Genomic DNA, 144,179 nt, shown 5'->3' on the forward strand with positions numbered 1-144,179 from the left:
CCCACACACACCACACACATGCAAACACATTTCTCTTGATGACTGAATTAAAACAGTGTACACACATTCATCCACTCAGACATATGGACACTGCACACTGGAAAATGCTTCTTGCATATGTGCATGGGTACACTCTCATACACAGACACAGACAGACACACACACACACACACACACACATACATAAGTAATTACTTTCATATTTGCACTAGATTTTCAGTGAGGCTTCCTATAAACTTGTCAGACAATAGAGACACCCCAAGTGTGACTGTGGAAGGAGTGCCTATAGTCAACATTACATCAGCTTTTTAATGCCTCATTAGTGGCATAAGACGAAGTTTGTTATGGACAGAACTCTACTTCAAACAGAGTAACTGTGTGTGTGTGTGTGTGTGTGTGTGTGTGTGTGTGTGTGTGTGTGTGTGTGTGTTAAGAATGGTAATGATTAAATAATTGCTATGTTAAATGTGTTGTGACTTAGCTGACAACACAAGCATTCAATGAAAAATCAAATTTATATTGAATGCATATTAAAGCAAAACTTTTGCAAACCAAAAAGACTAACTTTAATTAATATAAAAAAAACTGGTAAAATATAGAAATTTTAAATCAGTGTTTTGAACAGTCATCTAGAATGCAGGTTTTTAATGAAGGAACTGCTGTTTAAACTTTAAACAGCTAATTTTATTGGTCAACTTTAAAGCCACTTAGGGGCCGTGAAACAAGTGAAAGTGTAAACACAGTATTGCCATATTATCACCCTATAAAATTGTTATGGTGAAATGTTAGCAAACAATTGACTTTTTACACAACTAGCAGAAGCAGAGAAACATTAGTATTCGTGTAGAGTTGTGTCTCTTGCCCCCTGGTGAAGGTGAGTCTATTATTTGATCTCCTTTTAGCTCTATTTTGTTCTCCACAATCTCCTGAGAGAAATGTGTTTTTTAGCCTCTGAATACCTCACTATATTCTGTCTGCCGTTTGGTGCTGAGCTAGTGGCATGCAGCTTTTTTGCTGAAAACAGCTGCCTGCTGCCATTGATTGGTTGATGAGAGCAATGCGAGTGTGCCCAAACAAGTTGCGTGCTGTAAAATCCAAAACAATGAGCTGAGAGAGGTTAAAATGCCCTGTAGAGCTGAAGCCAAATGCTGGGACCATCACTACAAGCAACCCGTCATATTACACTTAGCAATTTGATCTATTTGTCCGTAAAAATATTAACTAGTACAGATTTAAATGAATTAGCAGTCACATTGTCAAAGTTGTCTCACCCTATTCGAATACATACATTAAAACAAACAGGCGCAGCAGGCGACTTGTCACCCACGACATTCACAAACATACAATGTTATGCTCCTTTTGTTCCTCCCATGTGCTTCCGTTTGTTGGCCGTCGTCTTGCCTCAGTCAGCCAGCTCCTGTTGAGATGTGACTTTTCCATCCAGAGCTGTGGGACTCAGACAATCAGCACGAGAAGAGCACAGCCTGCACTTTCACAACATATCCTGGCTCCACGATGGAGGATGTTTTTTAATGCAGAGTGATTAATAAAACATTAGGTAAAATATTGCCTTGGATGCCTCCTTGGGAAACTGCATCCTAAATTTTCCATGTATGACTTCCCTTTGGTATGAGATGGTTTTTCAAGATGTGATGTTTTTCTCTTTTTCCTGATTTAGTGTTGTGATGCAGTTGCCAAGAAAGGAGGAGAGCAATGCATATCTTCAGTCCCCTGTTCCAGATTTATAAGACACTGGACAACTATGTTGTCTGGATCAAGAATCACTTCCGTTCATTGAGTCGATGAGTGTAGTCATTTTCGTATGTGCTTATGCATTATTTCTTCATCTGTATTGTTTGTGTGTGAGCTCTTTGCAGGCATATGGGCAGCCTGCACACACGGAAGTACTTGTGTTTCTGTTTATTCCACATCTGTAAGTGTCCCTCTGTGTATATATAAATCTTGTCCCTTAAGTGCTTTCCAATGGCATTTAAATGATAAGTAACAACGTCTAACACGAGCACAAGGACCAAACTGATGACGTATTTGAACAAAACTACCGCCCGTAAATCCAGATTGTCTCTATGTGTTGTTGTGCTGTCTGTCTGTTTCCTCAGCCAGTGGCACATGGGTGTAACATTTACAACCCAAAAAAGTCAGACAGGGTGGGAGTGAGTATAAAAGCCGCAAGGAAATGGAGCCGAGTGTCAGAGAAGAAGGAGAGCAAAATGTAAAATTCACCAAGCCCAAGGCAACTGTTGGTTAGAAATAATTCTTCCCATTTGTTTTGACTTTTGCGGAGCACCAGATGAGTTTTGACGTGGGACAACACAATGTGCCATGAGTAAATCCCGCTGAGTTGTCCTGCTTTGCCTGCACGGTGCTCTAGCAGGTTTAAACAAATGCTAATAATTATTTGCAACAACTGTTTTTGCCTGTCAGGCCAAGGCTGATTGACTTTGAAGGATCACAGCAGCTGAGAAGCACAAGAGCCCAGAGACATATGGGGATAAATTCCAACAGAGTAACGCATATATTCCACCTTCATCTAACACATGGCAAAGAGGAATAAGTCAACTTGTCAGATTTTTTTCAGGTCTATAAATGAGCTGAGAGAGAGAGAGACATAATAAACCAAAACAGTTTCCATACCACTCTTGCATGCATAGACATGTCTGCTTTATGTTTTGCAACTGCTAGCCATGCCTTATTTTATTGTGTTTACAATTTAACCTATTCTAGTGACTTCAAGCTGTCTTACTGTCTGCACATTTGATGTAACATCCCATCAAATTACCAAATGTGATAAAAGTTTTAGCACCAATTTAACAGTGAATTACAGTTTTTAGCTCAGACATGAGTCATCGCAACTGCATCAAAAAAGGCAAGCTCCTCATTCATTTCAGTGGGACCACTGTGTTGGTGCAGAGGGTTTCGGTGTACCACTGCCAAAAGAGCAGGCATTGGCCTTTACAGTGAAGCATTGTGCTGTAGGCCAGGATATATTCAAAAACAACATTCTACCCGTACAATGTGTTGCCCGATCATGTCAGCCGCACTCAAAGAGACATGGCAGCTGTTTAAATAGGGACATAATATAACACAATTTCATACAAAGTTTCATCATGTGTTTCCTGGAAGGAACTCAGTGTTGCACACAGTCGTACAAAAAACGACAAATAAAAAGTATAAAGAACAAAAGGAGACCTTAAGAAAGGAGTGTGAAATGAGTGTGAATGTTGGATTATTGGTTGTGGGGGTATGGGATATCAGACGCTGTTTGATCAACCGACAATCACTGCTTTTGGAGAAATTCTACCATCTCCAGATGGAGGAGAAAATTATTGCTGCCTTGATAACTTTCCACAAATCCAACCTCAAAGGAGAAGAGACCTCTGCGCAGTGTCTTGGCATCCGATAAGCCTTCATACTGACTTCCCTGGTTTGTATTTTATCTTCTCAATGGTACACACCATAACAGCTGCTCGTGTTTTTTTTATTGCCTTGTTTTTGTCAGTCAGCCTAACACCTGAAGCGTTTGGCCTCTACAGACACAGTGAGTTTTCTGGACAAAGATGACAAGGCAAAGAAAGAGGGCAGAACTCCTGATCTTCTCTCCTTCATCTGAAGAGGAACAAGGAAATCAAACCATTACTTGGCCTTTTTTGCACCATAAATGTGGCAGATGAGCATTTGGCTCAGCCCGGTGGTGACTAGTATATTCCCCACAACTGGCCATAGTAAAATAAATATCTGATTTATCTGATGATTGGGCCCAAAAATCGAATATTTTCTTGAGGGAATAGTTTGACATTTTGTGAAATAGGCCCATTTGCCACTAGTTAGATGAAAAGGTCGATGCTATTCCCATGTTAGTGCATTTAGTACGAAGCTGGAGTTTGAAGGGGATTTGCTTCACTTAGCAGAATGGTAACAATCTTTGCGTGTAACTCTTGACAAAATCGCAATCTGTCAAACTCTTCTTTTGATGCTGATCATCTCCCCAGAGTGAAAATGTGAACCACTGCCGCGAAGTTGAGAGACGCATTAAAAATAACACATTCAGCTACAAGTGATTTCACTGGAATATTTACGCTTACCTCTACAGTACTTTTTGCTCACAATCATTAAGGGAAGTAAAAGTGTTTTGGAGCGATAAAGTCATATTAGAGCAGTGTAAATATTATACTACCCTTACTGATTATGATGATATCATTTCTTTGAACTCAACAATAGGGGCCACCGTCTTGGAAAGTTAACATGGAGAATGACTTCCAAAACAATAAACTTGTCAAAGGTAGATACCCCTGCCAACGTTGTGTTTTGATTATCAAGAAAGGCTGCTCCTGGCCTTGGCTCCCACTGGCATGGACTTTTCCAATGACGTATTTGTATCTGCTGCAGAGGTCGAGGATAATAATGAAGTAATAGAAAATTTGAGCAACTTGGCATTTGACGAGAGTGGTGGAGGTGATTTAATGAGCCTTAATCCAAAGGTTTGTAACTATGCCCGAGGTCTGGAAAACAGTGTCAGATAGCTGGGTATATTCTCAAAAAGAACTAAATTCATGTTTGTTGTCTCTGCTTTTTGGCACTGATTCTTGCTCTAACACTTTCTGTTGGTAAGCTGTTTGGTACAGTGTTCTGCTGGTTAATCAGCAGATTCACTTGCACCAGAATTTATAAATATTTGTTTAATCTCTCTTTAACTTAAATATCGAATAGATCAGCGTAAGGATAGATGCCACTGATAATCTTTACACCCCCTGTTTTTGTACCAATTAAACAAACAAGACATAACGTGTTAATAAGTGAGCTTTAGAGGTTCTGGTAGTTGGAATTTGTTACCATTAGACAGAGAGAGGTTTGCTGTTTCCCCTTGCTTCAAGTCTTTGTGCATGCAGTTAGCAGTTAGTCAGCTAAGCTAACGGTCTCACAACTGTTCTCTCGTGGAAATAAAACTGGGGTTTTGCTTGAAATGTCAGACTATTATTTTAAAATCTAATCAAATGGCAAACTTAAACTGTCACATTCAAATGAAATATTGAATTACACATTTTTGTTGCTTTATTGCTTGAACCTAAAACAAGAGAACTCTCAGCTAACTAATGATAATTCTTCTAAAAGAAAAATTCATTGTAAAGTAAATGCTTAGGTCTGTGAATACAGCAACATTACAAGCTGTAAATAATCTAGTTTCTCTGGATTATCTAAACCACTGAAAAGTAAACACATCAAAAATGTGGATAATAATTGCTCATTGCACAGTAAAACTTGGTGTACCAAGAAATCTGTTTGGAAACTGTGATGGATGTTTACAACAGACAGTCTGGGTACGAATTTTACCATTGGTCTTTGCTTTCTTTTCCACGAATTCAGCTAAGAGTTTGTTTAAAACTCTCTGATCTTCGGACTGTTTGTGTTTGTTGCTTTGCCATGTTGCCACATTCCCAGTTCTGTTGAGTACAGTGTTACTAACACTGATGGGAAATTTAGCTTTTAATTATTATTCTGTATTTGCTGTTATTTGTTGGTGTCACTAAAGTACAATTATGGGTTTCAGATGTGATATCTTTTGTACTAAGACAACAGTGGAAATCGAGCAGTCAAGAATAAATCAAACTTAGAGTTGAAGCATTAGTAACTTTCCTTTACTTCTAGCTAAATTTCTGTTTTTTTCTTTCTCCCCTTATTTGCCTCCTCAGTCCTCAAAACCAAACAATGGTTTTAGTTCAGACAGGCTCTTTATACGTCACCTCACACCCCTGATTTATTTACAAGGCCTTAATTCTCATCATCTGCTCAAAGGAAAGGAACAAATCCTGTGGATAAAATGCATTATTCTTCTGTAGCTGTGATAGAACTTAATCTTCAAAGATGTCAAGACAAAGGAACCACAGCAGCTGAAGTGCCTCTCTGTCCTGGCAGTCAGGAGGTTTGGAGTCTCATTAATCGATCACACTGTCTAAAATTGACTTCATTAGGGCTGTAAAAACACCACAACTCAGTCAAGCCCATTCACTGCCTCTTTATCAGATCTATATAAGCCAACAGTGTAAGATAGGATGACATACTGGTTTGGTCAGCCAACAAACCAAGGCTATGGGAGCAATTACCCATAATCCTAAACCCTATCTTTGTGGTTTATGGGCCAATAAAAGAGAATATTATCTAGAAGCTCCTGGATTAGGGAAGATTTGCTCATATAGCTGTGTAAGCCCAAGTGTCATGAAGGTGTGCATGTGTGCTATGTATTGACACACATGGAATTGTTTATGAACAGCATGCATCAGTATGTGTCGTCACCAGTGCATATAATGACTCACGGGAGATGTTAAATGCACCTCAGACCTCACACACAGCCACAGAGGATGGTCAGTCGCAATCAACGTCAATGCTAAAGTGAAAGAAAATACCCTGCTCTCCCCGAGTTAACGATGTCTAAAATCTTTTCTGTTTTTCCAGGTTTATTTCCATCGCATAAAGTAATTTTAGACATCCATGTCATTAAATGAGTTTAGCTGTTGACAGAATTGGGATATGGGGCAGCACGTTCTCCCAGCCTGACCTGATTACCTGGAAATTAGTTTGCCTTAAAAATATATCCTTATTTTACTGCCTTAGATTGTGGTCTGTTGAAACATAAAACAACCAGCCTTTCCTATGAGAGTGTGTTTACTTTTTAAAGGCAAGCTGAATGAATGTTGGCAATACTTCCTGGGCAACAGCAGCTGAGTTTAAAGACCTCTACAGTATTTCATGACATCAATAGTATGTCTCTAATTTCTAAGGCTCCCTGTCACCGTGTCGTGTCTGCCTTTTTTCCTCCTGCTTCTCTCGCAATAGGAAATGAGACACTGTGGTTCGTGTTTCACATTTCAGACTTTTGCATCTTCTGTGGAACCCTAGCACTTAAAATGAAGATAACAAAAGTCTAATCTGATAATCTGAGAAGACAATGATGATTTCTGATTCCTTTACACTGAACTCTCAGTTCCCCCACGCAGTGCTTTCTTGGATTAATGCATGACCCATCCATGTGCCAAAAGAATGATATAACTGCAAGGCTCAGGGGGCTGGGTTCATAACTGACTTTTACAATGAGCTCAGACTAGTGAACAAAAAGAGCCCTTACTCTCATCCAAAACCTCAATAAAAGAACAGTGAGCTGAGAGCAAAACAACTGAGTTTCTATCACTGCAGCCTGCCTGTTATGTCATCTTGGAGTTCAGTAAATATTATGTCTCTGAGCAATTGAGAATTCCCAGATCTTTTATTTTCATGACCGTTTTTTTTTTTTTTTTTTATGAAAAGCTTGTTCAGAGGGACAGACTGTTTTCTCTGTCTCTGTTGTTTATGACTCCTGTTTGTGCTGTCCGGTCCTGTCATTCCAGCTGATACTTCCAAGGATATATGATAGTCCCCCCAGATTCTCTAGATATCCTCTCGCCTGCCAGTACGACTTTTCTTCTAATACCTGTAACAATTTTTATACACCTGTGCGGAGCTGAAACCTTAGAACTAAATTTTCTAAGGGCTTTATAACTTCCTTATCCATCAAGGGTGACACGTTCAGGTTCATAATAAACAAAACATCTGAAATGTAGAGTTGTCAGGGAAATATTCTTCCAGAAATTGAACTCTGTAACAGAAAATGATTTCTCTGTTTTTCCAAATTGTCAAAGAAAAATATAGAACACAGAAAAGTGAATTTCAGAAAATTGCCTGTGATCTGCTTTGGCAAACTGCTTTGACGTTGTTATTCCTAAAACTTAAAACACCACATATTTTAAGTTTATATTGACATGTTGGAGCTCAAGGGTATATTATAGTTAGAATTAATAAAACAGGCCATGGATGATTTTTTTCTTCTGGTGCTGTTTTTGTTCTGTCAGAAGTACTGCTGCTCTCATGGCTTTACTTAAAGTATATTTGCTGAGTCCACTCTTTAGAACTGGAGTGTCTTCTGTTGGCCTGTACAGGCATGGGTCCTGTGACCAAACTGAACAATAAATAATTCTGTTAAAAAGCCTTTTTAAATTCACATACAGTAAAAGTCAACCACGAATCATATTAATTTTGTTTACAGAAAACTGTCACATGCATCTTTAAAGAACAATAACAAGTATTTTAAAGCTGCTCTAATCAATACTTTTATATTAACAACTGATGAAATAAGAATATGTAATGTGAAAGAAATCAGTCATACTTAAGAACCCTCAGAGAATTATTACCGAACTCTACAGTTTCCCTCCACTCTACATTTGAACATGTTTCAGCTCCTTAACAGCTCCTCAATGTCTCTGTTTTGATTCAGTCTCAACTGTTCTCACCAAAGTTACTTCCAGCTGAAGCAGGCAGCAGTTTAAAGCTGTGATAAACTCACCATCTGCTGCCTGCCCAGCACCAAACATCACACTGACAGTTAGCCACTATAGTGGAGCATTTAGCAGCTAAAGAGCCACATATTTCCCTTAGGAGTTAACAGAGAGCAAAACAGAGCTAAGAGGAAAGTAAACATTGGGGCTTGCATTCATCAGGTGGCAGGAAGCTCAACTCCAAATGAATGCTAATGTTGCTCTATATCTGCTGGACATGTAAATGGGCAACGTTTTGTTAACACATTCGATATATCAACTTTATAAGGTGATAATATGTCAGTGTTTGGTTTACAGCTTGTTACACTACTCTGGTTGGCCAAAAAGTAATTAATGCAGGTTCAAGAGTGTAAAACATGAGCGGTGAACTTTATATTTTGGTGTCAAGCCAGAGGACTTATTTTTTACAGATACTTTTACATGTTCTTAGTTAGAAAACACAAGTTTTGCATTTTTGATGAATCACAGTGATGGAAAATTGACATACAACAACAAAAAAACATACTTTCACAATCTATCAGGTATTGCTTATCTAAATATTTCTACACACAAATAACAGAAATAAAACATGACATTTCTTGTAAAATTCTTGGTTTGGAATATCTGATTCTCACCTATTTTCTTCTCTTTTGCTTTTCTCTCTTCAACCTTCAACTCATTCTTCTTGCGATGATTTCAGCTCTTCAGAATGAAGTCTAACTTTTTCCAGCCCAAGTAGCATGTGACCCACTTCTATCAGAAAGAAACAAAAAAGCAGCATGTGGAAAACAGTTACGAGACCTGCATTCTTTCACAACCACAGTTTTTTTTCTTTATGTGACTTTAATGCTCGTGCAATTAAGCAATTTTGTGCTGTATTCAAATGTATGGAAACAAGCTCTTTCTAAATCAATACAATAATACCAAGCGTAGCTTCCTGGCATTGAAAAGCTAGTTTGAAAAGTAGCAGAATTTATAATGTAAGATCCACGTGTGGAAAAGTCAGCTGGGCCTGGTCTCAATCATGCAAGTGTGGCCTTTTGCCCTTTTTTATATAAAGGATCTGCAGTTTGCTCTGTGCACAGACCTTGACTGAAAACTACAGACACACTCTGGAAAATAGCTGACATATGATGTTTCAGTGCTGTGTCATTATAGATGGATGTCATAGTGTTAGCTTGGCTGAAAATAAGATAAATTTCAGCATCTTTGGACAAATTTAAAAGGCTGTGTTTGTGTGTGTGTTTTATATATGAGCTCATGAAGTTGATACTGATGGCAGTCACCATTTCATCCTCCCGTCTTCTGTTGTCAACTCTTGGCTGCTCTTCTTGATCAAAGCAGATGCAGCAAATCACAATCCAGTTCTACATCCAAAATCTAATGCTACAGAATGACAAGTAAATGACACATCAATGAATCTGCCTTTGGTTAACTAGACTCCTGTCTATTCCATTCATATGCATGGCACTTTTTTTTATCCAGGGACCATCCAAGACCACCCTGTATGAATGAACACAAACTCCCCCCCAAAAGGTTACACGGATGATGTAAATGTGGAGGTCACTTGGTTTCTTTTACACTTGTACAGATTTCAAGTATAACATTCATGTGTTTCATAAGCTTGCTTGATGCTCTGATCAAGCGTTGGCTCCTCTCTAAACCTTTGTGGTTAACATTGTTCTCAGTGTTGACCCACACTGTGCTGTGTTGAATGTTGTCCTGTCTGCACACTATGAGCTAACGAAGCAACGTTCCTGTTGAATTTGTTTGCAAACAGTGTTAGCTCAGCTCTTTTACCTGTAATGGAGACATCATTCATGTTATCATTTATGATACAGAAAGAATATTAAGAATATTCACCTTTGTAGTGGCTAAGCTACAACAGTTAGCCACCGATATTAGCTAAATACAGCTAGCAGAGTCCTGTAGCTAGCTCAGCTTTTTGGTAAGTTTTGAATTAAAATGCTCCTAAAACTTTTAATTTCACCTTTTTGCTGAATGCCTCTTTAAACTCTATTGTCATTTTTTTTTTCTTTTTCCCTCTTTTAACTCACACTACATCAGTGCAAGATGATGAAATTGGTAGCTAAGTGGTGGAGAAATCAAGCTAGCCAAAGAGACCCACTTTCTCTGGAGTTGGTGGACAAAACTAGTGAAAACTAAACTTAGGGAAAACTAAACTTACATTTGACAGTTAATGAGGAAGAGATGCTGTGGTGTATTGTGTCCAACATGATGCCCATACTGTTAACATTAGAAAATAATCTCTAATAGGTTGATGTATCAAGTTGACTTGCTTTTAGTTTATTTTGGAGTCTACATGCTGTTGTAGTCAAAACTTGATTAAAGCAGCTTTAAAAAATGCTCTTGCCAAGTGACGCTGAAATCGATCACATTTTTTCAGTGGTCTCTAAATCTGTGACTGATGTGTCTGAAGGTTGATTTTTGTTTTACAAGGGCAAAATTCTTGTTTGAAACATTGTTTTTTATTGTATTGTAATGAAAAGGTTATTAAAATGCCTCAATTAGGAGTTTCAGCCTCACATGCTCTAAATGCTGTGTTTCAGGCCTTTCCAAGAACCAAAGCCTCTGGGGAAGCAGTGGTGTTGAGTTTAAAAGTTGGACCACATTCCTGTTTTCCTGCTTGTAGCTCTGCGTCGTGCCGTTGTATTGGTTATGGTTTATCTATTTTTCTTCTTTCCCTTGACAGCACTCATCATTTCTGACTCGGACACACACACACAATGACTTTATCTTTTAACATCTGTAGCAGATGTGCTAGCCTTTATGTACACGTGTTTATGAAGTTAGTCTTCCTGTCTTATATTCCCTTTTTCTCTTTTCTTTTTTCTTTCCTCCCTCTGTTACTCTGGTGTTTGTGTGCATACAAACACTTGTCTATTCATTTTGTATTTTCTTGTTTCAGTGTCCATCTTTGGTGTCAGGATAGCAGGATAGGGGGTCCCATAGTACTTAGAATAAAATATCATTATTCTAAGCTCGGGTCAAATGGCGCTAAGCCCACAGCCAATGAAAATATTTTTGGGGCAAAGAGAGGCTCATCACTCACTGAAAACACATGGCAGGAGAGGCTTTCATCCACACACAGCCTACCTGGAAAATATATTTGAAATCTGACAACCACCTATCAGAGAGTTGACAAATTGATCTGCTATCACTCCAAAAACAACCACTATCTTTCCACCACTGCCCAGGGGAAATATTTTGTGCCCTCTCAGAACTCCCTCTGCATTTAATGACTTTTAAATCTGACTGCCATAGCACATCAGAGCCAACCTCAACAAACTTTGCAAACTATCTGCGCTCCTCAGATAAGGGACTGGAGGTTAGACTTTTGATAATGACCTTAAGTAAGGGAAGGAAGAACTGCATCACCTTGGCTTAATGTTCTGGCATAAAAGTAAAACTTTTGGTGAAACTCTGCACTTCTACCCATATAGTTCTTGCACCAGCTTTAGTGAAATCTGAATCACATCCATTGTTTAAATGTCAGCAAAGTAGATGGGAGTATCAGGTGTTCCAGTGATATGGGTGGAATAATGACAAGGTCTCCCGGCTCTCTTGAGTTGTAAAGCTGATGGAGATTAATCAGAGTGATACGTTGGGTTTTGCTATAAGGCAGAGTTGTGCAGTATGTGTTGAAAATGAATATCCTGGCTGCTACTGGATATCATCAATCACCAAGGTGAAAAGGGTTGTGCTGGCTCTGCTGTTGGGCTTAAAGGAAAGAGCAATCAACTTCAGAATCTTAAAAACAGAGTAATGATTAATTGGCAACTAATGCAAAATCGACCTTTCCATTTATTAATTCTTATCGATGAAATATTTTCCACCTGGGTTATTGTGGTGCTGTCCCACTTATGATTATACTTTTTCCTCACAGTTATTTCACGCAGATAGACTATGATTTCAGTTCAAACAACACAGTAAAATCTGAGCCCCACAATTGGCTTTGAGCATGAGAATGAAAATCTATTCCCTGTGAAAGATTTATCTGGATTTAACAACATTAACAGCAAATTCTAACAAGTCCACCGGGTAATTAGATTAATATTTGGTTTCCAAAAATCCAGAATTACCAATTATAATTGGTTATACAAATTCGCACTGCAAGCCTTTCCAAATCTAACACAGTAGATGTGAGTTCCATTACAAACAGTGGAAAAAAGTTTTCAGAACCTTTACTTGAGTACCAATGATTACCACAGATTACAAGTCAAATGAAATTATGGTATAAAACGTATGAATTACAAATCCAATTTAGATATATATTGGGCAGTGTGTTGATGCTCTTCACGTGGCTGATGGTTCATTTGTGTGCCTAATACCAATGAACTGGTATTTTTGCTGTTTTTCTTTTTCCCTCTCACCTGCTTCTATCCATAACAGTTGCGGTTCCAACTGGCTCAACCAAACTTTCTCTGTTACTCACATCTTCCATTAGTTTGATTAAATAGATCTGGATCACGTGTGGAAGCTTTTGCTAGAAAAGAATGTGGCAGCGAGAGACTATGATATGATTCATGTTTATGGATTGCTGTGGTTTCCATAGCACCTTTATTCAATCTCCCACTGTTCCTGAGCAAATATTTGGTCTTTTATTCTTTGTCTGTATACATATAAAACTTACACAGTAACTCTTAATGAATTCTGGTGAATACCAAAAAGGTGTTAGAAAAAAGAACAAAACTGTATGATGATTTAAGAACACAAATAAACAAACAAAAAGTAGCTGTCAGAAGCCGTTACATTATGAAATACAAATCTCACAACTGAAAATTAACAGACCTATACACACCTTTAGTGTCCATTCTTAGTCTTCTTTGCCGTTTGTGCTTTGGCCCAATATCACTGGTTTGACTGTGTGTGTGCATTACTGATGTGATAAATTAGACTGGGTAAAGACCCGTCTCAGGGATAGTTGGGAATAGTACAAGGACACTTTCAGTTAAAGAGTTAAACTAAGCAAGAGCACACATGCTTCTTTTTCCCTCATATACAGACTGCTTTATATAAAAAGTGCATTGTAATGATATACACTGAGTTGTTTAAAAGTACTATATTCTCTTTCTGTGAAGCTGTAATAAATCTGTAGTGGTGTTTTTTTCTTGTGGCAGGCAAAAGTCTGTGTTTAAGGGCAGGACCAGTGAAGGTGTGGGCCTGCAGCAGGATGCAGAGCAGTTGCCCTTAGTAACAACGTCTCCTCCTCCTCCTCCTGTGTTACCACTTCCCGGGGATGGGCACCCCACATTCATACCAACCCACGAACGGATGGGATGTACGTCTGCCAATAACTCCAAATGTAACTGGCTCCTGTCTGTATGCACGATAATAACCTGTAACAGAAACAAATAACAAAATGTTGTCCATAGCCATTAGCCAGGTTTCCATCCAAATTTGGCACAAGTTTTAAATCAATTTCCAGAAAATTGGCAAAAGAAAATGCAAATGAATTTGTGTTTCCATTCACTACTGTTATGCGAATATTAGGAGTGGGAGGCATCAGGACGTGTTAATATAGGATAGGACTGAGGATCTCTATCCTAATGATGTAAATAGCCACAAGAATGTAAATTGAAAAAGTTGTGAAAAATGAAAAAGGCAACAACCATTATGTGTTCACTGTGATGGAATATTTACCTCAAACTAGCTTTAAATATTGTCCTTATGTACTGATATGACTTCAAGCCAATAACTGCCAGGAATAATTAAAAAATGGTCTACACTAATGAAAAGCATTTAAGATTTAGACTAAAACATGCGAAACCCTGATAGGTCCTTTAATGAGTCTTCATTTAAATATTATTCTGCATCTGTATTCTGCACAGATAAGATCGATGCAGCTGGTCCACTGCAGAGCCAGACAGCCAGATAATGTGGAAAAAATGATAATAGGTTAGGTCTAAATATCACAGCCACAAATGTGCCATGTGTTTACAATCTGTTATTGTTTACCTTGTGCTGAGGGCAGATTATTTGAAAGGTAAGCCGGGCCCGTCCTTCCATCCCTGTAGGAGTCCACAAATTGGCAATGGTCTTCTCCCTGTCCAAATGTGTCTCCTATACTGTAAAAAGGCTCTGTAGAGAGATGATTAGGCAAAATTTTAGGCAGTTTTCAAGGTTGATTATCTCGACAAAACAATCCAATGCTTGGATGAAGGGAGACCGACAAACACATCTTGGCAGATGGCGTTGTAAACAGTATTGATTTCTAATTGTTAATCATAGCAGTCAAGAGAAATATTACCTCTAAGACCGTCTCCCATAAAGATCTTGTATCGTAGAGAATTGCACAGAACCACGCCCACAAACTTCCTGTACCATGTCCGCTTGACATACTGGCTTCCCTTACAGCTGCTGTGGGTGGGGTTATATTTGAAGGTGAAGGGGATCCAGATTGGCTCTCCACCTGAGGAGCAGGGAAGAACAAAGGAGCAGATGCATCATGTTGCAGCCCGTAAAATATACAGTAAAGTATTCAGACCCCCTTAAATTTTTCACTCTTTGTTATATTGCAGCCATTTGCTAAAAACATTTAAGTTAATTTTTTTCCTTATTAATGTACACACAGCACCCCATGTTGACAGAGAAACACGAAATTGTTGAAATCTTTGCAGATTTATTAACAAAGAAAAACTGAAATATCACACGGCCATAAGTATTCAGACCCTTTGCTGTGACCCTCATATATTTAACTCGGGTCCATTTCTTCTGATCAACCTTGAGATGGTTCTACACCTTCATTGGAGTCCAGCTGTGTTTGATTATACTGATTGGACTTGATTAGGAAGGCCACACACCTGTCTATATGAAGAACCTTGTGTCAGCTTGTAAATGAACTATGCAACAGTTTACTGTTTCGAAATGAGCACTTTGACGGTTGTGCAGTGCAGACTTCATTCCATAAGCTGACGTTTCAGCACAAGTGTTCCTTTTTCAGAGCTACACAATGGACTACCAAAAACATATATTTGGCATTTCTGTACTGCATTTTCTTACTAAAAGGCCAAAATATACACTGGATGAAATGTTGGCAGATATATCGTCCTGGCTGACTCATTGGTCAGGCACTAGTGCTGTCAAAGTTATTCAGAGTGACGTTTAAATCCGTTCGAAAGAGTGTTACCGTGGGAAATGATTAAAGAGGAACATTCACACAGCATTAGATCCAGAATGATGGCTCTCTCTTTAAAACCACAGTGCAGCTTCGGTAGGACATGGCTTGTTGACCTTAAATTAGAGACGTGCAGTTGGTGTATAGACTTACCAGGTGGCCTTTCAATGAGAAGAGGATCGTCTGAAAGAAAGAATGTGATCATTTCACCAGGGATGAAAAGCACAGAGACAGCTATGCAAGTTTAAATCTATTCTCCTGGTTATGGGGATGAAGAAAAAACAAATGTGATGTACATCTGGTAGTCTGATCTGACCTCAAGGATGTTTTTCTATGTGAATATCTTGCACTGCAATAAAATGAACATCACGACGACACTTTCGTTTGCCCGTTGAGCAAACGGCACACATTTTTGTATCGTAAAGAAAGAAAATCTACAGCCAGCCCGACTGAGGTTTGAACTGTAGTCAATGGGGCGTCTCAAAGTTTGTCTTTGCAGGTGCTGACAGGATACACACCTGATTCAGTGACATAGGTGAGTGTATCGCTGACTGGTCCCAGACCAAACACATTCTTGGCCTGCACTTTGAAGTAGTACCTGAATGAAAACAAACCACAACGTTGGGATTTAATGAGAGATTTAGTAGTTGAAGTGTAGTTCTGCCAGTTTTGTTGTGACTGGGTGAAGGTGAGGAAAATGTTAATGACCATAGCAGATGACCGGGCATGCTTCAGTCAGGCTGATTTAAGAGTAGTCTGTTTTATATTCGCATGAATCCAAAGTGAACGCAGCACAATAAAATGGCTATTTGGCTCATGTTGAAGGGAGGGGGAGGGAAGGAGAGCAGAGGAAAGGGCGGTGAGGGGGAAAAAGAGACATCTAGACAAGTGGAGATTAACAGATAGGGGGAGAGGATAAGGATGAAAGACAGAGAAATGAAGGGATGTGGAAAAAGTAAAGCACAGAGATAGATGTGTGCTGAAAGAGATTGAATAGATGGGAGGAGGATGAAAGAGTGAGAGTCCTCAAAAGAGAAATTTCTCGCTGAGTGCTTTACTGTACAGTATGGCATGCAGTGAAATCATTTGTCTCTGGGATGTGGAGAAATTATAAAATCCTATCAGCTTAAAACCAACACCACAACTTTGGGAGTATGCAAACTTTTCCACTGGCTGATGTGTTTCTGCGACTGTATTCATTCATGCAGCTTTGTGTGCGTATATATGTTTTCTTTTACTCTGCAAGGTCACAGACAGTAAGTTCATGGTCTGTCACTTTCTAGCCAAAAACTTTCACCATGCACAGCCGCGAGGCCTGGATCCAATCACCACAGCCACGTGACAACAGTGACCAAAATATATATATACATCACCACAGAGAGAGAGCAAAGAGAGCACAGCAGCTGCAGAGAGATGATGTAATGAAAGTAGAAATTGGAGTAGACACTGAAGAAGTTAGAAAAAAAGAAAATGTGAGCCAAAATATAGAAACAGTGAATAGACCACAAAATTCTACATAAAGCTTTTTATGCTACATAAAAGTTGGCCATTTCAAACTTTCAGTACACAGATTTTTTGGACACAAGGAAATATACATATGCATATACAATGCATATACATATACAATATGTAAATATACATATGTGTGTGTTTAGTACTCAGTACCTCTGGGAACCAGAAGGTGCCTGAAGCGTGGGAAATGCCAACACTGTCCCATAAACCATCCCAAGATCAACCGTAACCACGGGAGACACACTATCGTGAATACAAGCTGGTTGCCAGGGAGGGAAACCCTCCATGAAGCCTTTTGGAAAACTTTACTCTTGCATGCAGCTCTTCTGTTTGTGTTCAGAAGCAGGTGTGTGGTTATACAGCCAAAGATGAGACACCTGTCATAACACCTCAACAAATTCATGCTTCCACAAAGCGAGAGGATACTTCTGTTCCTGATGAACTCACACATCTGAACTTAGTTAACTGTTTCTCAATGTATGAACCACCAAGTGATGGTTAAATTGTTTGCTAAGAAGAACATTTTTATGTTGAGAGCCAGATCAGGAATGAACACATCTGGACTTTTCAGACAGTATCTGGTTGGTTATAGGTATGAAAGGATCTAAAAATATATATTAAAATATTGTTTTATCTCTTGGGGAGAACTTGTGCGTATCACTGACTGATACTACTGACTGTAGCACATATCAAATCATGTGAGGTCCACTCACCTCACACAGACAATATGAAAACCATATGCTTTTAAGGACAAGATATTTCACATTTCCAGTGAGAACTTAGATTGACTCATTGTTATGTGGTATACAGCTTGCTAGCAGTTTCACCTATACTCACCTCTCTAAAGCCATTGCTTCATCACTGTGATTTTAAGAGTTTCACGGAGGTGAATGAAAAAGACCACGTCCACGTGCTAAGAGGTGTTTCCATGCATTTAGTGAGAAAGAAAGACATGGTTGTGAAAACACGCTCTAATAACTGAAACAGACCGAAATGACTGTATCTGTGTGAAAGTGTCAGATAATGTGTGCTGTATCTACATTCCACTGAACAGTGTTTTACAACATGTCACATTTTGGAGCAAATTCAGCTCTCTTACTTAGCCTGCCTCCATTTAGTCAGACTGATATATTTCACTCTGGGGGTTTTCTGATCCCTCGTGCAACGATTACAGTATCAGTATCCACGCTTTGATTAGTGTCAGTCTGGTCTGATATCACAATTGGCAACATATTCCTGCATAAACATGGCACAACACCAAAGTACACATATGCATGTATACATGAACTCACACACAAACTTGTGGACAAGAAGTATATTCTGCACATAATGTGATGATGGGGATAATGGTATAAGCAGTCCCCACCAGAAATAAACACTCCAAAGCCACAGCCAAGCACCTGCACCTGAGGCAGCAACCTGATCATAAACATTACACACAGATCGGGGTAAAGGATCTGGCAACCAAGCAAATCTTTTTTTATGAAATAATGTTCTTTCTATGACTCCCACATGTGTGATGATACTGTGAATCACTGAACCTGAAAGTGCTCCCCACGCGTGTGAGTTGTATGCATGCATGGTGGTTTGTGTTACCTAGAGTTGGGTTTGAGATTCTCCACAGGCAGATGTGTTCCACTGGAGGATCTAGAGGACCATCTGTTGTTGAGGACATCGTCATACGAAGCACTGTGAACCATGTAGCCTGCAGGGAGCAATACAAGATAAAGGGAAGGGCTGATTAGCTGTTAGTAAAACTAAACTCTGATTCACTGTAGCAGAAGCTAAATTAGAAATGAAACACAACAATACCCTGAGGTTCACCATTAAAAGAATAGTTTGTTTTTTGCAGAGATTCAATTGAGAAAATCAATACCACTCTCATGTCTGTGCAGTAAATATGAAGCTACTGCCAGCCGTCTAGCTTAGCTTAGCTTCACATAAAAACTGGACTTTATCCAAACCCACCTACCAAGACCTCCAAAGCTCACTAAGTAACACACTGTATCTTGTTTGTTTGATTTGCTTTGCTACCAAAGGGTAAAAAGAACTTGTTGTGGTTTATTGGTTATTTCTTGGACTATTTATCGGCTAGGCACAGAAACGTCCTTGAGTCTCTGGCTGCAGTTTTATATTTACTGTTTATGCCAAAGCATTGCTTTAAATACAGTATCTCCACAATGTACTGCTATAACCTGAAAATTTTTTTTTGGTTTTTCAACCTTGGGTTCACAAGCTTTATGACTATTCATAAAGTATTAACATTTGTTTTATGGTTTCCATTATTTTGTGAGAGAAGGTGATCTCCCATATATGTTCTGAAAAAATGTGCAGCTCTGGCATTTTCTGTAGCTCATGCTGACTGTCCTCCTATCTATCTGTCTGCCTGTTTTCTTCTTCTCCTCAGTCACGCAGACTAATCCTCAGAATCCGGCCAGTAACCCGAGGTCATGCAGCTCACAATCATTCACTTTAAAACTTTAGAGACCAGCTCTGCTGCACATCAAACTACCAACTGTTTCTATTGGACTTTCGAGTCGGAGTTTCTATTTTTACTGGAGCCACACCAACACAGCTGGCTGCTGACAGGAGAGAAGGGAAATACTAGCTTCTTTGTTTTTCTTCTTTTGGGTTTTCATTCCTTCTCCATCTTACATTGTTAAACTGAGGTTTGATTGAGTAATATTGCCTCTGCCATCTGAATGTGTACTCCATCTTTCCCTACTTTAGGTAGAAATTCATTAAACTGTGCTGAAGTTGGTCCATAGAGACAAATGCAACACTTAGAATACTCAGTGAATGATGCGTATGTTTTGCCCACAGCCTTTAAGCATACGGGCCTCAATTCATTACAGTACAAAGAACCAGAAGTTGGTTTCAGGTAAAATCTCACAAAATCCTTCACATGCTAACAGCTGTTTCCATCCACTTGTTTTGAAAGCCGTGACCCATAACTCGTAAGACACGCTCGTGCAAACACGCACTAATAACTAAAACACTGCCTTTTGATTGGATCTGCATGTGTGAACTGTACCTACATATGCGTGTATGTCAGAAAATGTCTACTTTATTTACAGTATTTTAGCCACATGCACTGGATCCTCTTTTACAGGGGTAAAATACTCCAGTCTATCAGAAAATTAACATTAATTCAGTTGAGAAGTTCATATAAGTTCAGAGATTTTTGAGTAAATAATCTTACAAACAAGCTTTATGCCTCCTATAAAATCCACAACAACATCCCAACACTTAACAGTAACTAGTTTTTGGAGTGCATCAAGATATGTAGGATAAAATAGTATATAGTATAAGTATTTTAAATGGGAGAAAACGAGTGATGAGGTGCCTAAATGTCCACACAAATTAAGTACATAATACAGAAAGTGTCATGAGACTGTGTGAGCAAAGAGGATACACCAAGGAGAACAGATGGAAAGAAACTGTGGAGGAAAACACCAATGACAGTACAGGCCATTTATCTGTTTTACACATCAGAGGATGGACCAGCCCACAGCATGATCAGAAGCTTGTGTTTTCCTGCCAAAGAAAACACACAACCTCTCTAGCTGGCCAGACTGCTACCCTTGATAGTCCATCATGTCTCATGAAGTAGGCTGTTATCTTCAGTCTCTTCTCTGTCCCTTTTTTTGTTCCCCACGGGTCACTTTTTAGGTCAGAGGAATTTTGGTTTTCCCTTTGTAGGATCTGAGCAGCCCTATTCCACGTGTGCAACAAAAGTCTGTTTTTTCATGATTTATTCACAATCAACTGCTGGAGTGAGTTCTTAAAATCTGAGTCTGGAGGGATTCTGGTAACATGCTGAAGACACATCTTAAATCAAAACAACGAGTTCACACATTTGAGAAGCTGGAACCAGAGGATGTTTGGCGATTCACTTAAAAAATTATTGAAACGATTGATCGTTGACGATTGATGATTGATTATCAAAATACTTCCCAATTATTTTTTTGTCAGTCAGTGATCTCCACATTGTACTGCTATAACCTGAATAGTCAGTCACTGTCAGTGTTTTGTCAATGGTTTAGTAGTCTAATCACGGTGGCTCCACAAAATTTCTTACCTGAAACCATATCACCTTTCAGTGGGCGGGCCCAGTCCAGGATGATAAATGAATGGCAGCCCTCCATGGCGACCACAGTGAGGTTATGGGGCTTGTTTTTGGGAGGCTGGTTCTGAGTGGCCGCAAGACTGTCCTTCTTTATCAGGTCTTCTAGGACGTCAACCTGTAGGTACTCCAGAGCCTCTGTCAAGGAACAAGGAGCACCTGGGTCCTTACGGATGTAGTTCACATAAGGAGCTGATAGAAGGAAAAAGTGATGGAGAGGAATCAATTCACTTATTTTAACTACATCATTTCATAATGTATGCAATGTACAATTAATTCAAATATTTGTCTGGCATTATTTATAAAATACTGTATGATGATAACACAGTATTCAAACAATACTACAACTATCTCCGATCATTCTATTTTAAATTTGTCAATACTGTTCAGTCATTTTGAAATAATTTGTGGTTTGTTGTTAGTCATTTTTAGAGAGGGAGTCAGACATGAGCCTGGTTCCTCATGTGACCCCGATGTCTGGTCTTTCCTTTGTTTCCTCTACTCCCCTCTGTCCTTTTTTTCCCCATTTGTTTTCAGTGACTCTGGAAATGCCAGCTGGACCTACAGCTGTGAATACTTCAGATATCCCACAATTCCTAGATTGACTGGGATCTGGAGGGAACCACTGGAGCCTGGAGTCGCTCCCACCTCCCCAGATGATGGGCCCTCTGTGCAGGCCAAGAGCCTAACACGTGTCACTATCTGCACATTAATACACAATCGGTGAGGCAGTGTGGGTTTAGGCTGTTACAAGCTCCTACTGTATGTGTATACAGTCATATGGCTAATGTATTACACATTGAAATACATGATCTGTCGTCACGGTGAGCAGATTTATGTGTCTGTCTATACACAGGGTGCTTGTAAGGCTGTACTTCTGTACAGCATCCACACGTCCAGAATTTCTGCAGGCTCATGCACGTGGAAGACCCAGATCCAGATGTTTTGTTCAAGTGTTCGTTTTTAAATGCTGAAAGCACCTCCCTGCAGAGACACCCTGTCTTTTTCTGCTTGTTGAAAAACCAAATCCAAAAGACAAATGAAAACCGGCATGTGTGAGCCTGACGTGGATCAAATGTCACTGGGAAACTATATCAGGACAGTTCACATAATCTCAGCTCTGATATCTGTCTAGTAAGGCATAAATTTGCATTCTAATAGTCCAAACATCCTGGTACTCATTTTCTCGTCCAATGTAGCAAATTCCATCCATCTGGAGCTTACTGTAAAGAGGATTCACGCAACTGCTAAGAATTATTAGTTAATACCTTTTTTCCCACAACTGCCTTGGGCTAGATTCATTCAAATCAAAATAAACCTGGACAGATAAAGACACAATGATGAAGTCTCTGTCAGACTGTTCATGCAAAGCGTGTCAGTGGACTGGCAGGCCGCTGAGGTGGACCTAAAATATATTAAACTAATAAATAGGAAAGAGGATGTCTCTGCATGGAGCCAAAAGTCTCTTCTCTCTGCTGAGGTCAGCTGCCTTAACTTTTATGATTTCCACTGCTTCTCTGCTCTTGTCTGTTTTTGTCTTAGAACTTGGGAGAGTAATGGCTTTCAGATGGCTCTATGAGAGGTGTGTGATCATAAGAGAGCTGTTGTTTATCAAGATAGATGGTGTTCAGAGTAAGCTTTGTTATTGTTCCACTGTTGCTCCTGGAGCTGATCGTACTGATAGCTCTGACACTATCAGTATGATAAATACACAGCCACATAAATCTTCCCCTTTTTAAAAAGGTTTCTAGCAAAGATCAATATAAATGACAGTGACAAGTTGCATTTAATCCGTCAATGAGTGATAGTGGGGCCATTACTCAAGGTTTTATCCACATTGATAGACTGGCAAAAGGCACACAATGAAGGTAATAGCACTCTGTGCTCATTCACATTCAGAATGATAACCCTTGATTTTCACAGGCCATAATCTGTTCGTTATTTTTTACGATAACCAAATGGCTCTGACACAGAATATAAATTAAAGGGGCTTTACACCAATTTTGCATGTCAAAGTCAAATTACTCACCATGGGGAGTTCTATACAGGCTGAGAAAACAGTCGTACAGTGTATGCAGTGGCTCTGCTGGGGCTTTGAAAACTGAAAAATTACTCATGGGACGTCTGCTGTACCTTGGCTTGAGTATACAGTTTTTAATAAAGAGGCAGGACAAGGCATGGTGTAACCAAAGGTGCTACTGATTTGCATTATGGGAAGTTTAGATTCAGGTGCCAAGGGGCAAAAGGTCAGAATATTCCTGATTTCATGCACTGACCTACACAAGTCCCCTAATGTTATGGAAGTGCAAAGCTAACTCACCGCTTTAGTACTTTATGAAAGTCTACTCACTTCAGCTGTTACAAGTCTAATGCGTCTCCACTACACTGATGGATGGCTTGTCCCTTGTTTGCCCTGAGTACTAAAATGTCTATGTTCTGACTATGTTGACAATAAAAACATCCAAAGCTGAAAGTACTTACTGATCATGTTCTTTAAATGCATGAGCTACAATTTATTATTGAAGCCTGTGGCTACAGCATATTAACAGTTCCTATTTAAAAGGCTGAAATATGACAAAAACCACCGTCATTAAACAAAGCAATACTAAAAGGACCTCTGACTTTATGTCGTTTTTTAGAAGGCTGGAGTCACGTAGATACTGTTTTTATTTCTGCCAAGAGAATATTTCGGTCTGTTTGTGCAACCAGATGAGGTGATAGAGTATGAGGGGGCCAAAGTAAGCACACAGGAACAGTAAAAAGACAGCAGGGGGCCAAAGTTTACAAGGATCAAGTCTAGAGACCTTTAACAAAGTGTCCTCTGTGAACTTTGTTATTATGATCCAATTAAGGGTAGAAGGAACCAATTTGAATTAATTAGTGGTTGTGAATTGTATTTATTGCTATTTTCCACAAATATATAGATATTGAGTCATATATGTAAAAAGAGAGCTCTCAAATCAATAGTTGAATGCTCTGCTGTTTGACCCCTCAGTATTTTGCATGGGCACTGTACTGTAGCCGACATTTTGATATGAATGAGGGAGAAAAAACGACTCAGCGTAGGAAAATGTTTGTAGATTTTTCTTTTTTTGTCTTGGCTGATTGTGTCTGTAAAGTCTGACAGGGTCATATATTTATGAGGTACTGCTGAGAGAACCAAGATAGAAGTCCAAATGTATTACTCCTCCATGAAACGCAACAGGTCATTATTCACAGCACACAGAGACCGTCACAGACACATACTCGTGAGTGGGGACAGAGAAATATATGTGATATTCAGAAGCCAGGCATGCGTGGTCAATCATGCTACTTTATTTTCTTAGCTAAAGACATATTTATTTATGTTGTTGTCAGGTAAAGATAATATGTGTTATTTTTGTTAATCTTTCTTGCATCTGAGGTAGAGTAATCTTGCAGAGACCCATAAAGAGGTATAGTCTCCTACTTCTTGGGAGAAGCTATGTTATTGGGTGAAGGATTTTTTTTATATAACAGGTTTCAGTATCTATGGTTTCAGTAACTTACTGTGTTACTCAGGGGGTTCAGTTCCTTTTAAAAACAGATCCATCATGCATGATGCGAATTTGATTTTTAACCTAAAATCTGAGCTTTTAAACACCACACCCAAAGCTTAACTCCATAGGAGAACCAGTAGAAAAGTATAAATCTCTTACTGCTTGATAGAAGCTAAAAGGAGGGTTTTTCATACCCTGGGTAAAAGCTTAACTTACTATTTATCTGTCTATTAAGCTCTTTTTAAAAAGAGATCCATCATGCATAATGGGAATGTGTCTGTGAATGTTCTCATTCATCCAGGTCATAGTTCTCTCTTTGTCTGGGACAGACAAACATATGTCCAGTTGCCTTCGATTCAATTTTCAAAGACATAATGGGAATGTGATATTAAATCTGGAATCAGAGGCTAGAATTGCCCAGCAAACACTGGCTAAACTCTGGATGAGATCAGATTTAGTTGTACACCAAACAGAGGCAGAGGAGAGGGCACTTGCATAAGAGTGAAGATATATGAGCACAGACTCACCGACAAACACACACTTACGCATGTCTTTGAGTACCTGTAAATCGCTTCTTCCCACTGAGGTCAAACTCAGATGAAGGGCCTTTGTTGAAGGGTCTGGAGTATGGCTCCGGAGTTGAACTCTCTGTGGTAGTGGTGGTGGTGGTGGTAGTGGAAGTGGTGGTGGTTGATGGCAGGGTGGTCTGAACAAAAAACTCATCTAGCAACAGCACATGTGTCAGTGAGATTTTGATTAGAAATGGATTTATGTTGTTTACATCCTAACTCAATAACGTGCTCCTGTGTTTCATTAATCCTGTCATCTGACTGTCATCATGATCTTTGTAATAAGAGTGTTAAAGAAATTTAACTAATTGTGTGCAGATATGTGAGATCACTTTGAAAAGTCCCAACACCCAATGCTGTATTCTTATGTAACATTCTGCTACCCATATTTTCCATGTGGGGGGGGGGGGGGGGGGCTAGAAGACAACAGCTATTTCACAAGTCTCCAAGGCTGACAAATGTGAAAGGATTCAGTGGGTGAAATTCAATTAGTTCCTTCCTCTTTCATCACTGTTTTTCCCCGCACTGCACCAGTGGACCTTAGCATTACATCATGGTCCACACACATGCAAACAGCTTTGAGCCGTGGCAGGAAAATGCTAAGAAAATACTGTGACGCTCAATGTGACTTTTCTAGCAAAACCCCCAAAACCAAAGAAAATATCAATGCTGCTCACATGCTACAGATTTATTCAGACATCCGAATACCTGTAGTGAAATTACAAAGTGCAAATGCTTACAACCAAACTCCCAAGTTTTCCATTCAGCTAGTGTTTGGTTGAAGCCGGGGTTCATCTATTACATTACAAAGCAACGTTAAGAACAGCAAATACATTGCATTAAATCATAAGCCAAGGCATTCTCTTCTGCTTAGTAATGCAGTTCACATGCAGCCTGGGTCCAGCTTTTTGGAATAGAAGTGATTAAAAACAGCCCAGAATGGAAACTATCCAAAATCCCAGCAATGAACCAAGACCAAGCCAAACAAATGTACAAGGAGAGAAACAACGTGAAGACCACAGGCAGGCGAAGAGGAAGAGACAGGAAGAGCTAGAACAAACAGATCCACTGACAGATAAACAGACAATGACCAAACAGTGCAGTAAACGGTCAACAAACAATGAGCATACAGTGCAGTTTAGTCCATCCAGCCCAGTGGCGGTAGGTCGGTCCGAAGCCAAACTCAGCCAATACCTTTCTTAAGAGCTAAAGCATCAGGCACCATGGTCAAGGTAACCATGTGGTCCATTTCCATTCCTGAGGATTCCTCTGTCAGAAAAGTAGAACAAGCTGTAGCATCAATCTCATGGCTATGTACACATTTCTGAACTGGCATAGACATGAGCACTCATACATATAGACAAACCTTAGTGCTTGTACGTAGGTACAAGCACTAAGACACATATTGACACTAAAGTTAGCCCTGGCTATGTTTTAGTCAACTCAAGTGTGTAATGTATGAGTGAAAACATGTTGTAAAATCCATACTGGCCCTGCTTTCTCCATTTTTCACTTTACAAGGAAACATCTTTCCAGCTTGAAGTTATTCATGCTGCTGCTGAACCAATAATGGATAGTGGATGGCACAGCGCTGACACAGTGGGAATAAAAATCATTGTCAAAGTATCAGTTGTTTCAGTTGGAAAGTTTACTCATTTTAACTAGTTTACTGTATGCCATCATAACAAGACAATTTAGCCATTATCATGAGATGTTTTTCATGGGTCTGCATCCATTGTTATAAGGAGAACGAGGTCTCAGAAAGCACACTTAAAATAGAAACAAATATTACTATGTTCTTACTCCAGTAGAGCCACAGAGTAAAAACATTACACTAAAATGTATTTATTGCTAAGCAGGATTTCATTGCGTGTTACCCCCAAACCAAATACCGAACGCAGAGCTGCAACATTGCTGCTTCTCTGCTTATAGGACAAAACCCTGCCTAATATGAATGATGGCGAATTTGAAGTTCATTAAAAAAAATAAAGTAACAGGAAATAATTTTTTGTTTTTTTTGTTTTTTCTGAAAATGGAGTTTGTATGCCTGGGGTGCTTTTTTAAATTACCACTACTACTACTTTAATCATAATTTTTCTGTTTTGATTTTAGTTTCATTTTTTTAATTGCAAAACTAAAACTCTGATCTTACTGTAATAAATACTCTCTAACTACATTACTCTGCTGTTTGTGTTCACAAATGTGTGTATTTAAGTCTGTTTCAATCATTATCTTTCTGTGATAACACTAATGGCAGTTTAAACCAGCAGTACTCTGACCACAGCCAGGCCCCAAATGTGGCGCCTTCCATGTGGTTCCTGTGGTCTCTCTCTCTTTCTCTCTCTCTCTCTCTCTCTCTCTCTCTCACACACACACACACACACACACACACACACACACACAGTGACCAGATCACACAGTTACAGAGTTATAGGACTCTGTGGGTACAGACAGGAAACACTCATGGCCTTGGCCTAGATGGATATGACAAACAATACAAGTGAGAGATTTCATGAAGTCATACTTATTTATGTTCTGGCTCAAAAACGCTTCACTAAGCTTGAATTCAGTTCTGTGGAAAATCTATTTACAAAGCAATATTGCAAGTAGGGATACTGCAGTATTTTGTTTCATTCCTTGTATCACCAATCTCTATTTGATCTTTTTCGATTCTATCTGCAGCATGTTATGAATTTCAAGAAAAGGCTCACCTTCTGGATAACAGTCCAATATTCCCTCAGGGTCCAGCACTGGATACCCATATTCATCTGTTTTAGAGAAGGTTCCAGGTGGACAGGTTGGATATGGCTGTTCAGTAGTAAACTCCTCTGTGGTCCATTCAGTGGTGGTGGGTTCAGGTGTGGTGGTAGGAGCCATGGTGGTGGTGGTGGTGGTGGTGGTGGAAGTCCTGACATGAGGCAGGTCCAAGCCAAGTACAGGTTTCCCTCCAACCATGAGGACCTTATCTTTGGGGTTGACCACAGGCCGGCTATCTCTGCCGTGGCCGAACAGAGCCATACCTTCTTGATTTACCAGGGGACTGCCCATATGGTCTGGTAGGTGGTGGACAGGTCAAGTGGGGAGGAGGGGAAACAGAATATTCATGAAACACAGTAAGCTAGTAACGCGAATGGGAAAAGCTTTTCATATACAATCTGTATACAGTATGTTTAAATGCAATGCAAGATTGACTGTAGCATATCACCAAAAATTGTGCGTCCATCTTCGCCCAGCACCACTCTCTTCGGTTTGCCTTGAGAGTCCTGGAGAACTTGTCCATCCTGATTCATGAGAACCCCCTGCTCCAAGTCTAACACCTAGACAGACAGAGGAATCTACCACATCTATACAGCAATTTATACAAAGAAAATGTGAAGTATTGCCTCAAAGTGACTGTGATATTTAGTCATTCAACATTTTGATTTCTTGCCAAGAGTAATATGACAAGACTAATGCACTTTCATGTGGTACAGATCCTTTCATCTAACTCAGCAAGAAAACAAATAACTGCCTTTCCCAATTTTTTAAAACTATTCCTTAAAAGTGGTACAGTACAGTACAATCCACATTATTCCATGCTAGGGCATGGCAATAGCAAAAGAAAATACTCAAAGACCATTATGGATAGTTACCCATTTGGTTCCATCAGGTCCAGTGATAAACCTTTGACCAACAACCTTACTGGTTCCATGAGAGGAAGAGGAATCTTTATCATTTGTTGCTGTCAGGTTGGGTCGTCCATTTTTACCTAAATAATTACATGATTAAAGCAAAATACAGTACAGCATTGGGGGTATTTTTTTTCTATACATTATTCACCATTTAATTAGCTTTTTTCCTCATGCAAATCCTTGCATATTCCTAGAAATGCTGCAGCTGGCAGCAACTCTCAAACTCATGCACTTTAACAACTGACTTTACCATTTCCGTTAGCAGGTTTGAGTGCTCCTCCATTGGTTGGCTTGCCTCTGAGGATAGGATACCGAGACCTACCCCCCTGTCCCCTAAAGCTGTCTCTAGATGAAGATGACGATGTAGACTGGGAGTTTCCTCTAATTATTCCCCCTGTCTTTGTCACAGTAGTGCCAGCTTCACGATCTGAGGTAAACACTGGCTGGGGTGAATTTGGTGAAGAAGAATCAGACAATGATGAGGATGATTGAGATGTTGTTGCTGAAGAAGCCAGCCTTGAGTTCTGTGCTGATTGTGGTCTAATGGGAAGCCTAGACCCACCAAACTGCCTGTTAGCCAACAGAGGAGAGCGTACCCTCCCATTCACCCCTACACCAGGACGATGGTGAGCTGGAGTGACTCCAAAGGATGTGCTAGTCCTGGTCCTAGAAGAAGTTTCCCTTGTATCCACACTGTCGTTGTCCCCTGGGCTTCTGTGAGGGTCAGCTGATGTTATAGCAGGATTCTTTTTGGCAACTGTGGATTCTGCAACTTTATCATTTTTCCCACTTATTTCTCTACTCCCCTCATCGACATAATCCTTATCGTGATTGTTATTATTGTCATTATATGTTCCTCTATTGATGGGCTTGCTTGGGTCTCTGTGTCCACCTGAGGAATGATGGGAATCTGAAGAAGTGGAGGCTGAAGAAGAAGAGGAGGAGGAAGAGGAGGTAGATGTGATTCTAGTGTCACTAGATGCTGTATTGTTATTGGTCAAAGAAGGCTTAACTGAGCCCACCCCAACCCCATTCTTCAGTGAGTCATGAGTGGAAGGAGTCTTCAGATCTTCACTGGTCTCTTGTACAGTGGACACTCCAGCAGCACCTGTGGCCCCGGAGACCCTAGTGGGTGTCCCTCCAAAGATGGGATTGCCACCCCCTACAGAGGATGAAGTCCTCACCAAGGACCTACCACCTTGCCTAGGAGATGGCACCCTTGGTGTTGAACTGAATCTGCCTGGATAACGACTAACTAGCCAAGGGAATCTTTCAGCAAGTGCTGGACTAATTCTAGTATGAGGAATCAATGGTTTTTTCTGAGTACTCTCCTCCCTTCCTACTTCCTCTCCTCTCCCCCCCTCAGTGGGTTGTGTTCCAGAGCTTGAAGAAGGCTCCTCAACTTTGGCTACTCCTACATCTGCGTTTTTAGTTTTACTGTCATCATTTCCCTTGCTGTAGGTTGTGTCCCGCTCAGGTGATGTATGTGAACTCTGTGAATTGTGTGTGTTGCGTGAAGTTGCAGAGCTATGAGATCTTCTGTGTGACATTGACTGAGAAGAGCCTGATGTGGCTGCTCTGAATGGATGTTGTGAGCTGCTTTGCGAGGTGGATGGATTAGTGCTTGAGCTGTGTGTATCTGACATTGTAGAGCCATATGACCTGGACTGTGAGCTGGTCTGCAATTTGTCAAAATTAGATGTATCAGAAGTTGCTTGGCTGTCAGAACCACTTCCTGAAGTTGACTTTGACATTGTCGGATTGAACGATTGTGATGTTTCATGGTTTTGAGTCCTGTCTGGTAGAGTGGACTGTGATGTTGCTGAAGTACGTGTGTTTGATGTTGTTTGATGACCATTCAGCATTCGTGTTGAATTCCCTCTGAACAAAATTCCGTTATTTTTTCGTACATAACCATCTCTAGAACCAAAACTAGACCCACTGGTGGGCCGTCCTGAAGCTGAACCTCTACCTACAGATGTAGCCTCTGACTGCTGTGAATTGTTCTGTTTTACTACTGGAGTGATAGATTTGTTACGTGTTATGCTTGCGCTATTATAGGTGTCTTTGCTCTCTGGGTATGTAGAGGCTACATAGTCCTTTCGACTGGCAGCTGATTCTTGAATACGTGATGAAGATGATGATGAGGCTGAAGAAGGTGAGGATGAGGAGGACGAAGAAGAGGTAGAGGGAAAAGAAGATGAGGAGGAACCAGAAGAGGAGGAGGAGGAGGAAGAAATGGACGAGGTGGCAGAAGATGAGGAGGATGAAGCTGAAGAAGATGAAGAAGCAGATGAGGAGGAGGAAGCAGCCTTGGATTCAGTTTTTTTATGGACCCTGATCTTAATGGGCCTTCTGGGAGGTGGATTGTCACGAGCAGAGGCTGGTTTAGTTGGTGAGGGTGTCAAAACTTTGAGGCTGGGGGTCTCAGTAGTCAGGGGTATAAATTCCACTTCGTCCTCAGATTCAGGGGAAACATTGTTGTCTGGTTCTTTTGTCTGTGGTACAACCTCCATGGTTGTTGTCTCTTCTGTTGGAGCTGGTGTTGTGGGTATTTTCTTTTCTTCTTCCTCTTTTCTATGTTGGAGTCTTCCTCTTGATGGACCTCTGTTCCCTGAGTTCCTGACCGTGCCCCTTACAGAGGAGAAGATGCTGTGATAGGAGCGTGTGTCGAAAAGAGGGCGATTAACTTTGTTGGGCGATGCAGCAGGGCGTGGCTGGGAGGTTGTGGTTGGCTCCTCTGGTGCCTCTGTTGACATAAGGTCAGATTCGTCATGGTCGGTATCCTGTTTGGAAGGAGTGTGGCTAGTCCTGCGGGTGTCCTTGGCTTTTGGGAACAATGAGGCAGTGCTGCTGGCTGGCAATACACAAAAAATGTCATGAGTTTAGGCTGAAACAAATTTTTATGTACACATGCTTGAAAATACAGAAATAAAGTGCTTACATCCTGGCATGGCAACACTGAAGGCTTTGCTCTGTGGTCCCTGCCCCCTCCTGTTGGTGGCTCTAATCTTGAAGATGTACCGGTCTCCCGGTGTGAGACCATCTATGGTGGCTGTGGTGGTGCTGCCACGGTATGTCACACTTTTCATTCCAAATGGCTTCATAGCGGGAGCATAAGACAGGATGTACTCTGCTCAGAGGTAGAGAAATAACAACTGTTGTGAAGAGATGTAGTAAGACCATTCAGGAGAAACTCTTAATAGCCCTTTAAAAACTTTGTTTGCCCACATAGCCATAAAGGCATCTGTCCCTTTACAACATTCATCATTTGGGAGGATCCAGTGTGCTGTTAAGTTTGTATTCTGGGTAAGGATAGCACCAGCTCCCATTAGTTGTTATTTTTTGTTGATATTATCTCAGCACATTCAAAGTCTTTGGCAGCTCACAAATATTTTGTGCTGTGTTTGTTCCACACTACAGATAGGATGGGGTCTGGCTAGTCTTAGCTCTCTCTCTTTCATGGGTCCAGTTGTGGTGATGGTAATTTACCAAACAGTCAGACCTCGCAAATTTTAGTAGCTCTGTGGCTTCAGCACAGCATGCTTTACCCAGAGACTTGAATCATGACACTATTAAATGTCTGAATAAGGCCACAAGCAAAAATACATTTATTTTCAATTTGACTTTAATCCTCCAGGTCTGACCTCTTATCCTCCCGTTGGGTTCCTCAGGTGGATCCCATGTTGCTACGACAGCAGTTCCTTTCCCTCGCAGAGGCTTGACCTCGAAGTTCTCTGGTGGTCCAGATGGTGCTAGCGAGTGAGGAGAACACAAGTGAATGGAAAGACAGCAGTTAAAGGAGGAGCAATAGGACAGAAACCAGAAGCAGCACAGAGGGAACAGGGTGAGGAAATTGCTGCTTAAAGCATGTAAAAACAGCAAGGACATTTGTGCCAGGAGGCTTCAGTTAAGGAAAATACTGCTGCCATACATTGTCAGAAAAACTCCCCTTGAGCTCATGTATGGAAGTGCAGAAGGAGATCTGAGCTGTGAGCCAGGCAGTAAATGCTGACATTCCAGTGAACCGCAGCTCAGGAGTTGCTATGACACGGTATAAAAGCTGCAATCATGACAGATCAGCAGCCAAAGCTAGAATCAAATATCAAATGGGAGTAATAGGCAGTGAATGTGATGAAGTGTCGTATGAGGAAATATGGAGAAAAACTGCTAACAGACAGGGTTATGCAAGAATGAATTCTTTTCTGCAAGAATAATTGCTCTTTTCAAACTCTAAGAAAAATGCAGGGGCTTTGGCTGTCTATAGCTACTTCTCTAAAAAGGGAAATAACTTTCCATCACTACCCTTCAGCTGCATCACAACCTACAAAATGATTCTATAAGCCATTCTCAAGTGGAGGCACATACCTGATTCAGGGGTCCTCTGAAAGACGGAGACAGTCCACTTGCCATGATTTTCTCCCTGGGAGATTCTGACAGAGAACTCATACATGCTGTCAGCAGACAGGGCCTCTATCATCATTCTCCTCTGGGTGCTGTCCTTGTACTCCCAGCGTGCTGACTCACCCTTCTCCCTGTACCTAACTGTGTAGGATCTGAGTCAAGGGAGAATGAAAATGTTTAATTTCAGTGGGCAGAGCTGGGTTTCTCTCTTACTCATTCTCTCTTTGTCTTAAATTATATTTCTTTTACTCTCTCTGTCTTGTTAACCGACACATGCACCAACACACAGTTTAACACAGCCCACCTGGATGCCCCGGAGGCGACTTTACCCATTTCGACTGCAGGGTCAACCCAGGAGATGAGGACTGACTGTGGAGACATGACCCTGACACTGATGTCCCGAGCCTCGTACTCCGGTGGCTCTGGTCATCACACACATACACAAACACACACAAAGATACAGAGACAAAAAATGTCTAGCGCTGTATTCTTAAAATGAAACTAATATTAAAATCACTTCTAAGATGACGAAGATGAAGTTGATATTTTGGCACCATGATACCCAAACATTCACTCACTTCACCAAGCCTACTCGAATACTCAAGTTATTTTGTGATATTTAACAGTATATAGAAAGACAGACAGATGGCTAAACAAAAGCAGTCATTAAATATAAACCTGCAAATACCTGGTGTGGTTGTTTTGGTTGCAACTGCTCTGTTGGCGGGTGCGCTCTGGCCCAGGGCTTTCTGTGCCTGCAGTGACACCACATGAACGGACTCAGATGCTATGAATAAAAAGGGATACCAGGCACGACCAGGGTTTACACTATGGACACTAAAGATAGTACAAACAAAATTTATACATTTAGATCAATTTTTAAAAAATCTATTTAAGAAAAAAAAAATCAGAAACCCACAAAGTAGGATCTGCAAAAGGTTGTTAGGAGATGGCCAATCTACTAAATTATATTTTACAAGCAGCTAAAGCTTTGTCTTTTCAGTCTGGTGTTTAAGAGTGTAAGATGTGGGTCCTCTTACTTAGTTTAGGGGTGTTTCGGTTCCTCTGGTCTGACTGAGGCTTGATGTGGTGTTGACGTCTTCTTTCCTGCAGGAGGCCTCCTGCCAAAGCTCTCTCAGGCTGCCTGGGACCTGAAGAGGACTGAGGCGCTCTCCTTTGTGTCCGAGTATTAGACATGCCTGATGGGTAAGCCGTTCTGTCCACCCTGGTGGCCCGCTGTACAGATGGCTGATTTCTGGCTGGAGTTTGTGAAGACCTGACAGGACCTGTTTGTGGATGATAATGGAGAGGAAAAAGTTAGAGGGCAGTGGAGTTCATGTTACCTTCGTGACCTATAGTTCATTCATTATCTGTGCTCTGTGCTGGATTTGCCCTTGGGGCCTAGCTGAAACTTTTCACTGCCATGGAATATGATTGAATATAATTGCTTCATTCAAGACATATCCGCTCAGTGATAAACACATAAATACATGACAGTTTCATCCAACAGTAACTGTAAACAGGCCCAGTTGTCAAAAAAGGACATGTCATGGAACTGTACCATGTCCCCATGTCATCTGATCCAACTGCTGGTGTCCTGCTTCCTGCTTTAATCCCACCATTAGTGGTGACTCCATCTTGGACAACCTCTCAGACTCTGACTCAGACAGCCAGACAAACCCCTTCATCTGGCTGCAGTGCTGAGTGATAGCACTGGCATTATAACAAAAGACTCCTCTGTCCCTCCCACTCTTTCGGCTTCTTTCTTTCCTCTCTTCCCTCTATCCCTCCTTTATCCGTTTCTCATAATCACTGTCAGATGAAAAAGATCTGCCCTGTTTCCCATCAAGATAGCTGCATGCACAGCTGGGTGAGTACTGACGAGTCAGCTGATGTAACAAAGTGGATTTGACAAAATCCAAAGTGGTCATAAGGTCAAAACAACAGTGTGATATAGGGTTTCTCCTTGCAACAGGTAGGCAGACCAAGATGGAGATTTTTAGTCCTGATGGGCCTCCACCATGACACTGCAAGTGAGGTGGAAAACAAAGATAAAGCAAAGAGGAAGACAAAGGTGCTTTGTTTCAAAGAGACCTGAAGCACTCTATTCATGTCTTTACGTCTCTCTGTCTCTATCCTCCCCTCCTTCACATCTTTCTCTCTGCTTTGTATCCACACCTGTAGCATTCTGTTTGTTTACTTGTCTACTCTTGCCCTCGTCTGTCTGCCAACAACACAAAAGACCTGTCTGTATGTCTGTTCAAGCTTTAATGAGTGGAAATTTTATTTTAAGTTAATAAGAGTAACATCAAAAAGAAAAATAAATTAATACCAGAGTCAGTGTACTGCGTTTGGTCTATTTGATTCAAATCACATATTTATTGTTAAATTTATTTTACAGCATTCTTATTCATAGTTTTTGTGTGATTTTTTTTTAATATTTACTAGATAAACACTGTCAACACATAACAATTATATGACAATGAAGTGACTCATCTTATCCCTGGATCCATCCCTATTTCACTGTCCTCGTACAAGCTATAACCTAAAACTGAAATAGCTCCATTTGGTTTTAATTAACTGACTTCTCCTTTTCCTTATTTTCTCCTTCTTCTCTTTCTTTCTCTGGAAAACTGTCACAGTGCATAGTTTGGCCCGGGTCGCCATGCCGCGAACCACTAAACCATTGGCTCCACAATGCTCCTACTGCCAGATCCTTTCTGTCTTTTCCTGGAAGCTCAATGGTCCGAGGTGCTATGAGGCTGGCCTCCAGACAGACAGACATACCAATGCAGCAACAGCAGAGACCACCTCAGTGTGTTCATACTGAGATGCTGAAGAATGTCACTGTTGTCTTTTTACTCCCTCCTCAAACCTAGCTGAAGAAAGCCAGACTTTTATCCTCCATCTTTGACATTTCACCACCTCCAAAAGCAAATCTAAACTTTGCAAACATAATCTGGTGAGTTTGGGGCTCGCGGTGAAGCGCATTGCTCAGTTTAGCCACAGTTTTATTTAACAGCTATACAAACAATTCTCAGTGGCAGAGCTTTCCTGGAGGCAGGAATAATGAAATTAGCCCAAACTGGCAGCTAGAAGTAAGATAACCAGCTAACTAATGGAAAAGAAATAACTCCAGTCAAAATTTGAACAATACTGGCAATGTTTTTTGTCATCCATTAACTTACAAGACTATTGGCTATGACAGCATGACGAAACAACTTAACAGTCAACTTCTTACTGACAAATGAGCTAACATTAACCTAAAAAATAACATTTGAGAGTTCGGCAGTAGATGTGTTAGCTTTGTAACAGGTGTTAATGTTTGGTATTATTGCTTGGTAAATAAGTATAATTGATTAATTGTCAAAATTGTTGTTCATTTATACAAACAATTGGCAAGTTATTAACTATCAAAATGATCTCAAAACTCAGAAGAACTTTATTCAAAAAAATTTTATTCGTTTTAAATAGCAAACATAATGTCACATCCAGCTCCTGAGTCAGGTCCTGTTTGTCTGTTTGTTCCTTGATACCAGTTTAGTTAGTTTCCTGTTTTATTTTGAAATTACTAACCCTTTTGTCTTTTTTGTAGATTCACTTCCTGTCCTCCTTTGTTTCCCGCCTCTGTGATTACCTGTCCCGCCCCTAATGTGTTGCACCTGTGTCTAATTGTTTCCCTGCCTCCTAGTGTATTTAAGTCTTGGTCTCTCCTTTGTTATCTGCCAGATCGTCTTTGTCTGTATAGTCAAGTGTCCCATTAATTGTTCCTTGTGTTACTCCCTGTGTGTTTTGACCTGGTTTGTTCTCCTTGCATTTGAGTCCCTTTCTGAGCCCTCTCTCTCTGACACATAAGACTCAGTTGGTAGCAAGCAAGCTAACAAGCTCTTTATGCTTTATGCAGCTTCATGACATTTGCTGCCTTCTTTTACCCCTTCCTTTTCACAACGGTACTTAGCTGAGCAGAAACACAATGGTAGCTTGGCTTCATTCACAGAGGTTTGACTCAACAAATATGATTAGCTGTGTCTCCAGAGCAGCTCTGCCTCAAACAAATAAAACTGAAACTCCAGAGCGGCGTGGTGCAGCAGTGGTTAGAGCTGTCGCCTCACAGCAAGAAGGTCCTGGGTTCAATTGCTGGTCCCCGATCCTTTCAGTGTGGAAATTGAATGGATTTTCTCCATGTTCATTGCCACGGCACAGAGACAAGCCAAGTCAAGTGGTTTGGACAGGCTAAACTGTCCACAAGAACAATATGAACACAACTGTGCGCATGTCAATTTGTGTTGGCCCTGTGATATATTGGTGTGTGTTTACATGACATGCTTAGATGTCCAAACGCTCCATGACTCTGCACAAAAATATGCAAATATTGACAAAGTAATTTACTAAAAGTCTGGCCTGAAGTTAGATATTTCCCTTATTCATTTACAATATGTTTGACTTCAAGAGGAAACATCTCATGTCTTTTAAAGAACTTAAATAAAGGTTAGATAAATATTAGGGCTGCATAATGATTATTTTCTGTCCTGATTCATTTAGTGATTAGTTTTTATTTATTTGAAAAAAATATTTATTTGATCTTTTTCTATTAATCAACTCATGATTTAGTCTTTAAATTTCCTAAAAGACCCATCACAGGTTCAGAGCTCAGTGACCCATTCGACCTATCACCTACAACACACATGTTAATACTTGAGGGGGTCTATCCCAGTTGACAATTGGTGCAAGAAGGGGGTACACCCTGGATAGGTCACCAGTCAATTACAGGGCTGACATGTAGGGACAGACAACCATTCAAGCTCACATTCACACCTACGGACAATTTAAAGTAGTCAAGTAATCTAACCTGCATGTTTTTGTAAACTCCACACAGAAAGACCCCAGTTGGTCGACAGGTTCAATGCACCACCGTGCCACGATTGTCCATCCATCAACAGCTATTAAATCTCATGTTACAATGATAATAAAACCAAAATCTGTATATTAGATTAATCTATTTTTGGCAGTTCATTTTCTATTAAGATAAGATAAGATAAATCTTAATTGTCATTGCACATACTTTTGTACAAAAGTACAATGAAATTATTTGAATATTCAAGTACCCTTTAATAAACCACGATATGGATGATCTGGCAATCAGCTTATAAGCAATTCTACCCGTCTGTCTACTGCTAATTTTCTTTCATTTTACAGTCAGTTGAAAGCAGTGACAGGCAAATAAGTGATAATTAATGTTTTGGACGCCATTAAAGGAAACAAAACTCAATAGAGATACTCTTAGATTTGGATCAACTGCAAGAAAAACATACCTGGCTAAATAGATGGGAATCTATGAGTCAGAGACAAGTGAGTCTTTTTCCCCCCTGATCCCATAGGGACAGAACAAGTGAGGGAATCAAGGAAAAGGAGGCTGTCGCCCCAAGACATAGCACTGTGAATCATCATCACATTAGATTTGGCGGCTTCTTTTATATCCACAATAGCAGCAGACTGCTTTTAATGGATTTAACCAGATAGATTTACATGAATGGATGTAAGTGGAGGCACGCCACTCCCATGGGTTGTTGGTAAAGATGTCTTGAGATCAGGTTTACCTGCTGATGTGTTGCTGACAGGTGCACCGCCCAACACAGCAAAGCCATCCAGGTTAACCCATTCAGGGTCTAAAAAAAGACACAGGATTTCTTGTTAAATAATGTTGCCGGAGGAAACTAGTAAGCAAGCAGTAAATTTTTATAAAGTTAAAAGTGGAAATGTATGTGTATTCCTTTGTTTTTCTTTTTTTTTTTAGGGAGCAGGCCACCTGCTTCTCTCTCTATCATTGAGAGAATTTGGCGTCTTTTCTCCATCTCCCCTTTCTCTTTACTCTCCATCTCACTCCCTGTTGCTCCTAATAAGTCATCTCCATGTCTTTGTTGCTCTAGCAGTGTCTGGCCAGACACATTAATGATGTGGAGGCAAACAGCATGGTGTTATTTATGATGACTGATGCTACTCTTATGCTGCTGAGGGAACAACACGATCTGCATGGAATTTCTGGAAAGGCAACATTGAGATGCAGCTCGGCTGCCAGAGATTTATGGCAAACTGCACCAGAGCTGGAGAAACCACAAGGCCGCCACAATGCACACTGGGACGGCACACACACTCACATAAAGACAAACACATCTACGGATACGCATATTTGAACACAATACAAGACAATACATGACTTCATCTCTTGGCACCACCCTATCCTCCGCCACAACCACAAACACAACCAAACACACATACGTTTGACTCACACACACAACTTCAAGTGACCACAACACAGGGCATTGGGTTATAGGAGCTGGGCTGGGTTTGGATGTGGAAAAGAAGGGTTGGCTGCAGACTTTGAGCCGCTGATGAAGTACGGCTCTGAGATGCCAAGGACAGAGGAAAATGGAATAATGACTAAAGCAGGCAAGACTGTGTCAACACTGCAAACTGTATGTGTATAGAAACATAAGGACCTGTCTTATGTTTTACAAGGCGGGATTAGGAACTACCATAGAAGCTGTTAAGATCTAAAAATAATGCCCTCTTCTAAAGCCTAAAATAAGTACTGTCTGCTGAGCTGGGATGCTGATCGCTGGTCATGCACATCTCCGCCCTCAGTGCTTTTTCTTTCTTTCTGGCAAACTTGGATGACAAAACATCCAATGATGAACTAATCCATTGATAAAAATCAATCACACAGGCCTGCACGTGTGTGTGCATACATCTCACCTCCTGGCTTCTTTGCTTTGTACACAGCTTTGCTTATCCCCTCTTCATTCTTGGCACTTGTCTTGAGAAAGTGCAGAACTCCAGGATCTGAAAGCTCACCCCGTAATTTGAGCCAAACCTCTTTGTCTCACTCTTTATCCATTTATTTTCCTCCTTTTTTTGTCTAGTTGTGTTACCAGCTCTCCTCAGATCCCCCCGACACACATACTCATTAGTTCCTGCTTGGTTCGTTCACCTGACTCACCACCATTTGATCTTAACACCCTGTCTTTTGAACTTTTTCTGTTTCTGTCTTACCTACATCCTCCAGTAGATGAGAACGACCTTCCTTGCCCGCTTTAGTTAAGCGGTGAGACCGTGTGGGTTTGCTGATTACAAAGCGGTCCACAGGTCTTCCATCCAGATGGATAGAAGGCTCCCAGCTCTCCCTCAGACCCTTGTCCACAGAGGTCTGTTTCCCACTGTGTGGCCGCAGAGGCTTCTCTGCTGCAAAACAAATGACATCTGGATAAATTCTGGCTGTATAAAGTTTAGTTAAACAGTCTTAATTTTGTATTGTCCCTTTTAGTAAATGTTAAGGCTTGTTGTTTGAGCTTTGTAAGCTGTTAATACATCTCTCCTTCAGTGCCACCAGGACAGTTTCCTCTGTATTTATTATACTTGGCATTTAAAGTAACTTTAATTCTGATGAAGCATAAACCTATGTGTAATGTGGCCCTGAAAAATACAAACTAATTTGCTGGTTAAATAAATAAATGAGAATTTGGTTGGATGCTAAAAGCTGAGGATAATAAGCAATCCTCATTTTCCCTCCTGGCTAGATATGCTCAAAACAAAACAAAGAAAATAGTAACCACCACTCTGTTTTGGATAGCAACTGTCTCTTTGCTCTTCTTTTGGTTTGCATGCTAGCATAATGCAAGGTAGGTGTGACAGCACAATTATCCAACAGGCCCACATTACACGCAGACATTAAAGTAAAGCATTGAGCGTGACACTGACACATCAGTATGAAATGTGAATTCAGCTTGAATTAAAGGAAAAGCAGCTGAAAGGCCGCTGCGAACACAGAATACATGGGAACAAATAAACAACCACTTGAGATATTGACAATAGCAGACTTGCTTCATCATGCATAAAATAATGGCTTCAAGCCTGAGAGCCTGCATGGATGCTGAAGCCTCAGCTGAATCAACAAATCAACAACACTTAGGTGACATTAGTAAGAAGTCTGAATCATGGAAAGAAAAAGTATTTAATCCTATCAGTCCCAGTGGAACCAGAGCATGTTCAAAGTTTGGTTGTGTCCCATCTACGTAATGGGGGGAGAAAGAGGCTGTATAGAGTTCAGTCTATTGTTTCTTTGTTATGTATTGGTCATCATGCTTAAGTAAACTATTCACATTCTAGATGTGGAGCCTGGTCCCCAATGACGTCAAAAAGGTTAGTGCATAAAAGTTGAGTAAAGGTTTGTTTTTGCACTTGGTTCTGATGCTGTTGTATGAAAAGCTTCTGCCTGATATATAGAGCTATCCTATTTGATATTTATATGCTGTTAAAATATATATTTATTTTTTCTGCAGACTTAAATTCTATAAATATAGAAATGTATGCTTCATTGCAGTCTTTGAGTGCTGATTAAGAGAATTAAGAGAACTGTTTTCAGATCTCAAGATCCAAATAGTATTTAAGCATTAGCTAAATACAGATGATATGAAGTACTTGAGCAAAAGTAATGCAAGGTTTATTAGCATGTTGGTCATTCATCACTGTCACATATAATTGTCAATATTGTCTGTCCATCTCATAAACAGCTGGTCCTTATGTGCAGTCTGTGCTCCCAAAAGCTTTACAGCAGCCGTTTTGGTTTCACATCGTCACAAAATCACTTCATCACGTTCAGTTCTTTTTGTCTCCAGGTGTTCTCCCAGCTGGATCTGGGCTTTCACTTTTCACTTTTAGAAATAATTGCCTATCATGCCTCTTGCGCTGCAGTTTGCAGATGGTCATAGCTCTTCGGGGTCCTACAATATTGTCTTTTCTTATCTTAAAGTTTCAGTATGCGGTGAAAGATTGTCTCATCATTGTTTCTGCTGATTGTAGATAGCACCACTCTGGCAGCAAGCCTTGAGATACAGACTCTCATCACATTGTGCCTGAGTGGATGAATTATTGCGAGAGTGTTTTCCCGGTTAAAAAACAAAATGCAATCTCTTCTTATTATTTCCTCATTAGTGCAGGGTTACAGTGGAGTCAGTTTTATCAGCTGTTTGTGGCAGACTCCACTGACACAAGTCTGGACACACTTCAGTCACTTGCACCCTGTTTCCAATAAGGCCGTGTATTATGTAGGAAGGGATCTGCTCCTCTGTCCAGACATCACTCTGTGATTTGGCCCTCTTTGGAAATTTATGATCCAGGGGCAAACCAGATATTTCTGATTAAATCAAGACTCGTTCAAGCAGAGCAGATGCATGATTGCCATCCAAGAATAAACAGTTTGGGAAGCAGTTAAGCAACTGAGTGGTCGTAACATCATAATCTTATGGAGGGAGGCTTGGTTTCAGGGCGTTACCAGGGGAAACTAGAGCAATAATACAACATCTTCTGTGTTGCATTTGTGAATGTGAATAACAGACAGAGTATGATTGAGTTGGACAGCGGAAAGTATTAAGTATGTGTAGAATGAGGGCAAGGCCTGAGGGTTATTATGTTACTGTCGTTTTCATTAAAAAAAAAAAGACAGCAACATAATGACATAATGACAACACTAATCAACAATGCAGATTGTTTTCTGTGCAGCTTATCCTGTTTGAAGGATACAGGATATTCGCCACACATACACACTGCAAGATTTATAGACAGACACACATGTGTGTGTATGTGTGTGTAGAATGTGTATGCAGGTATGCCCTGAGGTTAAAAGACTCCAGTAAATACTTGCCCTCATGCACCTGCAGCGTGCTCCACTTTTACAAGAGAACAAAATCACACTGCTGACCCCCCCTTCACCCCTAATGAGTTTGCCTTTAACCCCTAATAACTGTCATCAATCAGAGACTCCCATCAATAACCAGGATCACCAGTGACTGTGTATGTGTGTGTGTGTGTGTGTGTGTGTGTGTGTGTGTGTGTGTGTGTGTGTGTGTGTGTGTGTGTGTGTGTGTGTGTGTGTGTGTGTGTGTGTGTGTGTGTGTGTGTGTGTGTGTGTGTGGAGGACGTATGTGTGAAGGGGTTAACAAGGGAGAGGAGGCTCATCAGAGGTGAGGTGATGCAGTGTTGATCATAGATTAGGAATTCTGTAAGTCAATGTCAAAGTCATATACAATTGTTGGTGTTTAGATAGTAAAAGAATTTGCTGTCGTAGTAATGAAAAAGGCATGCACCTGATGACTGAGGCTAACAAGGCCAGGAACAAGGGAAGCATAAGTCTGCACAGCTTTCTGGGCTTTCTTGACACTTCTCAGTGTTGGGAATACTGTATGTTCCTCTTCTTTTATGATATTCAGCTGTCATACTGAGATCAAAACAAACTTGAAATTGAATCTGACTGGTCAGACTGAGCCACCCGAAGATAACCCAAAAACTTTTTTTCTCAGTCAACACTAGTCAGCCATGCAGGTAATTTGGTTTTATTTGTCCAGGTTTTGAATGGCTTTGAAATGCCTGATGCCAAAATACCAAAATAAATTGGGGAATAGAAAATTTGCTGTGGTGCTCACAATACTGAAAAATTACATTATAAGAAATCAACAGCAAAGTGTATGTGCCCAGAAACAATGTCCCCAGTTAGTCTGGATAATCCACAGAAGACTTTGTCAACTATTTCTATTGGAACTGCTTTCTACAGAGGAAACAGTCCCTATAAAAACTGCTGACAGTGTGTTCTGTGAATTATCATGAGTAACTGGAACACTTACTCTGGAATTAAATTTATGGAGAAGAGATTTTTTTTTAGTGCTATGAGCAGCACAAACAAATTTCCATTCTCCCACAGTGCACTGGGTGGAGGCTAAAGCCTCATAGAAGGACTACCTGAAAGAGCTTTAGAGGTGCTAGTTATCAGATTCCTTTACATTGACAGAGCTGGCTTTCTGTTTCTCCCCATTTCCACTCTATGTGCCAAGCTAACTGTCTTCTAGATGCAGCTTCATTAAACAGACGTGAGAGTGGTATGAGTTTTCTCATCTAACTGTGAGCAAGACAGCAAATGAGTAAAAAGCTGAACTGTTTTTTTAAAAGATCAAATTCTGAGTCCTGTCTTTTTCTGCTCAAACAAAAAAAAAGATATATGGGGCTGGGATATCTTCTAGAAAAGAGCTGCCTCTGTGAATACAGGCTCACTTAGGTTCTTAGGCTCACTTAACCCCGTCATAAAGCCAACACACCAGACTGTGACCATGACCATAAATGGCTGCTCCAGTCCTCGCACCATCAATCACCAGAATGTTAGGTTAGGTTGCCGTCATTACATTATTGGGAATGAAGCCTGATTTAATCGGGAAATGTGACTGAGAACATATTTTATTGAAAGCAGCAACCTGAAGTGAGTAATTGTTTGGGTGGGGAGGGTTAAATGCATTTATATATGACATTTATGACATGTGGCATTTACAGTAATAGGCTACAGCATATATTGCATTTCAGTGTTGGTGGTCACAGGCTCACTTCTTGAACCACTTCCCAAATGATTCTAATATCCTCTCGCTCATGGAGATTGACACGTTACAGGGTTAGTTTATGCTATATCTTCCTGCAACACGCTTAGTATGCTGACATCTACTGTGCTGTGACAAGTGTGTTCATAGCACAGGTGGTACTTGTTTAAACACCTGGAACCGCATCTAGAAATGACATCATGACACGAGACATGCCATCGCTGGCAGGTTTGACAGGCGGCCAAGTTACAGGTGGGTGGGGGAGCTGGGTCAAGCTACGTCAGGTGAAAATATTAGAAATATTAGACATCTGCTACACCTGCCTCTCTGTAACTCTTATGTTTTCCCAAAGCAAAAAAAAAAAAAAAGCTTAAGTTGAAATTCCTGATTCTGAGAGCTTTCTGTGAGATCTGTCGTGTGTTGTTCCTGCAGAATTCCAGCTTGTTAAGTAGAGCAGAGAAATTAAATTCCACTGGCCTGCAAGGACATGATTCCCTCTTTCCCCTCTCCCCTCTCTATCCCAATTACCCTCCACACTCCTCACTTTCCAGGAGTTGATGGACTGTGGCTGAATGGAAGAAGTTGACATTATTTATGTTCCAAATACACTATGTTTCTGTTCTCTCTATTTGCACTGCTCCCACCTAGGTGTCCAGCTACTCCCACAAGCCCAATTTCACCCACTTTTCTGAAGAATTTTAGACTGACAAGCTGATGACATGTGAGTGGAGAAAGTTAATGAGTAACACTCTCCTCTCCTTTAACAACTACTGTCAAAATTCCTGAGAGGAAGGCATTTAACTCCAAACTGCTCCACCCATGCTGCTCAGTGGCCCACAGCAGTGAACTGTGGTTATTCTAAGTAGCTCCCAGGTGTGAATGTATAGAAGTGAATGAATGTGAGGCTGGCTGTTGCAGAATGAGTGCACGGCTGCCCTGAAAATACTTCCTAAAAGATGGAAAAGAAAACCACCCAGAGGAAAAGCCCACAACAAACAGCAGCTGCCTATATTCACAGAAATTCAATGACCTCACTCACTAAGTGCTTGCAGTTGAGAAGGAGACATATAGAGACTTACAGATCAACTGACACAAAAAGTGGACTGAGTGGGTCAAAAAAAGAAAGGCTGGTCTTTAAACTCTGCCAAAAAGGTTAGCTTACTCCCCTCCAAAACTCTTCAGGCTTTATGGCACTTTTGTTATTTTGGATATTTTTTCTGTCTGGAGGACTTAGCCTTCTTCCCCTGCAAATTGATTTTACAAACAGTAAGAAACTTTAAAAACATGTGTGCCGCTGTGGTTTCCTCAGTGTCTGCCTGTCAAAAAAAGTGCTACGTCCATCTGATTTATCACTGTGTTGACGTGCAGTATTTTTTAATACACTGATACCAAAAACCCTGAAGCAGGTTGCATTTTCTTGAGGGTTAAAAGCATTTTGATTCACTTTGATTGATTTTTGAGGTATATTTCACCCATTCCTGACTGCTGGCTGACGGCCGATCTGACATTAAAAGCAGTAACACTGCCCACAGGAAGTGTGACAGACAGAAAACTTGAGCCTCCCCTCCAATTCTCTTCTCCCATGAAAATTAATTTTAGAGGCAGATCATTTATCACCACCATTAGCCAGATCAGTCACCAATTTGGCATGAAACCACTCAATAAAATGCACTTTTTCTACATCTCCTGATGAAGCCTGAAATTAATCATCACCTTCTAGTGGTTGATCACAGTTACTCTAGTATGTGTCTACTGTATGAGGTAAGGACTTGTTCCATGACTGCTGCTAAGAGTCCAGCATCATAGTTTCCCCCCATAAAGTAACTACAGTGAACTGTCAAAGCCCATATTTTCTGTAATTGCTCACTTAAACTCACTCTTTCACATCTGCAAATGATGAATCAAACTGTACAGTGTAAATTAAATAGTCTGATGCACTCTAAATAGCAGCAATTAATCTATTACATCTGCAGGAACTTGGGATTTGCAAATGTTTATGTCTGGCGCGCACAGAAGTGATTATGCACGCGCGCACGTAGACATTTCTGTTTTCGTTCCTTTCAAAATAACAGCACTGAGGGAAAAAAAGCATTTTAATGCATGAAAAGTGCAATATGCTGGTCAAAGTCACAGTATGCAACTGTCTCATCAATCAAACGGGACCCATTAAACTACAAGAGGTGAAAGCAACAACGCCCCAGCAATTATCAAACTGATTAATACAGAGGTGCTAAACCGTGCACCTGCTCGGGAAAAAGTAAATAACTCATTTACCTGTCCATCCGCATCCCGGTGCGCAAAACGTGATGAATAGCGCCAAGAGCGTCCTGCTTGCGGCTAATGCCATATTGACTGTGGCGCGCTACTGCTGCGGAGCGACGCACCAGCTGGATGCAGAGGGTTGGGACACACCAGCCCTCCCCTCCCCTCTTCCGATGGGACAACCGCTTCCACTGTAAATTTGCAGCTTCTTTGTGTAGGAGAAAAAACTTCCTACATCCACAAAGCTCTGCAGTATTATTTGAAGAAGGGATTACTTTTTTAAACTTAATATGAGCTGAAGTGGGAGAGAAAGAGTCTTTAAACTGCGACATAAAGGGCTGTCTGTATGTGGGAAGACTTGACGGTAGTCATAATTTTACCTTGTTCAAATAATATGTTTTATTCCGTAACAAAAACAGCCTGCTTCTTAGATCTTTAAACGTGCTTGCAGTGTTCCTCTTTGATTTTGGATTTAGTATGAGATTAGGAAAAAAAAAACTGACTAAATGTCTCCCTCTTCAGGGAGCGACACTGATTTCATCCTAAACTGAGGCCTGGTAGCAGGTGCAGACTGGCAGGGTGAGAGCAGCTCTTACCAGGGCATGATTTTATAATAATTTCTGTGTTTTATCCTTTTAAAGCTATCTGATTATTATTTTTTATGGCAGGTAGCTGCCTCTTACCCTTTATGTAAGCAGTTCAGACCCCACTGTCCTGTCCTGTTCCAGTCTTATTCTTGCAGACCTGATGCACGTCAGGATTAAACATTTCCATGACAACATCACTGCACCGGGTGGGAGAGACCAGGACTGTGGGCCAGGACTCCAGCAAATGATCTAATCAGTCTGTGGAGACAAAAGTTCACACTTACATCCATTTTCCAAATTAGTCATTTAACCACTAGATGGAGCAACAAGCCACATTTAAAAAATAATAATAATATAGCCTGAGTACAATATACCAAGCTGATGGGTTTTTGTTTTTGTTTTTGTTCAAATGGGAGCCCTTCTAGTTTCCTGGAGATCTTCTGGGTTTTGCTGTAAACCCTCTTGACCTGCCTGTTATGCCAGATAATGTCCCATAACACCAGCAGCAATGTGACTGATGGACAGAACAGTTCAACTGACAGTCTTCATCGCTCAGAGGTTACTTATCTTTGAGTAATATTCTCATTCATGCTGGCAGAATTGGAGCATATAAAGACTTGACAATGTATGCGAATACATTGTCTGCATGTGTATATGTGCCTGTATTGCCTGTATAAGCTCCAGAAGAACAAGACTGCTGGATTTGTTTATCTGCTGGTGGTTTTAGTCCAGACCAACATCTCCCTCTGTTGGCTTTGCTCTCTACCTGCACTGGAAAAACTCTTCAGTCATCACTTTTTCATGACTGAATTCAAGAATAACTTGGAATCTGAAAGACAGACAAAGTGATATGGGAAATTAGAGGTTAAATATAGGCTAGTAACCAGGTGTTCACCACGCAGTAACTGCATACAATAACAATACTACAGTATTGTTCCCAATCCTGTAAAAAATATTGGGTACAACACATTATACCTCAACACAAGACAGCCGAAATTTGCTATTACACCATAAATACTTACGCTTAATTATTTATAAATTACTAAAGAATCACCGATGATTTCTCTAATGTTGCTTTCTCTTTGTGGAGTAATCATGTACCAGTCAAAGTTATCACAAAATCAATAAATGTGTCACTGGCTGTCTTCATGTTCCCCAGGGGCCAATAAAGTAAGTGTGAAGTTTGTTTTTCTTATGGTCTCTGCCCTTAAAACGTTAACTCCATAAACTCATTACTGGTGCTAATTGCCTCTTTCTCTCTCTTTAGCTATCTCTCTCTCTCTCTCTTACACGCAAACACCACTGCAGCATCTTCCAGTGTGCATGAGTCAGCAAAAAGCAAAACACATTTTTAAACTAAAAAAAAAAAAAAAAAAAAAAAAAAATCTTATGGAAGCAGAAAGTTGTTTCTTCCACTCTCTCCGTTGCAAACCTGCAAATGTGCATGGACACTGTCACTCATTTTCACACACACACACACACACACACTCATAGAGGCAGGGAGAGGGCTGGACTGCTCCTCAGATAACACCTCAGCCAGCTCAGCATACTAAGTACAAGGTGTCCTGTCTTGTCATACACATGCCAGAGGTTATTTATGTCAGGTCCTTCTTTAATTCCCCCAAGTGAAGAGACAAGTTGCTGGTGATGAAATAGGCCATCTCTGCTGTTATACCGTGTGACGTTAGACTGACTGTACAGCCGAGTTTATATGAAGGTGTTAAAGCAAAATGAGCAGTGTGTTCCAGACACAAGACAGTTAATTAAAAAAAACAATTAAATTAACTGTCTTAGACAAAAATATAGTGGAAACATAAAACAAAAACAGCAAGTTTCAAGAGAAAACTGGTCCTAGATGCTGCGTAGATGAGAATTTTAATACAGTGCTTCTGAGTAGATCTTTCTGCCAAATGTAACCGGCTGAGGCTAAACCACAGTGACACAGATGCTGAATATACATTTTTAAGTGTCAGGCAATGCTAGGTTGTCACTCAGTACATGTATTTTTGCATGAAAGCTTTCCTGAGAGTCAGTGTCCATATCTTAACAGGTCCATTACTGTAAGATATGCTAATAGTCTGAGTGTGTCACTGCTGGGATGTTTAGGACCAGAAACATCACAGTGCTGTCAGAGCGAGTCCTGCTGCCATCAGTGCAGCTGTGGTACTCCTGGAAATATAACAGCTGGTGAAACGAGGTATTATTCTTCATTTTCCTCTCAGAGAACGACCTGCTACCTGCTGGTCTTTCCTTGTAACAGAAACACAGATTACAGTGCGTCAGTCAGCACGTAAAACATGCTGTGGTTTTTGTTGTTTGTTACTGGGAGCAAAAAGAAGGGCCACTGCCCGACACCTGACATGGGCTAACTAGCAAAGCTCATCTCATTTGAACCCTGACAGCCATCCTTACCCAGGACCATAGGGGAATACGGAGTTGCCTGGCAACTATATTTTACACTGAATCTGTCCTAAAAAAGAGTAAAATCTAATCCTAAAACATCTTAAATTAGTAAATTAAATTAGTCTTTGTAGCAACATTACAGGAGACTTAAAATGGAATATGACAAAGAATTAAAAGCTCATTATCCTTTAAAATCCTTTAAATCTGTCTTCATAAGGAAAATGAAAATCATCCATTAATTTTTCAAATAGCATCTTTAATGAATTTAAAATAGCTAAATAGAATTTAGATATTATTTAACTTAATTAAGACCAGGCTGTCTGTAATGAAGATAAAGAATATGACGATGGTAAGGCGTACAGTAAGTGCATGACTGTAGGGAAAAGAAAAAAAAGACAAGGAGGCAGCGAATTTCTCTCAAATCCCAGGGCTGGTCTGATCGTTCAAAATTAGAGCATCCACCATCCCCTCGCTGTAGATGAAGCCCACCCCCCGCCCTTCCTGCACAACGAGCAGAGTAAAACCAAGTGCCAGCTCTGAGATGCGCGGTAGAGCCCAGGAGCCACTGAGCACGCACGGAGCAGGAGGAAATGTTAACTGAAGCCTGTGATTCATTCACTCATTTTTGTTAGATTAGAAATGTAAAGTATTTTACATGCTGCCCGTATGGAAAACGATTTTTGGGTCCAGCGAATCCAGACGCAAGAGGCTCACCTAAAGACCATTAAGCACAGATTGCACGGTTCAAGTTTTTTCTGCGTGGAGTAAAATTACTCCCCCGTCACTGTGGACTAATGATGGCTCTAATGGTTCACCTGAGGACGGTCGCTCACCTTCGGGGGAAAGGTGACAGGATCGCCAAAGTTACATTCAGAGGTAGGATATCTTTACCTGCCAGATTTCCGTAGGTTGTAGCCCATGTGTGTTGAAAGTGAGTCTCGCTGTGTGCTGTGCCTTGATTTGCTGTACGTTAGAGAGGATGGTGGGAAATAATCAGGAGTCCTGGATGCGTCAAAAGTTGGGGAAACCCCTCTTTGGGTCCGTGGTCACCGGAGACGCGCAGCGCTCTGATGTACCAATGCGCTTTGGAAGCAAACCGGACTAATATTTCGAAAATTAGATCTCTGTGTGCCTTCCCATCATTAACGAACATTATAATTATAGAAATCCTAAAATATATGCATTCCTCTATCCTTAAAATTATATTATGATACATAAATATTTTATCATTAGATATTTACAGTAACACAGACACAAAACAAGTGTAACTCCTTGAGAATACAGTGACATTATAGGGATTTCTTGTCACTGTTTTCAATTGATGTTTCCACTAGACGCTTGATTTAAGAGGACACTCCCAGGTTACACAGAAGTCCCAGTTAAATCTTTGTAGGAATATTATAGGAAATATTATTAGCACTTTATAATAACCACACAAGAGGAAAAAATATATACTTGGGAATACCGTGACATTACAGTGATTTCCACTTTTTCCTCATAAAGCAATAAAGGCAAGAGGCCAATAAGTTACTATTGACAAAGCTGATGGCATTGATCACTGTGGAGGGTACTGGCAGTGGAGGTTTGGGGGTGTTCTTTGTTACTCCTTCAGGGTAATTGGCAGTCCACTTGTTCTTTGGCCTTTTACAGCTTCTACAGGGTCATTATCACAGCACCCGTCCTGCTGTTCAGAGGAAATAGGAATCAATGTGGAACTGGAAGGAAGGTTGCAAAGAGTTCAGTGTATTTATTCATCGACATCCTATGTTTCTTTGTGTGTGTGTGTGTGTGTGTGTGTGTGTGTGTGTGTGTGTGTGTGTGAGAGAGAGAAAGAGAGAGAGAGAGAGAGAGAGAGAGACAAAGGAAGAGAGGTGTGTGTATTTCAGCACCTTGGACAGCGACCGGTCCACTCTCTGACAGATGACAGATGTTCAGTCCCAGCTGATCTCTGATTAGACTCCTGTTGTCAGCATCAGGGTTGCGTAGGATGTTACAAGACCACTACCCCCTTCCTCCCCTTTTCCTCTCTCCTCTGCTCTGTGTGTGTGTGTGCACCAGATAAAGGATGGGTTTCAGTGCTGTGATCTGTGCTGCAGTGAACTCACCAGGGTCTCGATATTACATGAACCATGTCATCTGTGTCGAGGATTTGATCATCTCCTCTCCCTACCTGTGGTCTAACTGTCTGCACAGTCGCTGTAGTTCATTTCTTTATAATTTCAAATAGCCTAAATAACGATGCGTGCCTTTTTCACCCCAATTTCTGCCCTGCAGTATCTGATTCAGTCAGTGCTTTTCCAAAACCTGTTCACTTCAAGACACAAGTGACTTTCACTGGCGTTCACTTCTGTCATATTCTCTATATGAGTTTTTTAAAAAATTAAAAGAAAAAAAGAAAAGAAAAGAAAGAAAAGGCAGGAGTGCACGTCAAATCTTCTTTCTAGTTGCAGGACAGATAACAGATGCCAACCATAAAAAAAAAAATTTAAACAACAACATTTGCAAATAGTAGTTACCATAAAAGGTTTGTGAATACCTTTTAGATAGAGGACACACACCTGCCCAGTTAAACCAGTGATGCACTCTAATCTGTGACCCATGAGAATGTGTGACCTGAATGTGAAATTACACAGCAATGTAAGTTTTGTTGTTGTTGTTGTTTTCAACCACAGTTCACATACTTTAGTTTCACAGATAATAACAAAAATGATATTTAGACAAGGTCACAGATTTTCACAGCTGTTAAAAAAAATGACTGCGCATACAGATGGGTGACAAATGAAAGGAAAAACCTGAAGAAATGAGTGCAGCCATTGCAGATGTGGATGTCTGCATACAGGGAACAAGGGCTCAGTGAACAGTTTAAGGAGAATGAAAATTAGTGATGTGCTAGCTTTGTGCTGAGATGGGGCCTTTCTTGTTGTCTCCAGTATGGAAATATTTTGATTTGCATGGAGTCATGGAGGAGCTTGTGGAGACAATGTGTTGAGTTTTAGCTTATTTTTACAGGTCCCAAGTAAACACTTTCAACACAGCTGGCCTGAAAGTGTCAGTGCTTCAACAAGGCTTCATCAGCCCATGGCTAATGGCTTTCACAGTCACTAGATCTCAACCCCGCTGAACAATTAAGGGAGATTTTGGGCCAGCGTGTTAGACAGCGCTCTCCATCGCCATCACCACATCACCAAATGAAGGAATATCTTTTGGAAGAACAGCACTCACTCCTCCAGCAGAGCTCAGAGACCTGGAGGATCTATGATGAGGAAGCAATGAAGCTGTTTTTGAAGCTCAAAGAGGAGCAACATCTCACCAAGACATTTTATGTTGGTTTTTCCAATCATTTGTCCGCCCATCTGTATGTTCAGACATCAGCTGCAGGGAGATTTTAATAACAGTGACAGCACAAACCTGTGAAAGTAACTCGTTAACAGGCCACAGACTCTGAGGGGGTCACGTGATCCGCTGTAACACCGGCCACCTGGGGACAGCGGAGACAAACCGTGACAACAAAATCATCCCCTCGTTTGAGTTATTATGGGGAACTTGTTTGCAAACGGTTTCTAATTTACGCATTCAGCAGTTATGGAGTTATGGATTATCATTCATTTGGAGTAAGTCTGTCTCTCTTTTTAGATCTGTCTTTGGTCTCTACGAACTCCTGAGGGAAATATTTGTCTCTTAATCTGATAAATGTGGCACAAAATATCGGTGTTTTTTTAACCACGTTGTATCACATACTTTATTTTTAATAAGAATAAAGTATTGACAACACGGGATTGTGTTTAGAGAGGGTCATAAATTGTGTAACACCGGCGGGCCGCCATCTTTGTTTTGATTCGCAAACGCGCGAGTAACTTGGGAAATGGGATAAAGAAAATAAAATAATCCAGCGGACGGGATGTTATTTCATCCAGGTGGTTAGAAGACTCTCTGGGGATTTTGGAAATACCTCCTGAAAAAGAGAAGGTCGCTACAGACTGAGTAAAGCCGAGGAGAGCTGGAGCGCCAGGTGATAAAGTTTGAGCGGCCTGTAGGCCTACAGCAGCCATCGCAGATTCATGCACACTTTCACATTGATTGAGATAGTTTCACAACTGTCCACACACATTTGCACACGTTATTGCGACAATAATTCACCACATGGTATTAGTTATAGCAAGTTTCCGTCTGTCATATTTTGGTTTACTTAAATATAAAAACATTACGGAGGCCCTTCCATAATGGAAGGCTTTAAAAAGAACAAAACACTTTATCTGAGTGGTCAGATGTAAAGTATGTATTATACATTTTGATATTTATGGATCGTTAGATAACAGAGAGTCACAGGAAAGGTGGGCGAGAGAGAGAGCGATCTGAGCAGGGATCAAACCTGTTGTACACCGATTCACCAGGACACCCACTTTCATAGTCTGATTTAACAAATATTGTTTTCTGTAATTGCTTTGTGTTTACTGCATCCCATGAAAATGTATAATTTTACATTAAAGTGGCTTGAGGAGACTAATGTCTTCAATTATGTTTATTAGCAATCACTTTGCCACAGATGGATAATGAGAGAAATTTCATTAACTTCTTCACATCTTGAAAAGAAAATCATTTCCTCAGCTGTATTTAGAATTTGACATTTATTGGGGACATAATAATCTGTATTTTTATTACTGCTTGATTCCAAAGTTGATGCATATTGTGTGGCAGGTCTTCTATTTACACTCATGCGTCAGTCCAGTTTCCCCCAGTCTCTTCCACTGTTGTGGGTTTTTGAGTCATACTTTTCCCTGCAGGCTGTCAGTAGAGCTTCCTGAGTGCTTTCAGCTCAAACAACTTCCTGTCTATAGAGGAAGAGGTCTGCCAGGAAGCCACAGCCCTCCCTGAGTATGTCAAACCATAAATGACCTCTAGAAATACTGGTGGGAGATGTGTTATGTTATGACATGTTATGTCTGACAGGCAAAGAGACCTAATGGTGTCTAACACATAATGCACATTATGCAGAATCAAATGTCCAGTATTTTGAGAAAATAAAAGCCATAAATCAGTGCACTGAGTGCATTCAAGATGCAATATAAAAAAGCAATAAAGAAGACTGTGAAGTTTACTGTCCAGTCAAGCTGGCTCTTTATATCTGATAACACAGACGCTGAAAAAGTCAGCTTCAAAGGCAAGGCATTATAACTTTTCATGACAAGTCTTTGATGAATCCTCACTGTTATCTGTGGCTCACTCTATTTCTTGATGCTCATAGGCTGGGCTTCTGCACTGCCTGCAGGATAAGGACCACAGTTTGACAAGCAGTATGTCAGAATTAAATGAGAAATTAAGGCATTATTTCCACTTTGGTGACACTGTGTCAGAAATCACTTTTTAAGATATCCAATTGCAGCTTGCTAGATAGGTATTCCTCTTTCTGTTCACCTCTTTTTACCAGTTATCAGCCCCCTTTTAAACTTTGACATCCACACCACTGCATGGACTGTTTGTTTGTCTCTGTGAATCTTCCCTATTTCTTAGGCTGAAATAGAGCTTTGTGCAATCGACTGTATCCTGGAGACATAATTTAAATCCTTTTTCCTCCCTGGACCGCTCTTTTCTATGCGTTCCCCGCTGGAACAGACATTTACTGCTGGTTTAGTTTAAATTGTGGTGCCTATTTGGGATGTAAACCTTTTACTGTTTCATAAATTGGTCAGGAAATAAAGCGAAATGAAATCTCAGTATGGAACAACAAAGATGAGATGCTGATTACACCATGAACATTAAAGCAGATCAACAAAATCCTTTCCACTTTTCTGGTCATTAAATTTTTCAGTTTTACCTTTCCTAGCTCCAGTGAAAGCTGGAAAAAAAAAAGCTGAAGAGCATCTTGTTGCCCTTTCATTTATGTTAGTTGTGAGTCTTTCACGGTGTTCTCTGTCCTTTTCTTTCACCCCTTTCATCTCAGCCTGTCTGCATGAAATAAAAAATGTACTTGCTGTTCCTTTTCTTTCTTCCACCACAGGTTAGTTCTTTCTCTGCTCTCTATCACTTTATTCCTCACTGATCCCACCAAGGCCAAAAGCCAACCTGATTAGCAGGATGTTGTTTTAGTTTGGTGTGGAGCACCTTACATAAGCTTCACATGATCTACTTTCCTAAACCCACGTCTCTAGTTAGATGAAAACGCTGGTATGACGGCAACGCTTCTGTTTTGAATAATGTAGGAGGAATATTGTCTCTCTCCCTCTCTGACATTTAAGTGGTGTTTATTCTCTCAAAAATATTTCAAAGGATGTGGGTTTTATAAGATTGCAGAAAGTGGGGCAGAGTGCGATAGAGATAATGAGCTAGCATTAAAATGGGTCCTTTTTATTGAGAATTATACTGATGAGGTTGTACAAAGCTTAATGTGTTTTCAGGTTTGCTTTTGCATGTTTGTGTCTTTCTAAACTCAAAGACTGTTTGCTCTTTGAATGTGTGATGCTATACTTTCAGCACAGATAAAAAAAATTATAACAGTAATGATAATATTAATAATAATATGTTAGAATCAGGCAGAAACTGTTTATTTCCATTCAAACTTATCATTACAGCCAAACTGACAGGGTCTGTAATTCACTTTTTAGGTCTGTGTGTGTGTGTGTGTGTGTGTGTATTTATATATATACAGAAATGTATGCCAGTACACATCAGCTGTCCACATGCACCCAAACAGACATCAACACCCACACAAAAACTCAGATACACAAAGCTACTACCCCAGCAAGGCAGTGTGCACACATCGGTTTGTCACCATTCATGACCATCACAAAGCAGCCAGGTGAACACAGGATGTAGCAGGCATGAGTGCATCAGGTTACCATACAGTGAATGGCTTTCTGTCCTGTGTATAACCTTGAATACACAATTCACCAACACACAACTGTGTTTACAGACATTTAAGCAGACCATGTGGAAATCTGTGCATAGTGAACATCTGCACATGTTATTCTTATGGTGCTGAAGTCTTTTCTCAGTCTTTGTGTTTCTCTGTTTCTGTTCTGTTGCATGGTGAGGCCTATTGTTGCCATTTAATTGTTTGCATTTCTTTTCCGTCTCCTGTGGCTCCACACAGCCTGTCCCTGTTTGTGTGCTTTTCAGGTGCTTAAGTCATTCATTTGTCTTTTCTGGTCTTTATAGTGACAAATGTAAACCGATATTAGACAGTAGTTGGATAATATTGATCACTGTCTCTCTGAGGATTGATGCAGTCATGTACCAATAGCTTTTTATCACTAATGCGTCAATGTATAAGGAATATTTCTCTGTTGTATGTGGTTGAGGTGGAGCATCAAGAGAGAAGTGCTGGAAGGGGTCAGGAGTTCACAATATGTGCATCATGTTTTTTTTATGTGAAGTCTTATTCTGAAAAGTAACTACAGCTGTTAAATAAATGCAGTGAGGTATAAAACAGCATAAAATGAATAGAATCAAGCGAGGTACCTTAAAATTGAACTTCAGTACTGCACTGTGCCATTACTGAACCATTTAACTGTTCTCCTTGCCTTCCAGGTCTGTCCTTTTACAGCCGTGTGGCAGAGAACTGTGAGGAGGTGGCCCACTTTAATGAGGTCAGTATCTTCATTTCTTCTGTCATACAGTAACTCACCTGGATAATGACCAATCAGCAATTATCTCTTAACTTAATTGAAACCGCAACCTTCCCGACCCCACTGCAGATAACAAAATGCTGATTTCAGAGGCTGCAGGCTTTGTTTATGACATGAGGCAGAAAGTTAGTAATCACTAGTGTATGTCTACACTAGTGATTACTGAGATGAGATTTAAGGGATTACATAATGAAACTTAGAATAAATGTATGTAATTTTAAACATGAGATGAGCGAGCACAGTAAGATCACATTTAGATTCACTCACATTGACATCAGCTGTCTGAGAAAATCGAGTATGTGGAGAAACCCCATTCAGACACTGGGATAACAGAAACTCAAACTTATCATAAGGCGACAGAGCTAACGACTGTGCCGCCCGAGGATCAGTTCTCATCTCCTCATTACTGTTCTGATTCAAAAATCTTACTGCTTCTCACTTGCAACTGGCCAATGTCCTGCCGAGTGTCTCCTAATGACCCTCTGCTGTTCACTGATGTCCTATCAGGGTCTGAGAGGCGAGGCAGAGGTAGAGGCCTCCACCCATGCATGACACCGAACACTTGCTCTGTTGTAATTAAACTAGACACTCTACTCTCTACTGCTGGAGTGAGGAAGAGCTGGTCCCCTAAATAGCTCTTCTGCACTAGAGCTCATTTTAACTCGAAAAAGAAAGTTTAGTGGATATGAACTCTTCATTCCAGTAGGTCCAGTAAATTACATTATTCTGAGCAACACCACAGACCTGAGAATGTTTCTGAAAACCAGAGAGGATTTCAGTCGAGCTCCTCTGCTGCTGACCAGTCAGTCTCTTTACGCTGTGGCTGCCGTGAGATTCCAGGAAATGTTGCCAAAAGGATTCGCGCAGGCTCCTGTCACACTGAGAAACCAGAATTATGATGGATTCAAATGCAAAGAGTCATGTAAGGGAGCAGAGGGGGGAAATAAGAAAGAGAGGAGGGCTGAGGGATCAAGAGAGAAACGCTGGAAGAAATCCTGTCAGAGCATAAGCAAAAGAGACAGAACAGAATAGGGGATGAAGTCAGGGAATGAAATAAGAAAAACAAAGGAGAAAGCGCCTCAAACACATATAGTACCTTCTCAGGGGAGAATTAGCTAAGTTTTTTTTTTGTTCTCTGAGCTTCTGCAGAGAAGAACATTTTTCCTTTGATGGTCTCACAAGCAGAGAGCTGCTTCCTTTGCTGATAACCAGGGCTTTTGTTTTCAGTGTAATCAGGAAAATGGCTAAATGACTGCACAGTTTTGCCCACTTGCATAGTCATGCGCAAGAAAAACACACAGTCCCCGCAGAAATGTTGTTGCTCTTGTAACCTCACTGGTGAAATGTAAGACAGAAAAGTCAACAAAAGTAAGAAATGTGTCAGAAATATTTATAATGATGCATCATATTATTCCTGAGGCCTGACTGCAGTAACTGGTATAGGACTTAGTGGCTAGCACTGATATGTGATCTGTTGTGACAGGCTCACCCAATGCTCCTATAGCGTTGGGGAGGTCGTTAGCATTACTCAGCATCAATAAAACGTCCAGGCTTCCCTTGGGACAACTTGTGCTTCCAGTAGTTCCTGAAACTGTGTGTGTATTGTGTGTGGGTGTGTTGCATGCTGCCGGTGCCCAAGCGTACATGTACTGTTTTCCTGGCCACCACATCACCCCCACCCACCAGACTTTGGAGCAATTCCTCATCACACCCTCCTCATCTGACATCTTCATCCATAGCAGTGGAGCATTTGCATGGCTCGGTAAGCTCAGTCCAGCCCCTGGAATTGAGGGCCATTAGCATAGAGTTGTGTGTCTTGTTGCTTTATGCATGGAATAGCAGGATGCCTTTGAACTAGTCTGCAGATAGACTGGATGGGGAATCTGTATTCATTATTCATTCCTTGGTGGGACTTGGCTTTTAGCTGCAGTACACCAGGGCTTCCCCTTCACTAGTTAGACATAACTGGAGCAAAGAACTGAAAACCCTGCAAGTACTGCATGTGACCACAGCGTTCACTTAGTATGGGCCTGTAGCTGTGATACTGCGACTGTACATGTGTATGTGTCCATGACAAAATGTGTGTTTAAGAGAGAGAGAGAGAGAGTCCATGCAAGAGTTATTATGAGTGTGTTTTTGGGGGGGGGGTTTACAAACAAGATGTCAAGAGGAGATTTGAACTATGCAGACAAGGCAAAGGGAATTATTATTTAAACATAATGAGCACAAGAATATTCCTTCGCCAGCTGCGGCAGCCCTACAGTGTGCAGTGCACAGTCTGACTTTTTAATGAGTCTTGTGACTCTCAGCCTGTCTTTTCTTGTGTACATAACGATGGTGCCACAAATGGTGGCAGTGTTATTGTTTTGTGAATGATTGCAGACATATATCTGAGTCCCTCAGGGATGTGGTATACACACGTATGGGTCACAAGTATGGCGACTGTTTTGATTAGTGAAATGTGTTTAAATGAGTGAGAGGAAATGGTCTCGTGCTGCAAATTGCGGTTTTCGTGTTGCAGATTTGGTGAAACGCATCCCTGACTGCTTTTAGTGTAGCTGTGCAAGAACAACATGTATAAGCTTTTTCAGATGCCACAGCATTGTTTGTCTGTGCTTTCCAAAGGGAACACAAATCACAGCTGGAAAGGTAAATATGTTTTGTGATTTGACAACACTATTGTCAAGGTTTTTTTTAGGTTTAGGCACAAAACGGTTTGGGTTAAATTTACTCCTTTGTTAAGGTGGGGAACAGCTACTGTCCTAGTAAAAAGAAACCAATGTTTTGTTTACCCCTCCAACCCTCTCTCTCTGTGGCTCTACTACAACATCAAACTACTGCCATTTTTGCTCCCAACAGACAAGAGTCATACCTGTGTTTCTTGGGCAACTGTGTCTCCAAGGAATTACATTAAATTTATATATTACTAAATTTTTCTGTCAGCTATGTTGTCATGACAAATATAATGGCTGATGGGATTATTTTCAGAGGCAGCATATTTTTTGATAAACGGCATTGATGAATTCTCTGGTCTGTGGTTAGGTTTAGGCAACAAAAGCACTTTGTTAAGATCATGGAAAGATTGTGGTTAGAGTCTGAAGTCATTGTGAACTTTTTCTTTATTAAATCAGACCGCAATCTTTTCCCTAACCTTAACCAAGTGCTCAAATGTGACTGTAAAAAAGTTTAATAATGACGTAGTCATTACAAACTGTTGTAGGGCAAGACAGAAGACATACATTGTCAGTGAACATTTTACTGATATGTTCATTATCTACATTTTTTGCTACTTGCCAAATACACTAATGTTCTTACAGTGTTTCACCACTGAAAACCTCACCAGCCTGTTAGGGACTCTGAACTCGAGGGCGTGTTGTGGCTGACCAAAGAGAATAGGAAGAGACCACAGTGAGGTCACTTCCACTGAACTTCCCAGACTGCCATGGTAATCAGGTTTGGGAAGTTAGTGGGCCTGAGGAAGGCGTATCTGTTCTATGAGAGCATATCACTATCCGGGTGAGGTTTTTAAATTAATATACATCTACCCAGTAGCAGGAATCATATCCTGTAAGCCACTGGAGAGTAAAAGACTCTTAAAACATAAAGTCATGCATCAGGGTGGAGGTCATATTTCACCTGCTGCTAAAAGCTAAAAATGTAATAAAATTAAACATTTTGTGTGTGTGTGTGTGTGTGTTTTTAGTGTAGTAAGTATGCTGATGTGCACAGGCACATACCTACCTAATTTCTGTAGGGAATGCTGTATTTTTACTTTGTTATTGTGAGCCCCTTTGGAAAAAAATATTTAAGTGCCCATTTCTCTTTGGCTGTGTCTGTGTGTGCCCATGTGCATCTGCTTGTAGCTCCTCTGCTTTAAGGAGTTTCTCTCTCAGGAGCAACGAGGTGCCTCAGTAAACACTAGCACAAAAATAGAGTACACTAACTACAGTAGTCCACAGAAAAGACACTTAACTAGAAAATATTATCTGGTGCTGACAGAACAGAATATGCACAAAAACAAAGAACTAGGACAACACAAGGTCCAAACAATAGTTTCTACACCAGAACAATTCCTCTTCCCAGCTATGTCTGAATGGATTTCTGTCTCAAAGCGTGCAACTTAGAAACCAGCTGGAATAAAGCCAAATAGATTTCCTTGTTTTTATGGAAAAAAAAAAGGTCCCCAGTAGATGAAGCCAGTGAGTGTTTTATTTGCATATAATTGCACAATTCTAGTGAGAAGCAGGTGAGACATGTTTAGCAGTAAGCCTTTTGGGGTTACTTTCCTCTATGGCTATGATAAGAGGGAATTGCTGTAAACAGTTGTATTCAGAGATTTGTGTTGGAGCAGCTCTGCTCAAACAATAACTTGTCAACCACAAATATATGATTTTTAATCAACAGACAATGAATTCAGCTTGGGCTGTTGTTTTGCTACTTGTAACACAACATATTTGGATAAATGCGCAGCAGATGAACAGAAGCTTCTCTAGTTGGAAAGAAGAAGAAGCAGAGAGAAGAACAAGAAATATTCCATCTCAGCAGAAAAGTTTTTTTTTAACTGAGGGGTGCGTGCTATCTCCCAGCACAACACCATCTATTTTCGAGCACTAGGAGCAGCTTACTTGACAAGTGCCTTGTTCATTATCTTCGCCATCTGGTCTTCCACAGCAGAAACTGGGGAGCTAATTGCAGTTTTATTAGAATCCAGTCTGAAACAAAATGAGATTTCATTGAATTAAGTGGATAAAGGTTCTGGTACCTGACTGCACTCACTTTCAAGAGAAGAGGAAGAATGGCGTTATCCACCATTTGATTTAACGCTTCCCTGCCTGTTATATAAAAGTAAAACTGACTTTTTAATCGATTAAAGTTTATGTAGTAGTCGTGTTTTGGAGTAAAAAAATTTAAACTTTTTTTGTTTTTTTGTTGCTGCCACAGTGATTTATGGATATACTGTACTTTGGTGTATAAAATCTTCTGACTGGATTATCAGTCAGTGTGCCCACACCTGTGGCATTTCATTTGACACATACTATAAATTAGATTGAGATGAATGGAGAAACATTGGAGCACACAGAGAAAGTGACATGAGAAACAGAGTGGGGATGGACAGCCCAATTGAAAAAAGTAAATTGCAACTGGGTCGGTGGTGGTGGTGGTGGCAGGGTGGGCATGCAGGCAGTGATGTCAATGAATTGGACAAGATTGAGTTTCTTATCAGAGATGCTGTCAGGCCCTGTTCAGAACTGGCATTAACATGTGTCTTGGGTGTCCGATCACAGGTGGACAGCTCTAAGTACGAGCGTGAATGCACCCAAGGACGCATTTGAGATCCAATCACTCAGACCACATTCGGATTTGGTCTGGGCCACATATGGCCACATTCTCTTAGGAGTGTGTATGCAAATGTTTCCTGGGCCACACTGAAGGGCCACCTACTCGAAAAGAGTGCTTTAAACATCTTCGGTGATCAGTCTTAGTGTACATGCAGAAGTTAAGACAGACAGAATGGTGACCGTTTTTTCACGTTATAGATTTGCTCAAAAATTGCTCCTTAAGCATCAGATGTGTGAGGACAGCTCACACATCTGATGCTTAAGTGTTTCACAATGACAAGTGTTGCATAATTAAAACCACATTCATAAAAAAAAGGAGGAGAATATCACTGAAAGAAACAGAATAATCACAGGTATTGTCAGGGTACTGTATGTAGGCGAGTGAAGCTCCAGCATTTAATAATTTACTGCTGCAGAGGTGGACTCTCTCTTGTATTGTACATGATAGCAAACTCAAGAGAATACAGAGAAAGTCTTCGCTCACAATACTCAGTATCGTATAGCATATGGAGCTGACTGGTAAATCCTGCTGTAACAAGAAGGTTGTTTACACTGCCTCTTTCTGCAGTCTACCCTTATCTCTTTTATCTTTTATCTTTTATCTAAACCTGCAGAATCCAAATGTAAAGGGCTGCATCATCACAAGATCACAACCAGCCTGTTAACTTAGCAGAGAAGATGACAGACTGCGTAGAGAATCCTCTTACTGTAAATCTAACATGTTGCTGCCAATCCTTGTAGCGAGCGAGCGTGAAAGATAGAACATATTGTTCATAATTAATCATAGAGGTGTTTTCATCCTCCATGTGTCCATGGCAACAGTTATGAGCTATCAAAGGATGGCATGCCGGGGAAAAGCGAGGGTTACACGATCGTTCGTCTACTGGCCACAGTGCTACAGCATGGGATCACAGCAGTAATAGCTGCTCTTCAGCTGGGCATTTAGCCCCTCTGATTGGCTTCAAGGCTTCCGGTTACCGAGATCATGCCTGTCACTTTTTAATGAGCAACCTCCCTCCACCAATTAGGCTGTGGATCATACAGTACAAAGGGTTAGAAGGGGGATCTGGGAATAGGAATGTGTGTTCTTTAAAAAGGCTCAGAAAATAGAGAGGAGGATCTAAAATAAGACCAGCATTGTGTTCTTTTTTTAAGTGCAGTTATGATTTCCTTTTAGTTTACAGTCACACATTTCTTTAACACATAATCTGATACATTATCATAAAGAGAGTTAGACCAGACTTTAGAGTAGACGCATTGCAGCAGGTTTACATCAGTCTGTGTTTGAAGCACAGTGACTATTTGACAGCTTCAAGTGCGAGCTCTGCAGAGCTGCACACCGTACGAAAACACAACAAGAACACAGTGTAACCTCACATTCAGGATTGTGTTTCTTTTTATTTTGTTGCATTTAAAGGCCCTGCACAGCCCTACAGGTGCTCTCACTAACTCTGAAATGAAGTCACCAAACTCTTTACACTAAATGAGATTAGGCCTTTTTCACAGCAGCCATTTTGACTTGTCATAGCAGGAAACAATGGTTCTCCTCTGTTCAGGTGTCCCAGTAAGCCGTGACAGTGAGCCGGCATGCACTGAAGCAGCTAAATGGAATTCAGGCATCATTGATTTGATTATTTCTTACACCTGAGTTTGTTGAAGTATCTTTCGTGAAAAAGGATTATGGGAAGTGTGGGTTCCAGGTTTTTTGGAACTTGACCCATTCTTGGGTTAAGGGTTATCTAGGATAACCCTAGGGCCTCAAAAATATTTGAGAATTTGAGTATTTACCTTTTTTATTGGTCCATGAAAAGTCAATTTGGTAAGAGTTATTAAGAGACTTTGGACGTCCCTGTAGGCTTGTGGATGAGTTTACCATTTTTATCTTGAAAACCTCATTTATATAAGTTAAGTGTCCGGAAATTTCAGGAAAAGAAATCTCCGAAGACTTAATGCTTTATTGCTCCATTGCTGAAACAATTGACTTTGCCACATGTGTATCATTTTGAAATAACACACACCATCAGCTTTATCCACTTTCATCTGTTCTCTAAAGGTCATATTATACTCTAAAAAATGGGATACCACCTCTGGGATCTTTTGTCTATTGGCAGTTCAGTTAATCTTGACTGTGTCACCTGTTTCTTTCTCTCTCTCTCTCAAAAAGAAAAAAAAGTTATCATTTGTCACAAGCAGCCTTATATCCTCTTGGGAAATGTATTTGCCTCTCCTCGATGGTCAGCTGACGGGCAATATAGTCATGCCATAAGGGTTTTATTGGGGTAACCATGACAACGCTGAATCAAACATAATGAATGCCAATAAATATAATCCAGTGCGTTTCATATAAGTGCCTGCATTTGTTCAGCAGGCTGATGTAGCATGGTATTGTGCTTCTGAATGTGTTTAAATTTTAACTTTATGCTGCTCAGAGACGGCAGATTAAAAATAGACATTTGGCTAAATCACAGTCATCACATAATCATTTATTCATGTATGTTTGGGAAATTTGGGGTGAGTGTGCAGGCGAACTACATGAACAGAAATAATAAGTATCTGTTTCTTCTGAATAACAAAAGTGTGTAAGCTTTTGCGCACCTCTTTTTTCAGAAAGTAAGAAATATGTTTATCGGAGAACCGCTCAGCTTGACAAATGAGAATATTTTTGAAGCTCAGTGTTGCATAACACTATCTGAAATTGCTTTCGTCTGAGAAAAATAGCACCTTTTTCAAAATGCAGTGGTTAATATTGCAAGTGCATTCTCTGATTTTTGTTACCCTGTAGGCAAATTCCATTCGATTGTTTGCAGTGTTGCTGCTCTCTAAAAACCTGTGCTCAGTTGACGCACACTAAACCTTTCCATTTTCTGACCTTATTGGATTCTCTGCTCTCATTTGATTTGTCTGCTCTGTGTGGGTATTTAATCCACTGTAATCACATGACCATCATGGTGACTGTGAAAGCAGTAGGCAACATAAACAGCTTTCTCCCTCATGTTGTTCCTGTGTGCGTCTTACTCCAGAGATAAGCAGTCTTGGACATTGTAGCAGAGAGTGCAGACGAGCAAAGCACTGAGCCACGTAATGGAGTTAACATGGCTGCAAATGGAAGTTTGAAGTTGGTAGATTTGTGTTTGTATGTGTGGAAAAGGGAAATAAGAGGGCAAATGTGTACCTGGACCAACACACGCTGCACATGTGTTCACAGGCACAGATTAAAATGAGGGGTTTCCATACTCTGGGGAAATTAATGCAGTTGCCCAGTGTCCCTGGTGTTACATAAACAAAGCATCATGTTTGCAGTTGTGTCAGTATCATTTGAGCTACAGTGTGTGTTATTCAGTGGTATTTGTATATTCGCCGTCCTTTCCTCCATTAGCTGTGTGTGCTGTCATCCGTGCAACATTAACATCATGCTGGGGCCTCTTTCCTTCTCCCCTCTCGACTGCTCAAACACACTGGAGGAGATTTAGCTGTAAATGAGATGTGGTACTGCTGTGATAGCCATAACCTCAGATGACGACTGTCACTCTGAAGGTGTTTGCAGGCTGAAAAAGAGCAAGGAAGAAGGGAGCAGTACTGGTCACCCATGGATGAATCTGGGAAAGAGAAATCACAGACTGCAGGGCCTGAGGGTGGGGAGCACAGACGGATGGTTTAATTCAACACACAGACACACACATACAAGTGTCTTCAGATTTTTGAAGGCAGGTCTACCAGTAGCAGGTGGGAACCCCAGGATTCGATAATGGGACAGTCCTGATGGATCGTTTGCCTGACAGCCTGCAGTGTTTTCCTGAATGAGAGGCCAATATCAGCAGGGGGTGAATGAGTTTTAAATGACCTGTGCAACCTTTATCCCTCTGCCCTCATGCAGTCTCTTTTTCCTGTGGTACTTTAGTACAGAGGAGAAGGCTCTGAGGTGATTTACTGAACGTGAATCGACACATTAATTCATCAAATTTCTAACCTTGGAATGAATATCCTTGGTTCTTTACTTAATTTTGCAGCCTTCTCATAGTTAATGACCAGAGTAGAATTGAATGATATCACAATTAGGGATGAGATTTTACTAATGTGCCTGTTAATGCCTGTAATGAGACTTGTAAATAGAAACTGCTTAGATGCTTTTAGCACATCTGTCACAACATACTTTTCTCATAGGTATTAACTACTGGATATTTTAGGATTTCCTACATCTAGATCATATTCCAAAGGCAGTTCTCTACAGTATTCATCTTAATTAAACTGATTCATGCTGAATGAATAATTCTGTCTGCCAATGCACAGCCAGAAGGGACAAACCTAAAGGGAGTTGTGGATATATTTCCTCCCTAACTTTAGCTTTAATGGGAGTTTTAAGAGAGTAAAGAGGGTTTTTCGTGCTTGTTTTTGTTTTTTAACTGTATAACATTTTCAAGAATACCAGAATTGGAATTTAGTTTGGTCTATAAATAATTACACTTAGTAGGTGAGATGAAACAATAGAAAAGCCAAAAACAACAGACAGTGACAGACAGGCTCTATTACTTTGTTTTTACACTGTTTCTTCTTAGCTGTAAGTGGTGTGGTTCATTTTTTATGAAGTGTCTTTTATAATTTTTTATTGTGGTCTGATATAATGGGATATATAAAAAGAGTAGTAGCTGAATTGTGCTTGATGACTTGAGTTAAGTGATTACAACTCATCTAGCTATTTGACTGTACTGCTGACAAACTAATCTTCTGCTAAAAAACACTCAGGGTTCTTATAATTTATACATGACAGGCCCGTCACAAGGGATGCATTATGTCCTCAAACGTGTGGAGAAAACAGGAAAGTACCATACCGAGTGCCTGATCAACCTGACAAAGCCAATTAGTAAAGACACCACTGAGGAGATTTCTGGTGAACATGATTTCGCATTAAGAAATAAAAAGTAATAAAGCTGCAATATTTTTTTTTCTTTTCCTGTCAAAACTACATGTCACTAACCACCTGAAATATTTTTAAACTGTTATTTTAGAACTAATTAAAGAGAAAATGCCAAAGGAGGGTTATCCATCAAAGCTGTTTTCACATTTCTAACAACCTGGGCTTTTTTCTCAATCATATCCAAGATATTTTTAAGAATTCATTACCATTAAGTTTTGCTTGGCTGCTGCTTTTTTCTTGTTTTACCTCGTGGCAAATAAGCTCATCAATATTCTTAAGTCAGTGCTATGCAACCTGGAGATGTTTATGGTAATAAATAAAACATTGTGATGCTTGGTTCCCTCCAGAACAGCACCTCTGTAGCTGGTAGGGTTTCTTTTAAACTCAAGGACTCTTCAGAGGTACAGTTCTATGCTGACACAAGGCCTTGACTCTGGTCCTTGACCACTTTGATTGGCTTAAAGGGATAGAAAAATATCTTCGGAAATACGATTATTTGCTTTTTAGCCGAGAGTTAAAGAGTTAGGGTTGATATCAGTTCAGTGGACAGACTGGTTCAGCACATGCTAGCTTGGTGCGGGGGCTGGAGGTGTGAGAAATGCGCCGGTAACGCCCAAGCCCCGCTGCGAGGGCCAACTTCTGCAGTGCTGCATGCAGTCAGTGAATGCCACTGACCACCTGGCTGCCTCTTAAACCACAAATTCTCTGCATGTGTGAAATACAGAATATGTGGCATATGGCTTTGGAGGCTTTGGAGCTGTTTAAGGGCACCTTTGACAGAGCTGGACTGAGTCATGAAAGTAATGTGATAAGTAATGTAAATTATTGTCTTTGCTGTGGATTTTTCAATAAGCTACCGATGCTACCTGCTACCGATGACTTCATATTTACCAAACAGATCACCTAATAATACTGTGAATTAAATATATATATTGTTCTAAACTGGTCGAACAAAACAAGCAATTTGAAGACATCTCATTGCCCTGCTATGTTCTTAAGCTTTTTGTCTTCTTCTTCCAGACGTTTCGATGGCCCATTGCCAGCAGGCTGGATGGAAACGAGATGCTTGAGATCCAAGTGTACAATTACAGCAAAGTCTTCTCCAACAGGTGAGGCGTGCTGCTGCTGCCAGCTTGTCCTTAAAACACATTTACTACACCAAACAGGATTTCAGAGTAAACTGTTTGTGGTTTCAGTGCCCTTCCTGCCTTCCTGTGACCAATTCAGACTGACACGCGGCGTGTGTTTCTCAGCTAAAGCAGAATAAGCTCTGTATTGCCTGAGAGTGTGTTCTAAATTGACTCAATTGTGTGTGCAACAGACTGCTAACCACAGAGCTGGCCATGAATGAGTTTCACGTCAGGAGGGGAGAGGAGGTAATGAAATAGCATTAGATCCACAGCAATGGTCACATTTGTCACTTCACACTCTCCAAACAATCAGATCACGAAGAACAAACAGTGTGTTGTAGTGGACAAAGAGATCGGGATCTCATGTTGAACATGATGTCTTATGCTTTGTTTTTTTGGGCATTTGTGTGAGTGTGTGATTGTGCTGTATGTGTGTATTTGATATCACCCTGGTTTGACAAGTTTAAGTAACAAATCCTAAAATGAGCAGGGTGAATTTCAGTTATAAGCCATTTGCAGTTCTTACATTAGCAACCTAAGTGCTCTTGAGCAATGCATTCTCACTCAAACCTGCTTCAAGGATCCTATGCAGCACTTTAATTACTTCTAAGACATCATTTGTTCAGAGGTTGTGAATGGAAAGTGGCTAATTAAGGAATTTCCATCTCCAATTTCCTTTGAAGTGTATCCTGCAGTGTAGCTCCTCTGGCTGATGTGTCCAGATCTGCAAAGATATCAGCCAGGAAGCCTGTCCGTCTCCTCTGTCCATAACAAATCCAATCAGGTCGTTACAGCTGCTGCATTTAACCGGTGAACTGATTGATGCGTCCAGACTAAGAACAAATTACATCGCCCACACAGTCATTAGAACTCGATCTGTCTGTATGTAAATGTAGGTGGTAATGTGTGTGTGTGTGTGTTTGTGTGTGTACGTGTGTGTACCACTGTCTTTATATTTTATCTGTGTGACCATATCATGCCTGCCCCATGTAAATGAGGTTATTGTGTGTTAATGTGTGTTAATATGTGTAATGTAAGTGCCGGCACATTTCTCCTCCACTTACAAAGACGACTCCGAGCTAAAAGCAGGTGGCAGGTGTGCAGACAGATGTTGGATCAGCTCTACATCAAGGCAGGTCTTAACTGTCATCATGATTTTTTTCTGGTGCTATTGTGTGGAAGAGAAAAACATAAACAGCAAGAGTTTCACAGAATTTCACAGCCGCATATAACAATTCACAGAGAATCAGAAGGTTTAAGAGGTGACCAGAGAAATATGCAAAACTAATTTTGCAGTCTGACTACACTGATAATCTGTCTGATTTGGTGTTTCTCTTCATTTTTCAATTTGGCTTTGCCTTGGTCTTTGTGTCTGTTGCAGCTCACGTTAGCATTTACCTCAGCACTAATGTACAATCTGACAGAGCTGCTAGCATTGCTGTAGTCTTGGTCACATCAAATGAAGAAATGTTTTGATTCAACGGTTGATTTACAAAACCTGTACAGCTGCATCAAACTCCTTCATGTTTGTTGCCATTTACAGGACAATTTTTCTCTCTCTGTTTTTCTGGCTCTGACACATCTGCAAGCTCATGCCCTCATTCATAATCTATCCTACAAAGCCAACCATGGTAAAAGGCATAAATAAGCGGTCACCTGGCCCTCAGGCCAGTAAAAACATACATAAAATATGGGCTCAGTGTTCCGTTTGGGAATTTCAGAAGAAATAAGCAAAAAAAAATTGCATTTCCACTTTTGTGCTATTAAAAAAAATTTTCATCCACTCACTCCTTTATAACACCACAAGCTCAGATGCAGATGCATTCTCTTATATAATCTAATAATAATATAATCTAATAATATAACACACAGATTAATGTGTGCACACCCACAAGTACTAGTGCATGCAAAGACACTTTCTCACACACGTAAACACAAACACACCCGACACACATTTAGGAGGGTAAATAATTCAAGGTGAGTCATAGCTTGTGTTGTTCTCACACCTGCTCCACATGTCCGCAGGCTGTATCATTACCAGGGTAACTGATCTGCTTCATCACTGTAGGCACCAACACACTGTAAGTCCAGTGTGTCACACCCAGCGACCTCAAGTGCGATCATATTACCACAACACAAAGAGAAGGCAGTGATGCATGATGGTCTCTGTGCTGCGGTGGCATATAGACCATGTTTTATTATCTGTTTTCCCCTGTGGCTCAGAGATATGCTTTTATATGCTGAATGCCTTGGAGTACACTGCATGTGAGTTACTGAGCACAGGAGCAAAGAGCAGGTTATATGATTGTATGATTGCATATTCAAGGTCTTCAACCTGAAGTCAGTGACTCCTAGGGCTCCATGAGGGAATATCAGGGGGTCCCTGAAGTTAGAATTGGAATTAGTAATAGTATTTTGTTTCTGTTTTTTCTGTTTCTATTTTTTATTTTATTTTATTTTTTTCTGTTTGTTTTGATCATCAGAACCAAGCTTGCTGTGGCTGTGTCCCAAAGCATGGGCTGAATCCTCTGAAGTCCACATTTCTAGCCTAAATACATCATAACCTTGTTGACCACGCCATTATGAAATGTTATGTCAGAAGAAATCCAGCCTGCACCATTAGTTTTGGTCTCTGTGGTTTGCAGGCCTTCACATCCTTTTTAGCCTCTTGCAGGAAGGTGCTGCTGTATAGCTAATTGAATATGTGCAGCGCACATTTCTGCAAGATAACGCTGTAATGACAGTGCTATACTGCACTTCCACTCTTTCCCTGCGATTATCATAATAATCATTGCAAATGTTCAGAGTATTAAAATCTTGTCTTGTACTATATAAGTACTAAAAATTACTGTGCAGTGTTTTGGCATCTGATAAGCTTTCAAACTTGCCAATCCATCCACTCTTAACTGGACCTCCTGGATCTTATTTCATGTCTCACTGGTACCTGAAGCAGCGAGTACCACCAACGCAGCTCCTTGTATTTTTTTAATGCAGGGTTGTTTTGTCGGTCTGAACACCCTCTCAGAGGCCTCGGGGGGGATCTCTGCAGTATACTTGGGTGCCAGGTTATGAAATGAATCAAAAGTTAGCAGTGAAAAGTATAAGAAGGAAGTACAGGTGGCTAGAATGGACCCTCCAGTGTCAGTAAGCTAAAATAGGGGAAATGTTTTCCTAAAGCTGAATTGAAAGCCTGCACACCTGCTGAGTTTAGAACAATTTTCCAACTTCTGTAGAAAGCTTTTTGAGAAAGAAAGACGAAGAACAGTTCAGCAGTCCAGGTACAGTGTAATGAAATGAAAGTCTAATTATGCTGGTACACAGAGCTCATACAGAAACTAAAATGGTCTAAAATGGGACAGATTGAATATATTTTCATGCTATTAAAACATGATGAGTATTCACTTAAGCCCTTTGCCACCAGGAAATGTGTAATAGTTGGAAGTTCCCTGTTGTACATGATCTTTTTAAAGGATGCATTATATTGACTTATATTGGTATTAATTCCTAAATCAAGTGTGAGTAATAACTCCATCAGGCTCAGAGATCGGAGCACCTCATCAGCAATTTTAGTCAGTAATTTGTGTTTTCTTTATGCAGACATGTAATTTCTATCAGTATGGCCCCAAAGAAACAGCCCATTTCGACAAAACTAATGCTTTGACTAACAGCTTTTATGTCCTTAACAAGGTGTTTGTCAAGCAACAAATTGCAACAGCAATATTCACATTTGGTGTAATTTAGAACAATATGATATGAATGATGATATATATACAAATGAAGGTGAGGTGTTGGTGATGCAGCGCACTGATTGCTAGTGACATGTATGCACACTCACATATTGTTTTTATATAATATGAGAATGAATTAAAGTCAGAGTGTTGGTGGTGTTATCTGAACATCAGCCTTGAGTACTAAAACTTCTTCTTGAACACTAATGCTTCATCTGTTCTTCTGCTGTTCTGCAGGCAGAAGCACTGACACTGATCAGTCAGGAAGAACAATACATGTTTTAAAATGCTGGTGGTGTACGATCTCTGTGTTCTCCTTTGAAAAACGTGAGACTTTTGAACAACTTTCTCTGATGTTAGCTGCTCTGTGCTTAAATTAATTGCACTGTCTTTCTCTTCTCCTGATTTCAGCACTAAATCAAATCACCTCCTTGCTATTTTTTTTTTTTTTTTACTTCAGTCTTGAGTTTCAGTTTATCTTTATATTAGTGTTCTGGTTTTCATTTAGCCACAGGACATATAGTTGCTGATCTTTCTGGTATCCAAAAAAGTATAGAACTCCTCCATGTTGTACACACTGATAGTCAACGATTTAAAGCCCAGTCTGAAAATGCAGTGTTATGTATTATGTTTTTTTCAGGCAATGGCCTCATAATACTTTTTAGTCATGATATCAGCTTGGCTTGAGGGAAGGTACAGTCTGTCTGTCAGTTGGTCCACCACTTTGGAAACCTCTTTGAAATTTCTCAAAAACTATTGCTTTGCTTGCCATTAAATATGGTACAGACATTCACTGATGCATCCCTCTGACTTGGGAGATTGTCTGAATCTACGTAATATAACCAGGTTAATATTTGTAGTGTTTAGTGAGATGACGTCTTGACAATTGTCGGATGGATTGCCAGGAAATTGGTTACAGACACTCATGTTTCCCTCGTGATGGATGGATTGTAATAACTTTAGTAATGCTTTTGTGTCACTGCTTCAACCTCAGTATCTTCAACATTGCATCCAGGGTTGTGCAATACGATAGATACTGTAGGTAATATTGGGTTGTCTAACATTGATTTATTTAATTTATCTAATTTGCTGCATTAGCTGAAAGCAGACATTCCTGTCAGGTTATTTTATTTACAAACTGTTTCTCCATTTATTTCCTCTATGTTGCCTGACAGAGGACTTTTTTTTTATCATGTCAACCAGTCCTAATTGCATCTTTAAAACACCAAACACTGGTATATGTAATACTGCAGTACAGTGATGAACATCTACACTGAGCAGAATTTATGTCATTCAAGCTGACATTTTAATAAATCAGATCTGGGTCATATTGTATTTACGTAGTATTTCTTGTGTTTATTTTGTCCTGTGACACAGCTGTTATGAACCTGGAACAGCACTCTGCCTGTAGGCATTACAGCAACAAGAGCAACTAAACCACACACCTAGATTGGCATGACATGCTGATGAAGACTGACAAGGAAAAACAAGGCTTAATAGCCTTTTCTATTGTTTGTGGTTCAAAAAAAATTCCATTATGCTCGTCAGTGTGTGTGCGTGCGTGTTTGTGTGCGCCTGTAAAAAGGAGAAAAACTGGAATATTGATTTGTGTGAATCAATATATATTTGTCCTTGAGAGACATGTTGGCTGAATCTTTTTATGTTTATATCAGTGTGTTCACTGATGGGGGGGGCACTGCTTGGCAGAGGTTTTTCCCCTGCTCATCAAAGGCCAAATCACACACACCTGTCAGCTGTAACATTACCATTTCGCACAGTCCTCCAGCTGAGATCACAGCAGCTGCGGCGGATGAGTGCAACCTTGAGATCAAGTCTGTTTGACTTTTACATTTCAAAGTTGTGATTGCCTTCTCTCCAGTTCGCCCTGGCCAGCAATTTTGTTATAGCCACGTCTCAATTTGCAAAAGGCACTTGAAAAATGATACAAATTTGAAAGGGAAGGGAGCTCTGAATTATGGAGCAGATGAAAGTAAATTGTTTGCAGAACTACAATCAATAATGAATGCCACCTTTTGAAGTGCTAAAAAGTGAGCCAGAACATGATAGGCCCTGCTCGGTTCAATTATTCAACACTTGTACACACGTTACAATGGCTGAAAGGAGGAAATGACAGACCATTTTCTTCTCTAAGTAGCCCTGGATGCATTGATCACTGTGCACTGTCTGCTGAAGGAAAGAGCGATTATGCTGCGGAGGGTTAGTATTTTCAGGGCAAAAGTTTCAATTCATCTTCAAAGAAAAAGTTTTCTGCACAAAACCATTAACAACCCTGCACACTTCCTTCTTGAGTCACATCAAGCCTGTAAAGTTGAGCGTGGAGTTATTCAGCAGGGAACCTGGCAGATATGCAGCTTCACAGAGAAAGCGTCTGCCAGCCCCGGAGGGGAAACACATACTTTTTGTTTAATTTTTTTTTTTTTTTTCTATTACTGGAATTCAAAGTGAAGTCAAGCTCTGGAAGTCTAAAGTCACCTCATTATTAAGTTTTGAATCTTTGCTGACAAATGTATCCTCACTTTCTACTATAGGTTGAATTCGTCACCACTGACAAGTGTAGGTGAGGACAAAGATGGAGATAAAGGAGGGGGCTAGATTAATCTGGGGAGAGAGGAACAATAATAGCAAGTGATAAACAGAGCCCTCTCTTTATTTGTTCATGGATAAGAAGCCACGTGTTGCCTTTGTTGCTATTCTTTGGTTATGAATTTAATAAGATCGTATTTGTTGTTTTTTCATACTGAGGTGCAGGTGTGCTCGTGTACAGCACGCGTGTGTTTGTGTGTATTGTACTCATTCACTCTTGTCTTATTGTCAGTTTCTATGGTCCTGTTGCAACCCTCACATCAGTATCCCTGATGTGAGCGATCCCTGCAGATTTCCTGTGTGTGTGTGTGTGTGTGCGTGCGTGCGTGCATGCATGTGGTATTGATTGTATGCCCTTGTTTTATGATGTCTCTCCCTACAGACTGATATCCAACCTGGTCATTGTGTGTCTGCTCTTCCTAATGATTCTTTTGTTGCTCCATATGTATTATCTTCTACTCTATGTCACGTAGGCACTGAAATTTAAAACACAGCTGTATTTACTGTGTGTGTGTGTGTGTGTGTGTGTGTGTGTGTGTGTGACCATTATAGTAGAAATTACATATGGCTGTGGCTCTCTGTGGGCTGGCCTGCATGTTCTTTGTGTGCGACTGATTGCTCTGAGAACAACACACTGTTTTGGGGGAAACTCTTTAAATTATTCACTGGCTCTAATTGGCTCGCTGAATGGGGACTGTACTGGGTTTCTTCCCAGTCAGGGATCCCTGAGCAGAATAGAAATTAACCTTGTATTTAATAATCTTATACACTGCATGTATCAACAACAATCAATGTATCCTATTCTGTGTCCTCAAGTCTTCGCTGAGGAAATACTGAAGAGAGGGACTGGATTTAATGTTCTTCCTTCACACATTTTCGGTTAAGATTTCTTCTCTTGTCCACTTATTCCAAGATCTCTGCTGTTAAAGCCACATATCCCTTTTTTATGGATTTGATTTCTGTGCCTAGTGCCACGTTCAGGTAATCTGCTGTGAAGTGTAACGGCTGTACATTTGCAGTGTTGGTTGTTTGAGGGTTAAAAATACTGTGTATTGACAATATAACACTGTATCTAATGAATTTGGGTTTAATTACCTTGAATGAGGGGCTTTAGCAGACGCAGAGCATCTGTTTGTTTGGTTTTCTGTATTATTAGCTGCTCAGCTTGATATATTGGAGCTTTCAGAAGAAAGTTTCCTTTTCATAAATACTACTTGGATGCTGACAAGAGCCCTGGTTACAAATCGGAAACTGGTATTTACAGTAACTCTGATAAAATGTCAACATGGCATAGTAATTCTGAAATAATCCATTGTTCCAACTATAAGGTTTTATACAAAGAAAACAGAAACTGCTGGTGATTGGACCAAAAATATTAATCTTTCAGTTACCTCGCCAGACCTCGAACAAACTGAGAGAACCTTTCTTTTTCTTGCAAACTCCAAGCAACAGCCAGCGTTGCCAAAAGAAAAGAAAACAAAATGTTTTCATTCAGTGTGCTGGGTGAATGGATGGTGCACAAGTGTTCATCCATTTAGTAGACTGTCCTTGGGTGGTACTGAGAAGAGCTTAAGAGAAGTGGCTGAGAGTTGCTGCCTGAAATGTGTTAAAAGCTTTGGAGATTTAGTTGTTTGAAATGTTTGCACACCTGAGTTACACAGCAGAAGATATTAAGAAAAAAGAAGTGTACACATACTCACACACTTACACTTCTCACAGTTGCGTATAAAATGCAGGAAACCAGGAGGAGAAGCTGGGTAAAACGCGAGATTGATTGACATTGTGTTTGTGTATTTGAGCTGCTATCTACTTTAAAGTTGTGACATACTGTAGTGAGCTGGTGACAAAGGCAGTTTGGAGCTCTCTCAGTGTCTGTCACAGCACATATCCGTCAGCACCCACCCACAGTCTGTTCAAGACTCTATCCCTGACACACACTCGTCTGCTCACTGTCAGACAGAGGGGTGGAGAACAGATGCTTTTGGTAAAAAAAAAAAAAAGAAAAAAGTACAATCTTGCCAGCATTTAGTAGTGTAACTGAAAACTTACACAGATTAGCAATGAAACAATAACTAAAAAGGCTTAAGATTTACACAGAGGCAAACAGATGGGCAGCAGAGGAGGAACAAAGGACATAAACACACAGTGCCGTGTATTGATCTCATTGATTTCTGTTAACGATGTGTGATTCCCTGTTGATGTTTTCCTGCAGACTGGTGGGGACTTTCTGTATGGTGCTTCAGAAGGTGGCTGAAGAGGGACACCTACAGCTGACGGACACACTCATCGACGATAACAACACATCAATAAAGGTAAGGCTGAACACTGCTCTCACAGCGGGGTGTCAGCAATCAATAGGGCTTTCTCTGTAAGAAAGTTAAAATTTTTTGGAGAGCTTGTTCATATCACTGCATCGCTCAGTATATGATGTGTAGCCTACAGAGGAATTTCAAGTAAGGATATATCTGTTAAATCTGTGTAAATCCCATTAGGTACAAAATAATGATTTCAAACAACAGAATATGAAGTAAAACGCAGCTCACTGGTACAGCAGCTGCTTGTTTTCCAGTAAACCCACTGTGTGTGACCTTTCCAGCAACAAACAGCAGCAAAGTTAACAACTTGCTGGGGAACATGGAGCATCGAGCAAATAAAGAGCCCAATGTTTTTCCTCAGGCGTTGGTTTTAAAACAAAACAGAGCTCAAATTTCAAACTGCCTTGTATTTTAGATTCAAGTGGAGATCAAGTGGAGTTTACAAAGATTTTTGCCCATTTTGAGTACTATGATGGAACAGGGCAGCCAGAAAAAGAGACATTTACAGTTTAAATATTTCACTCAGTGTAAATATCACATAGCTTCAGTGAATAAGCTGAGACATGCTGACACAGACAGAGTGGAATAAGAGGATTTTTCCGACCTGAACCTTACGTAAAGGGGAAGTAGAGAGAGTAAACAAGGGAGTCCAAAAAACTTTTACAAAAGTTTATTGTTGTAAAATTATAGGACTCGTATTGAACTTACTTGTCTTGTATTTTACACCAGTAGAATTGAACTGAATCTTATTAGCCAGTGAAATGCATCCACAAGCAAATAGGGGACGATTAAATGGAGAAATCAATCTTTGCACATTGTGCCTGCAGCGGTGGCAATCGGAGAAGTAACAGTCATCATCTGGCCAATAAAGGCACCATTGTTTAAGATGTGGTCCAACAAGGACCTGATGGAAATACAACATCAGCATATTAGGACACTTTCCATTAACATTAATCCAGTGATTCTCTGCTGATTGGAAAATGTTTGGAACAGCTAAGCAGAGAGCAGCTCAGTGGTAAAGATGAGCGTGAGGATGAGTCTGTTGGTGAATACATAATGTAAGAGTGAATATGCATGTGCAGCACAATAGGATGTGTGTGGCAGAACTTAACTGAATGAGATTTCAAAGCACCCCAGGGTGCAGAATTGTGTTAGTGGAGCTGGGAGTGCTGATGTGATGTTTCTGAGTTTCTGAGATGATGACACACAGCATGGGAATGCTGTAGGGCTTACACACACACGTACACACTCACACGCATACACTGACATATGTGCAAATGGCTTTTTTTATGAACACACATCAAAGAACATGCACACAATTAAGAGAATTTCAGTACTGTACATCCCCTTATGAAGAAACCAGTAAATCTAAACCTGACATAACCTGAGAGCAACACTTTTACTTACAACGCTGCTCTGGCATGGTTGCCATGGTAACAAATCTAACTCCTCACGGACTACAGTGATTGCCTTGCGAGGATGTAAGGGAGAGAGAGCGATGCAGAGAAATGTAGGAAGAGAGGGGCAACGAGAGCCCCGTGTATATTTTCTCCTCATCCGTCTTTGTCAGTAGAATAAATTGGCTACTTCGTAATAAAGACCAGGTCATTGTCAGGAGGGCAATATTTGTCCAAGCATGACTCCCCAGAAGACACCAAAGACAAACTACGGTGTCACCCGTGTTTCTGGGCCGCATTAAACTAGCGGTTACTGTCAATCTAAATTCCCCCAGAAAACCAGGCAGAGGAGATGATTTATAGTCCTGTTAAAGTTTGTTGCCTATATTAAGAGCTTTTTCTAAACACAATTGAATGGACTGATATAGACATGCCAAGCCTTAAGGTGCTGACTGTTTTGTAATTTCACCGGACTCTTTCAAGCTTGGTTTGGCAGTAGGTGTAGTGTTATACTGTAATATACTATGTGGGTTGAATTTTAACAACTAAAATGAAAAAAGCTATAATATTACAATGTTTTATATACAAACAAATATATACAGAATACAAACCAGTATGTACACTGGTAAGTATACTGTATATTTAGGTTCGAGTCCATCTTACATTTCACTGTTAACCATAATGATTGTGACACTAGTGGAAAAGTCAGTCAGTCTCAAGCAAAAAAAAAAAAAAAAAGATATCAAGCAAGTTGAAGAAGCAATTTAAAGGAAAATGTTTGTGATATGCTGCTTGAGTTTTATTAGATCCATTTAACATGCTCATGACAGCTGTATAAATTATGACAGTCATGATAGCGCTCTCTCATCCTAACAGACAAACAAATTGCGTTAGTGTCAGAGACATTAATTGTGTTTTGATTTTGGCATTGTAGGAGTTTCTAGATTCGACATGTCATTTTGGTGCCGGGATAATAAACACATCACAAACAGCTGAGGGGAGAAATGAGCAGATCTTCTCCACAAGTGGAGGTGGATAATTTAGCAAGTTTTATTATTACAATAGGATAAAATAATCTTTCCTCGAAATGCTTTGTTAAATATCTGCACTGTGACATCTGCGGAGGTGAAGGTTTGTTGTCTGCTCATAATGTAAGCTCATTTTCATCAACTTTCTCTTTGTTTTCAGACCAGCGTTACTATAGAGATCAGATACCAGCCGATGGATGGCACAGTGGGGGTGTGGAGTGACGGGGAGTTCCTGGATGTTCCCGATGACCGTGACGGGATGTTTGCCTTTGAAACTGACAGCTTGCTCTCTGGACAGAGCCACGGGTCAGGGACGTCACCTGGACGATCCTTACAGGGATCCATACCGACCTTCAGAAAGTGAGTCAAACGTACAAATTGTCCCAGTGATAACATGATTACATTACAATACAGTAAATCAGGCCGTGAAATGCTGTTTGTTTGCCTCTGAATATCAATTTGGTCTCCACAAGAGCAAACAAGATGTGTTATTTTAATTATGTACTTCAGTTTTTAAGAGATCATTAACAGTAACCTCGCTACTGAGACATGGGTTGGGGCTGACAGATGGATCCGGCGTTCATACACTGATGTGGCCTCATGCTGTCCAGCTGATCTAACATCTGTCATTACTATGGAGGGGAATGCACGGGAATCGTACTAACAACGGGCAGACCCACCAATAAACATACCTGCCAGATGCTAATGCAATGCCCGGAAAAGCACAGTTAAGAGCAGATACTAGGCTATACAGATGTGATCATTTTATTGCAGAGCACACAGCGTCTTGTAAACATTTTAGTGTGTGAGTTGTATGTGGCCATGGTCAGTATTTGTGCAGAGATTTAATGAAACTTGAGTTAAGTAGAAAACAGCAAGCATTCAATATAAAATTAACTCTAGATGTTTGATATTTGGGACGTGGCACATTAGAGTTATTTTTTCACTTGTACAAACTTATATAGATTTAGTATAAAATACTGTACGACCATCTGGTGTGCAGGCTGTTCTCCTCCTCTTCGCACTGGTACTTGGTCTTGCTCTGTGGTTTGCTTGTCGGGTTTTTGCTGAATAGTATGTGAAATAATCTGTGGGTGGCATCGATTTCCACCGAGACTATCTGCACAGCCAGAGCCCTAAATCCATCATTATACCGCATGTTGAATGGGCAAGTGAAAAACTGTGTGTGTGTGTGTGTCCGCTCTTATGTGGCTGAATGCTGTCATGTACATGTTTTTGTTTTTGTTTGTTGACACTGAACGCCTAAGTTGGGCTGTTTTACAGCATAAAATTAAAAACTGTTCAGCGTCTGCCGATAAGAGACTCGAAGCAGCCCCAGGAAAACAAGAAAAGTTGACTAATCTAATTTTTAGAGCATCCCACGGGTGTTATGTAACAGATACAGAATTTGGATTTGGTGGACAAAGAGAAAAGAAATAATGTGAAAGTGTTAAATAAAAGTGAGGTGAAAGTAATCACCAAAGTTATGAAGCTAACACTTGCATTCAGCATACACTATAGGTATTTCAGATTATTAGTTATGCTGTATCGTTAGCACATGAATTTTCTTTTCCTCACCTTCTTTCAGGTGAATGAGCCTCCGTCCTTGCTGCATAATGAGGGCACCTGTCATCTAGTTGCCGTGGTAGCTCAGAGCTGTCAGTCAGACTTTGTAAGGGCTGCCGTGGGGCTTTTGTCTTGGCAGGAAAAAAGCGAATGAGTTGCTGAGAAAATACCAATAACTTCCAACCTCGCTAACAAATCCAGCTTTAATCCGCCTCACACCGGTGTTGGCCAGACTGATGGGGCTATGGAGAGACTTTTAATAGCCTTATCGTTTCTCATCGAAACCTTTTATATCCTGAATTACCAGCTGCTCAGTCTATCTCTGGTTGAGAGGTTTTCAGAATTAAACTTTCTAAAGATGTTTCATTGTGTCCTGAATTCTTCTACTACTTTTGGCCAGTTTAATTTTCCATCTTCTGGTAATGAAGCGGTGAATGTGCAGGAGATGATAACCCTCACTGGGATGACTTTTTTTTTTTTTTTAATCCTCAAGGGAAGATGAGGAGGAGGAGGAGATAGAGGAGGTGAATGTCACCAGCAGTTTAGCCTCAAGGTACATTTTCCACAGCCATCTGTCTGCTTTTGCCTGATTTTGGTGTGTGGTTTTGTGTGTCTGGTTTACCTCATCTTTGATGCAAATGTAGTAGTTCACATCAGTGTCACCTTAATAATAAGTTTTCTCTAAGTCATGGGAGTTATGGGACCCTCCCAGGTATGAATTATGATCATTTTAAAGGGTTGTCATCAGCTGCTGGAAGTCCTTCTGAGACTTTACAGTTACAACTTTGTTAAAACAAGTTAAATTGTATTTCTAGTTTTTCTAGTTCAGTAATGCAGAGTGGAAGAACTGAGTCTATTCGGTACATGGAGCTCCACCCACTGCTGTCTATTTCTGTTTTATCACCTGCAGCCTAAAGGTCATTTATGCTGCTTATAAAAGAGTTTGTACTCATGGCAATTTTCTTTGATCATCAAATTTAATTATAACTGTACAATTTGACTACAGTAGAGTGTAGGTGGCTTGTTGGGACATATTGCTTCCTCCTCATCTTCATAATTGAGTGAAATTGCAGTTGAACCTGACCATCCCATTGCTGCCACCTCTCCTCTACCTCCCTCTACGTCTTATCCAGGCCTGCAGGATGATTTATGGCAGAGCCCATGAAGCATTTTGTGCTATCTGCGACACCACAATGAGCTGGCTTTGCAGGGGTTTTGTTATTCCTAATAAATAAATCACCTCCTAAGTGGCTTTACTGCCAGTGAAGCAGATATGCTGAATAGTGCATGCAGAGGAGCCCATGTGCCAGGCATGAAGAGAATGGATTAAAGGCTTTAGTTGTCATTTGATATGTGGACATCAAGTACTGAAAAAAGTAGGTAAAATGGCGATCGACATTGGAGTGTGATCCTGGTCAAGGGGCTAACAAGAGAGGATTTTTTTCCTGTTGAAACAATTCATTCTCAACAATTCATTCTGCGGCGCCACGTTTCTAATGCATCATCACACAGTGCTATGGTGCAGGTGTTGTGTGCTCGTCTTTATCTCAGTGGGTCTGCTCACTGCAGCACTGACTCCCTGTGGAAACAATCATAACAACATATATGTCAGCTAATAAAGAAACCATGCCATTCATATACAGTATAGATAGATGGATCTTAAATATAGTTTTTGTGCCTTTGCCACTGTTGCAATCTGTCAGCTTTCAAGTTTACAGTAAGCCCTTGTCAGCAAATGAAAAATCTTCAGATCAGTGAATTGAGACTTTGCTGACACATTGCAAAGACAGATAAGGCTTTACAGAGTCGCTTTACAGAGGAGCTCAGAGATAAGTGCAATTAAAAGGAAAAAAAATATCTTCTAAGTTTTATTTTTTTATCTATACAATCATAAAAATGTGGTTTGTCATTTTCAGTCTTTCCTGCTTGGTTTTATACTATCTGAAGGATGTTTTTTTCCTCTTTTCAGTCGCTTGTTTCAGAGACAGATGCTGGATTGAAGCTGTTGTCTTTTGAATCTGTGACATTGCTTGTTTCTTTTCGTGTGGTTGTGTTCTCTCAAGGGACTGCTCTCAGTTTTTCAGCTCTGCTGTTGTGCTTTGCTGTGGTTTGCAGTGGTTCTTATTCTCATCTTGTGTGATAGTGTGATGTGTGAATGTGAAGTTTCTAAGTCTCACTCTGTGCCTTTTTTTTGTTCCAAGCCCTGATGAAGACATGAAGACATGCCTCTTGGGGTAAATCTTAATTATTATCACCTGTGTTTTTATCCCAAATAAGAGTTGTAGAATCCTAGGATTTAGTGGAGCTGATTATTTATAAGATTACATAAAAGGAAATGTCCTTGGAATCCCTCAGACGTCATCAGGGACATCGAGAAAAAAGGGAACATTTAGTCTTGGAAAACCTTCGAAGCCGTCTGATTTTTTTTTTTTTTGTTCTAGCCCAGTTGATGCAATAACAGAGTAAAAAATGCAAGAGTGCTATTTGGAGTGGTTATTAAAATTTTAAAAGTGATGCATGTTCAAAGAAAAGCTGGTTGTTGTGTAATGTACATTCTCATACTGCCTCACCATCCTTCTTTTCTTCTTCTCTTGCTTCTTCAGTCTACATTATGTAGAAATTCGTCCTTTATTGCCTACAAACATTAACACGCTGTAAAATACTGTAGAAGAATATACATTCTGTAGATAAACACACAAAACTGCAATGTTTTTTCAGTGTTTTGTTAGCTGTGTGTGGGCTGTGAAGGGTGTGAGGGCATTAAACTTGCATAAGCTTCTAACTGTGTGACACTGATGAAGGTAAAGTTATGAGCAAACACTCGCAAGATCACAGGCAAAGAATATCAATTACTGGTTCACTTGACTTCTGCATAGACAAATGAAGCGGCTACACAAAAGCACAGAGACAAATAACACTGATGTTCTGCTTTGTCTGCTGTTGTCCTGCTGTTGTCCTGTAAAGGTTGCGTTAATGTCAATGTGGGAAGTTGGGAAACATTACTTGATTCTCTGAGCAGAGGAAGAAGTCTGCCAAAGAAAAAAAGTATTGTGTGTGTGTGTGAGAGAGAGAGAGAGAGAGAGAAAGAGAGAGAGAGAGGACTGCAGAGCGTTCAATAAGGTTTCAGAGAGTTTTTGGTTTAGTGAGAGTTTTCATTCCCTAACTGTGTTATCAGGCAGAGCTGATCTTTGTCTGGCTCCGGTCCAGGGGCTTGTGGAAGCATCGTAATATGTCCATCTAATCCATGTGTCTGAGAGAGAGGGAGCAGGTGTGTGTAGTGTATCTCACTGAGCTCCTTTCAGCAGAGCCTGCAGAGCAGAACGCACAGTATATGTCAATGAATTATTGATCACTGACAGTTTTTTTTTGTTTTTTTTTTTGTTCCCTTTACACATTTAAATTCATTTGAATGGGAGGTTTATACTGTCATCTTGGTTCACACCTACCTAAAGTTTGTGATTGAAGTCCCCCTCGTTGTTGGAGCTTTTATCTATATTTGATTTTTTTGCAGAGACTGGGAAATACAAATGCAGGGCGTCACCGGCTCTGCCATTATTACAGCAAGTGCTATGACAACTGCGTATGCCTGATTGGTCACATGACATAACATACCTACAGCTGAGCCTTGGAGTGTAATGCCTACCCTAATAATGGCTAGCTCAGTTCATGTTTGACCACCTACCCGCAGAAAGATCAAAGCCAGATGGAGTTAACTGCACTTTACTTGCTCGCCCTCTGCTCCTTATCCCACTGGTTGACGTGCACATTACTGTGAGGAAAATGTTTTATGCATAGTTTGAATATGCTGTTTTATGGAGGAGATGGAAATCAAGCTGCCAGGTATCAGCGAACAGCCTTGGGAAATAGTTCTGCTGTAGTTATATCATTCATCTTTGCTGCAATTTACACGTGTAACGAGGCAATTTATTCATGCTTATATGCATTATTGATTCACTCACAATCACCCGCAGAGATACAGTGCAGTTCATTTTCTCCTTCAAGCACATGTGCACATGTTGCCTGAGTTCCGTACTTTTTAGGTTTGCTGTAGCTTTTCTTTGCATACAGAAGTGAGCTTGTTATTTCTTTATCTGCAAAGCTTGATTGAGCTTTACCTGCCTTTCAGGGTGTTTGTGTGTGTGTTTGGTTCATGTGCAGTGGTTTGGTGTTGCTGTTTAAGTAACAAATGATACTCACTGATGCATTTATGGTCTTTATTTCAGATCAAGGGAAAAGGAGGGGAGAGAAAATCATAGGTACAGCGTCCTCTTGAATTCTCAACATCAGCTTTTCAACAAATCACCCAATTTCTCTATTTTCTTTCAGAGTTTGATGTTTTGTGAGTTTTAGCAGCAAACTTCCTAAGTAGAGTGTGAATTTGCATATATTCATTACTCAAATTGGAAACCGCGCTTCTGGAATTTCTTTGCCTTCTCACTGACATCTTTGAAGGTTTCATCATTAAATCAGCTCAGAAGGAGGGCTTATTTAAAAAAATGAAAAGTTTCAAGGTTTACTCAGATATGGCCTCCCACTGGAAGCATTTGTCTGATGTTTGTCCTTGTATCCGTCCTTAAATCGGCTCAGCAAAGGAAAGGAAAAGAAAGTGAAAGGAGTAATAGACAAGTAAGTAAAATATTTGGTAGCCACATTTGTTAGTTTCCTAGAATTTTTCAGTGACTTTCTTCTCTTTTTTCTTTGATGGCCTTCTACCTACAACTGCTGATACACTTAGATGTCCACAGAGCCCCACCCACTCCATTCTTCTCCTCTTCCTCCTCCTCTCTTTGTATCTCCAACCATGTACCTCCACCTCTTTCTCTCTCCTTCCCCGCCTCTTTCCTGCATCATCCACTCATCTGTCCAACTATTACCTGCCTGGTTGGGCTGTATCAGCACCTGACAGGGGAAGAATGTGGAAATATAGTTCAAAATAGGAAGAAGCTAGGGGCAGATTTATGGTGATCTGACCTCTCTGTGGAACTGAGTAGGATCAGTGGGTTCTTTCATGTGGTATGTATGAAAAACACATTTTATGCATTGTGTGTGTATGCATGTTTCTTTTGATACCTGGTTGTTAAATTGTATGGAGTCCAAGGGGATGTTTCAAATTCAGATCCAAACGAAAGCATAGTTTTGCGTTTGAGAAACTACAGTGTGCAAATTTCCGCCTTTTATGCTTGATAAACCACCAAAATGTTACATTATCAAAATTGTTGCCAGTTAACTTGGTTATCAGTCAGTTGATTGACTAACCTTTTCAGCACTACAGTTACCAGATGTTGCATTTAAAGATATTTTCCAAGGTATTCTTCAAAAACTCTCATGCATTCAGTGTCAGTCCCCATAAACCTTGCTATCAATTGTAAATTTACCTGTCAAACTGTGTTTTATAGATGCGATGGAGGCTTTTCACCTTTATATTGATGAGCGATTCCTTAGTCTTTCTTGACTTTTATTCCCGTTCTCTTGGCCCCAGGCTTTTACTTTTAAATCACACTTGGCACTCAGCCATGAACCTATCAAATGAGACGTTGACATGCATTTCTGTAAAACCATCCAGTTCTCCATACTCTGTGAAATGAGGTTGAAGGTAGCCTCTAGAATAACGAGGGAAAGATCAAAGAAGAAACTGAGCTCTGATAAACTCGACTCTGAATGCTGGAGGAAACAAAAGGAACCCCTTCCTATTCATTAATTTCCTGACATGTATCCATATCCGCAGCAAATTGGATGGTCACACTCATTTTTAATTATTAAGGCCCCTCATTTGTCATCCTGCCGCTGACATCACAAGCTCTTTGTTGTTGTGGTGATATGTGATCCAGATAATATCAATGTGGAGACACTGGATACTCTTGTTTTGTGATTGAGGGTCTGGAGAATTGGTGGTGGTGGCGTTGATGGTGGGGATTAAATCCACTGGAATTAAATGTCTAACCCTGTTACAAAGATGGTCCATGATATATGGACGTTATGTACGGTGTTGAGTTGCATTTTGCCTATGTCCACAAGTGGGTAGTGGGGTTTTCACTGAGGTGGAGGAGGAAGTGAGGAGGAAGTCCAGCACTTACAGTCAATCACTCTCCTTTGAGGGTCTGAGCTCACGGATGGAGAGTGAACTCAAAGAGACACATATGAAGTTGGCTGATCTGACGATGGATCAGCAGTGAACCAGGCACAAGTTCACTGTCATAATATCGGTTCCCGTTCCTCTCCTCCCATCTGCTGTCTCTTTCTCCTCCCCAGAGCAGGGAAGGGAGTTTTCTCAGCCATGAAGCTCGGCAAGATCAAGAGCTCTAAAGACGATCACAAGAAAGGAGGTAAAATAACAAACAGCACAAAACCCGTGCTAATGATCATGCTAATAAACAGACTAATAATTATCTGTTGAACTGTATTGTCTTTAAGTTTTACTATCCAACCTGGAGGTCTACAGTGTCTCAAGCTTCTGTCACAGTGTCAGAAGTAAAATTCTGATGGGGAACTACTGAATTATTAATTCATTGGTAAAAAGTGGTGGATGTTGTATAGATAGAATATAAATAGTACTGGAATCCTTTAAGCTGTCCACCAAGTGTCTGCATTAATAGTTGATTAACTTTCAATTTTCCAGATGAGCCAGCAGTCCTGGACATGGAGGACCTGGACAGAAAGGCAATGCGTCTTGCAGGATCACTTGATCCGGACACCATCTCTCTGGCCTCTGTCACCGCCGTCACCACCAACGTGTCAAATAAGAGGTTTGATATTTGTTCATGCACTGACACACACCTGCACAGACATGGCAGAGGAAACCCCTCAAATAAGCACAGATGTAATGGCCTCTGTCAGCACTGTGCATCTCACACTGCTGATGCCACTGAATAATTTGAAGCAGACTCCACAGTGCTACCTTTTAATGGCATATATTTCTAAATTTAAACTCAATCCTAGTGAGAAGATGGAAAAATAAGAGTATTCACAATTTAAGATTTGAACCTAAAATGGAGGTGGCCTCGTTCTCACTCAGTTTTCCCTGTAATCCATCAATTCACCATAGAAAAAAAAGTGATTGTGTTGTATTTCTTCAGGTCAAAGCCAGATATCAAGATGGAACCGAGCTCTGGACGACCAGTGGATTATCAGGTGTGTTAGTGTGTGCGTGTTTCTGGGTGACTGCATAAGCACTTGTGTGCCTTGGCACCTGTATATCTCTGCATACAAGTGTGTGCAGGTTGATGGATATGGGTCTGGGTGTGTGGGTATTAGTGTGTAACTTCCCATCCGCTTCTGTCCACTTGTGTTGAAACTTTTTTTTTTTTTAATACACTTATTCTCCTTCTTGCTGAGAAAAGATTGATTCCACTCTCATTTTAGAGCCTAGAGGCGATTAGCTTAGCTTATCATAAAGACTGGAAGTAGGTGGAAACAGCTAGCCTGGCTCTTTTTTAAAGATTAAAAAATCCTCCTCCCAGCAATTCTAAAACTCACTAATTAACATGTAGGATCACATTATCTCACTGTAGCTATTTCTTGGTGAACAGCAGAGATACTGCACAGACGTTTGGTGCAGATGGATAAACTGTTGCTTGCTAAGAAATGCAGCATGAAACTCCTTTAAAACCTCACATTTTCATTTTCACATTTTCAGCTAGCCTTGCTCTGTCCAAAGGTAACAAAACCTCCAGAGCAGACTAATTAACACGTTATAGCTTGTTTGTTTAAGCTGTACAAAAACCAAGGTGTAAGAAGGACAATTTGCCCTTTTTTACAGCAGGATTATTTGCCCAGCTACATGCGAGATAATGATATATCCACAAATATGCATCTTTGGTTTATAATTAATGCTGTTTGCCTGCTGTGACCACACACTAAATTTATTCACCACAACACCAGTGAAAAGAAGTGAAAGAATAATTGTGGATACCGTGTTAAGTGTCCTTCAGTGCTAGCCCATGGCCTATTTATACACCAGACTGAAGGCTTGATGTAACTGTGAGTTGCAGACTCATCCTTTCTTTCTTTCTTTTTTTGTTTTCTCTGTTCTTCTTAATTATCCAAAGGCTAATTAAACCAGAGGGATATTGCTTGAACCCGAAACCTTTCACAGAGTCAGAGTAAAATCACAGGCTAAAATACTGAAAGACAGTGAAAGCCCTCACTGCCTGGAATCAGCATCATTAGTGTCTGTGAAAGATCAGTTTGGATTGTTTGTCTTTGAATTGTCCGCAGGGTAATTACTCTATGGTTGCATGATTAATGACGATAGTATTGCTGCTGTTGGACTCACTGTTGGAGCAAAGTGAGCTTGTTTTAGCTTCCAGTCAGATCTAATGTGTTAGTATTTCCCTCCAGATCAGCATCACAGTGATCGAGGCTCGGCAGCTAATAGGCCTCAACATGGATCCTGTGGTGTGCGTGGAGATTGGAGATGACAAGAAGTACACATCTATGAAGGAGTCCACTAACTGCCCGTACTACAACGAGGTGAGACTTGCCAAGAAGGCGATGAATGTGTTTTTATGTAATATAAACTATAAACTTCTTTTTACCAGTGAATCTCACCTTCACTTTGTCCCTCATATTCTTTATATGTTGTTATCCCATAAAAATAATTTTATCTCCCAGGCTGATGCCATTTTTACAACCAAAGCATTATTCTAGTCGTGGCATTTAAGTGACACAAACTGCCTTAAATCATATTCTGGCAAACACTTACGTTCCCCTGAGGTTTGTTGTTGAAGCAGGTTGAGATTAGATTCAGAATAATGAAAAAAGTTTGGATTTGGCTCAGCTGCAGAGGTGAAAACACTGTTTTCAACATTGTTACTGGTAAACAAAATTCAATGTATTATATGATATGATACCAGTCCTCAAAATCTGAAAGGTGAATGCCAGTGTCAGATTCTGTCACCCACAGAGAGTTATCACCCAGCCTTCGTCCTGTCTCATCTGCAGATTTCTGGGAAAATGTGACCCTGCATAAAGTAAAATGCAGGATAGATGTCCTCAGTGTACATCTCTTTGATGGCCTAATGTACTAATGATTTACTTTAAAATACTGCACGTTACACTCATTACACTCTTAACTACAGAGTTCTTGGCAGCTCCTGAAGTGTTCCTGAACTGCAGAGAAAACCCTCTTGGTAGGAAGGGTTAGTCAGCAGCGGTGAGAATCATGCAGAGCTCAGCCTCTGGGCTGTGTCCTGCGGGGAGTGGAAGTGACAGTTTGTCTGCTATCGATTTGTTCTGTTTGTCTGAAAATCCCCCGTGGACAGACAAACTGGAAACCAGAGTGATTGAGATGATAGTCCTTCAAGCCATCTGTCCCTGTATTGAGACGCCTGTTGGTTCCTGTTGGTTGACAAGGTTATGAGAAAGATGTGACTTACATGACTTGCATTCCTACATATAGGTAGGGGCAGATGAGGGGGCACATGTAAAACAGCACATATAAGAACATATACTGTACAAAGAGAGAGCACAAAGTGATCTTGTGGCACCAGTAAGACTTCTTGTGTTGTCAATGTAGCCCACTAGTTCCAGGCTGTAGTCAAATTTTGGCAGAGGTACACGGAAGCTGCATTATATAGCTTTACCTATGCATGGACACCCACTGCAAAGGCGTGGAAAGACTTTGATTTCTTTTCAAGTCTCTCATCTTCACTGGTAACTGAAAAGTTGAGGGGCTGGAGCTGTGTCCTGAATTTGTTTATTCACATAAAATATGTGTTTTAAGAGATTTACTTCCCTGTGTGGGTCTCCCAGTGTAGACTTTTATTTGCACATCATCAAATAAAACTCTCACTGCCTACAAAGGCAGCTGATCTGCTGCGAGACTGGCATGTTAAAGGAAAGAACGATTTCTCTTCATTAGCTCAGTTCCTTAGTTGAACTCCGCATTGATGTTTTCTTCAAAGTTATCTAGAAACAGTTGTTTGGCACATCTTACTCTCAGAGCAAATCTTAAGGAAGAAAATGTCTAATGGAGGAATAGGTGAACACCTTTTAATGGACAAACCTTTTCTCTACTCTCTGCAGTATTTCGTCTTTGACTTCCACGTTCCACCTGATGTTATGTTTGACAAGATCATCAAGCTCTCAGTAAGTAATGTGTAACCCTGAGGTACACAGTGCAGTACAGCGAAATAAACTGTTAACAGATATTTTTTTTTTTTACATTACTGAGATTTCATACTTAAACTTTAGGTTAGATTTTAGAGCACTTTGCTGCAAGAAATAGAACTTAAAATAGTAAAACACTGCAGTGCTTTGTGGTAGAGGGAAGAGTAGATGCTACAAACCTTTGGAATGTAAAGTCATAAAAAGACACTGTTGGTTATTGCAGTAATAAGGTTAATTAACAATCTAAGTAAGTCACTGCTTAATGTTTAATGGGAAAGGTGGAAGAAATTCTGCAGCCTCTAAAATTAAGTGAGTAGCCATCCATCTTCCCATAGCACTTATAGGTTTATGTACTGAGTATTTCCAATACAGTGAGTCCTTCAGAATTTGAACTACATGTTAATATTTTATTCTCAATTCTGTTTAATTAGGTGATTCACTCCAAGAACCTTCTGCGGAGTGGGACCTTAGTGGGAACCTTCAAGATGGATGTTGGGACTGTTTACTCTCAGCCTGGTAAATTACAATCTGTAGCTCTGATTATAAAATAATAACTGCAAATAACATGCATGGATAGTTTTTGATTTGTCTTGTTTAAACTGAATATCAAATTTTCAGTGTCACACTGAAAATAGTTTGTTTTTGGTTTAGTGTGAGAAGTGAAAATGGATTTAATAAAAGCTGTGGTTGATTGACTGATTGATTGACATCTATCCCAGAACATCAGTTCTACCACAAGTGGGCCATCCTGTCTGATCCTGATGACATCACAGCTGGATGCAAGGGATATGTAAAGTGTGACATTGCTGTAGTCGGAAAGGGTGACAACATCAAGACCCCACACAAAGCCAACGAGACCGATGAAGATGACATAGAGGGGTAATGAGCTGTTAATGATCCGATTGAGTTGATTTTGAAAATGTATATTATTTTTGCAGAGGATAATAGATGCAGAATATGCACCAAGAAAACCTTTGCTTTTCTTAATCAGTAACTCTACAGTCTTGTCTCCCAGTGAGATTCTGTGCTGTGTTCTGTCTTCCAGGAACCTCCTTCTCCCAGAGGGCATCCCAGCAGAAAGGCAGTGGGCGAGGTTTTATGTGAAGATCTACCGTGCTGAAGGACTTCCTAAAATGAACACCAGCATCATGGCTAATGTGAAAAAGGCCTTCATAGGAGAGAACAGGGACCTGGTGGACCCCTACGTTCAAGTGCAGTTTGCTGGACAGAAAGTAACTCCCTCCACATCCTGCTCTCTGGTGTTCTTTGCTTCTAGTTTCTAGCTGTTGTTATTACTCCCTTAGGGATTATTACTAAACCCGAGGACACACTGTGTTTGATAATACTTAAGTGCAGATATCTGTAGGTGGATTTACAAGCATGAAAGGTGCTTAAATAGTTTGACTCGCTAAAAAAAAAGCGAATGTTATTCTAGAGGAACAGCAACCATTGTTTTGACTGAAAAACATTAAGATTTCATTCCTGTTTTAAATAATTTAAGAGCATTAGGTACCCAAAGCTTTAGAAGAGCTCATTTTATTCAATGTTTAAATAAGCAGGCAAACCAGTGTATACAAACATGAACACCAGGGTACATCCGACATTTCACATTTTATCCTGAACAAACCTTTTCCCAATTTGCTGCAGGTCAGATGGAGCCTATGAAGTAGAACAGCTTCTTTAAAATTAATATTTTTAAAGCAACAGTATCAGTAACTATAACTAAGACTAAGACTGGGAGCATGTAACCGACTAACTTCCACTTCTCTGAGTTCAGGGTTATTCCTTCATGTGTCCCCAGGGGAAGACTTCAGTCCAGAAGAGCAGTTATGAACCAATCTGGAACGAGCAGGTCATCTTCACCGAATTGTTCCCTCCACTCTGCAAACGCCTGAAGGTCCAGATACGAGACTCCGATAAGGTCAACGACGTTGCCATAGGAACCCACTTTATTGACCTACGCAAGATATCAAATGATGGTGATAAAGGTAGGTCAAAACACACAGGGCAGCATGCGAGCAGTTTGTCTTATTAGCATTGATTAGCTGTCAGGTACATTAATTAGTCAGATTTAACTAGTTAATATTTTACTGTGTGTAGTCATTAGTAGAGCTAAATCGAGCCACATGACCTGCCTGACCCTCTGCTAATGGCTGTATGAATTTAATGGGTGGCATTCAAATCGACTTCCAGTCAATACATACATTACAATATATTAAACCAAACTACATGGTGCATTGAGAGGAAGCTTTGGGGACCAACGTAAATGGTCTGGATAAATATATCGACTCAAAACCACACTGAGGACTTTGAAAGACAATTGACTTTCAACTTTGGTTATTGGTTGGTTGTCTACCATCTCCAGGGTTCCTGCCTACCCTGGGCCCAGCCTGGGTCAACATGTACGGCTCCACTCGTCAGTACACTCTGATGGACGAGCACCAGGACCTGAATGATGGACTTGGAGAAGGCGTGTCCTTCAGGGCTCGTCTCCTGCTTTCCATTGCTGTGGAGATCCTGGACACCACTTCACCTGAGATCATCAGCTCCACTGAGGTTCAGATGGAAACTGTCTCCAACATCTCAGAGGTGAGACAGCCTGCTTTTATGTGATGGAACTGCTCATAGCAAAGTCAAACAAAAGCTGTTATCTTGACCTGTGCTCCATGACAATACCGAATTGTTTGACCTCTTCTGACCTCCTGACCCTACAATAGCTAGTGTGATACTACAGTCCACCATTGTATTGGCACATGTCTAGTTAACTGCTCACCAGGGAAATCAGAAACATTAGATGTGGTGCTCCAGGGCAGCTATTCGACCTCTAGTTTGTTAGGGTGTAAATGTCTCCTGTGGGATCTTTGGTAGCTCATGCCAGCTCTGTGCCAGTTGCCCAGTATTTTTCTTTTTGAAAGAAAGACAGATCACAAAATTTGAGGAAATAATACAGACATTTCTGCATGGACAGCATCTGTGCCAGGTGTGGGCCAGTATATTACCTCAAGTATACTGGTGTGTCATTTAAATTGACTCCAGCCACCAGGTGAACTGGATTTAGGACCATCTCTGGTAGGTACCTGTGAAGCAACTGCTTAACTGCTGCACATAGTACAACATTTTAGAAGAGTAATATAATGCATATTTGACTAAGAAACACATAAAGGGATAAAATATGGTAGCAATTAGTGCACTTACAAATTTAATGTATTAACCAAATGACTCAGTAAATCAAAAATTGTAGAAATAAAATGATTGCACTTTGCTCCAATGAAGTGTTCCACTTTTTCTTTACTGCCCTTCTCCTCACTCCATCAGAGCGCCACAGGGAAAATAGAAGAGTTCTTCCTCTTTGGTTCCTTTCTGGAGGCCACCATGATCGACAGGAAGATTGGCGACAAAGCGATAAGCTTTGAAATCACGATAGGTAAACAAACCTGTTTCCTCATCTTTTTAATATTGACCTCCACTCAAGTTTACAGTATGACAGAGAAATGTGACATGGCGCAAAAATCAGTGGTTACATTATAACCGCGCACACACTTAAACAATGCTCTGCCATGCCAACAGGTAACTATGGCAACCAGATAGATGGTGTAAGCAAGCCCTCGTCAGGAAAGAAGAGGAAAAAAGACGGGGAGAATGAAGAGGAGAGTGAGCTCATCCAGAACTCCAGTGAAGATGAGGCGGACGAGGACGTGGATCTGGTCTCAGTCTCCTCCACTCCTCACATGAAGCCCGTCATCACCGACAGGTCAGGGGTCAAGAGTTGTAGGGGCAAGGTTAACCGTGCTTAGAACCTCAAGTTTTGCTTTTTTATTTTCAATATAAGAAAAGCCAAGACTAGCCCTTTTGAACTGATCTGGTGCCAATAATTAGCTGTATCAATAAACTGTACATTTAGTTTAGTGAGTAACAATTTATGCTTTCAGACTGTGGACCATGTAATTTTGTTTGTACTTCACAGAAATTACTTCCATCTTCCTTACTTTGAGAAGAAGCCATGTGTCTACATCAAGAGCTGGTGGCAGGACCAAAGAAGACGACTCTACAACTCCAACATGATGGACAAGATTGCGGACAAGCTGGTCAGTATGCATCTCTCTCCTCAGTGTGCACATTTCAGGTGGCTGGATGGGTTGTGAATCTCATGTGCTGTAATATCAATAAAAAGAATGACATTTCCATGTTGTAGCTGGTGGAGGTGAAACCATTAACTACTTTATTTAGCGTTGGGTGGTTTAATCTATAACAGTGCACCATATTCTATAGACTGATTATGTTTCTGTCTCTGAAATACAGTTGAGTAGAAGTATAAAGAAGTATAAAATTGAAATACTCAAGTGAATCCCACATACCTTAACATTATGTTAACAGTATAATACTTGAGTAAATTTACTTAGTTACATTCCACCACTGGGATGTGCAGATAACAGGTATTTGGCATTTGTACTAACAACTTGTTTTGCGCTAAGTTGGAGTATTTTTTTTCTCTGCAGGAGGAGGGTTTGAATGATGTTCAGGAGGTCATTAAGACAGAGAAGGCCTTTCCAGAGCGCAGGCTCAGGGGAGTGCTGGAGGAGCTCAGCGTTGGCTGCAGGCAAGCTGCATAATATTTGTCACGGTCTTGTATCAGAACTGGCGTTGGTACTCAGTGGTCAGTAATGAAACAGAGAATTTCTCCTCGTGGTGAGAGTTGTAAAACAGCAATCTGTAACGAATGTTTGGGAAACTAAAAACTGTTAGCTGCCCACTGCAATCTTCATCGACCCCCTAGAAGCTACTGAAGACAGCAGCTCTCTGCACTGAGGCATCTCTAAAACACAGTCTCCATCGTTTTTTTTTCCCTCTCTCTTTATGTGTGTGTAGTGTTTTTGTGAAACTCTTAGAGTTGCTCACCGCTTGTGTGTACAATGGCAGTCTCAATGTTACTTTTTAGATTGCAGAAGAATAAAATAAAACAGAATGCAGAATTTATTTATACATAAAATCAAATCATGTTTGTGTGTCATGCTCTGTTTTTTTTTTTCTGGTCATTTCCAGTCGGTTTGTGACTCTCGCTAACAAGGATGTGAACCAGGCAGGCAGAACCAAATTGGATCGAGAACGGCTCAAGTCCTGCATGAGAGAGATGGTATGATTTATTTTTCTCAAATAGGGAAGAAAGGAATTGCTGTGAGCAATAGAGAAGAAGATGAAGCTGTGATTAATGGCACTGATTCTGCTACTGTTCAGACACTAATCTCAGCGCCTTAGTGAGTAAATAGAATGGAGCTCCTGTGAAGGCCACCCAAGGAAATTAATTTCTGAAATATTTTTTCACTCCCTTGAATAATTCTTTGCAATACATTTGCGATGCTGTCTCATTCTCAGAACTCAGATTCCCTCTGATTCATGTTTGTATTCAGTTTTAATTTGCTTCAAAGTAAAATGCAACAGGAAATGTTCTGTAAGAAAACAACAGCACTGTGAGCAGTGATTTAGCGGTGGCTGAAAAAGAGAAGGTTATGTTATGAATAATATCAGGTGTTTGCACAAGTATATGCCACGTTGATGCTTGAGAAGTAAGTTTACACACTGAAGAGGTAAAGAAAGACTATACTGCATACATGCCTGTAGCTGCACTGCACCACTGTGTATCAGGGAATGTGCAAGCTATAGCATAAGATGTATGGTAGAACCGAACTGGTAAGAAAAATCATAGATTAGGATTAGGAGTTAATAATTACTGTGTAGTTTTAAAAACGTTGCTTTGCACCAAATCATTTTTCATATTTTGAAGAAAATCCACTCACAGTTGGTTAGATTGAACACATGCATGTGTACACAGTATGTACAGTGTGTGAGTGTGTGTGTGTGTAAGGTAAAGTGCCCCTCTGTAAGTAAGCTTCATCACCACTGATCTCTCTCCTCCTGCAGGACAGCATGGGCCAGCAGGCTAAGCAGATTCGGACTCAGGTGAAGAAGAACACAGTCAGAGAAAAACTCAAGCTGGCGCAGAACTTCCTGCAGAAGCTTCGTTTCCTTGCTGACGAGGTGCAGATTTAATTCTGTGTGACTGTCCTCAAAACTCTACTTCTCGACACTGGACATAAACTGTGCACTCTATTATACCAGTGCAGAATCAACATATTACAGTATGACAGTTTATAATTGGGGAACGACACTGGGGTTAATGAGAGTGCTTCTGCCTATTTATCTTGTCCAGCCTCAGCACAGCATCCCAGATGTTTTCATCTGGATGATGAGCAACAACAAGCGCATCGCTTATTCCCGGATTCCCTCAAAAGACATCCTGTACTCCATAGTGGATGAGGAAACCGGTAAAGACTGTGGTAAAGTCAAAACTGTCTTTCTCAAGGTATGACCAACACTTCCTGCTCCTCTCTCACTCCTTTTGTAGCATCTCACATTAAAAGAGACTTTGCTAACTTTGAAACGCCAGAAAAAGACCACTCATTATTCACATTACGAGTTAAAACTGAAACCATGTAGGGTAAAGTTAGACTTATTTGCTGAGTTCACTGTGAGATGATCAGTACTGGTGAATAGTCATGAAACAAGGTCAGTATTGATTAGTATTACAGTGAATAGGCTTGTAAATCTGTGACAGCTGCCTAGAGAGAAGGTTGAAAATCAATGGTAATATTAATATTTATGGATTGGCCCTTCTTCTAACATTGTCTCTAATGCTTAGTGATTGACTTGTGGTGGTAATACCAAAGAGAGGATGTAATTCTGTGCAAGAAAGAGGGAGTGAGAATCCAGAATAAGTATTTTTGTCAACAGTGGATTGATTTTTATTGTAAGAATGCTCTTCACAGTCATTCAGTCCATTTCTGTTCTGTGTTCACAGCTGCCTGGTAAGAAGGGGTTCGGTCCTGCAGGCTGGACCGTTCAGGCTAAGCTGGAGTTGTATCTGTGGCTGGGCCTCAACAAGCAAAGAAAGGACTTCCTCAGTGGTCTGCCTAATGGTTTTGAAGAGATTAAAGCTGCTAAAATGGGCCCCGGTCTTCACTCTGGCCCCCCTGTCAGCCTCGTCTACAACAGTAAGTCCTGTAAACACCAGGAGTGACTGAATGAGACACACTACTTGACAGCTGAAACTTCTTCTTCTCCTGCTAACTGTTGCTGAAACGTTAATATTTACTGATGCTAATCTTGCAGTGGATGAATCATTTAAATTTCCTGTTGTACAAACTTTTGCAGTTACTTTTACTTTTCCTTCACTATAACGTTTTGCATTATTTTTCCTCGATTCGCCTTCAAGCTTTGCATTAGGTTTTCTCTTTCCCATTAAACTCTAATATGAATTACAGGCAAAACACAAACAGACTCACTCAGAAGCAGAGGTTTCACTTCTATTGATCACTTTTACTTTGTGGTTTATTTTTCTAACTTCAGCGTAAGATTAGAAGTTCAGAGAGGGGATTGATGTGTGTGTGTGTGTATGTGTTCAACAGTGAAGCAGGTTTTTCAGCTGAGAGCACACATGTACCAGGCCCGCAGTCTGTTTGCTGCTGACAGCAGTGGCCTTTCAGATCCCTTCGCTCGGGTCTTCTTCTCCACACACAGCCAGGTTACTGAGGTAAGAACATGAATGTGTGTGTATGACAAACCGTGAGAGTGAACAGCAGCTGAGCGAGTGTTTGTATCGATTATGTGCGAACTGAGTTGATTTGTGTGTTCTTCAGGTCCTGAGCGAGACTCTGTGCCCTACGTGGGACCAGCTGCTGGTGTTTGACGATGTGGAGCTGTTCGGGGAGGCCAGTGAGCTGAGAGACGACCCACCAATCATTGTAGTTGAAATCTATGACCAGGACACTGTGGTAGGATCCTCATCACCATGAATGGATGGATGCATTATAGCGAAAGGAGATAGTTTACGCTAATAAAACTGAAAGTGCTTTGCTTTTCCATCCCTCATGTTCTGACTGTCTGTCCACCCTTGTCTCACTCCCTGTCCCTTACATTAACTCTGACCTTGTCCTGCTTGATCAATAGAGTGTGAAACTATTAGCATTTCATAGCCTATGTCAATTTGAAGTTGTAGTCACTACTGGTGGCTGTTGTAACATAAATTGTTTGGTTCATGTTGCTGCTGATAAGCTCTGGAAAAGATCTGCCTTCATATACTAATAGGAACAGAAGGTTTATTACAAAATGCTTACAGACATCTTTTTTGTAGTATCACACTCATTTCCATTCAACATGCTTCTTAGTTTGTTAGTGAAACTGGATTTTTCTGTTTCATAATCTTTTACCTTTGTAAAATGCACATTTTTGTAACGTTCAACCACTTTGACCAGCACTGACACCCAGTGGCCGTCATGGAAACTGCACCTCCCACACTCCTGTCTAACTCCCTTCCCTTGTTCCCCTTGACTGTCTCAACTGCCTGCTGTCACAATGTGGTGTTCAGGGCAAGGCAGAGTTCATAGGCAGGACGTTTGCGAAGCCCACCATCAAGATGTGTGATGAGCACTACGGCCCCCCGAGGTTCCCACCACAGCTGGAGTACTACCAGATTTACAGAGGGAACTGCACTGCTGGGGAACTGCTGGCTGCCTTTGAACTTCTGCAGGTACAGAATGCGAGAACTTTTTTCTCTCTGTCTTGCATTCTGTATTTTTCTCTCCATTTATAACTACTTTCTTGTGCCTGTTTGTGCTACCTGTTGTCCCATTTCTTATATCAAAACGTCTGCATCATCATAAACTTTTATGCTCACTAAACATTTCCACTTGCCCTTTTACATTACCATTCTCTTCGTTTCCTTTTCCACCATCCTTCTCGTACCCCTCCACCCACTAACATATTAATTTTTTCTCTTTTCGCCTTTAAAATATTCATTTCCCCTGTATTTTTTCCTTCCTTTGCCTCCTCCTGCTGCCCACAGATTCCTTTTGATGCAGAGGAGATTAGGCGAGCTCTGATCGCTGTCCATAACTTTGCTGTTCCTCAAATAAAGGTGCTCTTTTCATTCTCTTTTCATCCCACTACGTCTTACTCTTTGGCTGCTCTGTCGTCAGTGTTTGTACTGCAGTAACTGTCTTTATTCTCTTCAGCCTTGACATTAACCTTTACTTTTTCTGCACTTCTTTAAAGTTGTCACATTAAACAAAGAAAGAATTTTACAAATACTAGGACTGTGGGAAAGAAATGGTGCACATACTGCATCATAATACGGAAATCTCAGAGTTGAAGCCTTGTTCCTCTGAGGTTTACTTCCTTTCACTTTTTCCTAAATAGATTGGTCAAGGAGGCAGGGCTGACCTTCCTCCCCTTGAAGGGCCAACAGACTCTGAGCGTGGGCCCATTCTTCCTGTGCCGTTGGGCATACGGCCCGTCCTGAGCCGCTACCGCATTGAGGTGAGATTTAAACCACCTTCTCTGTGTTGTCATCTCTAAAAATCCTCTTTCCTCACTTCTGAACTGCTGGACTGCATTTTTCTCTCTGATTCAGGTTTTGTTCTGGGGTTTAAGGGACCTGAAGAGGATCAACCTGGCTCAGGTGGATAGGCCACGTGTGGATATAGAGTGTGCAGGTAGAGGTGTTCAATCTGCCCTCATCCAGAACTACAAGAAAAACCCCAACTTCAGTACCCTGGTCAAATGGTTTGAGGTGGTGAGTACAAGTGCCCGTTTGATATTTAGACCACTACAAAGTTACATCCTAGATTTTACATCCACTTCCATGTCATAGACATGAAACTTGAAATTGGTCTAGTTGTCTTTGCTTTACTTAAATCTTCATGAAGACTTTTAGACATTTTAGCCTACTTTCTGTCTTCGTCCTCAGGACCTTCCAGAAAATGAGCTCCTGCACCCCCCTCTCAACATCCGGGTGGTGGACTGTAGAGCGTTTGGCCGCTACATCCTTGTGGGGTCCCACGCTGTCACCACCCTGAGACGTTTCATCTACAGCGCCCCAGACAAGACCTCCAACAACTGGGCCACTGCAGGTGCTGACACTCAACTGAAAGGATATATTCAATAGTTAGCAAAGAGCCTAATAACTGTGGTATTGAGTGAGTGTGTGTGTTTGAAGTAGAGTAGTATTTACTTTAAGTATAAGCGCGTACAAAAGGTGAATGAATGAAAAGCAGATTCTTTTGACATATGCAGAATGCACACATTTGTTTATATTTCTTTGTAGACTCTGAGTTTTCTCTCAGTCTAAATATGACCTGTAGGCCCTTACCAAACATCGGTGAATCAGTGTTTGCAAATCCTTTTTAGACTTTGTTTTAACCTTTTCAAAATGCCAGCTAGACGGGGCTCCAGAAAGGCTTAGACAATCTGAGGGTACTGTACGTCAAGGAAGGTTAAAACAAACTTTAAGAATTACATTTAATCTTTTCTGATCCAGCTCTCTGGTCACTAAAGAATGGATTTTCATTCTTTATTAACTTTCCTGATTTCTCTTCTTGCTTCTCCTTTTTTCCTGCCTCTCCATCTTCTTATCTTTTCCTCTCTTGCATGTCCTCGGCTGTCCTGTCCTCTCCCTCCGCCTGCTGCTGTCTTTGTCCTCCGGCCTCGCTCCAGCTAAGCTAATGAATGGCTACATGGTCCTTACCAATGGTGGCTCCCAGCCTCGCTCCTCACCCAGCCTTTCCTCCCGCACCTTCTCTCGCCCCGCAGGTGACATCATCGTCAACATGGACGCAGAGCCTCCGGTCCGAAAGATGGACACAGTTGTAAAGTTAGACACTGTAAGCTTGTATTTGTATTTGCATTTCTATAGTATACTGTCTTTATATGTGTAAATGGTGAGAGTAGTAGCACTGCTTTATGTCCAGTCCTTTTTTACCTGCCTCTTTACATGTGCCGCTCCTACCTGCACCATCCATTGTGTGTATTAACCCTTGTGTTGTTTCATGTAACGCCCCCCTGTTGTAGATGTCTGATGCTGTTGTAAAAGTTGACATGGTGAGTAAACGTTCCTATAGAATGAAAATATGTACTGAAGTTCACTGGTGGCTTATTATGAATAAGAACCAAAGCTACCGAGAATCACCACAGTGTCTGAACGCTTTTTAACAGACTGAGGAGGAGAGCGACAAAGAAAAAAAGAAGAAGAAGAAGAAGAAGAAGGGAGGAGTCGAGGAAGAAGATGAGACGGACGAGAGTGTGCTGGACTGGTGGTCCAAATATTTTGCTTCAATAGAGACACTAAAGGAGGTTTGTCTATTCTGGTCTAAACTGTACATCTTTTTGTTAGACTCACAGGATTGCCCTGACTCATGAAATCCTATCAGACTGCCAAATCTTTCTTGCTTGGTTTTCCAGACCCTCAAAGCCCAAGAGGCGGCTCAGGCAGAGGCGGAGGAGAGAGAGGATCTAGAGATAGCAGCCGAGACGGCAGGTATCGAACTCCACCAAATCAGGCAGGCTGCCCACCAGCATGTCTCAATGTCTGCTGCTTCGATTTCTTTTAAAGGGATATGTCGCCAATATTGGATTTTAAGATGTGATTCTCCAAGTGGGCAGATTTTCCTGACTCTGTCTGTCTGTTTTTTAGGATTGTTTAAAAGATGATTCATGGTTGTTATGCATTTTGAGTTGATTTGAGTCTATTATAGAGGGAGCAGTGCATAAACAAATAATGATTTCGGATGCAGCTTTTGTCTGTGTGAGATGTGAGGTCTTGCACAGAGCATGCAGAGGCTGTGTATGTGCTTCCTGCTCTTTGTTTCTTTCATCCATCTTTTATCCATGCTTTGAACAGACAAGAACATTATCATATTCATGGCCATTTCCCACATTAGCATCACCTCCCAGCTCTGCAGTACATGAAAGTTGGCTAATACTGGATCACTGTTAATTAATCTACATCTCCACTAACACACATACATACACTTGAACTACTTAAGAGCATAAATTATTTATTGTCTGACTGCAATTCATGCACTATAGAACCTTTTAAGGTGTTACTTGTAGTATAAGAATATAGATTTTTGTCAAATTGACGTGTTTGTGATGTTGTAAGATTTAAATTACATTTCCTATGGACCTCAGTGGAGATGAAGTCCTCTTAGTGACAATCTTTTTCAAGAGCAATAATCATTAATTGATAACATGCAATATCACATTTTTAATATAACATTTGTACTAACTGTCATTCAATATTTCCTTGTTTTCCTCCTTAAAGAGTGACTTAACCAGGCTGCAAAGATTTAAAGCATGATTCCAGGGAAACTTACTACCCTGATAAACAAACCTGTCAGCTTTCATGTTGCGTAACATTGTGTAGTGATGTGTACAACCCTGCCACCCGTCTTCATGACTCCAACCCTTATTTGTCCACCTCCACTTCCACCTCCACTCACCCATCCGATCAGATATCAAACCCGATGACCTTCTTCTGAAAGGCTCCAAGACAAAAGAAAAGAGCAAAGAGAAGAAGAGCTCCAAGGACAAGAAGAAGAGTCAGGCTGCAGACGGGATCGAGAAACGGCCGGTTAAAGCAAAAGTGGACGAGCTGGTGGTGAGTGTCATTCGTACTTTGACAGACAATTAAGCAGCGTGCGCACATACTCACACTTTATGTGTTTGATGTCCTGCGCAGGTGTACAACAAGGAGCTGGAGAGTGAGTATGGCGACTTTGAAGACTGGCTTCACACTTTCAACCTGTACAGAGGAAAAGCTGGGGACGACGACGAACATGCTCTGGATGACGACAGGATTGTTGGCAGATTCAAGGTGGGAAAACAGAGAGTAAAAACAAGTACATATCCAACCCGCAGGAGCTGAGAGAAAATAAGTTATATTATTTTCCTCTGATCCAGGGATCCCTGTGTATGTACAAGCTACCCCTGTCAGAGGAGATCACCAGAGAGGCCGGATTTGATCCTAATATGGGCATGTTCCAGAGCATTCCACATAATGATCCAATCAACGTCCTTGTCCGTGTCTATGTGGTCAGGGTGAGTGACCTCCTTGCCATTGGAATATATAAGACAGATAACAGAAATTGAAACTCATTATAATATAGAGAATCAAAAATCCTCTGTGTTCTGTTGCTCTGTTCTGCTTTATTCTTTTTTCTGCCTCAGGCTACAGATCTCCATCCTGCTGATATCAATGGAAAGGCTGATCCATATGTTGTCATCAAGCTGGGCAAGTCAGAGGTCAAAGACAAAGAGAACTACATCTCCAAACAGCTCAATCCTGTATTTGGCAAGTGAGTTGAGAGAACAGCCTTTCTCCAAATTTTCTCCCATTTTGTTGTCTTGCAGGGGAAACTTTTTTTCAAGTTAACCCAACCTAACATGGTCCATTTTTCAACCAGAAAGTATTGTTGGGATTGTTTGTGCTGCAGTAATTTGAAACTAGAATCTGGTTCCATTGTCGTAGCCTCTTTTTAATTCAACACTCCTTCTGTTGATCCACATCTTGTTCCACTATTCCTCTATGTTCAGGTCGTTTGACATTGAGGCCACGTTCCCCATGGAGTCCATGCTAACTGTGTCTGTGTACGACTGGGACTTGGTTGGCACTGACGACCTGATCGGAGAGACAAAAATTGATCTGGAGAATCGTTTCTACAGCAAATACAGAGCCACCTGTGGCATTTCATCCAACTACTCTGTGTGAGCATCAGTGTGTCTTTGTCTTTTTTTAGATCTTAAGTTACAACACAGCAAATGCAAAGATATAAAAATACAAACACATTTTTACACATCTGCATATTAGTATTACGATTAGGACTTTTAGGGTTTTTGACCTCAGAATCTCAGTAACATATTTGTTTTCTATTGATGTTAGTCATGGATACAATGTTTGGCGGGACCCTATGAAGCCCAGCCAGGTCCTGGCTAAGCTCTGTAAGGACGGCAAGATCGATGGACCTCATTATGGGCCTGGAGGCAAAGTCAAGGTGGCGAATCGAATCTTCACGGGACCAACAGAGATAGAAGATGAGAATGGTATGGCTGCATTTTTCTCCAAAGATTGTAATCATTTAAAGGTTCTACATATCAGACTTTAAGTGTTGTTATATCACCGGTACTACTATTTTATTCTGATTCAAGAATTTAGATGTTTTGCTTTCAATTTCTCTGCTTCTGTTCCTCCATTCATATCGATCTCCCAGGCTTGAAGAAGCAGACTGAGGAGCACTTGGCTCTGACAGTGCTGAACCACTGGGAGGAAATCCCAAGAGTGGGCTGCAAACTGGTCCCTGAGCATGTGGAGACCAGACCCCTGCTGAACCCCGACAAGCCTGGCATTGAACAGGTAGGAGAGCGCCACGCTTGTCTCGAGTCATAAAACAAATGAAAGCAATTAAACTGTGTGTCCTTTTCTCTTTGTGTCCAAAGGGCCGTATTGAGATGTGGGTGGATATGTTTCCTATGGACATGCCTGCTCCTGGACCTGCGATTGACATATCGCCACGGAAACCAAAGAGGTACACCCTGGCTGGAGCAAATGAAAAGGATAAAAATTTGAGTGATGTTTTCTGATAATGAGAAAAGGATAAATCCAGTGCATTTTAAATGGAAAATGTGCTAATTGCAATGCAAAGTGTCTAAATTTCTGTAGTTTTTTTTTTTCAACTGAATGTGTAGTTTTATCCCCAGGTTAAATTATGGTGAGTGTGTCTGACTAGCTAGCCCTCTATTTACTGTCAAATATAAGTCCAACTGTGTGTGTGTATGTGTTCCTTCCTCCCCCCCTTACCAGATATGAGCTCAGGGTGATTATTTGGAATACAGACGAAGTAATACTGGAGGACGATGATTACTTCACTGGGGAAAAGTCCAGTGACATATTTGTCAGGGGGTAGGTACAGCGGGACGCGGCCACCAAGCCTCGTCCCGTGGGTGTGAGCTGTGTGTGGATTTTTTTTGCAGTTAACCATTATTTTTTTGTTTTGTTTCCATTTTTTCCTGTGTGCGTGTTTGTGTTGTTTGTCTCGTCTGTCTTTGTGTTTGTGGTGTGTCTCCTGTCTGTCGTCCTCTCTCTCTCTTCTCTGGTCAATGCTCTGTTGGTGTCTAGCTTTGAGCTTCGTGTTGTTATTTGGAACACTGATGACGTAATTCTAGAGGACGATGCTTTCATGACAGGAGAGAAGATGTCTGACATCTATGTCAGGGGGTAAACACACGATCCCATCGCATGGCTCGTACAACCAGCTCCCTTCTTCCCTCCTCCTGAAGCCCTTCACTCACTCACTCCTTTGTCATCTTTCCCACTTCCTGTGTTATCACTTCATCCGGCACGCAACCTCGCTTGTCTCAAACCCTCCAATCAGCACGCTCTGAACTATTGCCAAATGGAAAATTTGTACAGTAAGGACCAAACCACATAAACCTCAAGAAATCTGACAGACAAGTCCAATCTAATCATTTGATGAATTTAAGTCCAGCATTCACTCTACTTTTAGCTCTGCTTCTGCTCTTTCCCAGCACTTGAGGGAGACATCTGCTTTAGTTGCTCCACTGTGTTCAGCAGCTAGTTGCTCATTCTACCTGTTTGCTGTTTGGTGTTGGACAGGTAGCATGCATGAGATCAGGCACGCTTTCTTGCGTGAAATAAAATAATCCTTGTGGTTTGGTCCTGTACTGCCGTTGCTACTGGACACTACTTTAAATAAAGACCTTTACATAGATATTTTTGATTATTAAAAAAAAAAAAACTGCATGAAGTTATACCATAAATGCAAATAATATGCATGTCTGTATGATGGAGCGCCAGTGTTTTTCACAACATTGTCTTTTTGTCAGCCTGGATGTTTGATTATTATTTTAAGCTATTGATGTTGGTGTTTTGTGGAGCCTCTTCATTCCTGCATCTCTTAACCAAACTCACTTTTCCTTCAGCTGACGTGGTGTCACCTGTGGATGTGTCACCTCAGGACTTTACTGTAACAAACAGGGTGCCATCCTCAAACAACCCTCAACACCCGGGGGCGGTGACAAAGCATTTTTAGAAATCAAGATCACTTTTGCTCACTGCTGTAGATCGTAAATCCAAATGTCCCCAGTGTGATCGTAAAGGTAGAACAGCTGGGGTTGTTTCAGATGGATCCAGTGTTGTGATACAGTGGTGATGATTCAGTTCTCGACTCACAGGAGATCAGGCATGTTTTAGTGACACCGTGTTCCTTGTAGCCGAGCTAAAACTTTCCAGCTTCCCCCTCTGCAGCCTAAAGTATGCGAGTGTATCTCAGTTACCAAATCGTAGCACATTCCTCAACATTTTTTCAAGATTTCAGGCTGGCAATAATATGTCAGTTTACTTTTTCATGTTTTCAGTGTTGCATTTTGAGAACTGAGAGCGCAGTTTCCCTTTTTCTCCTGACTAATGAAGCCAGCCTCACTCAACTGTTAATGAAAGAGCTGCAGTCGGCACAGGCTCTCCTCACAGGCTTTGATCTTCAGCTATCTGCATCCAGACACTTAAGATGGTTTTTTATTTTATTTATTTATTTATTTTTGGATACATTTCACTAAGAGCATTTCTGCAAGCTTTGTGTATGCATGGTTTTGAAAACAGTGTGATGCTCCAACATCAAATCAGTATATTAATCTGATTTGCTATCGGAGAGTAACATGATGTGTTTTGATTTTGACCAATTAGCATCATCTCTCTTGTTAGTAGACTGGTATATTTCCTATTCTCCTTGTTAAATTAACCAAATTAATACATGGCAACTGACAGACAATTGCAATTTCTTATGTATTAGACATTGCAAGTGCATGACTAAACAACTAAATCTATTAACTCATCTGACTAAACCATGATCCTAAAGGTAAACTCTGACCTCTGTGAGACTTATCTGCCTGTGACCTTCCCACAGGTGGCTGAAAGGGCAGCAGGAGGACAAGCAGGACACAGATGTGCACTATCACTCCCTGACTGGTGAGGGCAACTTTAACTGGCGCTTCGTCTTCCCCTTCGATTACCTCATGGCTGAGGAGAAGATCGTCATCTCGAAGAAAGAGTCCATGTTCTCCTGGGATGAGACCGAATACAAGATCCCTCCTCGCCTCACGATGCAGGTCTGGGACGCCGACCATTTCTCTGCTGATGACTTCCTGGGTGAGGACCGATGGGAGCGATTGCTGGTTGTTTTTGCACCTTGTCTCTCTTTTGTTTTCAGCAGAACTTTCCATCTGTTGTACCACAAAAAAAATACTGAGAGTATCACCACCCTTTAACTGTAACTACTCCCAGGTGCGATTGAGCTGGATCTGAACCGGTTCCCCCGTGGCGCCAAGACGGCCAAGCAGTGCTCCCTCGACATGATCCGAAATGAGCAGGAGCTTCCCACCATTTCCATCTTCAAACAAAAGAGAGTGAAAGGCTGGTGGCCGTTTGTTGCCCGTGATGAGAACGATGAGATGGAGCTCACGGTAAGACAGTCATGAAGTACTGAGCAGAACAGCACAAGCAAAATCACAAGTGTAGTTTAGCACCACATGTGAAATCATCATCTCAAATTTACCCTTATCAATCTTCACAAAACACCAGTTAAAGAACCATTTAAGGGAGTAAAAGATGAGGTAAAATCAGCAGTACAGAGGAGAAGCTTAGTTAAGAAGGAACCAAAGCAATAGCATGCAACCACAAAATACATGGGAGTTAAAACACTTCATTATGAAGTAAATTCAAAGCAAATATTTCTGTCTACACGAGACTTCTGTTCTGTATTAAAACCCTTCAAATGAAAATATCTGCAAAGGAAAAATCACTTTTTGGTTCACTAAGGTCTTATCCTGTGGTAAAGGAGTCACAAGTAGATATTAGTTCAGTTTACTGGTCAAAAGTCAGAAAGGTTGGAAACCACTGTAGTAATCTATACAGATAGTATGATGTTAATTTCCCTTTTGCCAAGAAAAAAGGTCAGTTAAAAAAATAAAACTCCGGGGGATGTTATCACTGTCTTTGCAGGGTAAAGTTGAGGCAGAACTTCACCTGGTGACAGCAGAGGAAGCAGAGAAAAGTCCTGTGGGACTGGGACGAAACGAGCCGGATCCACTGGAGAAACCAAAGTAAGATAGTGAAATCTTCTATTCATCGAAAATAAATGTAGAATCAGTCTCTCACCAACACTCATACAGTTACACACACGTTACTTCCACAGTTAAAAACTGAGAATGGTTGTGTGGATCAGGTTAAGGCACAGACATGAGCGAGTTACCCTTAAATCTTCTGTTCAGGTAAATCATTCTTACAGAGCAAAAAGCAGTGTCTCAAATCCCTACCAGTCCCATTTGATATCATTTAATAGAGCTGGTCTTGTTTGACCGTGGCGCTGCTTTCTGCTCTGTCAGAAGGCCACTGTTACACTTTCACACTCGTTTCTCCTCCTACCATCTCTTCAACTGTCTCCCTCTGTCTCTCCCCTCCCCTCGTCCCTTCCCTCCTTTGTGTGTGTGACTCTTCTTCTCCTTACCCTTCTCCCTGTTTTTGCCTCCATCTGCATTCCTTCCCTCCTCTCCTCTCCTCTCTTCTCCTCTCCACCCTCCTTTGCGAAAAGTCGCCCGGACACCAGTCTAATGTGGTTTCTGAGCCCCCTGAAGTCCATTCGTTACTTCATCTGGCACAACTACCGCTGGCTGATCCTCAAGGCCCTGGGGCTGATACTACTGCTGCTCATGCTGGGCCTCTTCCTCTACTCAATCCCGGGCTACCTGGTCAAGAAGATGCTGGGGGCCTGACGCGCTGGTAGCCTCCGCCCCCTCCTCGCTGTCTCTGCTTCTCTATTTAACCCCACACTTCCTGGATTCTCCTGTCCTACCTGTAGCACCTTCTCTTTTGTTCCGCCAAACTCAATGTCTTTGTATTCTGGCCTTTTACTCCTGCTCTGTCTCTCCTCCACTGTCCCAGCAGTAGAACAGTCTCTTCTGTGTCTTGTCTTGCCAGTGTCTTTTGCACAAAGTGCCATTACACATCTGAAAAGTGACACAAAAATTGTTTGGAGCTGCCGTCAATCATCCATCCATCCATTTTTACACTTCCATTGTGCATTTTTTTAATGTAGAGCTTTTACTCTGTGATGTGGTCTTTTCATCCATGGAAACATTGTACTTATACAAATGTGGGTTGTGAGCATGCTGTATTAAAAATAATACTCACAAATACAACTTGGCTTACTAACCACTAATGCCAGCTTTCTCTCTCTCTCTCTCTCTCTCTCTCTCTTTTACTTCTCCCATGTTTCACCCCATCTCTCTCTCCACGTCCTCCATCCACCTGCATGCCTCCCTCACCAAATTCACCACTCTCTTCCCCTAAAACCTCCATCCCTCCTCTCTAGTCGCCCAGACACCACCTTCCTGTGGTTCCTGAGCCCACTGAAAGCCATCCGCTACCTGGTGTGCAACCGCTACAAGTGGCTGATCATCAAGATCGTGCTGGCCCTGCTGCTGCTCATCATGCTGGGCCTTTTCCTCTACAGCATGCCGGGCTACCTTGTCAAGAAACTGCTGGGGGCCTGAAAGGCTGCTGGGAGGACGGGGGTGGTGGGTGGCCAGTCGGATGGGTGGGGGAATAGGGGGAGACAACAGAAGAAGTATGAGGAGCGTCCCTCAGTCTCAGAAAAAGGCGCTTTCCGATTGCATTATTTCTCCTCTTTAATCCATTCTGATCCTCCTGTACAGCTCGCCACCTCCCACCTTAGCTCTGAGGGGAGAGGCAGACACCACCCAAAAAACCCACCCCCCACCCCTAAATCATGAGAAATACGGCTCATGACTCTTCTGTCTCCCATTACTGCTCCAGTGTCTACTGATTTATGTTAATAGGGAACAAATGAACAATATTTTGGTAGCACTTTGCTTTAACCCCATTGTATTTAGCATTTCTTAGCACTATATAAACATTTTAATAAATACTTTACTGTATAACACACTATAATGTAGTTGTAAACACATATAAGGACATGTTAGTGTCATGTACAGCATTAATCAGCAATTAAAACTTAAAAGACATATCTTACCTGCTTTACTATATTGTCAATCATTATCTGTTTATACACCAACTTCCACTTGTGTGTGCCCACAAACACTTAAATCTACTTACAACTACATTTATACTATGTTATAAACTATTTATTAAATTTTTATACACTGCTTACAAATGCTAAATATAGGTGGATAAAGCAAAGTGTCACCATTTTCTTTTTTAATTATTATAGCTCTTGCGGTCTTTGCACACTTCAAGAATAACAATGAAGAAACAAAAAAATAAAGATGTCTATTTTCCTAATGAAAATTCAGTGAGACACAGAACAAGATGACTTCAAAATTAAACAAAAAAAGGATGATTAAGCTTTCTACAGGGTTTGGTTGAACTGCAATGGTTAATCTCTTGCATCAAAGCAGCCATGCCAGATTTGGGTCAAACAGTATTTGCAAATAATTTGAATTTTTTTTTTCTTAAATTTTTTTATGATTAACTTGTGGACTGTACAATCACAGTTCAGCCTACTCTCTCAGAATGTCCTATGCTTTGTGTAATTGTGTAAATTCTCTTCATCTCACTGTCCTGTGTCACAACAATAAAATCCTCACAGGAGAATAAAACAAATTATCTGCAAATAACATTTGACTGATAAAAAACGTCCTCAAATGCAACAAAATACTTAGAGGTTATTACTGTTTTCTACTGAAATGTAGAACTATATGTCAGTATGCATGCATCATAGTGATAACTGACCACGGAAGTCATGTGTGTTGGCATGACTCGTCTTTCCAGCTCGACACAAAGCAAATCACCAACTCTACTGTCTAACATTACAGATAACGTAAGGGTGGAAACATGATTAAAGTGCACTTGAGTGGAGTGGTGAAATGGGTCAGGGTTGATTCTGAAAACTGACTCTGTGTCCATATCAGATGGCATTGTTTGCAGTGTCCGTTATCCTCTTTTCAAATTTAGCCTGTGCTTGACCTCAATTGTGTTGCAGTCTTTGTGATTCTGTGTTTCACCAGTTACAGAGTTATTGTTTGCACTAAACTTGCCTGTTTATACGATGACTTTGTGTATTTATATATCTGTTGTAATGTGTGTAATATTTATTTTTGTCTGTTTTGGCAATTTGAAATAAACTGAATTCCATGGACGACATGTTTGAGATACAGTTGCTAAAGTGTGTGCTTACAAGTTCAACTGTCAACTCAGTTTATCATCTACACTTGGACTGACATTTCAATTCTTTTCAGCTTTACTTAGTGGTTACACTTGCACTTACAGTTGATGCTCTAATTTCATTCAGTGCTTAGATTTAAGCTAAAACTTCAGCTTCTTCTAGTATTTATTTCGAAAGTCATTCTAGTTTTTCTTTAAAGTGCATATTCTTTGGTACTGCTTGGAATTGCTGTTTCACTATCTGAATCTCTCCGTGCAGTCGTCCCAGCTCCAACATGTCATGGCTGCTGAGCCCGGTGAGGACGATGTGTATCCTGGCCTGGAGGCACTACAAGCTGCACTGTGTGGTGCTGCTGGCTGCCGTGCTGGGTCTGCTCTTCCTGGCTCTGCTCTTCTTCTCTCTGCCCTCAGAGCTCAGCCATAAGCTCTTCAACGCTGCTGGGTAAAGTCACCACACTGCAGTCCTGACACACACATGGTCACTGTATGTTGGTTTGTATACACTGTGTGTAGCACAGGAATTCTTGTATGTCTTTGATCAACGGTAAAAATACTGTTACCACAACATGCATTGATAGAGGCTTTTATTCTTTAACGTGAGGATACTGTGAATCATTTTACAAATACTGCAGGTGGATGATTTTAATGGAGAAGCACATTTATTTCTGTTCTTTTACATTTTATGCTATAGATTCTAAGGCCTTTTTGTATACACTAAGGCATTTGCTTGAAAAATATATATATATGTTTTTTTGTTGATCACCCAATCGATAAATTGTAATCCTTTAAGCTTTAGAGTACGCCTTTATGATAAAAAAACACTTTATTACATTATTGTTGTGGAAAGTCTTCACCCTTCACAGAGAATATCTGAAAAACAGTATGACACAAACACACACATACGCTTGGGTTGAATGATTGTTGCAGCAGTCAAGGTCATAAACAAGTGGGTGAAATGAGGGTTGGTGTGTGTCTAACCTGGATCTCATGTGCTGCTTGAGGAAACTTTTTAGAGCAGGCAGGACATGGTCACGATTGATGAGGTCAGAGGTCAGACTGGATGTAGAGCTGCTTTCCACTGCCTCTGCCTGTTCATTGGATTCACCTGGCTCACCACAAACATCCTGCAGGCAGAAAAAACAAGATACAGAAATAGTAATCGTCCACTTACAATGACCTTTTTTGTCAAAGAGTCAAGCCCGGTGTCCAAATGGAAACCGCTCTGATGAGGCATCCACTGCACTCTTAGTCTCTCTCCCTCCTCACCTCAGTCTGCTCTCTCTGCTGTAGTTTGTACTTTAATAAGAAATGAGCCAGCTTGGGCACATCCTCCTTGCCAATGCCACAGGACTGCAAGAGAAAATAACACACCTGGTTGTTCAGGACCTGTCCAACAAACCACTGATGCATTACACCCGCTCTTAACTGTCAATCCAAGTGAAGCAGCTGTGAAACGCTACAGTGTCTGTGACGGCTGTGGTGTATCTGTGTGGGGAACGAGGAGAAAAAAAACTGGACATGAACTCACACAGAGGAGAGTGCCCAGCTTCACAACAGTCTGTTCATCCTTCTTCAGGGGAGCCAACAGTTTCAGGAGTTTAGCTTCCATCAGGAAGCCCTGAAATTGAAGGAGGGGACACTTTTGGTTGAAATGCTTGTCATGCTTGTGATTTCATGTCATTGCTTTTCATGTCATTGTAAGATTAGAAGATTGATACCACCCACGTTTGTATATTAAATATGAAACTACAGCCAGGAGATAGTTAGCTTAGCATAGATCTCTTTTTTTTTCTTAATTTTAATTACTTTATTGATCTCTCCTGGGGAAATTACTCTCTGCATTTTACTTTCTGCATTTTCATTCTCATTAATGACATAATAGGGAAATGTACTATCAACATGAGGTTACCTGGCAATCAGCGGAGATTCCAGAGTATTAAACAGAGAGATATCAGTAGTGCTTATCTTCACATTTAACTCTAAGGAAAGGTGGTGTATTTCCCAAAATGTTAAACTGTTCATTTAATATAATATATTCATACAGATAAACTCTCTCACATCACTAGTGTCCTGTGCCTGCGTTTGCTATAAATATGTTTGTGATTTTCTAAAATTGGATACTATTTTTCTGAACAAACCTCTGCTTCTTTTGCACTTCTTTCTCACCATGTCATCACACAGCAGCTCCATCACTTTCTTCAGTGTCTCCATCGACAGCTTCTCTTCCTCCACCTCTGTATCACTCTCACCCAGCACTGCTGTCCCTTCCTTGCACATTACCATGTCTGTGCTCTCACTGTCAACCTCCCGCCTAAGCCAGTCTGAGGCATCCATCGTCCCCTGTCCAGTTTGATTCAGCTGGGAGACGGCCTGGCAGGCGGGCCCATGGGCCTGTGTCTGAGGCTGGATGGGACAAGAGTGATCCATGAAAGCCATTAGTGGTGGCTCCCAGGCTAAGCCTAGGTGCTGCTTACAGATCAGCGAGTCAATTAATAAAGCCCTCTTAACTTGCTGCTTCACCTCTGCTTCATCTGCTTGCCACATCTCCTCACATTTCCAAACATCAGCAAGTGCAAAGTGCCTGCATGAAGTGAAGGAGGGGTTGATGTGTAAAGAAAAGAGGAGAGGAGAGGAGAGGAAAAAGATGCAGGTTTAAGAAGCAAGCAGTTGCTTGTACAGTATGTCAGTTACTTTAAACTGACAGGGTCAGTATGACTCACCTGATTTTCTTCTGTATATGCTCATCTTTCTGGATGTTGTGTTTGTAGTCAAATAAATCCTGGCTTGACTTAAGCTGTTTCAGCTGTTCGGTATACTTGGCCTTTAGGTTTTTGGTCTCTGCCTGCAGACTGAAAGACAAAGCTATCACTAGAAACAGAGTGAATTAAATGAAATTTGAGACACAGTATGTGTGTCACACACTGTGTGAAAGTTTTGTAAAATTTTTGTCAAATTGTGTCACAGTGTGTGTCAAAATCTTTACTACCGGCTGATCCTGTTCTTTAAATGCTCCACATTGAGGCTGAGTGCTTTTTCCTCATACTTCTCCTTGTTGAGTTTTAGCTTTGTGACCATGTTGGTGGCCTGCATCCGTTGATGCTCTCTCTCCAGAACCTGCAGAGCCAAGAATGGAAATTGGCATTTGGCAATGTTATTACCAGGAATATTACATATTACTGGTTTTTAAACGTGTTGTCTAGCATTTTCAGTATAAATTAATATCAAAGGAAGATGCTGGGTTCATCAGGAGAACATTTTTATCAACCTGCGCTCACAGCACAAAAGCTTCACTCACAGAATAAGCTGGTGGGGTGTATCTTGATATTTGTGCAAACCTGCAACTCTGCATTCTGTTCTATCTGGGTGACGCTGTCTCTGTCAATAGTCTCCAACATCAGCCTGTGAATTTCTGCTTCATGCTCCTCCACTTTCTTCATCGTCTGCGACTTCCTCTCTGTCTATAAATAGATGCGTAGTTAGGAAATGTAAGATATAAGATTTGAATTAAGATGTAAGAAGACTGTAGTGTGAGTCTGCGTGTGTGTGTGTGTGTGTTGTTTTTTTTATTTCAGATATCCTGACCTCTTTGTCCCAGATTTCCTTCATTTGTTGTTCCCATTCAGTCTTATCTCTTGCAAGTAAGACTTCACTTTCCTGCTGATAAACTCTCTACCAATGACACAAGTGCAACCATTAGTAAGAAGCAGTAAGACGCTGAAGTAGTCGTTGGGGGTATTTCAGTCTGGAACAAAATGATGGGCTGCTTATCTGACAGGCCGTAATGTAAAATCCTTAGGGTTGTAAGATTTTAATAGTGCTTATTGACCCTCATTGGTGAGCATATATTAGGTATTTCAACAACAAACTGTTTAACTTGAGAGACTGTATATTCTATATACTGTTCTGATGAAGCATTTCCCATTCATCTGATTCAAGTGAACACTTCTTGACCCAGATCTGGTCCTACCTCAATCTTGGCCATCTCCTCCCTGTAGGCTTTTGTCAGGGTTTTGGTCTGCTCCTCCATCCCCTCCATCATCAGGTCCAGCTCCTCTGCCTGCCTCCTCAAGTCCTTCACATAGCGATCATTTGCAACCTTCAGCTCCTGTTCAAACATATGGGAAGTTATCAAATTAATGAACAAAGCTATCAGAAGACAGTGGCATACAACATGACAGATTGACAGAAAGATAGAGTTACCTGTTGCAGGTCATTTATCAGTTTTTTCTTGTCTTCTAATAGAAGAGCACACAGCTGCTGCTGGCTGTTCAGAGCTTTGTGTAGTTCCTGAGGGATCACCTTCTCCTTAGCCATTGACCACCCTCTGGTGATCTCCTCATATTTTTCCTGGCTGGACTTTACATCATTTTCAAGCCGCTCCAATCTGTGCCAAGAAGGACAATCAAAAGTAAAAGTATGTATGTGTGAGAGGTGTTGATTTAGGACACTGAATGTGAAGTTTAAAAAAAGAATAAATTACCTAGTTCTGCGAGCTTCCTCCAGCTCCATCCTTCGCATTGACTCTCTGGCATCTGCGGCAGTTTGGATGTTGGTCACCAATGCTGTCAGATCTCTCTGCAGGTTGGTTATCCTCTGAGAAGTGATCTGCTAACATAGCAGAACTCTGTTTCAATTCAACCTGTGGCACTGCTGATTTTATGTAAGTCTGAGTACATGTCAAAAAATTGTAAAGGAAAATAACAGTTCACTATAATATATTCTGGTCGATTCTATACAGGTAACTATCTGACACATTACTGAACATTATCCATCACCCACTTTTAGAGGTCATGAAAAATATATGGTGAAAATATGGATCTTTATATTAATAAAAATATACAAAAAAGTTATTTAAATGACAAAGTAATGAATGAGATTATGGAGGAAACGGACAGGGAAGCGTTTAGAATTAAAACAAACCTTTTCACTTTCCTCCTCCTTCTGCTCCTCCTGAGGTAGGCTCTCACACGCCTCCTCATTGACCTCAGCTCTGGGGTCTTCGTGAGCCTCTTGTGTGGAGACCCTAAAGGTGCACACTGTTTAGTGGCTGTATTTTACACATAAATAATACCGGAACTGGAACTTCTACACACTGTTCACATGCACTTTAAATGACACATTCTGCCGCTTTGTACTTTCTAATTTTAATTTTGTTTTTTTGTTTTTTTGTTTACTGTGCCTTATTGTATGTATTTTATTTTTAATTTCTTGCATGCCTTTTTATCTTGAGTTTGTGGATACGCTGGATTCTGTGAATTTCCCCTAGGGGATGAATAAAGTATCTAGCTATCTATCTATTTAAAAGCTGCAATGTATTAATATTTATTTACCCAGTCGGCCAGTAACGTGAGATTATTATTACCATTACAGATGCAAAGTTCTTGCAGTCCATGCTGCATGAATAATATAACTATTAACTACTTCCTTCAGTTAGGCATTCCGTATTCAGCATTTAGATGCAATAACGTTTAGCTAGTTACCCGTTCTTAGCCTCCTGTTTTTCGGACAACTCAGAGGGTTTCGACGCCTCGTCTGGATTGTTCTTCACTTCTTCCATATTCAGATTATGCTGTGTAAAAAGAAAGCCAAATACTGTGCTGATGGAGATTGCCAAGAAGTAACTAAGCTGTACCGCTGCGGTTTAGTTTATGTGTTGCCATGGTGACAGGTCCACCAGAGTAACGGGTGCTGCCTTCAAGTGCCGTGACATCGCAGTTTCTTGGGCTTGTCATGCAGTGGCAGATGTACATTGAATTACTCCCTGGGCGAGACCGCCCTCCGAGCAGAGAGACCCAGAGGTGAATTGTCCGTCGCGCCCCCCTCCCCTTTCCCCTCGTCACACAGCTTCTGAGCACAGCAGGGGGTGCCAGTTTGCTCATTCCCCACACTGTAACATGATAGATAGTAGAGAACTTCACTAGTTTTGCCATCAACATAAAAATTCCAGGAACATGGGAACCTTTTGTGACAATAATCAATAAAAGGTTTTACAGTTTTTCTAATAATCTTAAAATGAAAACAAAAATTATACAATTCTGCAAGTTATAATGACAATTTAAAATCTGTTGCTGCAAAAAGCACAAGAGCATAAGCAATTGCAGATTGACTCCACCTATGAGGAATTATCTATTTGCCTGACCTTGACACAGATACAGTCCTGATCCGTGTATCTTTTTGAATTTTCCTTCAAACGCTGATATTTAAAAAATTTTAAAAAAGAGTGCTTATTTGATTTTCATTTTAAAATACAAAAAACAAAATTGAAATGCGAGGCATTCACCTTCGTCGCCTCCACCTTCTGAGGAGACTGAGCTCCTTTGGAGTGTGCAGGCCTCTTCTAAAGACTTTTTATGACTCTGTGGTAGCCTCCGCTGTACATTATGCCGTGGTCTGCTGGGGAGCGGGCAGCAGAGACAGAGACAGGAAGAGACTGAACAAGCTGGTCAGAAGGGCCAGCTCTGTCTTAGGCTTCCTGCTGGACACTGTGGAGGAGGTGGATGAGAGGAGGATGTTAGCCAAGCTGGCATCCATTATGGACAACACCTCTCACCCCCAGCACCAGACTCTGAAAGCGCTGAGCAGCTCCTTCAGCGGCAAACTTAGACATCCACAATGTAGGAAGGAGCGCTACTGCAAGTCCATCATTCCCTCTGCTGTCACACTGTAAGACTCAACTGTTTGGTTGTATACTGGTCTGGTCTAACATTTCATTTATCCATGTGGAACTGTGCAAATATATATATGTGTGTGTATGTGTGTGTGTGTGTGTAAAATATGTCAAAAGTCAAAATTTTTTTGGACCTCAAAATGTCATAAAAAACATCATAGTATAGTAAGGCGTCAAAATCGGCCAAAAAAAGTCAAATTTTTTTTTAACCTCAAAATGTCATAAAAAACGTCATAGTATATATATAGTAAGGCGTTTTTTTCGGCCAAAAAAAGTCAAAATTTTTTTTGACCTCAAAATGTCATAAAAAACGTCATAGTATAGTAAGGCGTCAAAATCGACCAAAAAAAATCAAAAATTTTTTTGACCTCAAAATGTCATAAAAAACGTCATAGTATAGTAAGGCGTTTTTTTCGACCAAAAAAAGTCAAAATTTTTTTGGACCTCAAAATGTCATAAAAAACGTCATAGTATAGTAAGGCGTCAAAATCGGCAAAAAAAAGTCAAAATTTTTTTGGACCTCAAAATGTCATAAAAAACGTCATAGTATAGTAAGGCGTTTTTTTCGGGCAAAAAAAGTCAAAAATTTTTTTGACCTCAAAATGTCATAAAAAACGTCATAGTATAGTAAGGCGTCAAAATCGGCAAAAAAAAGTCAAAATTTTTTTTGACCTCAAAATGTCATAAAAAACGTAATACTATAGTAAGGCGTTTTTTTTTCGGCCCAAAAAAGTCAAAATTTTTTTGGACCTCAAAATGTCATAAAAAACGTCATAGTATAGTAAGGCCTTTTTTTCGACCAAAAAAAGTCAACATTTTTTTGGACCTCAAAATGTCATAAAAAACGTCATAGTATAGTAAGGCGTTTTTTTCGGCCAAAAAAAGTCAAAATTTTTTTGGACCTCAAAATGTCATAAAAAACGTCATAGTATAGTAAGGCGTTTTTTTCGACCAAAAAAAGTCAAAATTTTTTTGGACCTCAAATTGTCATAAAAAACGTCATAGTATAGTAAGGCGTTTTTTTCGGCCAAAAAAAGTCAAAATTTTTTTGGACCTCAAAATGTCATAAAAAACGTCATAGTATAGTAAGGCGTTTTTTTCGACCAAAAAAAGTCAAAATTTTTTTGGACCTCAAAATGTCATAAAAAACGTCATAGTATAGTAAGGCGTTTTTTTCGGCCAAAAAAAGTCAAAATTTTTTTGGACCTCAAAATGTCATAAAAAACGTCATAGTATAGTAAGGCGTTTTTTTCGACCAAAAAAAGTCAAAATTTTTTTGGACCTCAAAATGTCATAAAAAACGTCATAGTATAGTAAGGCGTTTTTTTTGGCCAAAAAAAGTCAAAAATTTTTTTGACCTCAAAATGTCATAAAAAACGTCATAGTATAGTAAGGCGTCAAAATCGGCAAAAAAAAGTCAAAATTTTTTTGGACCTCAAAATGTCATAAAAAAACGTCATAGTATAGTAAGGCGTCAAAATCGGCAAAAAAAAAGTCAAAATTTTTTTGGACCTCAAAATGTCATAAAAAACGTCATAGTATAGTAAGGCGTTTTTTTCGACCAAAAAAAGTCAAAATTTTTTTGGACCTCAAAATGTCATAAAAAACGTCATAGTATAGTAAGGCGTTTTTTTCGGCCAAAAAAAGTCAAAATTTTTTTGGACCTCAAAATGTCATAAAAAACGTCATAGTATAGTAAGGCGTTTTTTTCGACCAAAAAAAGTCAAAATTTTTTTGGACCTCAAAATGTCATAAAAAACGTCATAGTATAGTAAGGCGTTTTTTTTGGCCAAAAAAAGTCAAAAATTTTTTTGACCTCAAAATGTCATAAAAAACGTCATAGTATAGTAAGGCGTCAAAATCGGCAAAAAAAAGTCAAAATTTTTTTGGACCTCAAAATGTCATAAAAAAACGTCATAGTATAGTAAGGCGTCAAAATCGGCAAAAAAAAAGTCAAAATTTTTTTGGACCTCAAAATGTCATAAAAAACGTCATAGTATAGTAAGGCGTTTTTTTCGGCCCAAAAAAGTCAAAATTTTTTTGGACCTCAAAATGTCATAAAAAACGTCATAGTATAGTAAGGCGTTTTTTTCGGCCAAAAAAAGTCAAAATTTTTTTGGACCTCAAAATGTCATAAAAAACGTCATAGTATAGTAAGGCGTTTTTTTCGACCAAAAAAAGTCAAAATTTTTTTGGACCTCAAATTGTCATAAAAAACGTCATAGTATAGTAAGGCGTTTTTTTCGGCCAAAAAAAGTCAAAATTTTTTTGGACCTCAAAATGTCATAAAAAACGTCATAGTATAGTAAGGCGTTTTTTTTGGCCAAAAAAAGTCAAAAATTTTTTTGACCTCAAAATGTCATAAAAAACGTCATAGTATAGTAAGGCGTCAAAATCGGCAAAAAAAAGTCAAAATTTTTTTGGACCTCAAAATGTCATAAAAAACGTCATAGTATAGTAAGGCCTTTTTTTCGACCAAAAAAAGTCAAAATTTTTTTGGACCTCAAAATGTCATAAAAAACGTCATAGTATAGTAAGGCGTCAAAATCGGCAAAAAAAAGTCAAAATTTTTTTGGACCTCAAAATGTCATAAAAAACGTCATAGTATAGTAAGGCGTTTTTTTCGGCCAAAAAAAGTCAAAATTTTTTTGGACCTCAAAATGTCATAAAAAACGTCATAGTATAGTAAGGCGTTTTTTTTTCGACCAAAAAAAGTCAAAATTTTTTTGGACCTCAAAATGTCATAAAAAACGTCATAGTATAGTAAGGCGTTTTTTTCGGCCAAAAAAAGTCAAAATTTTTTTGGACCTCAAAATGTCATAAAAAACGTCATAGTATAGTAAGGCGTCAAAATCGGCAAAAAAAAGTCAAAATTTTTTTGGACCTTAAAATGTCATAAAAAAACGTCATAGTATAGTAAGGCGTCAAAATCGGCCAAAAAAAGTCAAAATTTTTTTGGACCTCAAAATGTCATAAAAAACGTCATAGTATAGTAAGGCGTTTTTTTCGGCCCAAAAAAGTCAAAATTTTTTTGGACCTCAAAATGTCATAAAAAACGTCATAGTATAGTAAGGCGTTTTTTTCGATCAAAAAAAGTCAAAATTTTTTTGGACCTCAAATTGTCATAAAAAACGTCATAGTATAGTAAGGCGTTTTTTTCGGCCAAAAAAAGTCAAAATTTTTTTGGACCTCAAAATGTCATAAAAAACGTCATAGTATAGTAAGGCGTTTTTTTCGACCAAAAAAAGTCAAAAATTTTTTTGGACCTCAAAATGTCATAAAAAACGTCATAGTATAGTAAGGCGTTTTTTTTGGCCAAAAAAAGTCAAAAATTTTTTTGACCTCAAAATGTCATAAAAAACGTCATAGTATAGTAAGGCGTCAAAATCGGCAAAAAAAAGTCAAAATTTTTTTGGACCTCAAAATGTCATAAAAAAACGTCATAGTATAGTAAGGCGTCAAAATCGGCAAAAAAAAAGTCAAAATTTTTTTGGACCTCAAAATGTCATAAAAAACGTCATAGTATAGTAAGGCGTTTTTTTCGGCCCAAAAAAGTCAAAATTTTTTTGGACCTCAAAATGTCATAAAAAACGTCATAGTATAGTAAGGCGTTTTTTTCGGCCAAAAAAAGTCAAAAATTTTTTGGACCTCAAAATGTCATAAAAAACGTCATAGTATAGTAAGGCGTTTTTTTCGACCAAAAAAAGTCAAAATTTTTTTGGACCTCAAATTGTCATAAAAAACGTCATAGTATAGTAAGGCGTTTTTTTCGGCCAAAAAAAGTCAAAATTTTTTTGGACCTCAAAATGTCATAAAAAACGTCATAGTATAGTAAGGCCTTTTTTTCGACCAAAAAAAGTCAAAATTTTTTTGGACCTCAAAATGTCATAAAAAACGTCATAGTATAGTAAGGCGTTTTTTTCGACCAAAAAAAGTCAAAATTTTTTTGGACCTCAAAATGTCATAAAAAACGTCATAGTATAGTAAGGCGTTTTTTTGGCCAAAAAAAGTCAAAAAATTTTTTGACCTCAAAATGTCATAAAAAACGTCATAGTATAGTAAGGCGTCAAAATCGGCCAAAAAAAGTCAAAATTTTTTTGGACCTCAAAATGTCATTAAAAACGTCATAGTATAGTAAGGCGTCAAAATCGGCAAAAAAAAGTCAAAATTTTTTTGGACCTCAAAATGTCATAAAAAACGTCATAGTATAGTAAGGCGTTTTTTTCGGCCAAAAAAAGTCAAAAATTTTTTGGACCTCAAAATGTCATAAAAAACGTCATAGTATAGTAAGGCGTCAAAATCGGCAAAAAAAGTCAAAATTTTTTTTGACCTCAAAATGTCATAAAAAACGTCATACTATAGTAAGGCGTTTTTTTCGGCCAAAAAAAGTCAAAAATTTTTTTGACCTCAAAATGTCATAAAAAACGTCATAGTATAGTAAGGCGTTTTTTTCGACCAAAAAAAGTCAAAATTTTTTTGGACCTCAAAATGTCATAAAAAACGTCATAGTATAGTAAGGCGTTTTTTTCGGCCAAAAAAAGTCAAAAATTTTTTTGGACCTCAAAATGTCATAAAAAACGTCATAGTATAGTAAGGCGTTTTTTTCGACCAAAAAAAGTCAAAATTTTTTTGGACCTCAAAATGTCATAAAAAACGTCATAGTATAGTAAGGCGTCAAAATCGGCAAAAAAAAGTCAAAAAATTTTTTGACCTCAAAATGTCAGAAAAAACGTCATAGTATAGTAAGGCGTCAAAATCGGCAAAAAAAAGTCAAAAATTTTTTGGACCTCAAAATGTCAGAAAAAACGTCATAGTATAGTAAGGCGTTTTTTTCGGCCAAAAAAAGTCAAAATTTTTTTGGACCTCAAAATGTCATAAAAAACGTCATAGTATAGTAAGGCGTTTTTTTCGACCAAAAAAAGTCAAAATTTTTTTGGACCTCAAAATGTCATAAAAAACGTCATAGTATAGTAAGGCGTCAAAATCGGCAAAAAAAAGTCAAAAATTTTTTGGACCTCAAAATGTCAGAAAAAACGTCATAGTATAGTAAGGCGTCAAAATCGGCAAAAAAAAAGTCAAAAATTTTTTGGACCTCAAAATGTCAGAAAAAACGTCATAGTATAGTAAGGCGTTTTTTTCGGCCAAAAAAAGTCAAAATTTTTTTGGACCTCAAAATGTCATAAAAAGCGTCATAGTATAGTAAGGCGTTTTTTTTGGCCAAAAAAAGTCAAAAATTTTTTTGACCTCAAAATGTCATAAAAAACGTCATAGTATAGTAAGGCGTCAAAATCGGCCAAAAAAAGTCCAAATTTTTTTGGACCTCAAAATGTCATTAAAAACGTCATAGTATAGTAAGGCGTCAAAATCGGCAAAAAAAAGTCAAAATTTTTTTGGACCTCAAAATGTCATAAAAAACGTCATAGTATAGTAAGGCGTTTTTTTCGGCCAAAAAAAGTCAAAAATTTTTTTGACCTCAAAATGTCATAAAAAACGTCATAGTATAGTAAGGCGTCAAAATCGGCAAAAAAAGTCAAAATTTTTTTTGACCTCAAAATGTCATAAAAAACGTCATAGTATAGTAAGGCGTTTTTTTCGACCAAAAAAAGTCAAAATTTTTTTGGACCTCAAAATGTCATAAAAAACGTCATAGTATAGTAAGGCGTTTTTTTCGACCAAAAAAAGTCAAAATTTTTTTGGACCTCAAAATGTCATAAAAAACGTCATAGTATAGTAAGGCGTCAAAATCGGCAAAAAAAAGTCAAAAATTTTTTGGACCTCAAAATGTCAGAAAAAACGTCATAGTATAGTAAGGCGTCAAAATCGGCAAAAAAAAAGTCAAAAATTTTTTGGACCTCAAAATGTCAGAAAAAACGTCATAGTATAGTAAGGCGTTTTTTTCGGCCAAAAAAAGTCAAAATTTTTTTGGACCTCAAAATGTCATAAAAAACGTCATAGTATAGTAAGGCGTTTTTTTTGGCCAAAAAAAGTCAAAAATTTTTTTGACCTCAAAATGTCATAAAAAACGTCATAGTATAGTAAGGCGTCAAAATCGGCCAAAAAAAGTCCAAATTTTTTTGGACCTCAAAATGTCATTAAAAACGTCATAGTATAGTAAGGCGTTTTTTTCGGCCAAAAAAACTCAAAAATTTTTTGGACCTCAAAATGTCATAAAAAACGTCATAGTATATATAGTAAGGCGTTTTTTTTCGGCCAAAAAAAGTCAAAATTTTTTTGGACCTCAAAATGTCATAAAAAACGTCATAGTATAGTAAGGCGTTTTTTTCGACCAAAAAAAGTCAAAATTTTTTTGGACCTCAAAATGTCATAAAAAACGTCATAGTATAGTAAGGCGTTTTTTTCAACCAAAAAAAGTCAAAAATTTTTTGGACCTCAAAATGTCATAAAAAACGTCATAGTATAGTAAGGCGTCAAAATCGGCAAAAAAAAGTCAAAAATTTTTTTGACCTCAAAATGTCATAAAAAACGTCATAGTATAGTAAGGCGTCAAAATCGGCAAAAAAAAGTCAAAAATTTTTTGGACCTCAAAATGTCAGAAAAAACGTCATAGTATAGTAAGGCGTTTTTTTCGGCCAAAAAAAGTCAAAATTTTTTTGGACCTCAAAATGTCATAAAAAACGTCATAGTATAGTAAGGCGTTTTTTTCGACCAAAAAAAGTCAAAATTTTTTTGGACCTCAAAATGTCATAAAAAACGTCATAGTATAGTAAGGCGTCAAAATCGGCAAAAAAAAGTCAAAAATTTTTTGGACCTCAAAATGTCATAAAAAACGTCATAGTATAGTAAGGCGTCAAAATCGGCAAAAAAAAGTCAAAAATTTTTTGGACCTCAAAATGTCAGAAAAAACGTCATAGTATAGTAAGGCGTTTTTTTCGGCCAAAAAAACTCAAAAATTTTTTGGACCTCAAAATGTCATAAAAAACGTCATAGTATAGTAAGGCGTTTTTTTCGGCCAAAAAAAGTCAAAATTTTTTTGGACCTCAAAATGTCAGAAAAAACGTCATAGTATAGTAAGGCGTTTTTTTCGACCAAAAAAAGTCAAAAATTTTTTGGACCTCAAAATGTCAGAAAAAACGTCATAGTATAGTAAGGCGTTTTTTTCGACCAAAAAAAGTCAAAATTTTTTTGGACCTCAAATTGTCATAAAAAACGTCATAGTATAGTAAGGCGTTTTTTTCGGCCAAAAAAAGTCAAAATTTTTTTGGACCTCAAAATGTCATAAAAAACGTCATAGTATAGTAAGGCGTTTTTTTCGACCAAAAAAAGTCAAAATTTTTTTGGACCTCAAAATGTCATAAAAAACGTCATAGTATAGTAAGGCGTTTTTTTCGACCAAAAAAAGTCAAAATTTTTTTGGACCTCAAAATGTCAGAAAAAACGTCATAGTATAGTAAGGCGTCAAAATCGGCAAAAAAAAGTCAAAAAATTTTTGGACCTCAAAATGTCAGAAAAAACGTCATAGTATAGTAAGGCGTCAAAATCGGCAAAAAAAAAGTCAAAAATTTTTTGGACCTCAAAATGTCATAAAAAACGTCATAGTATAGTAAGGCGTCAAAATCGGCAAAAAAAAGTCAAAAAATTTTTGGACCTCAAAATGTCATAAAAAACGTCATAGTATAGTAAGGCGTCAAAATCGGCAAAAAAAAGTCAAAAATTTTTTTGACCTCAAAATGTCATAAAAAACGTCATAGTATAGTAAGGCGTCAAAATCGGCAAAAAAAAGTCAAAAATTTTTTGGACCTCAAAATGTCAGAAAAAACGTCATACTATAGTAAGGCGTTTTTTTCAGCCCAAAAAAGTCAAAAAAATTTTTGACCTCAAAATGTCATAAAAAACGTCATAGTATAGTAAGGCGTTTTTTTCGGCCAAAAAAACTCAAAAATTTTTTGGACCTCAAAATGTCATAAAAAACGTCATAGTATATATAGTAAGGCGTTTTTTTCGGCCAAAAAAAGTCAAAATTTTTTTGGACCTCAAAATGTCATAAAAAACGTCATAGTATAGTAAGGCGTTTTTTTCGACCAAAAAAAGTCAAAATTTTTTTGGACCTCAAAATGTCATAAAAAACGTCATAGTATAGTAAGGCGTTTTTTTCAACCAAAAAAAGTCAAAATTTTTTTGGACCTCAAAATGTCATAAAAAACGTCATAGTATAGTAAGGCGTCAAAATCGGCAAAAAAAAGTCAAAAATTTTTTTGACCTCAAAATGTCATAAAAAACGTCATAGTATAGTAAGGCGTCAAAATCGGCAAAAAAAAGTCAAAAATTTTTTGGACCTCAAAATGTCAGAAAAAACGTCATAGTATAGTAAGGCGTTTTTTTCGACCAAAAAAAGTCAAAATTTTTTTGGACCTCAAAATGTCATAAAAAACGTCATAGTATAGTAAGGCGTTTTTTTCGGCCAAAAAAAGTCAAAATTTTTTTGGACCTCAAAATGTCATAAAAAACGTCATAGTATAGTAAGGCGTTTTTTTCGACCAAAAAAAGTCAAAATTTTTTTGGACCTCAAAATGTCATAAAAAACGTCATAGTATAGTAAGGCGTCAAAATCGGCAAAAAAAAGTCAAAAATTTTTTGGACCTCAAAATGTCATAAAAAACGTCATAGTATAGTAAGGCGTCAAAATCGGCAAAAAAAAGTCAAAAATTTTTTGGACCTCAAAATGTCAGAAAAAACGTCATAGTATAGTAAGGCGTTTTTTTCGGCCAAAAAAACTCAAAAATTTTTTGGACCTCAAAATGTCATAAAAAACGTCATAGTATAGTAAGGCGTTTTTTTCGGCCAAAAAAAGTCAAAATTTTTTTGGACCTCAAAATGTCAGAAAAAACGTCATAGTATAGTAAGGCGTCAAAATCGGCAAAAAAAAGTCAAAATTTTTTTGGACCTCAAAATGTCATAAAAAACGTCATAGTATAGTAAGGCGTTTTTTTCGGCCAAAAAAAGTCAAAAATTTTTTTGACCTCAAAATGTCATAAAAAACGTCATAGTATAGTAAGGCGTTTTTTTCGGCCAAAAAAAGTCAAAATTTTTTTGGACCTCAAAATGTCATAAAAAACGTCATAGTATAGTAAGGCGTTTTTTTCGACCAAAAAAAGTCAAAATTTTTTTGGACCTCAAAATGTCATAAAAAACGTCATAGTATAGTAAGGCGTTTTTTTCGACCAAAAAAAGTCAAAAATTTTTTGGACCTCAAAATGTCAGAAAAAACGTCATACTATAGTAAGGCGTTTTTTTCAGCCCAAAAAAGTCAAAAAAATTTTTGACCTCAAAATGTCATAAAAAACGTCATAGTATAGTAAGGCGTTTTTTTCGGCCAAAAAAAGTCAAAATTTTTTTGGACCTCAAAATGTCATAAAAAACGTCATAGTATAGTAAGGCGTTTTTTTCGGCCAAAAAAAGTCAAAATTTTTTTGGACCTCAAAATGTCATAAAAAACGTCATAGTATAGTAAGGCGTTTTTTTCGGCCAAAAAAAGTCAAAATTTTTTTGGACCTCAAAATGTCATAAAAAACGTCATAGTATAGTAAGGCGTTTTTTTCGACCAAAAAAAGTCAAAATTTTTTTGGACCTCAAAATGTCATAAAAAACGTCATAGTATAGTAAGGCGTCAAAATCGGCCAAAAAAAGTCAAAAAATTTTTTGACCTCAAAATGTCATAAAAAACGTCATAGTATAGTAAGGCGTCAAAATCGGCAAAAAAAAAGTCAAAATTTTTTTGGACCTCAAAATGTCAGAAAAAAACGTCATAGTATAGTAAGGCGTTTTTTTTGGCCAAAAAAAGTCAAAATTTTTTTGGACCTCAAAATGTCATAAAAAACGTCATAGTATAGTAAGGCGTCAAAAAAGGGAAAAAAAAGTCAAAAATTTTTTGGACCTCAAAATGTCAGAAAAAAACGTCATAGTATAGTAAGGCGTTTTTTTTCGGCCAAAAAAAGTCAAAATTTTTTTGGACCTCAAAATGTCATAAAAAATGTCATAGTATAGTAAGGCGTTTTTTTTGGCCAAAAAAAGTCAAAATTTTTTTGGACCTCAAAATGTCATAAAAAACGTCATAGTATAGTAAGGCGTTTTTTTCGGCCAAAAAAAGTCAAAATTTTTTTGGACCTCAAAATGTCATAAAAAACGTCATAGTATAGTAAGGCGTTTTTTTCGGCCAAAAAAAGTCAAAATTTTTTTGGACCTCAAAATGTCATAAAAAACGTCATAGTATAGTAAGGCGTCAAAATCGGCAAAAAAAAGTCAAAAATTTTTTGGACCTCAAAATGTCAGAAAAAACGTCATAGTATAGTAAGGCGTCAAAATCGGCAAAAAAAAAGTCAAAAATTTTTTGGACCTCAAAATGTCATAAAAAACGTCATAGTATAGTAAGGCGTCAAAATCGGCAAAAAAAAGTCAAAAATTTTTTGGACCTCAAAATGTCAGAAAAAACGTCATAGTATAGTAAGGCGTTTTTTTCGACCAAAAAAAGTCAAAAATTTTTTGGACCTCAAAATGTCAGAAAAAACGTCATAGTATAGTAAGGCGTTTTTTTCGGCCAAAAAAAGTCAAAATTTTTTTGGACCTCAAAATGTCATAAAAAACGTCATAGTATAGTAAGGTGTTTTTTTCGACCAAAAAAAGTCAAAATTTTTTTGGACCTCAAAATGTCATAAAAAACGTCATAGTATAGTAAGGCGTTTTTTTCTACCAAAAAAAGTCAACATTTTTTTGGACCTCAAAATGTCAGAAAAAACGTCATAGTATAGTAAGGCGTTTTTTTCGGCCAAAAAAAGTCAAAATTTTTTTGGACCTCAAAATGTCAGAAAAAACATCATAGTATAGTAAGGCGTTTTTTTCGGCCAAAAAAAGTCAAAAAATTTTTTGACCTCAGAATGTCATAAAAAACGTCATAGTATAGTAAGGCGTCAAAATCGGCAAAAAAAAGTCAAAAATTTTTTGGACCTCAAAATGTCAGAAAAAACGTCATAGTATAGTAAGGCGTTTTTTTCGGCCAAAAAAAGTCAAAATTTTTTTGGACCTCAAAATGTCATAAAAAACGTCATAGTATAGTAAGGCGTTTTTTTCGGCCAAAAAAAGTCAAAATTTTTTTGGACCTCAAAATGTCATAAAAAACGTCAGTATAGTAAGGCGTTTTTTTCGGCCAAAAAAAGTCAAAATTTTTTTGGACCTCAAAATGTCATAAAAAACGTCATAGTATAGTAAGGCGTTTTTTTCGGCCAAAAAAAGTCAAAATTTTTTTGGACCTCAAAATGTCATAAAAAACGTCATAGTATAGTAAGGCGTTTTTTTCGACCAAAAAAAGTCAAAATTTTTTTGGACCTCAAAATGTCATAAAAAACGTCATAGTATAGTAAGGCGTCAAAATCGGCAAAAAAAAGTCAAAAATTTTTTGGACCTCAAAATGTCAGAAAAAACGTCATAGTATAGTAAGGCGTTTTTTTCGGCCAAAAAAACTCAAAAATTTTTTGGACCTCAAAATGTCATAAAAAACGTCATAGTATAGTAAGGCGTTTTTTTCGGCCAAAAAAAGTCAAAATTTTTTTGGACCTCAAAATGTCATAAAAAACGTCATAGTATAGTAAGGCGTTTTTTTCGGCCAAAAAAAGTCAAAATTTTTTTGGACCTCAAAATGTCATAAAAAACGTCATAGTATAGTAAGGCGTTTTTTTCGACCAAAAAAAGTCAAAATTTTTTTGGACCTCAAAATGTCATAAAAAACGTCATAGTATAGTAAGGCGTCAAAATCGACCAAAAAAAGTCAAAATTTTTTTGGACCTCAAAATGTCATAAAAAACGTCATAGTATAGTAAGGCGTTTTTTTCGACCAAAAAAAGTCAAAATTTTTTTGGACCTCAAAATGTCAGAAAAAACATCATAGTATAGTAAGGCGTTTTTTTCGGCCAAAAAAAGTCAAAATTTTTTTTGACCTCAAAATGTCATAAAAAACGTCATAGTATAGTAAGGCGTTTTTTTCGACCAAAAAAAGTCAAAATTTCTTTGGACCTCAAAATGTCATAAAAAACGTCATAGTATAGTACGGCGTTTTTTTCGGCCAAAAAAAGTCAAAATTTTTTTGGACCTCAAAATGTCATAAAAAACGTCATAGTATAGTAAGGCGTCAAAATCGGCAAAAATAAGTCAAAATTTTTTTGGACCTCAAAATGTCATAAAAAACGTCATAGTATAGTAAGGCGTCAAAATCGGCCAAAAAAAGTCCACTTTTTTTTTGACCTCAAAATGTCATAAAAAACGTCATAGTATAGTAAGGCGTCAAAATCGGCCAAAAAAAGTCAAACATTTTTTTGACCTCAAAATGTCATAAAAAACGTCATAGTATAGTAAGGCGTCAAAATCGGCAAAAAAAAGTCAAAATTTTTTTGACCTCAAAATGTCATAAAAAACGTCATAGTATAGTAAGGCGTTTTTTTTCGGCCAAAAAAAGTCAAAATTTTTTTTTACCTCAAAATGTCAAAAAACGTCATAGTATAGTAAGGCGTCAAAATCGGCAAAAATAAGTCAAAATTTTTTTGGACCTCAAAATGTCATAAAAAACGTCATAGTATAGTAAGGCGTCAAAATCGGCCAAAAAAAGTCCACTTTTTTTTTGACCTCAAAATGTCATAAAAAACGTCATAGTATAGTAAGGCGTCAAAATCGGCCAAAAAAAGTCAAACATTTTTTTGACCTCAAAATGTCATAAAAAACGTCATAGTATAGTAAGGCGTCAAAATCGGCCAAAAAAAGTCACATTTTTTTTGTACCTCAAAATGTCATAAAAAACGTCATAGTATAGTAAGGCGTCAAAATCGGCCAAAAAAAGTCAAATTTTTTTTGGACCTCAAAATGTCATAAAAAACGTCATAGTATAGTAAGGCGTCAAAATCGGCCAAAAAAAGTCAAAATTTTTTTGACCTCAAAATGTCATAAAAAACGTCATAGTATAGTAAGGCGTCAAAATCGGCCAAAAAAAGTCAAATTTTTTTTTGACCTCAAAATGTCATAAAAAACGTCATAGTATAGTAAGGCGTTTTTTTCGACCAAAAAAAGTCAAAATTTTTTTGGACCTCAAAATGTCATAAAAAACGTCATAGTATAGTAAGGCGTTTTTTTCGGCCAAAAAAAGTCAACTTTTTTTTTTACCTCAAAATGTCAGAAAAAACGTCATAGTATAGTAAGGCGGTTTTTTCGGCCAAAAAAAGTAAAAAAATTTTTTGACCTCAAAATGTCATAAAAAACGTCATAGTATAGTAAGGCGTCAAAATCGGCCAAAAAAAGTCAAAATTTTTTTTGACCTCAAAATGTCATAAAAAACGTCATAGTATAGTAAGGCGTTTTTTTCGGCCAAAAAAAGTCAACTTTTTTTTTGACCTCAAAATGTCAGAAAAAACGTCATAGTATAGTAAGGCGTTTTTTTCTACCAAAAAAAGTCAACATTTTTTTGGACCTCAAAATGTCATAAAAAACGTCATAGTATAGTAAGGCGTTTTTTTCGGCCAAAAAAAGTCAAAATTTTTTTGGACCTCAAAATGTCAGAAAAAACATCATAGTATAGTAAGGCGTTTTTTTCGGCCAAAAAAAGTCAAAAAATTTTTTGACCTCAGAATGTCATAAAAAACGTCATAGTATAGTAAGGCGTCAAAATCGGCAAAAAAAAGTCAAAATTTTTTTGGACCTCAAAATGTCATAAAAAACGTCATACTATAGTAAGGCGTTTTTTTCAGCCCAAAAAAGTCAAAAAATTTTTTGACCTCAAAATGTCATAAAAAACGTCATAGTATAGTAAGGCGTTTTTTTCGGCCAAAAAAAGTCAAAATTTTTTTGGACCTCAAAATGTCATAAAAAACGTCATAGTATAGTAAGGCGTTTTTTTCGGCCAAAAAAAGTCAAAATTTTTTTGGACCTCAAAATGTCATAAAAAACGTCATAGTATAGTAAGGCGTTTTTTTCGACCAAAAAAAGTCAAAATTTTTTTGGACCTCAAAATGTCATAAAAAACGTCATAGTATAGTAAGGCGTCAAAATCGGCCAAAAAAAGTCAAAAAATTTTTTGACCTCAAAATGTCATAAAAAACGTCATAGTATAGTAAGGCGTCAAAATCGGCAAAAAAAAAGTCAAAATTTTTTTGGACCTCAAAATGTCAGAAAAAAACGTCATAGTATAGTAAGGCGTTTTTTTTGGCCAAAAAAAGTCAACTTTTTTTTTGACCTCAAAATGTCATAAAAAACGTCATAGTATAGTAAGGCGTCAAAAAAGGGAAAAAAAAGTCAAAAATTTTTTGGACCTCAAAATGTCAGAAAAAAACGTCATAGTATAGTAAGGCGTTTTTTTTCGGCCAAAAAAAGTCAAAATTTTTTTGGACCTCAAAATGTCATAAAAAATGTCATAGTATAGTAAGGCGTTTTTTTTGGCCAAAAAAAGTCAAAATTTTTTTGGACCTCAAAATGTCATAAAAAACGTCATAGTATAGTAAGGCGTTTTTTTCGGCCAAAAAAAGTCAAAATTTTTTTGGACCTCAAAATGTCATAAAAAACGTCATAGTATAGTAAGGCGTCAAAATCGGCAAAAAAAAGTCAAAAATTTTTTGGACCTCAAAATGTCAGAAAAAACGTCATAGTATAGTAAGGCGTCAAAATCGGCAAAAAAAAAGTCAAAAATTTTTTGGACCTCAAAATGTCATAAAAAACGTCATAGTATAGTAAGGCGTCAAAATCGGCAAAAAAAAGTCAAAAATTTTTTGGACCTCAAAATGTCAGAAAAAACGTCATAGTATAGTAAGGCGTTTTTTTCGACCAAAAAAAGTCAAAAATTTTTTGGACCTCAAAATGTCAGAAAAAACGTCATAGTATAGTAAGGCGTTTTTTTCGGCCAAAAAAAGTCAAAATTTTTTTGGACCTCAAAATGTCATAAAAAACGTCATAGTATAGTAAGGTGTTTTTTTCGACCAAAAAAAGTCAAAATTTTTTTGGACCTCAAAATGTCATAAAAAACGTCATAGTATAGTAAGGCGTTTTTTTCTACCAAAAAAAGTCAACATTTTTTTGGACCTCAAAATGTCAGAAAAAACGTCATAGTATAGTAAGGCGTTTTTTTCGGCCAAAAAAAGTCAAAATTTTTTTGGACCTCAAAATGTCAGAAAAAACATCATAGTATAGTAAGGCGTTTTTTTCGGCCAAAAAAAGTCAAAAAATTTTTTGACCTCAGAATGTCATAAAAAACGTCATAGTATAGTAAGGCGTCAAAATCGGCAAAAAAAAGTCAAAAATTTTTTGGACCTCAAAATGTCAGAAAAAACGTCATAGTATAGTAAGGCGTTTTTTTCGGCCAAAAAAAGTCAAAATTTTTTTGGACCTCAAAATGTCATAAAAAACGTCATAGTATAGTAAGGCGTTTTTTTCGGCCAAAAAAAGTCAAAATTTTTTTGGACCTCAAAATGTCATAAAAAACGTCAGTATAGTAAGGCGTTTTTTTCGGCCAAAAAAAGTCAAAATTTTTTTGGACCTCAAAATGTCATAAAAAACGTCATAGTATAGTAAGGCGTTTTTTTCGGCCAAAAAAAGTCAAAATTTTTTTGGACCTCAAAATGTCATAAAAAACGTCATAGTATAGTAAGGCGTTTTTTTCGACCAAAAAAAGTCAAAATTTTTTTGGACCTCAAAATGTCATAAAAAACGTCATAGTATAGTAAGGCGTCAAAATCGGCAAAAAAAAGTCAAAAATTTTTTGGACCTCAAAATGTCAGAAAAAACGTCATAGTATAGTAAGGCGTTTTTTTCGGCCAAAAAAACTCAAAAATTTTTTGGACCTCAAAATGTCATAAAAAACGTCATAGTATAGTAAGGCGTTTTTTTCGGCCAAAAAAAGTCAAAATTTTTTTGGACCTCAAAATGTCATAAAAAACGTCATAGTATAGTAAGGCGTTTTTTTCGGCCAAAAAAAGTCAAAATTTTTTTGGACCTCAAAATGTCATAAAAAACGTCATAGTATAGTAAGGCGTTTTTTTCGACCAAAAAAAGTCAAAATTTTTTTGGACCTCAAAATGTCATAAAAAACGTCATAGTATAGTAAGGCGTCAAAATCGACCAAAAAAAGTCAAAATTTTTTTGGACCTCAAAATGTCATAAAAAACGTCATAGTATAGTAAGGCGTTTTTTTCGACCAAAAAAAGTCAAAATTTTTTTGGACCTCAAAATGTCAGAAAAAACATCATAGTATAGTAAGGCGTTTTTTTCGGCCAAAAAAAGTCAAAATTTTTTTTGACCTCAAAATGTCATAAAAAACGTCATAGTATAGTAAGGCGTTTTTTTCGACCAAAAAAAGTCAAAATTTCTTTGGACCTCAAAATGTCATAAAAAACGTCATAGTATAGTACGGCGTTTTTTTCGGCCAAAAAAAGTCAAAATTTTTTTGGACCTCAAAATGTCATAAAAAACGTCATAGTATAGTAAGGCGTCAAAATCGGCAAAAATAAGTCAAAATTTTTTTGGACCTCAAAATGTCATAAAAAACGTCATAGTATAGTAAGGCGTCAAAATCGGCCAAAAAAAGTCCACTTTTTTTTTGACCTCAAAATGTCATAAAAAACGTCATAGTATAGTAAGGCGTCAAAATCGGCCAAAAAAAGTCAAACATTTTTTTGACCTCAAAATGTCATAAAAAACGTCATAGTATAGTAAGGCGTCAAAATCGGCAAAAAAAAGTCAAAATTTTTTTGACCTCAAAATGTCATAAAAAACGTCATAGTATAGTAAGGCGTTTTTTTTCGGCCAAAAAAAGTCAAAATTTTTTTTTACCTCAAAATGTCAAAAAACGTCATAGTATAGTAAGGCGTCAAAATCGGCAAAAATAAGTCAAAATTTTTTTGGACCTCAAAATGTCATAAAAAACGTCATAGTATAGTAAGGCGTCAAAATCGGCCAAAAAAAGTCCACTTTTTTTTTGACCTCAAAATGTCATAAAAAACGTCATAGTATAGTAAGGCGTCAAAATCGGCCAAAAAAAGTCAAACATTTTTTTGACCTCAAAATGTCATAAAAAACGTCATAGTATAGTAAGGCGTCAAAATCGGCCAAAAAAAGTCACATTTTTTTTGTACCTCAAAATGTCATAAAAAACGTCATAGTATAGTAAGGCGTCAAAATCGGCCAAAAAAAGTCAAATTTTTTTTGGACCTCAAAATGTCATAAAAAACGTCATAGTATAGTAAGGCGTCAAAATCGGCCAAAAAAAGTCAAAATTTTTTTGACCTCAAAATGTCATAAAAAACGTCATAGTATAGTAAGGCGTCAAAATCGGCCAAAAAAAGTCAAATTTTTTTTTGACCTCAAAATGTCATAAAAAACGTCATAGTATAGTAAGGCGTTTTTTTCGACCAAAAAAAGTCAAAATTTTTTTGGACCTCAAAATGTCATAAAAAACGTCATAGTATAGTAAGGCGTTTTTTTTCGGCCAAAAAAAGTCAACTTTTTTTTTTACCTCAAAATGTCAGAAAAAACGTCATAGTATAGTAAGGCGGTTTTTTTCGGCCAAAAAAAGTAAAAAAATTTTTTGACCTCAAAATGTCATAAAAAACGTCATAGTATAGTAAGGCGTCAAAATCGGCCAAAAAAAGTCAAAATTTTTTTTGACCTCAAAATGTCATAAAAAACGTCATAGTATAGTAAGGCGTTTTTTTCGGCCAAAAAAAGTCAACTTTTTTTTTGACCTCAAAATGTCAGAAAAAACGTCATAGTATAGTAAGGCGTTTTTTTCTACCAAAAAAAGTCAACATTTTTTTGGACCTCAAAATGTCATAAAAAACGTCATAGTATAGTAAGGCGTTTTTTTCGGCCAAAAAAAGTCAAAATTTTTTTGGACCTCAAAATGTCAGAAAAAACATCATAGTATAGTAAGGCGTTTTTTTCGGCCAAAAAAAGTCAAAAAATTTTTTGACCTCAGAATGTCATAAAAAACGTCATAGTATAGTAAGGCGTCAAAATCGGCAAAAAAAAGTCAAAATTTTTTTGGACCTCAAAATGTCATAAAAAACGTCATACTATAGTAAGGCGTTTTTTTCAGCCCAAAAAAGTCAAAAAATTTTTTGACCTCAAAATGTCATAAAAAACGTCATAGTATAGTAAGGCGTTTTTTTCGGCCAAAAAAAGTCAAAATTTTTTTGGACCTCAAAATGTCATAAAAAACGTCATAGTATAGTAAGGCGTTTTTTTCGGCCAAAAAAAGTCAAAATTTTTTTGGACCTCAAAATGTCATAAAAAACGTCATAGTATAGTAAGGCGTTTTTTTCGGCCAAAAAAAGTCAAAATTTTTTTGGACCTCAAAATGTCATAAAAAACGTCATAGTATAGTAAGGCGTTTTTTTCGACCAAAAAAAGTCAAAATTTTTTTGGACCTCAAAATGTCATAAAAAACGTCATAGTATAGTAAGGCGTCAAAATCGGCCAAAAAAAGTCAAAATTTTTTTTGACCTCAAAATGTCATAAAAAACGTCATAGTATAGTAAGGCGTTTTTTTCGGCCAAAAAAAGTCAACTTTTTTTTTGACCTCAAAATGTCAGAAAAAACGTCATAGTATAGTAAGGCGGTTTTTTCGGCCAAAAAAAGTCAAAATTTTTTTTTACCTCAAAATGTCAAAAAACGTCATAGTATAGTAAGGCGTCAAAATCGGCAAAAATAAGTCAAAATTTTTTTGGACCTCAAAATGTCATAAAAAAACGTCATAGTATAGTAAGGCGTCAAAATCGGCCAAAAAAAGTCAAAAATTTTTTTGTACCTCAAAATTTCATAAAAAACGTCATAGTATAGTAAGGTGTTTTTTTCGGCCAAAAAAAGTCAAAAATTTTTTTGACCTCAAAATGTCATAAAAAACGTCATAGTATAGTAAGGCGTTTTTTTCGGCCAAAAAAAGTCAAAATTTTTTTGGACCTCAAAATGTCATAAAAAACGTCATAGTATAGTAAGGCGTCAAAATCGGCCAAAAAAAGTCACATTTTTTTTTGACCTCAAAATGTCATAAAAAACGTCATAGTATAGTAAGGTGTTTTTTTTCGACCAAAAAAAGTCAAAATTTTTTTGGACCTCAAAATGTCATAAAAAACGTCATAGTATAGTAAGGCGTTTTTTTCGGCCAAAAAAAGTCAACATTTTTTTGGACCTCAAAATGTCATAAAAAACATCATAGTATAGTAAGGCGTCAAAATCGGCCAAAAAAAGTCAAATTTTTTTGGACCTCAAAATGTCATAAAAAACGTCATAGTATAGTAAGGCGTTTTTTTCGACCAAAAAAAGTCAAAATTTTTTTGGACCTTTTTTTACAAAAAAATTTTTGACTTTTTTTGGCCGAAAAAACCGCCTTACTATACTATGACGTTTTTTCTGACATTTTGAGGTCAAAAAAAAAGTTGACTTTTTTTGGCCGAAAAAAACGCCTTACTATACTATGACGTTTTTTATGACATTTTGAGGTCCAAAAAAATTTTGACTTTTTTTGGTCGAAAAAAACGCCTTACTATACTATGACGTTTTTTATGACATTTTGAGGTCAAAAAAAAATTTGACTTTTTTTGGCCGATTTTGACGCCTTACTATACTATGACGTTTTTTATGACATTTTGAGGTCAAAAACATTTTGACTTTTTTTGGCCGATTTTGACGCCTTACTATACTATGACGTTTTTTATGACATTTTGAGGTCAAAAAAAAAGTGGACTTTTTTTGGCCGATTTTGACGCCTTACTATACTATGACGTTTTTTATGACATTTTGAGGTCAAAAAAAAATTTGACTTTTTTTGGCCGAAAAAAAACGCCTTACTATACTATGACGTTTTTTATGACATTTTGAGGTCCAAAAAAATTTTGACTTTTTTTGGCCGAAAAAAACGCCTTACTATACTATGACGTTTTTTATGACATTTTGAGGTCAAAAAAAATTTTGACTTTTTTTGGCCGATTTTGACGCCTTACTATACTATGACGTTTTTTATGACATTTTGAGGTCAAAAAATTTTTTTACTTTTTTTGGCCGAAAAAACCGCCTTACTATACTATGACGTTTTTTCTGACATTTTGAGGTAAAAAAAAAAGTTGACTTTTTTTGGCCGAAAAAAGCGCCTTACTATACTATGACGTTTTTTATGACATTTTGAGGTCCAAAAAAATTTTGACTTTTTTTGGTCGAAAAAAACGCCTTACTATACTATGACGTTTTTTATGACATTTTGAGGTCAAAAAAAAATTTGACTTTTTTTGGCCGATTTTGACGCCTTACTATACTATGACGTTTTTTATGACATTTTGAGGTCAAAAAAATTTTGACTTTTTTTGGCCGATTTTGACGCCTTACTATACTATGACGTTTTTTATGACATTTTGAGGTCAAAAAAAAATTTGACTTTTTTTGGCCGATTTTGACGCCTTACTATACTATGACGTTTTTTATGACATTTTGAGGTCAAAAAAAATTTTGACTTTTTTTGGCCGAAAAAAACGCCTTACTATACTATGACGTTTTTTATGACATTTTGAGGTCCAAAAAAATTTGACTTTTTTTGGCCAATTTTGGCGCCTTACTATACTATGACGTTTTTTATGACATTTTGAGGTACAAAAAAATTTTGACTTTTTTTGGCCGAAAAAAACGCCTTACTATACTATGACATTTTTTATGACATTTTGAGGTCAAAAAAATTTTTGACTTTTTTTGGCCGAAAAAAACGCCTTACTATACTATGACGTTTTTTATGACATTTTGAGGTCAAAAAAAATTTTGACTTTTTTTGGCCGATTTTGACGCCTTACTATACTATGACGTTTTTTATGACATTTTGAGGTCAAAAATTTTTTTTACTTTTTTTGGCCGAAAAAACCGCCTTACTATACTATGACGTTTTTTATGACATTTTGAGGTCAAAAAAAAAGTTGACTTTTTTTGGCCGAAAAAAACGCCTTACTATACTATGACGTTTTTTATGACATTTTGAGGTCCAAAAAAATTTTGACTTTTTTTGGTCGAAAAAAACGCCTTACTATACTATGACGTTTTTTATGACATTTTGAGGTCAAAAAAAAATTTGACTTTTTTTGGCCGATTTTGACGCCTTACTATACTATGACGTTTTTTATGACATTTTGAGGTCAAAAAAATTTTGACTTTTTTTGGCCGATTTTGACGCCTTACTATACTATGACGTTTTTTATGACATTTTGAGGTCAAAAACATTTTTGACTTTTTTTGGCCTATTTTGACGCCTTACTATACTATGACGTTTTTTATGACATTTTGAGGTCCAAAAAAATTTTGACTTTTTTTTGCCGATTTTGACGCCTTACTATACTATGACGTTTTTTATGACATTTTGCGGTCAAAAAAAAATTTTTGACTTTTTTTGGCCGATTTTGACGCCTTACTATACTATGACGTTTTTTATGACATTTTGAGGTCCAAAAAAAATTTGACTTTTTTTGGCCGAAAAAAACGCCTTACTATACTATGACGTTTTTTATGACATTTTGAGGTCAAAAAAATTTTTGACTTTTTTTGGCCGATTTTGACGCCTTACTATACTATGACGTTTTTTATGACATTTTGAGGTACAAAAAAAATTTGACTTTTTTTTTGCCGATTTTGACGCCTTACTATACTATGACGTTTTTTATGACATTTTGAGGTCCAAAAAATTTTTGACTTTTTTTGGCCGAAAAAAACGCCTTACTATACTATGACGTTTTTTATGACATTTTGAGGTCCAAAAAAATTTTGACTTTTTTTGGCCGATTTTGACGCCTTACTATACTATGACGTTTTTTATGACATTTTGAGGTCCAAAAAAATTTTTGACTTTTTTTGGTCGATTTTGATGCCTTACTATACTATGACGTTTTTTATGACATTTTGAGGTACAAAAAAATTGTGACTTTTTTTGGTCGATTTTGACGCCTTACTATACTATGATGTTTTTTATGACATTTTGAGGTCAAAAAATTTTTGACTTTTTTTGGCCGAAAAAAACGCCTTACTATACTATGACGTTTTTTATGACATTTTGAGGTCCAAAAAAATTTTTGACTTTTTTTGGTCGATTTTGATGCCTTACTATACTATGACGTTTTTTATGACATTTTGAGGTACAAAAAAATTGTGACTTTTTTTGGTCGATTTTGACGCCTTACTATACTATGATGTTTTTTATGACATTTTGAGGTCAAAAAATTTTTGACTTTTTTTGGCCGAAAAAAACGCCTTACTATACTATGACGTTTTTTATGACATTTTGAGGTCCAAAAAAATTTTTGACTTTTTTTGGTCGATTTTGATGCCTTACTATACTATGACGTTTTTTATGACATTTTGAGGTACAAAAAAATTGTGACTTTTTTTGGTCGATTTTGACGCCTTACTATACTATGATGTTTTTTATGACATTTTGAGGTCCAAAAAATTTTTGACTTTTTTTGGCCGAAAAAAACGCCTTACTATACTATGACGTTTTTTATGACATTTTGAGGTCCAAAAAAATTTTGACTTTTTTTGGTCGAAAAAAACGCCTTACTATACTATGACGTTTTTTATGACATTTTGAGGTCAAAAAAATTTTTGACTTTTTTTGGCCGATTTTGACGCCTTACTATACTATGATGTTTTTTATGACATTTTGAGGTCCAAAAAAATTTTGACTTTTTTTGGCCTAAAAAAACGCCTTACTATACTATGACGTTTTTTATGACATTTTGAGGTCAAAAAATTTTTTGACTTGTTTTGGCCGAAAAAAACGCCTTACTATACTATACTATGACGTTTTTTATGACATTTTGAGGTCAAAAAATTTTTTGACTTTTTTTGGCCGAAAAAAACGCCTTACTATACTATGACGTTTTTTATGACATTTTGAGGTCAAAAAATTTTTTTACTTTTTTTGGCCGAAAAAAACGCCTTACTATACTATGACGTTTTTTATGACATTTTGAGGTCCAAAAAAATTGTGACTTTTTTTGGCCGATTTTGACGCCTTACTATACTATGACGTTTTTTATGACATTTTGAGGTACAAAAAATTTTTGACTTTTTTTTGCCGATTTTGACGCCTTACTATACTATGACGTTTTTTATGACATTTTGAGGTCCAAAAAGTTTTTGACTTTTTTTGGCCGAAAAAAACGCCTTACTATACTATGACGTTTTTTATGACATTTTGAGGTCCAAAAAAATTTTGACTTTTTTTGGTCGAAAAAAACGCCTTACTATACTATGACGTTTTTTATGACATTTTGAGGTCAAAAAAATTTTTGACTTTTTTTGGCCGATTTTGACGCCTTACTATACTATGATGTTTTTTATGACATTTTGAGGTCCAAAAAAATTTTGACTTTTTTTGGCCTAAAAAAACGCCTTACTATACTATGACGTTTTTTATGACATTTTGAGGTCAAAAAATTTTTTGACTTGTTTTGGCCGAAAAAAAACGCCTTACTATACTATACTATGACGTTTTTTATGACATTTTGAGGTCAAAAAATTTTTTGACTTTTTTTGGCCTAAAAAAACGCCTTACTATACTATGACGTTTTTTATGACATTTTGAGGTCAAAAAATTTTTTGACTTGTTTTGGCCGAAAAAAACGCCTTACTATACTATGACGTTTTTTATGACATTTTGAGGTCCAAAAAAATTTTGACTTTTTTTGGCCGATTTTGACGCCTTACTATACTATGACGTTTTTTATGACATTTTGAGGTCCAAAAAAATTTTGACTTTTTTTGGCCGATTTTGACGCCTTACTATACTATGACGTTTTTTATGACATTTTGAGGTCAAAAATTTTTTTTACTTTTTTTGGCCGAAAAAAACGCCTTAGTATACTATGACGTTTCTTATGACATTTTGAGGTTTGGCTTCAAAATCGGCCAAAAAAAGTCAAAATTTTTTTGGACCTCAAAATATCATAAAAAACGTCATAGTATAGTATAGTAAGGCGTCAAAATCGGGGAAAAAAAGTTCATTTTTTATTTTGAATAAAATGACTTTTTTTAAATGACTTTTTTTGCCACACTTTGTACATGTAGACCTGTATAGCGACTCAAGTCATCTTTTTTCTATTTTCCTTTTTTTTTTTCCCCTATTGGCTACATGTCAAGCTTGATACAAAAAATACAACCCAACCACAAATACACTTTATTGTAACAACAACAAAAATCATTGGTTTGGTCTGTTTTAACAGATGAAAAGTTTTTAAAACTCAGCCAAGCCTAAGTGGTACATCTAACCCCTCACAGTTTAAAGCCCAAGAATCTGTCATCCACACAGCACAGCCTGTGCTGTTTCATCTCCATATTAACTATTTGTCTAAAAATTGACCTAAAACTCAAATTACATTTACACTACATTTACACTCTGACAGTCCTCACAGTTGACTCTAAACAAAGAAAAGTCCTATACCTAAGGTTGAAATGTTAACCTAAAGTGTGGAGTCAGTCACAAAGATTAAACACGGCACAGTCTCGGCACAGCCTCGAAATCAGTTTGTGCATTGCAAAATAAGCACAGCCAACAAGCAGACAATTGCCATTGGGTACAAGTCAAGCCTTTAATTTGCAAACACACTCCACAACTCCAGATTCAATTCTTCCTCTTCATGGCCCAGGACACACACCAACTGCCTTTGACCCGAGGCTTCCTGAATTGAAAACAAACAGAGAC

The 144,179-nt window shown here is 39.0% G+C and overlaps 3 protein-coding genes across 11 annotated transcripts; 1 reads left to right on the plus strand and 2 right to left on the minus strand.

Moving 5' to 3' along the window:
- Window positions 1-12,919: 12,919 nt before the first annotated feature.
- Window positions 12,920-47,079, minus strand: fndc1 (fibronectin type III domain containing 1). 4 transcript variants are annotated; one of them, XM_041063960.1, is made up of 23 exons: window positions 46,981-47,079; window positions 40,346-40,534; window positions 38,893-38,961; window positions 34,336-34,581; window positions 33,984-34,082; window positions 33,600-33,717; window positions 33,260-33,447; window positions 32,539-32,646; window positions 31,836-32,024; window positions 30,499-31,748; window positions 29,142-30,438; window positions 28,853-28,968; window positions 28,426-28,537; window positions 27,932-28,273; window positions 26,415-26,489; window positions 25,213-25,374; window positions 21,089-21,325; window positions 18,604-18,712; window positions 16,014-16,093; window positions 15,649-15,678; window positions 14,629-14,790; window positions 14,337-14,459; window positions 12,920-13,717 (listed from the first exon to the last, which is right to left on the minus strand). In XM_041063960.1, the coding sequence occupies exons 1-23, from the start codon at window positions 47,051-47,053 to the stop codon at window positions 13,602-13,604; spliced, it is 5,490 nt and encodes a 1,829-aa protein (XP_040919894.1). In that variant the 5' UTR covers window positions 47,054-47,079; the 3' UTR covers window positions 12,920-13,601. The 4 variants fall into 4 exon arrangements, with proteins under 4 accessions (XP_040919894.1, XP_040919893.1, XP_040919895.1 ...); XM_041063959.1 differs by having other exon boundaries at window positions 29,142-31,748; XM_041063961.1 differs by lacking the exon at window positions 38,893-38,961 and having other exon boundaries at window positions 29,142-31,748.
- A 3,628-nt stretch (window positions 47,080-50,707) lies between these two features.
- otofa (otoferlin a) lies at window positions 50,708-115,303 on the plus strand. Of its 6 annotated transcripts, XM_041064232.1 has the most exons (47): window positions 50,708-50,834; window positions 57,483-57,541; window positions 68,852-68,940; window positions 77,506-77,605; window positions 80,194-80,393; window positions 87,849-87,922; window positions 88,216-88,342; window positions 88,673-88,727; window positions 89,937-90,068; window positions 91,623-91,685; window positions 92,138-92,222; window positions 92,426-92,585; window positions 92,752-92,938; window positions 93,508-93,694; window positions 94,072-94,295; window positions 95,022-95,130; window positions 95,274-95,457; window positions 95,671-95,791; window positions 96,203-96,303; window positions 96,747-96,837; window positions 97,623-97,739; window positions 97,912-98,064; window positions 98,560-98,752; window positions 99,167-99,291; window positions 99,398-99,532; window positions 100,126-100,287; window positions 100,956-101,075; window positions 101,170-101,331; window positions 101,506-101,668; window positions 102,252-102,418; window positions 102,606-102,635; window positions 102,750-102,887; window positions 102,996-103,071; window positions 104,048-104,193; window positions 104,275-104,409; window positions 104,496-104,633; window positions 104,763-104,890; window positions 105,129-105,299; window positions 105,475-105,635; window positions 105,803-105,945; window positions 106,029-106,117; window positions 106,393-106,491; window positions 106,708-106,806; window positions 108,512-108,753; window positions 108,889-109,067; window positions 109,606-109,706; window positions 110,975-112,780. In XM_041064232.1, exons 1-47 carry the CDS (start codon window positions 50,753-50,755, stop codon window positions 111,153-111,155), a joined length of 6,183 nt encoding a protein of 2,060 aa, XP_040920166.1. In that variant the 5' UTR covers window positions 50,708-50,752; the 3' UTR covers window positions 111,156-112,780. The 6 variants fall into 6 exon arrangements, with proteins under 6 accessions (XP_040920166.1, XP_040920168.1, XP_040920167.1 ...); XM_041064234.1 differs by lacking the exons at window positions 106,708-106,806; window positions 110,975-112,780 and adding an exon at window positions 113,066-115,303; XM_041064233.1 differs by lacking the exons at window positions 106,393-106,491; window positions 110,975-112,780 and adding an exon at window positions 113,066-115,303.
- Window positions 113,664-119,337, minus strand: drc1 (dynein regulatory complex subunit 1 homolog (Chlamydomonas)). The gene is made up of 13 exons (XM_041064977.1): window positions 119,290-119,337; window positions 117,287-117,411; window positions 117,007-117,190; window positions 116,774-116,911; window positions 116,389-116,475; window positions 116,142-116,264; window positions 115,793-115,920; window positions 115,527-115,655; window positions 114,973-115,387; window positions 114,335-114,424; window positions 114,073-114,156; window positions 113,785-113,930; window positions 113,664-113,676 (listed from the first exon to the last, which is right to left on the minus strand). Exons 1-13 carry the CDS (start codon window positions 119,335-119,337, stop codon window positions 113,664-113,666), a joined length of 1,710 nt encoding a protein of 569 aa, XP_040920911.1.
- Between the last annotated feature and the right edge of the window lie 24,842 nt (window positions 119,338-144,179).

This window comes from Toxotes jaculatrix, chromosome 19, assembly GCF_017976425.1.
Source record: "Toxotes jaculatrix isolate fToxJac2 chromosome 19, fToxJac2.pri, whole genome shotgun sequence".
Classification (NCBI taxonomy): domain Eukaryota; kingdom Metazoa; phylum Chordata; class Actinopteri; family Toxotidae; genus Toxotes; species Toxotes jaculatrix.

Bases quoted from the DNA above. Each gene is read 5' to 3' on its own strand.
- fndc1 (XM_041063959.1), bottom strand. From the start codon at position 47,053: ATGGCATTAGCCGCAAGCAGGACGCTCTTGGCGCTATTCATCACGTTT. The intron at 28,538-28,852 runs GTAACTATCCAT...CTGTCTGTCTAG, and splicing joins GACCTGATGGAACCAAATGG to GTGTTAGACTTGGAGCAGGG. The intron at 16,094-18,603 runs GTAACACAAACC...GTTTTCATTCAG, and splicing joins AATCTCAAACCCAACTCTAG to GTACTACTTCAAAGTGCAGG.
- otofa (XM_041064232.1), top strand. From the start codon at position 50,753: ATGATGGCTCTAATGGTTCACCTGAGGACGGTCGCTCACCTTCGGGGG. The intron at 92,223-92,425 runs GTAAATTACAAT...CATCTATCCCAG, and splicing joins GACTGTTTACTCTCAGCCTG to AACATCAGTTCTACCACAAG. The intron at 101,332-101,505 runs GTGAGTACAAGT...CTTCGTCCTCAG, and splicing joins TGGTCAAATGGTTTGAGGTG to GACCTTCCAGAAAATGAGCT.
- drc1 (XM_041064977.1), bottom strand. From the start codon at position 119,337: ATGGATGCCAGCTTGGCTAACATCCTCCTCTCATCCACCTCCTCCACA. The intron at 117,412-119,289 runs GTGTCCAGCAGG...CTATGTTAGCAG, and splicing joins TCTCATCCACCTCCTCCACA to ATCACTTCTCAGAGGATAAC. The intron at 116,476-116,773 runs GTAGGACCAGAT...TGTCATTGGTAG, and splicing joins AGGAGATGGCCAAGATTGAG to AGAGTTTATCAGCAGGAAAG.